Raw genomic sequence first — 144,179 nt, 5'->3', positions numbered from 1 at the left:
AACTGCACCATACCACCACCCTCCCTCTCATTTACGCACATGTACTCCGTCTTACTCCTACTGACTAACATTCCCCTTCTCTCCAGTGTGTACCTCCACCTCTCAAGGCTCGATTCAGCCTGCTCCCTACTCTCCCTACAGATCATGATGTCATCCGCGAACATCATAGTCCATGGCGACTCCAGTCTGATCTCGTCCGTCAACCTGTCCATCACCATTGCAAACAGGAAAGGGCTCAGAATCGATCCTTGGTGCAATCCCACTTTTACCTTAAACCGGTCCGTCATTCCTCCCGCACACCTCACCGCTGTCACACTGTCCTCATACATATCCTGCACGATCCTCACATACTTCTCCAACACTCCCGACTTCCTCATACAATACCACAACTCCTCTCTTGGCACCCTATCATAAGCTTTCTCTAAATCCACAAACACACAATGTAACTCTTTCTGGCCTTCCCTATATTTCTCCATCAACATTCTCAAAGCAAACATCGCATCAGTGGTGCTCTTTCCTGGCATAAACCCATATTGCTGCTCACAGATCGTCACCTCTCCTCTCAACCGAGCTTCCACTACTCTTTCCCACAACTTCATGGTGTGGCTTAACAACTTTATCCCTCTGTAATTTCCACAGCTCTGCACATCACCCTTGTTATTGAAAATCGGAACCAGTACACTTAATCTCCACTCCTCCGCCATCCTCTCACTTTCCAAGACTTTATTAAACAATCTGGTTAACAACCCCACTGCCATCTCTCCTAAGCACTTCCATGCCTCCACTGGTATACCATCTGGGCCAACCGCCTTTCCACTTTTCATCTTCTTCATAGCAGTCCTCACTTCATCCTTACTGATCCACCCCACATCCAGATTCACTATCTCCAACTCTTCCAACCTTCTCTCTCTCATTTTCTTCATTCATCAGCTCCTCAAAGTACTCCATCCACCTTCTCAACACACTATCCTCGCTCGTCAGCACATTCCCATTTGCGTCCTTTATCACCCTAACCTGCAGCACATCCTTCCCAGCTCGGTCCCTCTGTCTTGCCAATCGGTATAAATCCTTTTCCCCTTCTTTTGTATCCAACTTCTCATACAGCTCGTCATATGCCTTTTCCTTGGCCTTTGCCACCTCTCTTTTTGCTTTTCGACGCCACTCCTTGTACTCCTGCTGACTTTCTTCATCTCTCTGACTATCCCACTTCTTTTTCGCCAACCCCTTCTTCCTTATACTTTCCTGTACTTCCTCATTCCACCACCAAGTCTCCTTATCTTCCTTCCTCTGTCCAGATGTCACACCAAGTACCTTCCTAGCTATCTCCCTCACAACTTCTGCTGTCGTTGCCCAATCATCCCACCCATCTTTACCACCATCCAACGCCTGTCTCACCTCCTCCCTAAATTTCACGCAACAGTCTTCCTCCTTCAGCTTCCACCATCTGGTCCTTGGTTCAGCCCTCACTCTCTTCCTCAACCTCACCTCTAAAGTCATCCTACAGACCACCAATGGATGCTGTCGAGCTACACTCTCCCCTGCCACCATCTTACAGTCTCTAATCACTTTCAGGTTGCATCTCCTACTTAAGATGTAATCCACCTGTGTGCACTTTCCTCCACTCTTGTATGTCACCCTGTGTTCCTTCTTCTTATTGAAATACGTGTTTACCACTGCCATTTCCATTCTTTTTGCAAACTCTACCACCATTTGCCCTTCCACATTTCTCTTGTTGAGACCGTACCTCCCCATCACCTCCTCATCCTCTTTATTCCCTTCCCCAACATGTCCTTTGAAATCTGCTCCAATCACCACTCTTTCATCCTTGGATACACTCTCCACCACTTCATCTAACTCACTCCAGAAATCTTCTTTATACTCCATCTCACACCCCATATGTGGGGCATATGCACTGATGACATTCATCATCACCCCTTCAATTTCCAACTTCACACTCATCACTCGGTCAGACACCCTCCTCACCTCCAATACCCTCTTGACATGATCCGATCAGATCCACAAGTACATTTTTGTTATTATATCAAATAATCCTTCATCAATCACATCCACGTGTACATTTTTACTGTTACATCAAATAATCCATCATTGATCAGATCCACAAGTACATTTTTACTGTTACATAAAACAATACATCATAAATCAGATCCACAAGTACATTTTTACTGTTAGATCAAACAATCCATCATCAATCACATCCACCTGTACATTTTCATTGTTCTATCAAATAATCCTTCATCAATCAGATCCACATGTACATTTTTACTGTTAGATCAAACAATCCATCATCAATCACATCCACAAGTACATTTCTACTGTTAGATCAAATAATCCTTCATCGATCAGATCCACATGTACATTTTTACTGTTTGATCAAACAATCCATCATCAATCAGATCCACAAGTATATTTTTATTGTTCGATCAAACAATCCATCATCAATCACATCCACAAGTACATTTCCATTGTTAGATCAAACAATCCATCATCGATCACATCCACATGTACATTTTTATTGTTATATCAAAGAATCCATCATCAGTCACATTCCAATGTACATGACTGTTGTTCGATCAAACAATCCATCATCAATCACATCCAAATGTCCATTTTTATTGTTATATCAAATAATCCATCAATCACATCCACATATACATTTTTATTGTTAGATCAAACAATCCATCATCAATCACATCCACATGTACTTTTTTATTGTTAGACAGTAGGGGGATCCAAGATATTTTGAAAGGGGGAGTCCATAAATCAAGGGAATGGGTACATATACTCCCATAGGTACTGTGAGCATGAAGCTTTGAAGCCTGTGGTTCAGGATTTGATTAAGGACTCTGGAAGCTTTGGGATTGTAGATACTCTCGGGTTCACTCTGAGGATTTGCTAACCACATTGGCTACATGTTGGGAGGGCAAAAAAAAACAATCACAAGTTTCCATTTTATCATAAGTTTTGTTTGCCTTTTTGTTATTCGTTTTGACGTGATTGAGTTGGAACCTGTAGAGGTGGAACCTGGAACCTGTAAATCTGACGATTTAGCTATAGTCAGAATGCATTGGAGTCTGGAAGTTCACCAAAGCTGAGTGGCAAGGACTACAAGCTGCCCTCTCATGTCAAGACTGGTCCTTCAGTTCCACTTCTCTGGATATTAACACTGCCTAGAAATCCTTCCAAACAAGCTTGCTTTCACTTATGTACATATTTACACCATCTGGTCTGCAGTTATCAAACCTATCCTCTCGCCCTTGAGACACATAATCCTGTGGTGAGGGGGTTGCCTTCAAACATCTTGCATTCTCTTCCTGGAAGACATATTTGACCAAAGGCAACTTCAGATCATTCCGCAAAGCCCTGAACAAGTGTGTGTTCACTCTCAGGAAAGCCAGAAAACATCCTACCAACCTCAAGGCTGAACTCTCAAACCTGCCTCCCTCCTCTAAAGCTGGTGGTGTGGTGGAGATTTGCACAAAAGAGAAAACCCTATATAATTTAACAGATCATTTATTATATAAAAACATATTTGTGGAAAGAAAAGCATGTCTCAAGAGTCCAAGCAGATCTCTGACTGAGCCAGAATACATGGTATTTTCTCGGGTTGAAAAATTGGGAGGGTCAGAACATCACAGGGTACTTGGTTCATTGATACCAGACTACAAGAAAGCTTTGTTTGCACACGAGGTTCTTTAAACAAAGAGGAAACAATCTTGTGCATAATTAATGCAGATAGCGCTGTGAAAGAATGCGTGGCTTCCTTCAGCAGTGTGCACGTGCAGAAAACCTTCATTTACATAGGCAATGATAAGCATTTATCTCAGCACACCGATGGCACATCTGGTTTGCACAGCTTTGCAGAACAATCAGAGGTCCATGACTTCAGCAGTTCGATGAGACGCCTGCTTTACAATAAAAACAAGAGGACAATGGGAAGATAGAGTTAATGAGCTTTGTGCTTGGACAATTTTTACAATTGAATGGGAGACCAGAGTGAATGGGAGTTAATGAGACTCTGCAATACAGTTTTGGGGGCCCGACTTACCCATCAACCATCAGCCATCAGCCAGCTAAAGTAGTTCTACCCAATTTTCCAACCCAATTTTCCAATCTCGCGTCCTGAGTTCAAATCCTGCTCAGCTGTTGAATCAATACCAGATGGGGTTAACTTGACCTGAGGACTGTCATCCTTAGTCAAGATGCCAAACAGCCATTGCAGGGCAAAGTGTGCTTTAGTGTCATTATGAAGTTTTTTGGTTGATTCATCATCTCTGAACTATCCTGAATCAGAATCAGCCGGGTGCCATACTCGCACCCTTGAGGAATTTTTTTTGGAGGCGAAAAACAAAATGGCCACCACCGACTTTCGATAAATTCTGTTTTGGGCTATATCTTCACTTCTAATGCACTTACACACTATTTGGTGTCTACTAATATGTTTCATGTGACAGACAAGGTAAACGTTGATGATTCTCTCAAGATTGGACGACAACAGATGGCCGAATTTGAATCTGGATGGCCAACAAGCTTCAACAAGACACTAACCAAGAAAGTGACCCTGATGACTTCGACCAAAAAGAGCATAAAGCTGGATGGAAGGTCAGTATATGATGCCGAATTGATCTACACCCGAGTCATACGTCTCCAACAATACAGGGATATTGATATCAAGGATGTCCTCTCTTACAAACTGTCCCCTGTCCCAGCCTCCTTGTTTGATGAGAGCAGTGCGATGCGGGCTCAGTCTAAAGCAATCCTGAAGACGAAACTCCCAAGTTGAGCAATCAAGTCGAATCCAAGGTGTTCCAGATGCTGTCATCATCGATGGATGCACCATGTTATGGACTGTACATTGGCCCACAAATGGTACAGTTGAGGATTATGTGATCAACTTCATGGGAACCATCAAATACCACCTGGAGTGTTGTGACGTATACCTGATTTTCGACAGGTACATCAAAATCAGCACGAAACAAATGATGAGATCCAGTCGCGCAGGTCATGATTCAAGTCGAAAACATCAACTTAACTTACACACAACACTTCCAGTGCAAAAAGTGGTCCTAAATGTAGCCTACAACAAAGTACAACTGATCGATTTGATCTGTCAGTATCTGATGACCCACATTGTGGACAACCAGACAAAACTGGTGATCACCGGAAAAGATCCCACACCAGTACAAGTATGGAACAATTCCACTCTCCAGAGACAAGATCTGAAAACACCATGAAGAAGCAGATGTCATCATCATCCATCACTTAGTTAGAATTGTGTCAGGTGTCAGTGGTGACACACACATCAAAGTGGTCTGCGACGATACAGATGTCTTTGTCCTGTTGATTCATTTCTACCTCGAGGAAAAGATGACTGTGGATGTCAGCATGGAGACTCCGTGTGCTGGGAGGGCGAACGTAAACATTCGCTAAACAGCACTGAAACACAAAAGCATCGCCAAATATCTGCCTGCTGTACATGCTCTGACCGGATGCGATACTGTGTCGTATTTGTTTGGCATTGGAAAGGCCACAGTGCTGAAAGTACTAATGGGCGGACATCATCCCACCTTACTTGGTCAGCTGGAAGCAGACAAGGAAAAGATGATATCTGAGGCAACTACCTTCATTGCTGCCTGTTATGGTTCCAAAGTCGAAGGTGATATGTCCACACACCAGTATCAGTTGTGGAAGTCTAAGATGGCCAACTTCAAGATTACCTCTGCTCCGAAATTGAAGTCGTTGCCCCCATCACATGATGCCTTTGTTCAACATGTACATCGCACTCATCATCAAGTCATTATATGGAAATCGGCCACTCAGTCAGACCCTCCTAACTTGGATCCCATCAAGTATGGATGGCAAGAAGGTGAGGATGGTGCGACGTTGTGTCCAACCACACTTCCACCTGATGGGTCTGCTGCACCAGTCACCATTCTGCAGCTGATCAAGTGTGGATGCTCCACCAGCCGGCCATGTTCCACCAGGAGGTGTGGTTGTGTAGCAGAACAGATGTCATGTTCGATGTTTTGCAGTTGTAATGCTGGATCAGACTGTTGTAACGAACAGACAAGGGCAGTAGCTGCTAATCACGACGACTATGACGAAGATTGAACATAATGTAGAACATTGCATCCTTAAGCTAGTTAATATTTGTTTGCCTAAAAATAAAAGGTAATTTCAAAATCATATACATGTACAAATTGTACATACTTACTTTAAGACATAACCCAAAGTCATAGTCAACTATCCACATGTATCTGGATATATTTGTGTAAAAATTGTATTCCAATATAATCATCAATTCATTGATCATTGCAAGTAAGTTATTTCAGCCGTCATTGACTATTATTGTACGTAATATTAATATTTGAGGGTTCATCAAATTCAATTTCTTACTCGAAGTGATCAGTGGAACTGCAAAATAGGCATTTTTCATATTAAAATGGTGGCCATCTTGAAAATATGAGACAGGTCTTATATATATACACCTTCAATTTTATCATTATCGGATTCCTTGACCATGAAAACATAGTAGTAGACACCAAAATTGTGTTTGTAAGTGCATTAGAAGTGAAGATATAGCCCAAAACAGAATTTATCGATAGTCGGTGGTGGCTATTTAGTTTTTCGCCTCTAAAAAAAATTCTTCAAGGGTGCGAGTCTGGCACCTGGCTGATTCTGATTCAGGATAGCTCAAAGATGATGAATCAACCAAAAAAACTTCATAAGAATGCCACAACATGCTTTTTCACATTTCCGCTGGATTACCTTCTGAGATTGGCAAAATGAGTGCCAGCTTGCTGGTATACTGTGTTGGAGTGGCGACCCATCAAGGATTGTGCCCAATAGCCAAAGAGACTGCTGAAGCAGCACCAACGCTCTGTACAGAGTATGGTCCCAATCTCCTCCTCCTCCTATACATAACAGATGGGTACATATTTCCTTTAACTAAGCATCACGAACAACAACATCCAGTATGGGGATTATATATTCATTATTATAGGTTACTATTATAATCATATGGTTTGAAATATTCGCTTTGAGTGTACAGTGATGGTTTTGAGCATTTTACTGGTGCACTCAGGAGAGCACATTTCTCAACAATGAGAAACGCAATTAATCAATGATCCTAAGGTTTTAAAAGATATATTACAGTTATAAGAATCTATATATTAATACTGAAGGACCAATTTTGTGCTCCTCCTCGCGGTCGCGTCACATTTTTCTCGGTACTGTGACCTGGACTGAAAGAAACTTCATACCTGTAAGAGTACATCGCACATAGTGGCAATAGTCAAACTTCAACTCTGAAGCAGAATAAACACTTTTCGTTTTACATTCGTTTACATGGCGACGTGTGACGTCACCGCTGAAAGGCGTAAGGAAGTCATGACATCATCGGTCATTCGCTGACATCACCACGTCTGTCGTCGACAGACCGTCACCGCTGAGAGGTGTAATTCCACTCTTCGAAAATAGCGTCTGCAATGTAAAACCCTCTTCTGCACATGCGGACGACCTCAGATTGTGAATTTGACACAAAAAAAATGTAACAAGAAACATTGTATCTTCTATATATTAATACTGAAGGACCAATTTTGTGCTCCTTAATCAGGTTCACTATGTTTTTTCGTTTAAAATCTTGGTAGATTAGCAAACCTATACATTTTCGAAAACGTTATGACATGGGGAATCTAAAAATACATGTTTACATTTGCGGACATACAGTGGGGAGAACAAGTATTTGATACACTTCCGAATTTGCAGGTTTTCCCACTTGCAAAGCACGTAAAGGTCTGTAATTTTTATCATAGGTACACTTCAACTGTGAAAGATGGAATCTCAAAGAAAAATCCTGAAAGTCACATTGTATGATTTTTAAATAATTAATTTGCATTTTATTGCATGAAATAAGTATTTGATACATCAGAAAAACAGAACTTAATATTTGGTACAGAAACCTTTGTTTGCAATTACAGAGATCAGACATTTCCTATAGTTCTTAACCAGGTTTGCACAGACTGCAGCAGGGATTTTGGCCCACTCCTCCATACAGATCTTCTCCAGATCCTTCAGGTTTCGGGGCTGTCGCTGAGCAACGCAGACTTTCAGCTTCCCCCAAAGATTTTCTTTTGGGTTCAGGTCTGGAGACTGGCTCGGCCACTCCAGGACCTTGAGATGCTTCTTATGAAGCCACTCCTTCGTTGCCTTGGCTGTGTGTTTCGGGTCGTTGTCATGCTGGAAGACCCAGCCATGCCCCATCTTCAATGCTCTTGTTGAGGGAAAGAGGTTGTTGGCCAAGATCTCACGATACATGGCCCCATCCATCCTCCCCTCAATACAGTGCAGTCGTCCTGTATGCAGACCCCTTTGCAGAAAAGCATCCCCAAAGAATGATGTTTCCACCTGCATGCTTCACGGTTGGGATGGTGTTCTTGGGGTTGTACTCATCCTTCTTCTTCCTCCAAACACGGCAAGTGGAGTTTCAACCAAAAAGCTCTATTTTGGTCTCATCAGACCACATGACCTTCTCCCATTCCTCCTCTGGATCATCCTGATGGTCATTGGCAAACTTCACACGGGCCTGGACATGCACTGGCTTGAGCAGAGGGACCTTGTGTGCGCTGCAGGATTTTAATCCATGACTGCGTAGTGTGTTACTTATGGTTTTCTTTGATACTGTGGTCCCAGCTCTCTTCAGGTCATTGACCAGGTCCTGCCGTGTAGTTCTGGGCTGATCCCTCACCTTTCTCATGATCATTGAGGCTCCACGAGGTGAGATCTTGCATGGAGCCCCAGACCGAGGGAGATTGACTGTTATCTTGAACTTCTTCCATTTTCTAATAATTGTGCCAACAGTTGTTGCCTTCTCACCAAGCTGCTTCCCTATTGTCCTGTAGCCCATCCCAGCCTTGTGCAAGTCTACAGTTTTGTCCCTGATGTCCTGAGACAGCTCTCTGGTCTTGCACATTGTGGAGAGGTTGGAGTCTGATTGATTGAGTGTGGACAGCAGTCTTTTATGCAGATAACGAGTTCAAACAGGTGCAGTTAAGACAGGTAATGAGTGGAGAATGGGAGGGCTTCTTCAAGACAAAACTAACAGGTCTGTGAGAGCCGGAATTCTTACTGATCGGAAGGTGATCAAATACTTATTTCATGCAATAAAATGCAAATTAATTATTTAAAAATCATACAATGTGATTTTCAGGATTTTTCTTTTAGATTCTGTCTTTCACAGTTGAAGTGTACCTATGATAAAAAAATTACAGACCTCTACGTGCTTTGTAAGTGGGAAAACCTGCAAAATTGGCAGTGTATCAAATACTTGTTCTACCCACTGTACCTGCATGGCCGCCATTTTGAAAATCAAAAAATGGCCGCCACGGCGGTATGTCCATACATGTAAACATTGATTTTTGGATTCTCCATGTTATAACGTTTCCAAAAATGTATCTAGGCTGTCTAATCTACCAAGACTTTGAACGAAAATTAATTTACTGACATAGTGAACCTGACTACCTCCTGGCGGTCGTGTCACGTTTTTCTTGGTACTGTGACCTGAGAAGTTTTGACACGGTGTACGTCAAAGTAGACACGTGCACAAATCAGGGGACTTCTTCACAAGGAGTAGTGTACACCAAAAATGTCGTGTACAAGGACGTTTTGTAGGCCTCATTAGGTAAGGCCATGGAGTACATCGACTGGGATCCGGCTCTTACAAGAGCCGCCACTGGTTGTCATATTGGCCTCATGGAACGGAATCCGTCTGTGACGGGATTTCGGCAAGTTAACAAGACCGTAGTACATTTAAGCAGAGATTCTATTCCATTTACTCTTGACCTGACACAGTGAGTTCTGAACAAACAAAGAAATTAATTACCATGAGCAACCCCAACCATGAGCAGCCCTTATTTGCAAATGCAATGAGCTTCTGACCTTGTTATTGTGCGAGAACTGATAAGCATAATTATCCTGCAGACAATTAAAATCTTAATCTCAACTCTATCTCAATGCACGTGCACCATTCTTTTCAGAGTGATTTTAGCCATTGCTTTACAACTGATTCCACACTTCCATATTCTTTAAAAGCATTTTAAAGCAAATAAAGAGAAATGAGTACATAATTTGTGGACAAAGAACACTTATCTCAATATGAAAAATAATTGTTTCAGCATGATCAATACAGAAACACCAGTGCTTTGTGATAGTGATGTGATCCATTGAGCATTTCGGTCCATGCTCATATTTTACAAGATGGAATTAATTATTTTATTTCCACAGTGGCACATTGTTATGTCAGTCTCTGGTGTGTGCTCCCCTTCCATCCTTTCCCTCACTTCAAAAGGCACCACAGCGGCTCATGAGAAGGCCGAATGCCTCAATTCTGCGTTTGCTTCCAGACTGTTTTTGTGTGTTCCGAATTGGGGTTTCTTTCAAAAATCGTGCTATTTTGTGAGTTTTTGTCGACCTTATCTTGCTGGGTTCCTTGAGGGCCTACCCGTCCTTCCCCTCCAGGTGTACGATCGTTATTATTTGTATTCTCTCCCGATTACCTTCAATTCCTCTTCTCCTTCCTCTTCTCCAATGGCTTGATTTCTGATCATCAATTTGGTTTCAGACCAGGTCACTCTACCCTGGATATGCTGCTTCTGCTCTCCCAACAATGGATGGAAGTCCTCAATGCCAGACAGGAAATCCGAGCCGTATCCCTGGACATTTCACGTGCTTTTGACACAGTCTGGACCCTGCCCTGCTCACCAAACTCTCTTCCTATGGTATCCAAGGCCATCTCCACTCATGGCTCGCAGACTTCCTCTCCTGTCACAGTCAACGTGTGGCCCGAAATGGAATTCTTTCATCCCCTCTTCCTGTCCAGGCTGGAGTTCCTCAAGGTAGCGTTCTGGGCCCTGTTCTTTTTATGGTTTTCATCAATGATCTCTCCGTCTCTCTGGAAAATCCTCTATATCTCTTTGATGATGACTCCACCCTCTGCCGTACCATCAGTCATCCCTCACACCGGCAAGCAGAGGCTTCTTCGCTCACTGCAGATCTGGATAAAATCACAAACTGGTCTAACACGTTGAACATGTCTTTCAATCCGGACAAATCTCACACTCTCACTATGTATCTTCAAAAGGACCATTTAAAAAAAAAACCCCCATCCGCTTTCTCAACAATCCTCTCCTTTCTCCCAATGAAGAAGTCCTTTCTTTAAAGCTTCTGAGTCTCACTATCTGCCATGACCTTTCCTAGGAAAGCCACATTTCAAACCTCGCCTCCAAATCCAGTCGCCGACTGGGAATCCTCCGTCGTGCAGTCCTTCCTCGGCCCACCTGAGCTCCTGACCACTTACAATGCTTTTGTCCGCAGCCTGATGTAGTACTGCTCTCCCCTTTGGGCTGGTGCTCCTGCCTCCCACCTTTAACGGCTTCACGCTGTAGAAATCAAGGCATTTCAGATCATTGGCATCTCCCGCAATGAGGCTGAGTCTTTGGGCCTCTCACTCAAGCACTGCAGGTTGGTCGGTGGTCTTTCTGTCTTCTACCATCTCCTCTCTAGAGTGTACCAGGTGCGGTGGGACGCAAGAAGCACGCGGGCCAGCATCTACTCCGCTTTATTGCGCGACCAGAAGCACACTCTTCCCACCCCTAGCGGGCGAGGCATGATATATGAAAACCCAATCACGTGACACAGCACACTCCTCCCCTCATAAAATGACCCGCCACATAATGAACGGATAATCACAACATGACCATCGGAAACCCATCAACACTCATAATCCTCCAAGTACCGCGGCCGCACCCTGACCCGCCTCGGACGGGCAGCGCCACCAGACAGCCCAGGCTCAGACGCCTCCCGGCTCGGTCGAGGTGACACCCTCGCCGGACTCGCACTTTCCGCAACACCAGCTACCCCCGACTGCCCAGCCTGCTCGACGTCCCCGGGTAGGACGGCATCAGGCGAAGCCCCCCTTGGCGCCGGCCCAGCCAGCCCCGGCGATACAACGTCAGGTGCCGGCGATACTACCGGTGGGGGTCCCGCATCGTTCGGCTCGGGGAGGTGTGGGGGGGTGACGCTGAACAGCGATCATGCATCTGGTCCACGTGCCGCTTCCACACATCCCCACCATCAGTCCGCACCATGCAATTCGCCGGCCCCAGCACCACAGAGACCACCGCCGGCACCCATTTGGAACCGTGGAAATAATCGCACACCATTACCCGCTGCCCCACCTCGAAGCTGCGCAGCCGCGTCGGACGCGACATCGCCCCACTCCCCGACCCTCCAGGTCGTAGCAAATCCAGCCTGGACCGGTACCATAGAGACGAATGGCCGGCGAATCACCCGTGACAGGATGAACTGCGTTCCTGTAATGGAGCAAAAAGACATCGACCACCGTCTGCACAGGTGCAACACCCCCCCTGCGCAAAGCCCGCTTCAACATCTTGACAAACGACTCAGCTTGGCCATTCGTCTCAGGGTGATACGGTGCGGACCTTAGATGTCGAATACCATTCTGGCGCATAAACTCATCAAATACACCCGCGATGAACTGCGGACCATTATCAGAGACCAGGATCTCCGGCAACCCTTTATTAGCAAAGATCATCCGCAGCTTCTCTACTGTAATGTTTGCTGAAGTGTGCTGCATTACTACAACCTCCGGCCATTTAGAGAATGCATCAATCACAATCAAAAACATCTTGCCATTAACCGGTCCCGCAAAATCTACATGGACCCTCTGCCAAGCTCGGTCTGGCACAGGCCAGAGACCCGAAGCTCGACGCGGGTTATCAGCATCTGTCTGGCACGTGGCGCAACGCTTAACCAACTGCTCAATGTCTTTGTCCAACCCCGGCCACCACAACAGGCTACGAGCAAGACTCTTGGTCTTCACGATGCCAAGGTGACTGACATGCAGTTCTTCCAAACACCGCTGCCTGAACCTCGGTGGAATCACGGTCCTCATTCCCCACATTACGCACCGTTGGACCAACGACAGCTCCGCTGCGCGTGACGTGAAAGGTTGAAATGCCAGTGTCGAAGGCAGATCGCTCCAATTCCCCGTAGAAATCGCCTGGATGACACGGGCAAGCACCGGATCACGAGCCGATTCCACCGCGACCTGCCTGGCCGTGACCGGCCCGCTTTGGACCTGGTCCAGCGCGAACACATCGACCCGGTCGCCCAACTCAGACGCAGCTGGACCCTCCGCACACGGCAAGCGTGAGAGCCCGTCGCAGTTAGCATGCTTCTCGGCGCTTCGGAACTGAATATCATAATCGTAAGCACCCAGAAACAGACACCACCACTGTATTCGCGCGGCAGCTACCACCGGCACCCCGCGTTCGGGTCTCAGGATGAATTGAAGCGGTTTGTGATCCGTCTGCAAAGTGAAATGCCGCCCCAGCAGATATTGATGAAACCTCCGCACACCCCAGACGAGGCTGAGAGCCTCACGCTCAATCTGGGCATATCCGCGCTCTGCTGTGGACAGGGTCCGGGATGCAAAACAAACAGGCCGCTCGGAACCATCGTCAATTCTGTGAGAGAGCACTGCCCCGATGCCATATGCAGAGCTGTCGCATGCCAATAGAAGCGGACGCGCAGGCTCGTAGTGCACGAGGACCGTATCCTCTGTGAGCAGCCGCTTGATGCGGTCGAACGACGCCTGGTGTGCAGGCCCCCAAGCCCAGCGCTCGTCCTTCTTGAGCAACCGCGTTAACGGCGCAAGTTGTGAGCTGAGCCCGCGCACGAACCTTTGGTAATACTGGGCCATGCCAATGAACGAGCGCAGCTGCGTCTTGTCGCGAGGCGGTGGCATGCGCTGAATCGCCTCCACCTTCCGAGGACCTTTCAACAGCCCCTCCGGTGTGATGATGTGCCCGAGGTATTCCAAGCGCTGCTTGAAGAACGCGCACTTGTCCCTGTTTAAGCGCAGGCCGCACGCTTCTAGCTTTGTCAGCACTCGGGCAATGTTCGCAAGATGCTCGGCCGCCGTTTTCCCCGCAATGAGCACATCGTCCAGGTAGGTCTGAGCGGGCAGGCCAATGCAAACCTGATCCATGGCTTTCTGCCACAAAGCTGGGGCCGAAGCAATCCCAAAACAGAGTCGGGTATTTTGATAGAGTCCTTGACACGTGTTGATTGTTAAAAGCTCGCTACTCCCGGGATCCATCGGCAGGTGAAAATATGCATCACGCAGGTCTAGCTTCGTGAAGTATTGACTCCCCGCCAATCGCGCATATATCTCATCGATTGACGGCAGTGGATATTGCTCCACGCTGAGCCCCGGGTTAACCGTGGATTTGAAGTCCCCGCACAATCGGACGTCTCCATTCCGTTTCAGCACCGTGACAACCGGGGTGGCCCAATCCGAGCACGACACCAGTTCGATCACTCCACAGGCCTCCAGCCTATCCAGTTCACCCTTGACCTTGTCCCGCAGGGCATACGGCACCGGACGCGGTTTTCAAAACCGAGGAACCACCCCCTCCTTCAAGAAGAGTTTCGCCTCCATGCCCTTGAGTTTTCCAAGGTCGTCGCTAAACAACCCTTGATGTCTTTGAAGAATCTCCTCCAACTGATCCTCCCACTGGCTCGGCACGGGTTGCACAAGGTGAATTGTGGCCCAGTCTAGCCTGATGCGGGTCATCCAATCTCGGCCGAGGGGAGACGGCCCCCTCCCCCGTACGACGTACACCCGAAGCGTGGCGACCTGGCCTTGGTACCGCACAGACACGTCTGCCATCCCGACTGGCGTTATCTTCTCGCGGGTGTACGTGAACAGCGTGAGGTTTGACCTGATAAGCTTCAAGCCGTTGAGTCTACGCGCGGTCTGTTCGCCGATGAGCGACACCGCTGCTCCCGTATTGACCTGGAACGTGATCGGCGTTTCGTTCACTTCGACTTCCACTGTCATCGGGCGCGCTGTCGCCGGGCCAATTGAAAACAGGCTCAACAACGGCCGCTGGTTCCGCCCCGAGTCGCCTCGCACATCGCCATCCACGACTTTAACGGTGGCCAACGCCCCACGGCACACACGCGCCAAATGACCCACCTTGTGACAATTCAAACACACGTTGCCTTTATACGGGCATGCACGGTGCAGGTGTCGACCTCCACATCCCAAGCATGTCCGCGGGGTCACCCCGCCGCACGCGCGGCCGTGTGGCGACGTCCGACCCGCATCGAAGGTCGTGCGCGCGTCCCGGGGTGCTCGCGACCCCGCGTGGCCGGTGATGGCTCGAACATCCCCGCGAGTCTGCTCGACTGCTGTAGCCATGCTGACCGCCGAGTCGAATGTAATGGCTTCATCCTTCAGCCGTAAAACCGCTGAAACCATTTTCGCATCTTGTAAACCAGCAATAAAACGATCTCTGAGCCGAGCTGGCCGCTCCCCCGCCGTGAACTTGCAGGCCACGGAAGCACGCTTAATCCGCGCCACAAAATCAGCGACACGCTCCTCTGGCCCTTTCGAGAGGCGATCAAACTGGAATCGAGCGAGCTGCAATGACTTCTCCGGCGCCATGTGTGCTTTCATTTTCTCCACAATGTCCCGAAACGCCAGCCCGTCATCCCGGGGCCTGTTCGGTGCCACTAAATCACCCAGCAGCCGATAATGCTCCGGCGAAAGCGAAGCGAGCAAGATCGACTTCTGCTTGCTCTCGTCGACCATATCGTTCGCGTGGAAATAGCATTCCAATTGCTCCGAAAACAATTCGAAGTCGTCCCCGTCGAAAACGGGCATAAGTCCATATTCAACCATCCTCGTCAGCCAACTAGAGTGTACCAGGTGCGGTGGGACGCAAGAAGCACGCGGGCCAGCATGTACTCCGCTTTATTGCGCGACCAGAAGCACACTCTTCCCACCCCTAGCGGGCGAGGCATGATATACGAAAACCCAATCACGTGACACAGTACACTCTCCAGCCTCGCCCCCCCCCCCCGCTCTCTCTGCGATTTGTCCCCACCACATTTCCGCAGGGTGCTCAAGGTCCGCCAACAACCCCCTTCTGGTAAAACTACCAAAATTACGAATCACTGCTCACCTTCACTCTTTCATTCCTCTTTTTTTCTCGCCTTTGGAATAAACTCCCTCACTCTATTCATTCCCATTCTTCCCTCCAGGCCTTCAAAACAGCTGTTCACCACCACCTCTTATCATCCCCCATCCAAATCCTCAATCTTTTCTACCCCCGATAATCCACCCAAGCCCACCTCCTTCAAATTCCCTGCTTTCCCTCCTGAAAGTCTCTGTAATGTCCATCTTGTATTCCCCATGTTCCCCATCCCATCCCTCTCCCTTCCACAGATCTCATTATGTCTCTGTTCCCACTGTTTTGTCCTTCCCACTCCCTCCCCTCTTGTCTCATGCCCCCCTTGATGTGTGTTGTGTGTAAGCTCTCACACGAGCCTCGGCAAGGTATACAAAAAAAAAATCCTATTTTCCCCACTTTCCCAACACCCCCCATCTTTTCCCTCCCAACTAAACACTGTTTCTTGTCTTAATTTTTTTAACTACCTTTCTCCCTGCATACCGAGTCCCTCTTCTCCTCCTCCTTCTTCTTCTTCTTCTTCTTCTTCTCCTTCTTCTTCTTCTTCCTCTTCCTCTTCCTCCTTCTGCTGGCACACCATCTACTTGAGCTGACCCACTCTCACCATTACCTCCACAATTTCTTCCCACAACCTTCCATTCCTGAATCTTACCTAATCTTCAAAAATCCATCAAAAAATAACAATTTTCCTTGTATTCCGAACTATACACCTCCTGAAACCACGTATAGATCTCTATCTTCTTCCTGATACTTTTCATCGATCCATAAGCTTCATTCTGCGTTTACCGATCCAAATTCACCATACACCTCCACGACGTCCACGATTTTACTTCAACCTTTCCTTTTCCGAATCTTACGCAATCCTTATTTCAAAATAAATAAATAATAAATCCACTTTTGATTATACACCTCCCATAGCCGCGTGCTTCTCCCATAACCGATCCTCTCCGTTTCCCGATCAAAATTCACCATTCACCTCACAATTTTTTTTCTTCAGCCTTTCCTTTACCGAATCTGATGAAAACTCTCTCAAAAAATTAATAATAATAATAAAAACAGAAATTAAAACAATCGCTGATAATGCTTCATCTTCGTCTTTCACACATCTGGTTCTCATTACTGTATTATAATTCACAACACTTCTTCTATTTCAACAGACTGCTCTCAACTCGACCTTTCATTCACACCTTGTCTAAAAAGTCTGTCAGGCATTCATGTTTGAGATCAAACTCGTGCGGTCAAATCAAGACGTGCGGTCTCGCGAGGCGGGAACCTGGTCATGGCGGCACGAGGAGGATGGGCTCATCAATGGTTCTGAGGTTTCTGTGTGTGGAGCACGATAAAAGATTTATGGTGCATTCAAACTGCTTTCCCTGTTTGTTCTAGGCGGTGTAGTTGTCGTTGTGAAGGTAATGTTGAGGATTTTTTTTTCTTTCAGATGAGATCCTGTTCTAGGCGGTGTAGTTGTTGTGAAGGAAATGCTGAGGTAATAAAGATGTCTCCCGCATCATCAAAAAATAATTTTTAATCGTGATTTACATTCTTTGATCGCTGATCCCGAATCCAGGCCGAAGTAACCGGAAATTGCAGCATCGAATGTAAGAAGAATTCCACGTTCGCTTCTAGGCTTTGCCTATTCAATATTATATTGGATGGCGACGAGGATTGGATCCTGGTGAGCGCATGGAAAGTAAGCTGAACTTTTGCAGTTAGCTGCTGTTGGCCTACCATCTCGTTATTTCCCGACATTCGCGACTCGATCACCGTGTCCCTCGGCCGTATTGACGAGTTCAACCCGCGCGAAGCAAGCTGGGAGGCGGACGTTGAGCGTCCACAGCATAGAGGATGATGCCGGGAAGAAAGGGATTCTGATGTCGGTATAGGCCCAGTCACACCTTGAAGTTTTAGCAAGCTTATGCCGATTTTTGGAAAATTTGTGTAAAACGCTGGTACACGTCGAATACGTTATGGGTAAGTTTTGATAACATTGAGAGCATGCTGAAAAACACTGCCATACGTCGTTGTACGCTGGCTTTAAACGATGTACTTTTCGGTTGTCCTCAAATTTTCCATGCTTGAAATTTTAAGACTTATGCCAGCGTATGACTCACACGTTCCGCATAACTCTGGCCATAAGTTGTAGCCACGTTACGCGATCGTTGACATGTCGACACGCGTTACTTGTAAGTTACTCATAAGTCGAAACACGGCGAGGTAATGTTTAGCGTACCCGAAACTTATTTCTAACCTATGAGTAACGTGTTGTAGGCACGTTATGTGATCGTTGACACACGTCGAAACACGTCAAGGTAATTGTTAGCGTCAGTGTTCCAGACTCCCTGGGGGGTTTTTTCTTCTTCTTCTTCTTCGGTATGACGGTGATGTCGACACTTCGATTTCTGGTGTGGCTATAATATAATTAAAAGGCTGCCGCTCAACGATTTAAATCATAACCGCACTAGAAATCGAAGTGTCGACATCACAGTCATACCGAAGAAAACAAATAAAATAAAACAGGCAGTCTGGAACACTGATGCTAACCATTACCTTGAGTGTTTCGACTTATGAGCACCTTACAAGTAACTTTTGTCGACGTGTGCCAACGTTCGCATATCATGCATACAACTTATTCCCATCACATGCGGAACGTGTGTCATACGGCAAGTACGTCGTAAAATGTTTAACACGTTTATAATTACAAGACGTACCCCATTTAATACGACGTATGACAGCGTACTTTAGCGTTCTATTCACGTATACCAAACTTACCCATAACGTATTCGACGTGCACCAGCATTTTAGACTCATTTTTCAGAGGTCGACATACGCTGGCAAGATCGCCAAGGTGTGACCGCGATGTTGACACTTCCATTTCTGCGGTGGTTATGATTTGAATCGTTGTGCGGCAGCCTTTTAATAGGCTACGCCACATCATCGTCGGCGATACGTGCAGCGCTATGCATAAGTTAGACTATCGTTGGGCATAGGTTCGGAAGGCCGACAACAGGCTCAGCATTCGTTGGTATAAGTTATCTATAACACAACGAAACGTTCTGTGTCCATTACTAATATGTTATGCATACGACCAACTCGTTATGAATATGTCCGAATCTTTAAAAAAAACCATCAAAAGTTCAACGTAAGCCAGCGTTTTACATACATTTTAATACGTTGCCATTGCTGGCTAAAACGTCAAGGTGTGACTGGGCCTTATGCGGCAGCGAGACGTTTACTATTCTGAAGAATCTCGTCATTCCTTGGACCACAATAGATTTCACACATGCCGAGCTTCTGGCAGCAATGAAGGAGCACTGCGAACCCACACCCTCAGTCATTGTGAGTCTTCCATTTTTAGCTCGCCTGTTCAAAGAACAGAGAGCTATAGCGTTAACCCCGGCGTGAGCGTCAGCGTCAGCGTCAGTGTGAGCGTGAAAATGTTAAAGTTTTTGGTGCAAGTTATTTCCTTTCTAATGTTTTTATCTACCACACGATTTTTTACTGATTACAATATACAAATACATGTATTGCTTTAAAATTATTTGGATCAGACTTTGCTGCAATGCTTTTTAAAAAATATTATTCGACTAGTCTTTTAAAAACGATAAATGTATAAACAGGCGGCATTGGGTGGCTTTGACACCAACTCTCTGGTTGGTCCAACCAACCAACCGCCAAACCTCGACACAGTCCATTTCGGCATTCATAGCTCACCTGAAACACCTTGCCCAGCATTGCCAGTTTGGTGCTACATTCGACGACATGTTAAGGGACTTGCTCGTAGCGGGAGTAGACCAAGATCGAATTCGCCGGCGCCTACTTACTGAACGGACTCTGACCTTTTCCAGTGCGAAGGACATCGCCATCGCAATGGAGTGTGCAGACAAAAACGCTGCAGATATTGCTCACTCCATCGCTTAAGGCCCAGTCACACTTTGACGTTTTAGCCAGCTTATGCCGATTTTTAAAAAAATTTGTCTAAAACGCTGGCACACGTCGAATACGTTATGGGTAAGTTTTGGAAACATTGAGAGCACGCTGAAAAACACTGCCATACATTGTAGTACGCTGGCTTTCATCGTTGTACTTTGCGGTTGTCCTCAAATTTTAGCATGCTTGAAATTTTACGACTTGTGTCAGCGTATGACTCACAAGTTCTGCATAACGCTGGCCATACGCTGTAGGCACGTTATGCGATCATTGACAGACGTCGACACACGTTACTTGTAAGTTACTCGTAAGTCGAAACACGTCGAGGTAATGTTTAGCGTACCCGAAACTTATTTCTAACATATGAGTAACGTGTTGTATGCACGTTACGCGATCGTTGACACACGTCCACACACATTACTTGTAAGTTACTCATAAGTCAAAATACGTCAAGGTAATGGTTAGCGTCAGTGTTCCAGATCCCTGTTTTTTTTTTTTTGTTTTTTTTTTTCTTCGGTATGACGGTGATGTTGACACTTCGATTTCTAGTGCAGTTATGATTTGAATCGTTGAGCGGCAGCCTATTAATTATATTATATTATAACCGCACTAGAAATCGAAGTGTCAACATCACCGTAATACAGAAGAAAAAAAAACAAAAACCAGGGAGTCTGGAACACTGATCTGACCATTACCTCGACGTGTTTCGACTTATGAGTAACTTTTATCGACGTGTGCCAATGATTGCATATCGTGCGTACAACTTATTCCCATCGCATGCGGAACGTGTGAGGCATACGGCAAGTACGTCGTAAAATTTTTAACACGTTTAAAATTTCAAGACGTACTCCACTTACTACGACGTACGATAGCGTACTTTAGTGTTCTATTCACGTATACCAAACTTACCCATACCGTATTCGACGTGCGTCAGCGTTTTAGACACATTTTTCAGAGGTCGGCATACGCTGGCAAGATCGCCAAGGTGTGACTGTGATGTTGACACTTCCATTTCTCCGGCAGTTATGATTTGAATCATTGTGTGGCAGCCTTTTAATAGGCTATGCCACGTGATCGTCGGCGATACGTGCAGCGCACTATGCATAAGTTAGACTATCGTTGGGCATAGGTTGTGAACGCCGACAACAGGCTAAGCATTTGTTGGTATAAGTTATCTATAAGACAACGAAACGTTCTGTGTCTGTTACCAATATGTTATGCATACGACCAACTCGTTATGAATACGTCCGAATCTTTAAAAAAAACATCAATAGTTCAACGTAAGCCAGCGTTTTACATACATTTTGATACGTTGCCATTGCTGGCTAAAACGTCAAGGTGTGACTGGGTCTTTACCAGTCTGGAGTTGACCTGTCATCCGTCAATCGTGTGGAACAACATCCAACCAGAAAATCTGACTCCAAAAAACACCCTGAAACTGCCTGGTGGCTGGTGCTGGTAAATACTGTTTCCGCTGCAATGGTGAGCATTCTCCCACGACGTGCCATTTCAAGAATTCCGCTTGCAACTACTGCCACAAGGGGGGTCATATTGCCTCTGCGTGCTTGTCTCGAAGACGGAGGGCAAGGAGAGAGGAATACTCAAGTATCTACGGAGGGTATCCGTGCACCCCTCCCCAGGACTCTAAGAAACCATCTTTTTTTTTACCTTCCTTTTATGGTCCTATTGGGGTATTCCATATCAAGTGTACACACCCTCCCGACACTAATACCTCATTTTCTCCCCATATGTTGGTCATTTATTCACTTGGGTGAAAAAACTCAAAATACCAACTTTTTGACCTGTGGGCCCATTTTAGGGGCCCCCCAAATTTGGGCGCCCCCGGCTGCCCCACAATCTTCCAGCGGCCATATCACAGGTTGTTGTGGTCCGATTTGGATGATCTTGGTATCAAAATGCTCATAAAAGTGAGATCTTTCGAATTGCGTAAAGTAAAATCACTCCGAAACAGTAATTCAAAAAGTTATAGTTTGGGGTGCCCTTTGACCTTGGGCCCCCGCTCCCCAGCCAAACCGATGGTCCTGATTTTTTTTTCGTGTGAGAATACCCCTCATATACTCCGACACCTCGGCATAAATGAAAATGGGATCTCAATGGGTTCAAGTGTGATTGTTCGGGGACTCGGGTGCTGGACACACAATGCGCCACAATACATAGCACAATATTTGAACACAAGATTTCCAATACACTATATCAGTATATTGTACATAAATTTTCCACATGCACATGCAGGAACTGGAAGCGATACTAGTATGAGTAAGAGTTTTTCCTAGCATATTATAGTCAAGATTTTTTGCCAACCAATGTTTTATTTGACAGCTGTGTTTCTTTTTTACTGATTGTGTAGGTTCTAGATGTAGCAGTTTTTGGTTCTATGGAAAGAAGTACTGTATATCAGAAATGGCTAAAATGCAGTGATCTTCAATGTCAGGAAAAAATAAACGATTTGCGGGCCTGTTTGGATGAAGAAAATTTACTTTCACTTCATGAGTGTCCTGAAAGGCTTCCATGATGCAGGCAAGCCACCATTTTCCATCATAGTGCACTGTGACATAACCTGAGAGCTTCCCGTTAAAAGTTGGTGTAGATTTTGAAATAGCTGACTCAATACGGTGTTCCTCGCTAAGGCTGAATTCGCGTACTTGAAGAGCAGTTTCAGAAATAGGGATGAAAGCATGAAGTTTTTGAGTTCCAGCTATGGTTTTGGCCGTTTTTAACCTTTCTTCCAGATTTCGTTCTTCCTCATCATACGGCTCTTGGATCCCGTAACCGAACTTCATTTCATTCAAACCATTTTCAGCAAAGGCGAAAAGATCTTTTGGAGAAATAATTATCTTGCCAAAACGAAGTTTTTGCAAGATATGTTGGTCAGCTTGTATGTTTTTTTTTGTTTGTTTGTTTTTTTTATTTTTTTATTTTTTTATTTTTTATTTTTTTTTGTCTGTAATCACATATAAAAAATTCTGCAGAGCACAGTTATCATTGGAAATTTTTGTAACTTCGCATATCAGAGGCCTAGAGAGGTCGCTTTCAGTGCACAATTTTGAAGGTCAAGATCAAAGGTCAAGGTCACTTTGTCGCAAATCAGGGGAGTCGACGAAACCCTTATTTTTTAAGTAATTTTGATCGGATCGTCTTCAAACTTCATGGGAATATAGTTCATGGTCTGGTGCTCAGCTGATTAATTTTTGGTGGCGATTGGCCTTGACCTTCATATGTTTTTTTTTTTTTTTTTTTTGTCTGTAATCACATATAAAAAATTCTGCAGAGCACAGTTATCATTGGAAATTTTTGTAACTTCGCATATCAGAGGCCTAGAGAGGTCTCTTTCAGTGCACAATTTTGAAGGTCAAGGTCAAAGGTCAAGGTCACTTTGTCGCAAATCAGGGGAGTCGACGAAAACCTTATTTTTTTAGTAATTTTGATCGGATCGTCTTCAAACTTCATGGGAATATAGTTCATGGTCTGGCGCTCAGCTGATTAATTTTTGGAGGCGATTGGCCTTGACCTTCATATGTTTTTTTTTTAATTTTTTTTGTCTGTAATCACATATAAATCACTCTGCAGAGCACAGTTATCATTGGAAATTTTTGTAACTTCGCATATCAGAGGCCTATAGAGGTCCCTTTCAGCGCATAAAATTTTGAAGGTCAAAGGTCAAGATCACTTGGTCACAAATCAGGGGAGTCGACGAAACCCTTATTTTTTTGAGTAATTTCAATCGAATCGTCTCCAAACTTTATGGGAGTGTAGTATATGGTCTGGCGCTCAGCTGGTTAGTTTTTTTTTGGTGGCGATTGGCCTTGACCTTCATGGTTAGCGCCTGAGGTCAAACATATTTGACCCCAAGGTCAAATTTTCAAGTTTTAGGAACCATATCGTGTCATACCTCAAATTGAACACCTCGATGAGTGCTTTCTGGATATGTCAGGTCAGGTCAGGTATGGGAGCATGTGCCAGAACAGCACGTCGCTGCGTCCACTTTCCGCCGGTACTCCAGGGGCCTCCGTCTGGCCATCCCCCAGGCAGATGCCAGGCCCATCCCCATCTCCTTGAGATGATGGTCAACCTGTTGCAACCATGAGGCACGTGGTCGACCCACTGGCCTCCTCCACTCATGAGACTCCCTCGCTGAGAGAATCTGGTGAGCAGGATCAGAGTCAGGAAAACGAGCCACATGTCCATACAGCCGCAACTGACGCTCACGGACTATGCAGGTAACAAATCTCATCCGAGTCTCTCTCAGCAACCGCTCGTTGGACACAAAATCCGACCAGCGATAGCCAAGGATTCTCCGAAGAGACCTGGTACCAAAGGAATTAAGTGTCCGTCTCAGATCCTTGGTCAGAGTCCAAGTCTCGCACCCATAGAGCAAGACTGGAAGTACCAAGGACCTGAAGACTCGGACTTTCGTCCTCCCGCACAGGTACCGGCAGCGCCACACCCCATGATCCAGTGAATCCATGACTCCCCAGGCCCGACCCAGACGTCTATTGACCTCTGACTCGCAGCCAGCAGAGACATGAATATCACTGCCAAGGTAAGTGAATCTCTCCACGACCTCAACATCCTCACCACAAACAGACACAGACAGGACAGCAGCATCCAAGATGTCACCGAAAGCCTGGATCTTAGTTTTGACCCAAGAAACCCGTAATCCCAACGGCTCCGACTCCTCATTCAGCACTTCGAGGGCCCCCAAGAGGATGTCTAAAGTCTCCGCAAAGATGACTGCATCATCTGCAAAGTCACGGTCCGAGATATGTCAAGCTTGAGACATTATGACGTCATTTGGTGACGTTATGAGGCAAACACATTTTTCATGGTTACTCTGTAGAACGATTCTCATCGGAATCTCTCGTAGGCAGATATTCCTCAAGGAGTCGCTCCTGGTGGATAGCAGCTCTGTTCACCTCAGTGTGACCTTAAAGAAGTCACATGTGGTCACCTTTTGGCAAGATACGGGTCACTCTGCGGGTGACATTGGTTTATTTTTTATCTTGCCAAAACGAAGTTTTTGCAAGATATGTTAGTCAGCTTGTATGTTTTATTTTTATTTTTTTATTTTTATTTTTTTGTCTGTAATCACATATAAAAAATTCTGCAGAGCCCAGTTATCATTGGAAATTTTTGTAACTTCGCATATCAGAGGCCTATAGAGGTCCCTTTCATTGCACAAAATTTTGAAGGTCAAGGTCAAAGGTCAAGGTCACTTTGTCGCAAATCAGGGGAGTCGATGAAACCCTTATTTTTTGAGTAATTTTGATCGGATCGTCTTCAAACTTCATGGGAATATAGTTCATTGTCTGGCGCTCAGCTGATTAATTTTTGGTGGCGATTGGCCTTGACCTTCATATGTTTTGGTTTTTTTTTTGTTTTTTTTTGTTTTTTTTTGGTCTGTAATCATGTATAAATCACTCTGCAGAGCACAGTTATCATTGGAAATTTTTGTAACTTCGCATATCAGAGGCCTATAGAGGTCCCTTTCAGCGCATAAAATTTTGAAGGTCAAGGTCAAAGGTCAAGGTCACTTTGTCGCAAATCAGGGGAGTCGACGAAACCCTTATTTTTTGAGTAATTTTGATCGGATCGTCTTCAAACTTCATGGGAATATAGTTCCTGGTCTGGCGCTCAGCTGATTAATTTTTGGTGGCGATTGGCCTTGACCTTCATGGTTAGTGCCTTAGGTCAAACATATTTGACCCCAAGGTCAAATTTTCAAGTTTTAGGAACCATATCGTGTAGTACCTCAAATTGAACACCTCGATGAGTGCTTTCTAGATATGTCAAGCTTGAGACATTATGACATCATTTGGTGACGTTATAAGGCAAACACATATTTTTCATGGTTACTCTGTAGAACGATTCTCATCGGAATCTCTCGTAGGCAGAAATTCCTCAAGGAGTTGCTCCTGGTGGATAGCAGCTCTGTTCACCTCAGTGTGACCTTAAAGAAGTCACACGTGGTCACCTTTTGGCAAGATACGGGTCACCCTGCGGGTGACATTGGTTTATTTTACTGTCGTAAGGTCTATGCAAGCTCTCACGTGTTGCTTCTTGTATGACTGTTCCTCCCATGCCATCTGAAGGGCCCTTGCCATGACTTGTGGCAAAAAAATGCCATTCTGCGTCAGTACCATACTCTGATTTGTGACGACATAGGTTTATGAAGGCTTTGCAATTCTTATATTGGCCAGTGCAACCGTCTGAGAAGTAGTAAAGTTTCTTTACATTTCCAAAGCTCGATTTCAAGTGTTCAATGAGCATTCTTTGGAATAGGTGGACTCGGACAACGTCGTAAGTATTGCATTCTGATATAATCGTGAACGAATTGTGGTTTAATTTGCCATCGTCCAATTTGAAATAGGAAACTCAGGGGTGAATTGTCGCTTGAGAGCAGTTCCAATGGAATCCTTCGCTGCATCCTGTATGACAAACGAATAGTTCTCTGAGAAGTCTCCAATAATGACAAATTCTCCTTCACCGATTTCGTCTTTCTTATTTTTAAGAAACTGAGATTGGGCCTTGGCAATGAAGTAGTGTCTCACTAATTTCACCGCGCGTTCACAGAATTGATTCATGAATTCTTCCAAAGGCATGACCATGGAGCTCAGTTCAGATCTGTCAGTGGATGTCCACCGTTTAAACTGAATTTCATCAATACCCTCTAGTTCATAAGCACTCGTAAAGTTAGTACATTGTAGCTCGGTTTTGACGTCTTCAATTCATGGGCAACTTTCACAAGTTCTGAAATAACATGCCGGTTGTGCTGGGTTACAAACTATGCATGCTATCACAAGATGATAGCTAGGAAGTTCAGCTATCTGTGGCATTTTGGAACCAAACATCATGTGTTTCACATTTTGATGTATCGTACATGCACATACACTGTGTGTACCGCCTGAACTGGCCAGGACACACTCCGAGGGACGGAGTATGGCGAACTTTGCGAATCTAACTTTCAAGCCAGGGTTCTTCTCTTTGAATTTCTGAAACAGTTCCTTGAGATTGTTTAGTACCAGGTGCTTTTGAATTTTGTCTTTTCCATGTTCATTCCTGACCACCACACAGTCCTTTTTTTCCCAGCATTATTTGGCTGACTTCATCACTTCGGTAAAATTCGGTTACGGCGGATTTCACTTCGTCAGGCAATATTTTACCCTGTTTGGGATTTGGAGACGATAGCATACCATTTTCTTTCTCTAAATTTTTGGCTTGCACAGCCATTCTTTGGGAGCAACTGAATTCACTCATCATCCCTCTGATGCTCATATTCCAAGCAAATATTGTCAGTATACGTATTTACTCTGAACGGCTCGAAATAACGCATTTTTATTTCAGGCTTTTGATCACCTCTGGCATGCAGTTTTCATCACTTTTTGACGCTGTATTTTGTGTTTTCTCCACAGTGCTTGGTCCAGCAACTAGTTCTAATTTCTTTCTCAGAGAGTCTTCCACTTTATTTCGCTTTTCAGGAACGTACCCTGGGTTCCTTTCCGCCTTTCGTTTGTCGAATGGGCTTTCGCCTATCATCGATAACAACTGGTTTAATAGGTCAACTTCTGCTTCTCGCTCAAAAACCTCCTCTTCCTCATCTGTCGAAATAGATTCTGCAATGCCTTCGATAGTACCTTCTGATGATAATTTTGAACTGGTCGAAGATGATTCTTCAATACGCTCTGGTGACAACTGAGTTTTTTTTTCTGCACGAAGTACAAAGTCTGTCATCTTTTTTCACCTTTGAAGAAAATTTCATCAACATATCATTTGACACATTGCGGATATTTTCGTTGTTTCGTTTTGTGGCAGCTGAACGGATCGCAACAGTATTTTCGGAGCTCCTTTCAATCTTCAGTCACCATGCTTACTGCAAAATATGCAAAAACTGAGATTAGCCCATTTATAACTTAATTTGATGATTGTTATACAAAAAATGTACACTGAAAAATCAAGATACAATAGGCAGAATAATTTTTCGCAAATGATGCAATATATATATATATATATATATATATATATATATATATATATATATATATATATATATATATATATATATATATATATATATATATATATATATATATATATATATATATATATATATTAGTCCAGAGATGATGATTGTCAATTTCAGACATAAAGTCGCCTGCCAGCAGGTGACGTCATTGGAACAATGACGGCAAACGTCGCCCAATGTCGAGTCAAGAATTTGTGATGTGTGGACCCCGAACAATATAATAAAACCATCATCACACTTGAACCCATTGAGATCCCATTTTCATTTATTCTGAGGTGTTGGAGTATATGAAGGGGTATTATCACACAAAAAAATCGGGATCATCGGTTTGGCTGGGGGGGGGGCGGGGGCCCAAGGTCAAAGGGCACCCCAAACTATAACTTTTTGAATTACTGTTTCGGAGTGATTTTACTTTACGCGATTCAAAAGATCTCGCTTTTACGAGCATTATGATACCAAGATCATCCAAATCGGACCACTGCAACCTGTGATATAGCCATTGGATGATTGTACGTCAACCGGGGGCACTCAAATTTGGGGGGGGGGGGGTAAAATGGGCCCCGATGGGCCCCCAGGTCTGAAAATTGACACTGTTTTACCGTGGATACAAACACACACAAAAAAAAAAGAGTGAAATCTGAGACGGTGTCAAAATTTCGCTGAAAAATGTGTACACTTGACATGGAACACCCTGATTACACATTTGAGATGTTAACAAAAAAAAATTCCCGGACACTCTGGCGATATCCAAAATGGCTGCCAAAATATGCAAAATCATAGAAAATTATATATAGCAGCCAAAACCTGTGACAGAATTGTAAATTAATCATTCAAATAAAATGTTTCTTATCATTAGTAACTAGTATCTGGTTATTCTAATTCAGTTGCTATTTTTTAAGTTGAGTACCAAGTCATTGTATTCCACCTTGGAATATCTGATGAAAGAATAATGGTACTAAAATGGACTTTTATATTGCGATTGTCCACTGCTTATCAAACTATGCTAGCAAACTTTCATTATACAAGGGACACTTGTGATGATTCATACAATTTCCAGTACTTCGGCATGGAATTCCAGCTCGGAATATCTGGTAACAGCAAAAATACTACTAAAATGGACATTTTATGTTGCGATTGTCCACCGCTTATCAAACTATGCTCGCAAACTTTCATTATACAAGGAGCACTTGTGACGATTCATACAATTGCCAGTACTTCAGCATGGAATTCCAGCTAGGAATATCTGGTAACAGCAAAAATACTACTAAAATGGACATTTTATGTTGCGATTGTCCACCGCTTATCAAACTATCCTTGCAAACTTTCATTATACAAGGAAACACTTGTGATGATTCATGCAATGCCATTTTGTTATGGCATTCCACAGAGGACGATCTCCAAATTATCTCCTGTAACAACAGTTCATACATCCGGTTTGACTCCTGCAGGAGTGTCATAATCAGTCTTTGTCAGAATCAGAGTCTAGGCTAAGAGTAGTCGTATTCATCAGCATCTCCAAGTTCATCATCAGATGTGTCATCATCTCCAAGTTCACTGATATGCTTCATTGATTGCTCCACCAAGTGTGATGTCGGTGCTGTAGACCAGGTAAAATGGCCAGGTGTTGTCATCTGCTTCTACTTTGGTGAAGGCGAGATTAGGGTCCAGAACAGGATGAGTTTCTAGTTTGCTTTTCAGTCTGTCAGCACGATAGTTCGGATTTGGGAATTTCATCTCATCCAGCTTTGCAATGTCGAGGAGACTCAACGAAGATAGCTGTACTACTTTTCGTCCAATGATTATTTTCTCGTCTATGTACTTTGCCACGTGATTGAAGCATGCTTCATGTGCAGCTTCCAATGCTGCTTGTTGAGCAACAGCCTCCGGTTTTCCGCTCCTCCAATGTGCAGGATTGGCTGTATACTGCTTTCTGCATTTTGGGTGGTATTGGGCCTCTTCTGCAAACAAATCAAATCCTCAGATTCGCCTTGAGAGCCACTCATGATTGTTCTCTTCTGCTATTTGCAGCACTTTCTGCCAGCCATTACGTTCAAATGAAGGGTTGCCTTCCTTTGTGTCGATGGCTGCCTTTTTCACATGGATTCGGTCTTCAGTATTGCAGAAAATACAATCAGGTTCAAAAATGAACTTTTATGCTTTCTTGCACTTTACCCTTCCTTCTTGGCTGGTAGATGGTCCAGGAGCTTCAGGATCATTAGATGGTTTACTAGCTGTTAACCTGTGTAGGTTCAGGGTCTCTCTCTATCAAGTGCAGTCTCTGGCTGCTGGTTGCATCATTGGTTGGGACGTGGCTATGCCGCTGATGCAGTGTCCCCCTTACCAGTACACTGGTGCTCATTTTGCCGACCACGGAAGGATGACAGGCTGAGTCAACCTCCTGGTGTATATTAAGTCAGTGGCCTACAGGGCTTGAACTGTACCCTCCGGATACCCTCCGTAGATACTCCCCAATAATGCAAAACCCACCTCCTTGACTCGGAGCATAACCAGGAAAACATGACTGATGGAGACAGCCCTAACAGCCAGTGTTCAGTCATATGACCTTTTCCACACAAAGTCTGGCAGATAGTCTACTCCTATACTGATTATAGTAGGTATAGAAGGACAGACCGTGGAAATGGAGGTAGACACGGGATCTGCCGTCTCATTCATGAGTGAAGCAGGTTTCCATAACGTGGAGGAATTCTGAACAACCCAGCCTCCGTTGGTCCCTGATGCGACTCACTACAATGACTACATATACCGGTGAGTCAATACAAGCCCACGGGTTGTGTGATGTCACAGTAACCTATGGCAACAACACTCACCAATTACAACTCCTGGTCGTCCCCGGGGATGGACCCACACTTCTCGGATGAAACTGGCTCGATGTTGTCAAACTCAATTGGGAACACATCCATCGACTGCAGGCTACCAAGCCACCAACCGCATTACAGCACCTCATGAGATACCCAGACGTCTTCAAGGATGAACTCGTGACATTGAAGGGTTTCACTGCCAAGCTCAATGTTGAGAAAGATGTGAAGCCAATTTTCTGCAGAGCACGCCCAGTTCCTCTTGCCTTGCAAGAGAAGGTTGATGCAGAATTAACCAGACTGGAAAAGTTAGGTATCATTGAGTCAGTTCAGTACTCAAATTGGGCTGCTCCAGTTGTTCCTGTTGTGAAGGCAGACAAATTGATACAACTTTGTGGGGATTACAAAATGCCGATCGACAAATGTACCACCTTCGACAAATATCCCATACCATGGATCGATGACTTGCATGCAAAACTGAGCGGAGGACAATCATTCACTGTCCAAGCTTGACATGAGATCAGCCTACCTACAAGTCGTTCTGGATGAGGATTCCAAAGAATATCTCACCATCAACATGCATCGGGGGCTCTACAGATTCAACCGCCTGAGTTTTGGTGTCAAATCGGCACCAGGAATCTACCAACGTCATATGGATAGCCTGTTCGCTGCTGAACCACACGTTGTCATTTACCAAGATGACATCCGAGTCACTGGCTGCTCAGAGCTTCATCATTGTGACAACCTCGAACGTGTGCTACGTACGCATTATCTCCGACTCTGGACTACACCTGCAGAGAGACAAGTGTGAGTTCATGGTTCCGTATGTGACCTATTTGGGCCATCGTATTGATACTGAAGGCTTGCATCCCACTGAAGAGAAGATCAGAGCAATCTAAGACGCCCCAGCTCCGACCAACATTTCTGAACTCAAGGCTTACATTGGCATGCTGCAGTACTACAGCAGGTATATCCCAAACATTGCTACCATGCTTAGCCCACTGTATTGCCTGTTAAAAAAAGGCGTCAGCTGGAAATGGGACATTCCAGAGTCATCAGCCTTCCAGAAGTCAAAAGATGTGAAGCAGTCTTCAAATGTGCTAGTTCACTACGACCCAGACAAAGACATGGTCCTGTCATGTGACATGAGTCAGTACGGGGTTGGTGCTGTTTTGTCACCCATTATGCCAGATCACACAGAGAGAACAATCGCATTCGCATCTCATACACTGTCCCCGGCTGAGAAGAACTGCAGTCAGCTGGACAAAGAAGGAAGGACTTGGCATTGTATTCGGAGTTAAGAAATTTCACCAGTACGTCTTCGGTCGACATTTCACAATTTACACGGACCACAAACCACTGATTAGTTTGTTTGGTCCAACATAAGCTACGTCAGAGGTCTTACCACCTCAGATCATACGCTGGTCACTTTCACTCTCGGCATATGATTACAACATTACATACAGACCTGGCTCCACAATTTCAAATGCGGACGCCATGAGTTGCCTACCACTTCCGGACACAGTGTTTAACCCCTCTGCACCTGAAAGCGTGATATCTCTGATGGAATTTTTGAATAACAACCCAATCGATGCCAACCAGATAAGGACCTACACGAGGTGTGACCCACTTCTTTCCAAGGTCATTCATGCTACTGGGCAAGGGTGGGGCCTTCTACACGATGCTGATCCTGAATTGTATTCATACAAGGCCAGGCAGAATGAACTAAGTGTCGAGAATGGCTGCTTGCTGTGGGGATGCCGAGTGGTCATTCCCCCAAACTTGTGCAAAACTATTTTGGATCAGCTTCACGATTGTCATCCAGACATTGCAAGAATGAAATCGCCAGCACAGAACAATGTCTGGTGGCCTCACCTTGACTCTGACATTGAACAGTGTGTGATACATTGTTATCCGTGCCAAAGCAGTTGAAACGCCCCTGCAAAGGCACCACTGCATCCCGGGGAATGGCCCACTGAACCATGGCGGAGGATTCATCTTGACTATGCTGGACCCATCCAAGGCCGTATGATTCTTATTGTTACGAATGCTCACACTAAATGGATCGATGCCTTTGTAACACGTATAGAAACCTCACACGCGACTATAGAGAGACTGCGCCAGTGCTTTGCCACTCATGGTTTGCCACACATGATAGTCACTGACAATCGAACCTGTTTCTCAAGCTCTGAATTCACTGATTTCACCCGCCTGAACGGTATAATTAACAAGTTGAGCCCACACCATCAAGCTTCAAATGAACTCTCCGAACGCTCCGTGAGTTTCGTCAAGTCTGGTCTAAATAAGATACACAGTGGAAGCCTTCAGACCAGACTATCACGTTTGCTTTTCACTCACCGCATCACTCTCCACACTACAACGGGGGTGCCAGCATCTGAGCTGCTGATGTAACGACGTTTGCATACACGACTGGATTGTCTCAGACCAGACGTGGCGTCGGTCGTGTATCGGTCAAAATCAGTGGAAACAGAGACTTCATCACGACAAACATGCAGTACATCGCTCTAAACATCATGTTTGTGAAAAACTTTGGTCGCGGAAAGGCTTGGCTACCAGGGAGGGTTCACAAAAACGAGGGACCGTTGTCCTACAAGATCAAACTCTAGGACAATCGAGTCGTTCTGAGACACCTTGATCATGTCCGGTATCGGTCTTGTGGTCCTGCCGTCTTCACAAATGATGTCTCGCCACTTCCTGAACCTGTGAAGAGCGACGTTGGTGCTGCAGATGGTATTGCACCACTCGCTGACGCTCGAGGTGCTGAATGAGGAGTCTGAGCCGCTGGGATTGTGGGTTTCTTGGGTCAAAACTAAGATCCAGGCTTTCAATGACATCTTGGATGCTGCTGTCCTGTCTGTGTCTGTTTGTGGTGAGGACGTTGAGGTCGTGGAGAGATTCACTTACCTTGGCAGTGATATTCATGTCTATGCTGGCTGTGAGCCAGAGGTCAATAGCCGTCTAGGCCAGGCCTGGGGAGTCATGGATTCATTGGATCATGGGGTGTGGCGCTGCCGGTACCTGTGCGGGAGGACGAAAGTCTGAGTCTTTCGGTCCTTGGTGTTTCCAGTCTTGCTCTATCGATGCGAGACTTGGACTCTGACCAAGGATCTGAGATGGAGACTTAATTCCTTTGGTACCAGGTCTCTTCGGAGAATCCTTTGCTATCGCTGGTTGGATTTTGTGTCCAACGAGCGGTTGCTGAGAGAGACTCGGATGAGATTTGTTACTTGCATAGTCCGTGAGCGTCAGTTGCGGCTGTATGGACATGTGGCTCGTTTTCCTGATGCTGATCCTGTTCACCAGATTCTCTCAGCGAGGGAGTCTTGTGAGTGGAGGAGGCCAATGGTCCGACCACGTTCCTCATGGTTGCAGCAGGTTGACCGGCATCTCAAGGAGATGGGGATGGGCCTGACATCTGCCTGGGGGATGGCCAGACGGAGGCCCCTGGAGTACCGGTGGAAAGTGAACGCGGCGACGCGCTGTTCTGGCACATGCTCCCATACGTGATCTGACCTGATGCTGACCCCAATAACGCCTTTGCAAGCGCCACCAGCGTATGTCGGCTGTGTACCCCGCCGATCATTCAGGATTCCAAAGACGCCTTTCCACCTCGATTTGTAGCCGTTACTAATATATTCATGATCTTTGTATTATTTACGAGTGTCTTCATGACTCTTGTGTTCATCTTTAATGCATTTTCACACTTAATGGGAGGGGGAGATGTCATGTATTCATGTATGAGATCAACCGGAAGTGCGCTCATCACAAGGCGGGAACATGGTGGCACGAGGAGGCTGGGCTCATGAATGGTTCTGAGGTTTGTGTGTGTGGAGCACAACAAAAGATTGATGGTGCATTCAAACTGCTTTCCCTGCTTGATATATTCCAAAGTCCAAATGTTACAGCATTTCTTCTCTCCATTCTCTTAATTTGCCTTTATTGCGTCAATCAAGAAATGTGTTAAATTGCATCTCTGACCTAAAAAAATTTAACACTCCAGTTTGCTATGAATGTTCGCTTTCCATCAACCATTCTTTTTTCCCAACTTCAGTGCCAACTCACCCCTCTCACCCCTCCCTCTCAAAGAAACCATCACACTCTTCTCCCTCCAAGCCTCTCACCTTTCTCAAAAACTCCCCCTTCCCCTTTCTCCCTTAACTCCCCACACTCACCCTTCTCCTACCATTCACCCCCCTCACTCCCCCTTCTCAAAGTGCCCCCCCTCACATCCACAAAGCAGCCTCCTTCCCCTGCCCTCTCCCCTTCATCTCATCACTCCACCTCCTCAAATCCTCAACTGCCTTCTGCCCTCTCTCTTGCCCCCCTCCCTCTACCCCAGCACCACAGAGACTTTTCTCCTCCTCATCTGGCCTCCTCCCCTACCTATTCTGCAATCCCCACACGCTTACAACAACTCTCCTTGCCTCCCCTCCCGCTCCTCCCTTGTCCTACCCTCCCCCTCCCCTCCCATCCCCTGCACCCAAAGCCTCCTCCCATCCCTCTTCATGAACAGTGTGGACCTCAAATATCTGGGGCCTTTGCTCAAACCTTATAGATCTTTCCATACAGGTTGCCACTGACAAACTAGACATAATCTGCCTAACAGAAATTTTCCTCCCTCAAGACGTCCTTGACTCTCAAGTATCTCTCCCTGGTTACTCCCTCCTCTGGTATGACAGACCTGAGCCTCGTCCTGGTGGAGGAGTTGCTCTCTTCATCAAAGACTCTATTCCTTGCTCTCCATGCACTGCCTTCACTCCCCCACACCTCCAGAAATACCTCTGACTATGGCTTACCTCCACTCCCACATCATGTTTTTATGTGTGCTGTCCCATCCACCAAACATTGATGACTCCATTTACACCTCACTCTCCGAAAACATGGACCAACTTCAATCCTCTCATCCGAACTCTCTCTTCCTCATATGTGGCGACTTCAACTGTCAAGCCATTTGGCGTGGTGTGGGTACCTTTCTCACCTGTCATGGCACTTCAGAAAAATACTTCTGCGACTCATTGGGACTGACTCAATCGGTCAATTTCCTGACCCGGATCTAAACCAATGGTGCTCTATCTCTTCTGGATCTGATTTTGACAAATTTTCCTGAAAATATCTGCTGTTCTTCCACTGCTCCAATCGGTTCTTCTGACCACATGCTTGTCAAAGTGGACATCTCTCTGGCTGTTTTCAGAGAACCACCTCAGTGCCTTCGAGTTTGGCATTTCACTCAGGTCGACTGGCAGGGTCTCCAAGCAGCCATCAAACTTCCAGACTGGTCTCCCATCGCTACTTTCTCCAACATCAACTCATCCCTGGAATTCTTTCAAAGAAACTTGCTCTCCCTCGTGCACAGATTTATCCCCTCTCGTCTTCAGTTGTCATACCCTTCTTCCCACCCATGGTTCACTGAAGCTTCTGGCAAGGTAGTTGTCCTGAAACAACTTGCCTTTGCCTCATGGAAAGCAAACCCAACTGAGGATAATCTCAGTTCCTTCTATAAAGCTCAGAACAAGTGTGCATCTACCCTTAGGAGAGCCAGAAAACAACATCTTTCAAATATCAAGTCTGAACTCTCAAATCTCTCTCCCTCCTCCAAATCCTGGTGGCATCTAATCAAATCTGTTTCTCGTGTATGTTCACCCTCCATCCCCCTCCCTTTCTTCAAATGGCCGCACTGCTGATACTGCACATGAAAAGGCTGAATGCCTAAACTTCGTCTTTGCATCAAAATCTTGTGTCCGATACCCATCGCTTTCTGGACCCACCTAACCCAGTCGCACCCAACTGTCACTGGACTCTGTTTCCTTTTCTTCTGACAAAGTGGAGAGCTTTCCGTCAAACCTCGACTCAGATTCTGTAACCGATCCAGAGGGCATCAGCGCACGTGTCCTAAAAACCTGCTCCTCTGCTCTTACTCACCCTCTCTCTGTTATATTTGCCCTCTCATTTGCTCCAGGTCATCTGCCATCTGCTTGGAAATCAGCAAACATTCCTGACCTGCATAAAAAGGTGCAAAAACAGATCCCTGCAACTGCAGACCAATCAGCCTTCTCCCAATCATCAGCAAGGTTATGGAATCCATCATCACGTCAGACATTAAATCCTTTCTCTTCTCCAATGGCTTGATTTGCGATCATCAATTTGGTTTCAGACCAGATCACTCCACCCTGGATATGCTGCTTCTGCTCTCCCAACAATCGATGGAGGTCCTTAATGCCAGACATGAAATCAGAGCCATATCCCAAGACACGGTCTGGCACCCTGGAGGTGGCTTTTGACAGGGTCTGGCACCCTGCCCTGCTCACCAAACTCTCTTCTTTTGGTATCCAAGGCCAGCTCCACTCATGGCTCACAGACTTCCTCTCCTGTCGCAGTCAATTTGTGGCCCTAAATGGAGTTTTTTTCATCCCGTCTTCCTGTCCAGGCTAGAGTTTGTTCAAGGTGGTGTTGTGGGCCCTGTTCTTTTTCTGGTTTTCATCAATGATCTCTTCAACTCTCTGGAAAATCCCCTATCTCATTGCTGATGACTCCACCCTCTGCTGTACCGGAACCTCCCCCCCACCCCCATCTACTTTCTCAACAATCTGCTGGAATAAATTCTTTCATTCAAGCTTTAGGATCTCACAATCTGCCATGATCTTTCCTGGTAAAGCCACATCTCTAATCTGGCCTCCAAAGCCAGTCGCCGATTGGGCATCCTCCGTCGTGCAAAGTCCTTTCTCAGCCCACCTGAGCTCCTGACCACATACAAATCTTCCGTCTTCAGCCTGATGTAATACTGTTCTCCCCTCTGGGCTGCTGCTCCTGCCTCTCACCTTTCTCGGCTTCACGCTGTGGAAACCAAGGCATTTAGGATCATTGATAACTCCCACGATGAGGATGAGTCTTCAGGCCTCTCACTCTCTCACGCATTCAGGTCGCTGGTCTTTCTGTCTTTCTGTCTTCCACCATATCCTCTCTTGTCTCGCCCCCACCCCTCCCCCACCCCAACCCCCTGCTCTGTGTGTGATTTGTCCCCACCATATTTTCGCAGGATGCTCAAGGTCCGCCAACAACCCCAGTCTGGTAAAATCACAAAAATCATGAATTGCTGCTCAAACCTCCATATACCCAAGCGGCTGGTTTATTGGCCGCTTTTCAAACCTCCATATACCCAAGCGGCCGGTTTACTAACCGCTATTCAATCCTCCATATACCAAAGTGACCGGTTTACTGGCCGCTATTCAAACCTCCATATACCCAAGCAGCCGGTTTACTGGCCGCTGTTCAAACCTCTATATACCAAAGCGGCCGGTTTACTGGCCGCTATTCAAACCTCTATATACCCAAGCGGCCGGTTTACTGGCCGCTATTCAAACCTCCATATACCCGAGTGGTCGGATTTTTCTCCAGAGGGCCCAGCGTCAGGTAGCTGAAAGTCCAAGGAGCTCAGGGTTCAAAGGGTATACTGAAAATTGTTAAAATTTCGCTTACAGATATCATGGTCGAAACAGCAGGTTTATAGTGCCCCGGATAACAGAAGTGAGTTGCTGAAAATGCACACACATAATGCATGCATGAAAGGCCTCATTAGCATTCATACGCTATTTCAAAAGTCACATATTCTCCAAAGGCCAGATCTGGCTACCTGCAGCTTAGAATCTTAATCCTTCATATTTCTTTCTTCAGGTGAATTTGAAGCCACAAGCCTCAAGGAAAACAGTTTTCTCTTCTGAGCACCAAGTCAGGCTGCCAGGGTGGCCTAGGCCCAAGATGTACACACACTCACCTCAAAGTCATCTTGCCTGGGTTTGAATCCTGACCCAGCTTTAAACTGTCATCCCATTGTTTCACAGACAGGGCGATTCAACAATGTGTGTGCCTTCACTTAGATGGACGTTAGAATGAGTATCTCATCTGCCAGCATTCATTGGTGGACATTAAAGATCCGACTGTGTCCTTTGTGAAGAATACGCGAGCCATCCCTGGCACCATGAACAAATTTGAAATTCCTTTCCTGACTTATTGCTGAGTCGGAGTGGCAATGCAACCAGAATTATTGCAGAGTAACTGCTTTGGCGGCACCGACACTCCGCAGAGGGCATGGGACATGATGATTTATTTATTCATATGCAGCCTGTGGCTGCTTGGTTGCATCATTTTCTGGGAGCCCGGCTGTGCCACTAATGTAAAACCTCCATTACCAGTAATCTGATACTCATTTTGCCGATCTCGGCAGGATAACAGGCTGAGTCGACCCACCTGGTGTTAATTAAACGGTGAGCAGGAGCTCAAAATCACAATCCTAAGATCTTCAGCCAGCCACATTGACCGTTAAGCCAACACCAGGCTTGAACGTGATGATGATGATCACAAGATCAACGATTCATGTCTCGATGACAATGACAGTAATGATGGTTTGGAAGCATTGAGAGATAAGTTGTACTCAAGCCTGTGGCACGATTCATCAACTAAAAAAACAGTGGCAGGCCGGAAGGTAAGCTGGGAAAAATTATGAAACGTATTGTTGCAGATCCAGGTTTGAGATTCGCGAAGAGGGGAAGCGTTTGAGTTCTTCTTGAACGCCAGGTCCTGAGGCCACCAGCCGCAGATAACTCCGTGGCCCGGCGGGTTGCTAAGCAACTACGAACGTCAATTTACCTCAACTCTAACAGGGTTATCCGTCTAAACTCCATTTACCTGAGGAAGTGACTAAATTAACCGAGTTTCATGCCCTCTGCGCACACTCGGGTTACTGCCGAGCGATACAGTGAGTTTCTCGTGTATGTTGGTGTTGATGTTGAGGATTTTTGAGGAAAATCCTCAACACTGGCTAACGAGCAAATCACGTGGGGTAGAACTTCCCAGCTAACAAAACATGCAGACTACGCTGGACCAATTGTGGAAAGGACACTATGAGCTGACTGAATTACAATGCAGAACATTAATTTAAAATAAAGAAAGTGCGAGGAAAGGTATGTGGCACAGGCAAGCAATGAGTTTATTTACAGGGAAGATTCAAACAGCAGAGAGCGCAAGGATTTGTGAGATGTGGAAAAAAATACAGTTATACAGTTAGCTAAAGATACAGTGCAGAGCTAACCCAAGCTAATACTAATACTTACACAATCATCTTACTTACAAACACAACAGGTGCCATCAGGGTCATTCCGAGAAAGTGTAGATTTAGAGAGAAGACACAAAAATGAGGAGGTGGTTTCAACCTCTTTGCTCGCCTCGTGGGGTTGATGAACCCATGTGGCCCAAACATTGAGGAGCGATAAAAGAGGAGGAATACTGGGGTGTCTACAATGCATGGTTTGAGGAAGTGCGGGTGAGGTGTAGGTGAGGTGAAAGGAGGAAACTGAAAAAGCGGTGCGTGTCTGTGTGGTCGCTCTGAAAGGATCAGCAGTCGGGACTTGCCATAGTGACCGCTCTTATGCATCCACAGTTGATGAGATGGAAAAGGAGAGAGAGAACGTGTAAGACAGCTTACTTATGTGGAAGAGGGTCTGTAAATGTTAATGTTTTATTGGCTTGGCCCTAATGACTGTGCTCGGTATTGCACCTGGATCTCTCTCTCGCCCAGCAGTAGATGATAAATGGTAATCTGGGACTCCCATTCAAATGAATGGGGAAAAAGGGAAAAACTTTCTGACTCAAGCCCCAAAATCCCAAAATAGGAGACCATTTTCTCCCCACCTATCCCCTTCCCTCCCATAAAAGCAAATGTAAAACTGAGACGATGAAAGATTGAGACTTACTGACTAAAGCATTTCTTCCCTTTCATATTTTCATTCCACTCAAAGAGCGAACCAACAATATTTGGTCATGTTCTCCTTTAGGAAATAACTTAATTTTCTTATAACATTCATTTCCATCGAGTATATTCACTTTATCTCTTCAAGCACGAAAGAAAGGGAAGTTCAAACAGCTTTTAAACGTGTTTTCTCAAATTCATTCAAAGCAAGCTGTTTCATTTTCATGCTAAAATGAGTCAGTCTGGAGTCAGCCAAGCTGCCTCGCCCGAACCAAGCCAAAAAAATTCCAAAGTCATTTCCTATGTGGGACACACCCTGAAAAAACCATTGTGAAATCTCCCATTACATCATCAAGTTGCTTATTTAAACCAACTTGCGAGTGTGTTTTATTTTGAGAATGGATTGTGCAGATAATTTCTCCAACCTTGCGGATCAGTCGTTTTCACAAGATGACAGGTGAGATCCTTAACCCAATTCATTATTTGTTTTTTTTTTATGCTGAATTAAATCACTATACAACCAATAATTATGGTGTGTCTTTTTCTAACAGGTTGTCCCCAGTAAGAACATCGTTGATAACTGATCTAGAACAGGAGGCCTTTGAATTACACGATGAATGGCTAAAAATGAATGACTTCCTTGAAGACATTCGATCGTTCAGAAAAGAATTGAATGATATTTTTGTTGGCTGGCAAGAAGTCCTCTCACGTCTTCTGATCTTGAATGAGTCGAGTCAAAGGTGAGAAATTATCCCTCTGTGTGTCTTTATGTCTTTATGTCTTTATGTCTTTATCTCTGTGTACGTGCGTGCGTGCGCATGTGTCTGTCTGTCTTTGACTATTATTATTATTATTATTATTATTATTATTATTATTATTATTATTATTTCAGTTTAAACACCTGTCTGGATGAACCAAACACAACTTAATCTTCTGGAGGAATCTGACATGACACTATCTTCTGGAGGTAAATGTTATATTTATTACTTACGAAATCTAAAGATTTCATAAGTATATTGATGACTTCCGTCCTCTGTTTGTGTGTTTGTTTGTAGGCACGATAACTCGAACGGAAGAAGCTACCAATGTCAAATTACACCACTTGATTCAGGAGGGTGATGGCTAGCACTGATTAGATTTTGGTCAAAATCGCTCAAAGGTCAAGGTCACAGTGAGGTCAAACATAATTCCGTAAATTCATGTTGAGAAATGGAGTATTCGGTATTCGGTTGACATTACGAGTTCGTTTTAACTTCGATTTTAATTTTGTCTTCGGTTTTTGCGATCACTTAGGACTCTTAACACTCGGTTGTCGAAATTCTGGTAAAAATCGGATGTTTTGGAGACGTTTTAAGATTGTATAAAAAATATTTCACTCGCCGCTTCACGGCTCGTCACATGGTGCGTCGCGCTCAAGCAGACGCGGCGTTGAGTCACGTAAAGATTTTGCGTGTGCGCGCTGACGGTGTTTTCGATAAAGATGGTGTTTAAAAGTCATTTTTTATCCCAATAAAGGTTATCGTCGCATGCCTGACTCACTAAGCCGTCGGATTATGTAAAGATTGTTGGTGGATGGCCGAATATTATGGTTTTGTGACTTTGATAAAATAATATTAAATAATTGCGTGGAGCAATGGAGATTTTTGCTTCGGCCGACGTTGCGAGTTCGTTTTAACTCGGATCGCAATTCTGTTTTCACTTTTGGTAACGGTTAAGTATGATTAACACTCGGTTGTCAAAATTCTGGTAAAAATCGGATGTTTTATGAGATTTATGTCGGGTGTCGTATCTGAGGCTGAACTGAAGATTATGCAAATGAGGGGGATTGTAAAACATGGCATTACGCGCTCGTTTTAAAGTCAATTTCAATCCTGTCTTCAATTTTGGTAACGGTTAAGTATGCTTAACACTCTGTTGTCGAAATTCTGGTAAAATACGGATGTTTTATGAGAGATTTGGTACAGAATCATCGTAGAAACTTCAGGTTTGCGTCGCTACCTTCTCTAGAGACAGCTTTTATTAGACAAGGTCAGAGGTCAAGTTGACGATTTTGTAAGTACCAGTCTATGACTGCTTGTTATTTTATTAATATCATAATATTGTTGTGGTTACCAGATTCGCAAACCACCATTCAGGTCCCTTAGGTGAGGTATCTCGGTAAGTGCATGTGTAGTTAGGCCCAAACCCGTTGTCTAGTGGGAATACATGTCATTTATGCGTGCAGCGACTCTTCAGGATAGCCGTTTTTCTTTTACTATCTTTATTTTGGACCAACCGCCATGATTACCACCACAACCACAACATCAACCACCAACCACAACGCCGCTTCACCACAACCGCCACGACCTTCCCGTCACACCTCGCAACCGTAGCATCGCCACCGTTCTTGCCCCGCTGTGGGTACCGGTGTTGGACTCATGCAGAGCGCGCGTCGAACAGCGTGTACAAAATCACGGATTTTGTGCTTCAAAAACGGATCAAAAACGACACACGCCCACTTTTTGCCGTCCAATTGGTGAGCGAGGGGCGATTTGGCCCCGCCTCCAGAACGATCGATATATGCAAATTTGTGGATCAAAAAGCCTTCACGCCCACTTTTTCTCGGGCCAATGGGGAGCGAGGTGAAAGGTCAAAGGGAGGGGGTCAAAGGCGAAGCTACGGGGGGAGAAAAGGACGGTGTTCGTCAGTCAGAGCCGTGTGGAAGTCTGGAGCCCGAAGCCTGCAGTAGCTGGAGAAGCTGAAGAGAGTCGAACGAGGAGAGCCCAAAGAAGAGTCCAGGGTGGAGAGTCCAGAGGCGGAGAGGCGGCAGCGGCGAAGGCAGACGAGGGGGTGCTCGCGTCGGTGCCAGGAGCTGCACGCCCGAGGGAGGCCGGCAGCGCGTCCTGGCCGAGGTGGAGACGCACACCAGGGATAATAAAGATCCTCTATACCCCGAGCATCAACAACCCCCTCCTGTTTCCCCCCGCGCTGAGATAGTGCGACCAAGGGGGCCCCCTTTCCCACCCCCTGCCAGACACTGTCCGCGATGCCCGCGGAGTGAGGCGCCATCGCCGCTCCGCGTCTCATCACCAGACGGGTAGGCGCGACCCGGTCTCGGCCTCAGGCCCGCCTCATTCTTGGGGGTATTTCTTTTCCTTGGTTTTGGGTATGTGTTGTCGGCGCCGTCTGTGAAGTAGAATTGTATAAGTGTTGCCGTGTGCTCGGTAGTCGGTATAAGCTCTGCATTGTGTTTTCGCTTTTATATTTGCTTTTTGTGTAAATTGAATTGTGTTTTTCTTTTTTTTTGTGTGCATTTGGTGGAATTGTATTTGTGTGCTTCCCGTGTGCCGCGAATAAATGTGCTTTATTGTTGAACTGTTCTCCCGCTTCGCTTCGTCTTTTCCTCCATTGAATCCCCATCTTGCTTCACGTAAAGGGTTGGTAGTGGGCTGAATACGCCCGATAATTAATCGAACCGTCGAGGTCGACGATAACACCGCTCGGTTATTCTGATAGTACGGAACGGGTCGCTTAAGTGGCCCGTGTCCAAAGTCGACCTGCGGCGAGGTGCGATCGCCCGGTCTACCCTCCGCGTGGGTACTTAGGTAGGTCGAATTCGGCGAGCAACCCTATCCCACGCGGGGGCTGATTGGCTCGATCGCGGTGAGACCGAAAGGTCCACCCGTGACTGGTTCCCGGCGTTAGTCCGAGAGGGTCACGACTGGATTGTCCGTCCGGTGGGCGACGTGCCGCGATTCGAGTTACGTGGCCGTTCGCACGCCGGCGGGCACGAATACCGCAACACTGGTGTCAGGTCGTGCGATACAAATTCATCGCCCTCCTCGCGGCACTGGTATCGGAGAACAGGAAAACGGGCTCTCCTGTCTCCAGCGAAATTCACGGGAATCGGTCCAGGGGTGAGAGAAGCGACCCCCGATTCCCTCCAAATTACGAGCGAGTTAAATTAACCCTTCACGAGAAGCAAGATGGCGTCTCAAGGCGAGCGGGAGCCGGGGGTATTAGAAATGTATATGTGTAGTAGTGTAGAATCCATGGTCCAGGATGGAATCCCCGAGCAGGAAATGTTGATTGTGCAGGAACATGAACTCCCCCAACTGAACCCAGAGTTCGAAATGGGCGCAGTGGCTGGGGTGGCGGACAAACGGCCCCCACGTGCGAATTCGTCCACGGATCGGACGATGGAAATGTTTGAGAAAATGATCAAAAAAATGGATGCAAATACAAACGAAATGAAAGGCATGAACAAACAAATGATCGAAAAAATGGATGCGAATACACAGCAAATGAGGGAAGAGATGAAAAAGTTCCGGGGTGAGACGCAGAACATGGGCCGATGCCTGCAGGCGGGCATGAAGGCCGTGACAAAGGAAATAATAGTTGAGACAAGGGAGGTAAAGGGTGAAGAGTTGGGAGAGACACGGGAGATAGAAAAAATAGAGGAAAGACTACACGAGGAAGACGGGGTAAGTGACGCACACACACACACGGAGGTAGTGGAGGATAATGGGGGTGAGCTCGGGGAGCGTGCAGGGACCCGGTGCGAGCAGCTGGATAGCCTCCTCCAGGAACGAGGGGAGGGAGTATGCCCCCTTGAGGCGGATCACGACCAGGTGAGTTCGGTCGTGCTTTGCGAGGTTGAGGGGAGGAGTGCTGCGAACGGGTGCACGGAGAGCTTGGGGGGTATAGAGGCCCCGGAGACCCTTGTGGGGACACAAATCCCCAGTGTGGTTGTCCCTGTGTGAGTGCGTCCCCGTGTGTGGAAGCGACCCCGTGTGTGAGTGGTGTGGTGGCGATGGTGCCGGAGTGCGTGCTTCCCAGCACGCCGTGTGTGGATGAGACACCGTGGTTGAGTGCCCCCGCGTGTGTGGGTGAGGCACCGTGTGTGGAAGAGACCGCGTGTGTGAGTGTCGCCGTGTGTATGAGTGAGGCACCGCGCGTGAGTTCCCCCGCGTGTGTGGATGAGGGACGGAGTGTGGATGAGGCACCGCGGGTGAGTGCCCCCGCGTGTGTAAGTAGTATGGTTTGTGTGAGTAGTGAGGCACGCGTGAGTGAACGGCCGAGTGCAAGGGAGACCGTGTGTGTGAGAGAGCGGTATGTGAGGGAGATGTCGGTTGGCATGCGGGAGCACGCAGCCGCGTCTCCCGGTGTGAGTTTAATGGTGTGGACTGTGTGCGTCGTTACACGCAGGTATGCGTGTGTGGAATGGAGACGGAGACGGCGACAGAGAAACGAAAGCCGAGTAGCGGCTGTAGCTATTTCGGGCACCGTGCCGGGTTCACCCAGCAGTGAGCACGCGGTTCGTGCTGTGCAACGCACGAGACCACCACGTGCTCGCTTGCGAGAGTGAAGTCCCGGTCCGGAAACGCACGCGGTGGATTTGCCGATCCCGCGGACGGACAAAGTTTAGGCAGGTAAACGGATTTGGACCGGACGGGTTCTCCACGCGATCGTGTGTGTTAAGCTCCAACGGGCAAAGCACATGTGTTCGCGTGGGGAACCCCTCGAGACGTGTGGCTTGTGTTTTTTTTTATGCGCACGGTGACGCCATGGCTGCACGTGGGGTTGGAATCCGGCAGGAGGGGTATCTCTGCCGGATGGTCCCGTCCAAGGAGGGACGAGGAACACGTGCAGCTGCATGACGTCACGGGCAGTTGCAAAGTGCAAAGAGCGCGAGTTGCCGCGCAGGTGCTGCGCATGGGGAAAAAAAAAAAAAAAAAAGCAAGCCTCACTTTCGGGTGTACAGGATTCCTGGGCAAGGGGTGAAAGACCCCCTTATCCTGGGCACAGGATGAAAACTAGTTAGGGGGAAGGGTTAGCTTAGTTAGACCGACTCCATGGGGCAGGGGTAAGTCCTCATGGAGTCCGTGGAATGGATTAGTTAGAGGGATTGTTGCCAGATTTAGGTTGGGAAATGAAATGATTTATTTGGAGACAGTGACAGACTTGTGAATGTGTAGTGGGGACGTAGCTTAGCTACGTAGTGTTAAAAGGAACGTGCTGTAGTTTAAGGGACGACGTGGGAGCACGAGTTAGTTAGGGGATGTAGATAGAAGGATGGCAGAGTTCAGCGGTGTGTGTGTTGAGTTGGAGAGTTGTGAGGTGAGTACATGGTGAGTGAGTGAGGCCAGCGGGTCTGTGTGAATGGAGCGAATGGGGAATGCATGGTGCGATGAGTGATTGGGGGGGAGGAGTGACTCCTGCCCAAGGGACCCCGGGGTCAGTATAAAGTGAGTTAGCTGGGTTAGTCAAATTTACAAAATGGAGGTCGTTTTGTTGTTGGTGGGAAAGTAGGCTCGAGACCCATTTGGAGGGGTGCAGGAGCCCTGTTGACGGGCTTGGGAGCGTGGCTGCGAAAGGTGAGTATCGCTGAGTGGGTACCCCGGGCACCAGGCTTGTCGGCCGTGGTAGGCCAAGGGCCCATGGGGGGCCGGGATAGAGTAGTGGGCACGGGTGCGCCTGCTTGGTGCGGGGGCCCGGGGCGCCATTAGCCGCGTGGGCAGTGATGTGGGCACGGGTGACCCTCGGAAAGGGGCCCGGGAGGCCGGCCTGCCACGTGTGCGTTTCAGGGGAGGTGCCATGGGGGCACTCCCCGGTGTTAGGGAGCTGGTAGGCTCGGAGGCAGTGTAGTGCCCGGGGGTGCCATAGCGGGAGAATCGGCAGAGGGTCGTGCCTGCCAAAGGGAGCCACGTGTCCCAGCCAGGAGACCGTGTGAGGGCACGGAGAGAAAATTGGGGGGCGAGGCCCGAAATTGTAAGGACACCAACACAGGCGACGGGAATCTGGGTTGTTAGAACCAATAGTTTAAGCGAGAGGCGCTTGTTGAAAGCCCCGGGGTAGTTTAGCAGTTAAATGGTTAGGGTAGATTAGGAGATGTACCCCTCCGCACCATCCATCCCCTCGCTGTCGTTGTGGGCCGCTGGACCCACTTTGGGTTAGATCGCCGAACTCTGGGGAGGCCATTCTGAGGCTTCGTTGGGCCTCGGCACAGGACGTTAGCTCTCCCTTATTCCCCTCCGGGAAGGGAACGTAGGGGTTGGGAGTAGGCTAGGTGACAGGATAGGTTAGCCGAACAAGGACGATAAAGGGGGTTAGGGGACGATTTATAGTGGGGAAGTAAAAATAAAAACAACAAAAAAAATTAAGTTGGGGCTAAATTGGGGTTTGACAAATTAAGGGAGTGGGTATGTACAGTGACAGGCAAAGGCGATAGGTGGGAGGGAGACAGGTAGGTAGGTCCGAGCCCGCCTTCCAAGTGGCCAGCACCACCGCACTCCCTCCACCAACCTCCACTGAACGGCAAAGGCTGGCCAACTTCATCGGCTGGCCGTGTTTTGCTTCAAGGCGGAGGCCGGCCAACTTCATCGGCAGCTGTTGTTTTGCTGCAAGGCCTGTGCCATCGGCTGGCCGTGTTGTGCTGCAACGGCCTGGTTCTGCGGGCTGAGTTTGCCTGCAGCGGCCTTCTTCTGCGGGCTGTGTTTGCCTGCTGCCTTTGCCATGCCATGCCCACTGCCCCCTGTTCACCAGCCCCGTTAAATTTTTGCTTTGCCCCCCCCTGTTCATTTCCATGTGCGCCAGGATCAAGGCAACAGTTTGCAAGCTGCGAGAACTGCCCTGTTGGCAGCTACAACACGGGCCTGCAGTGGCGGCCCGTGCACCGTGTTTGTGTTCATCCATCCATTCGTTGTGCTCATTGCGTGTGCCACTTGAGCTGGCACGGAGACTGCGTTTGTGCAGCCCAAGCACCGTTGTGGTTCACTGAGTTCAGTTCAAAAGGGAAGGCCTTGGACTGCGTGTGAGCAGCCAGCCACGTTCCTTGTCACCTGCATTGTTTGAGCCAGAGACTGCATGTGGGCAGCCTGGCTTCCTGCTAACTGTTTTCTTTTGCAGAGTTCAATGATCCTGGGCCATGGTTTAGTGTAAAATTTGTAAGTTAAGGTTAAGATGTACTGTACATATGAGTGCGCCCCCGGCATGTCTGTCCTAGCGCCGGCAATTTTATTTAAGTCGTCCGTGTGAGTGAGTTTGTTTAGATAGTTACGCAGCCCTCAGGTTATTTATTTTGGGGACACGAATACCATGAATGTCGCACTCAGGGATCCGTAGGTAAAATGTACTAGGGAAAACTACACATGATGGCACACGAAAATTTGACGACTCGGGACGAGTCTGTAAAAAGGGAAGGGGGTAGTGTTGTGGTTACCAGATTCGCAAACCACCATTCAGGTCCCTTAGGTGAGGTATCTCGGTAAGTGCATGTGTAGTTAGGCCCAAACCCGTTGTCTAGTGGGAATACATGTCATTTATGCGTGCTGCGACTCTTCAGGATAGCCGTTTTTCTTTTACTATCTTTATTTTGGACCAACCGCCATGATTACCACCACAACCACAACATCAACCACCAACCACAACGCCGCTTCACCACAACCGCCACGACCTTCCCGTCACACCTCGCAACCGTAGCATCGCCACCGTTCTTGCCCCGCTGTGGGTACCGGTGTTGGACTCATGCAGAGCGCGCGTCGAACAGCGTGTACAAAATCACGGATTTTGTGCTTCAAAAACGGATCAAAAACGACACACGCCCACTTTTTGCCGTCCAATCGGTGAGCGAGGGGCGATTTGGCCCCGCCTCCAGAACGATCGATATATGCAAATTTGTGGATCAAAAAGCCTTCACGCCCACTTTTTCTCGGGCCAATGGGGAGCGAGGTGAAAGGTCAAAGGGAGGGGGTCAAAGGCGAAGCTACGGGGGGATAAAAGGACGGTGTTCGTCAGTCAGAGCCGTGTGGAAGTCTGGAGCCCGAAGCCTGCAGTCGCTGGAGAAGCTGAAGAGAGTCGAACGAGGAGAGCCCAAAGAAGAGTCCAGGGTGGAGAGTCCAGAGGCGGAGAGGCGGCAGCGGCGAAGGCAGACGAGGGGGTGCTCGCGTCGGTGCCAGGAGCTGCACGCCCGAGGGAGGCCGGCAGCGCGTCCTGGCCGAGGTGGAGACGCACACCAGGGATAATAAAGATCCTCTATACCCCGAGCATCAACAACCCCCTCCTGTTTCCCCCCGCGCTGAGATAGTGCGACCAAGGGGGCCCCCTTTCCCACCCCCTGCCAGACACTGTCCGCGAGGCCCGCGGAGTGAGGCGCCATCGCCGCTCCGCGTCTCATCACCAGACGGGTAGGCGCGACCCGGTCTCGGCCTCAGGCCCGCCTCATTCTTGGGGGTATTTCTTTTCCTTGGTTTTGGGTATGTGTTGTCGGCGCCGTCTGTGAAGTAGAATTGTATAAGTGTTGCCGTGTGCTCGGTAGTCGGTATTAGCTCTGCATTGTGTTTTCGCTTTTATATTTGCTTTTTGTTTAAATTGAATTGTGTTTTTCTTTTTTTTTTGTGTGCATTTGGTGGAATTGTATTTGTGTGCTTCCCGTGTGCCGCGAATAAATGTGCTTTATTGTTGAACTGTTCTCCCGCTTCGCTTCGTCTTTTCCTCCATTGAATCCCCATCTTGCTTCACGTAAAGGGTTGGTAGTGGGCTGAATACGCCCGATAATTAATCGAACCGTCGAGGTCGACGATAACACCGCTCGGTTATTCTGATAGTACGGAACGGGTCGCTTAAGTGGCCCGTGTCCAAAGTCGACCTGCGGCGAGGTGCGATCGCCCGGTCTACCCTCCGCGTGGGTACTTAGGTAGGTCGAATTCGGCGAGCAACCCTATCCCACGCGGGGGCTGATTGGCTCCATCGCGGTGAGACCGAAAGGTCCACCCGTGACTGGTTCCCGGCGTTAGTCCGAGAGGGTCACGACTGGATTGTCCGTCCGGTGGGCGACGTGTCGCGATTCGAGTTACGTGGCCGTTCGCACGCCGGCGGGCGCGAATACCGCAACAATATAATCATCTTTATATACCCTAATTGTTCTTCACTCTATTTTGAACAGAATATGTTGATCGAGTTTCAAAACCAAAACAAACCATCAGACTGCTGCGAAAGAAGATTTTGTTCAATGTTATTACTTTTGTTTAATTAGGGTACCCTGTCATTCTGACAGGGAACCCTATTGTTTTTCTTCTGTTTATTTCCTTATTTTTTATTCTTTATTATTTCTTATTTATTCTTTTTCCGCTGGCAATTTGCTGGTTCTTTCGCTTTAAAAATCTTTTTCTCTGGAACGGTAAGTCCGATCGACACAATTTTCACCGTAGTATGTATCTTTTTTGATAGCAAACTTAAGTGGTAATTGTGACATCATAGGTTACGTGGTACGGGCGCCATCTTTAAAAAAACCGATAAACTTTGGACCTCTATCTCTGAAACAGTGCAATGGAAATTTTTTTTCGCTTCATACATTTGAATAAGCTCCTCAAGGGAAACAGGGGTGATTTTTTTTTCGTGAGGTCATCGGTCAAGAGGTGTGCCGGTCAAAATTCGTTAGGTACAACGCTGCATCGGAAAAATCTGAAATTTCTTGAGCCTCATCTGCACAACAATTCACCGTAGAAAAAATATATTATGACGTCATAGGTCACTTGGTTCGGCAGCCATCTTGTTTTGGGAATTTTTAAAAAAAAAAATCTTCTTCTCCAGAACGGCTAAACAGATTGAGGCGAAACTTTACACACACATTCCCCATGAGGTCCTTTATCAAGTTTGTTAATTTCTTGTTGATCGGTCATACGGTTTGGCGGCAATCTTGAATTTACCCTAAACCTTCAAACGTCTTCTCCAGAACGGCTCGTCAGGTCAAGGGTAAACTTCACAACCGTATTGCCCACGAGTAGGGAATATAAGTTTGTTAATTTCTAATTGATAGGTCACATGGATTGGCAGCCATGTTGGATTCATGAAAAATATTAAATAATGTTTTCTCTGGAATCACATAACCTATCGAAGCGACAATTTGCAACTATCATCCTCCATGATGTCTGCATTCAGAGTAAAAATTATGATGTCACAAGTCACAGGGTTGGGTGGCCATCTTGGATAGAAAAACGCATCTTATCCGATTAACCGGAAACTTCACACACGTATTCCACTACTGGATAGGATGCAGGATGTAAACTTATGATGTCATAAGTCATATGGTTCGTCAACCATCTTGGATTGAAAATTAATAAATTTTAAAAATCTTCTTCTCCAGAACGGCAAAACAGATTGAGGCGAACCTTTACACACATTCCTCATGAGGTCCTTTATCAAGTTTGTTAATTTCTTCTTGATCGGTCACATGGTTTGGCGGCCATCTTGAATTTACCCAAAACCTTCAAACAGCTCCAGAACGCTTGTCAGATCAAGGGGAAACTTCACAAACTTATTGCCCACGAGTAGAGAATATAAGTTTGTTAATTTCTAATTGATAGGTCACATGGTTTGGCAGCCATGTTGGATTCAAGAAAAATATTAAATAATGTTTTCTCTGGAATAACATAACCTATTGAAGCGAAAATTTGCAACTATCATCCTCCATAATGTCTGCGTTCATAGTAAAATTATGACATCACAAGTCACATGGTTTGACGGCCATCTTTTATAGAAAAACGGACCTTATTCGATTTATACGAAACTTCACACACTTGTTAGGGTCCCCGATGGGAAGCTGAATTTAAATTTATGATGTTATAGGTCACATGGTTCAGCAGCCATCTTGGATTGAAAATGAATAAATTTTTAAAATCTTCTCCAGAACAGCAAGACAGATTGAGACGAAACTTTACACATATATTCCCCATGTGGTGCTTTCTCAAGTTTGTTAATTTCTTCTTGATTGGTCACATGGTTTGGTGGCCATCTTGAATTTACCCTAAAACCTTCAAACATCTTCTCCAGAACAGCTGATCTGATCAAGGGGAAACTTCACAAACCTATTGCACATGAGTAGGGAATACAAGTTTGTTAATTTCTAATTGATAGGTCACATTGTTTGGCAGCCATGTTGGATTTAAGAAAAATATTAAATAATGTTTTCTCTGGAACTGCTTAACCTATCGAAGCGAAAATTTGCAAATGCCATCTTCCATCAATTCTGCATACATGGTAAAAATTATTACGTCACAAGTCACATGGTTTGGCGGCCATGTTGGATTTAAGAAAATATTAAATAATGTTTTCTCTGGAACGGCTTAACCTATCGAAGCGAAAATTTGCAACTGTCATCCCCCATGATGTCTGCATACATGGTAGAAATTATAACATCACAAGTCACATAGTTTGGCGGCCATCTTGGATAGAAAAACGCACCTTTTCCGATTAACACGAAACTTCACAGACATGTTCCACCACACAGTTGAAAGCAGAATATAATTTTTTTTTCATCTCATGCATCTCATGTTGTATCAAAGGCCGAGGTTTGGGTAGTGCACACGAGTAGTGAATATAACTTTGTTAATTTCTAATTGATAGGTCACATGGTTTGGCGGCCATGTTGGATTCAAGAATTATATTAAATAATGTTTTCTCTGGAACCACATTACCTATCGAAGCGAAACTTGGCCAATATAATCTACCCCCATGCCTGCATGCACGTTAAAAATTATGATGTCACATGGTTTGGCGGCCGTCTTGGATAGAATGACGCACTTTGTCCGATAAAGATGAAACTTCACAAACGTGTTCCACTACACGATTGGAAGTAGAATTTAAATTTATGATGTCATAGATCACGTGGTTCGTTTGCCATCTTGGATTGTAAATTAATAAATTTTAAAAATCTTCTTCTCCAGAACAGCCAGACAGATTGAGGCAAAAATTCACACACACTTTCCGCAAGACATCCTTTCACAAGTTTGTTAATTTCTAATTTATAGGTCACATGGTTTGGCAGCCATGTTGGATTCAAGAATTATATTAAATAATGTTTTCTCTGGAACACATATCCTATCGAAGCAAGATTTGTCTACTATAATTGTTCCCATGCCTGCACATATGTTAACAAGGACAAATGTGTCCAAGAGCAGCGTCCTAAAGGTTTTGTCTTCACCAGAAGAAGAAGAAGAACACGAACTTAAGAAGAAGAAGAAGAAGAAAAAAACAACTTCCGATATTTCGTCACATGCCTTGACGGAGCCAATAGCGAGACCCGTCATGGACGATCGTCGTTCATGACAAGAAAATAGTGTATTTATGAAATTACAATACATTAAATGGAATAATCTCTAAATAGTAACATGAACTTTTTGAAACTTTAAAGCAAATTTCCGAATATATTTAAAAGTTCATGATAGACGCTCTCAAAAGGCACCCTCAATGCGAGGATGTGTACAAGTGTTTAGTATTTAAGGAGATCCGGATCCTGTATATGAAAGAGTCGAGTCCTAAAGGATCTGTCTTCACCACAAGAAGAAGAAGAAGAAGAAGAAGAAGAAGAAGAAGAAGAAGAAGAAGAAGAAGAACAAAGCCGAGCTCTCTTAATTTTAATTTATAAGAAGAGTAAATAAGGCCAAAAAAAAAAAAAATGTTGCATTGGCGTAACGGGTCACTGAAAAATAGGGTAGGTCGGTCGGGATCTTTTTTTTTTTTTTTTTTCCTAATAAATCCCAAAATTTTTGGATAATAAATCCAAAAATTTAATAAATCCTAATAAATCCCTCCCAAAATCTCCCCCGGCTCGAGTACCACCCTTTTTGTCGGCGGGTTCTGTCCGAAACACTTCCGGGTTTTTGCGATCGCGATCGCAATCAACAAGATACTTGAAATCGATAGCAAAAAAACAAAAAAAAAAACGTAGGGTCGGCGGAATTTTTAGGGTCGGGCGGGTTACGCCAATGCAACATTTTTTTTTTTTTTTGGCCTAATGAAGAAGTGTAATAAAATGAAGAAGAAGAGTAATAAAAAGAGGAAGAAGGGTAAATAATGAAGAAGAAGAGTAAAAATTGAAGAAGAGTAAAAAATGAAGAAAAAGAAGAGTAAAAAATAACAAAGAAGAAGAGTAAAAAAGGAAGTGCTAAAATAAGACGTGCTAAAAATTATGACGTCACAAGTCACATTGTGTGGCGGTCATCTTGGATAGAAAAACACACCTTTTCCGATTAACACTAAACTTGACAGACGTGTTTCAATACACGGTTTGAAGCAGAATATAAATTTGTGATGTCATAGGACACTTGGTTCGTCAGACATCTTGGATTGAAAATTAATAAATTTTTTTAAATCTTCTCCAGAACAGCCGGACAGATCGAGGCAAAAATTCACGCACACTTTCCCCAAGACATCCTTTCACAAGTTTGTTAATTTCTAATCGATAGGTCACACGGTTTGGCGGCCACATCGAATTTACCCGAAAACCTTCTAACATCTTCTTCTCCAGAACGGCCGGTCAGATTGAGGGGAAACTTCACGTACGTATCGCACACGAGTGGTGAATATAAGTTTGTTAATTTCTAATCGATAGGTCACACGGTTTGGCAGCCACATCGGGTTCAAGAACAACATTAAATATCGTTTTCTCCGGAACCGCTCTTCCTATCGTCGCGAAACTTTGCGACCGTCGTTTAAGTCTCACGTCGTATCAAAGGCGACGTGTACGGGTACCCGGTCATCACTGCCAGCAGTTGTAAAGTGGCAGTTCTAGTTATAAATGCTTTCCTTATAATTATCTGATTTTGAATTACAAGAAAAGAATAAAGGGGAGGGGGTGGGGGTGGGTGGTTGGGGAAGGGTTGGGGTTAGGGGGTAGGTGCGCTCCCCCAACGAACCACCACCCTCCTCATCCCTCTCCACTCCCTTCCCCGTATGTGTGTGGGGAAGGGTGGGGGGTGGGATGTAAATTCACTAAGGGGTGGCCTTGGTGAATGTAAATTTACACAACAAGAAACTTTTGGCTAGATTCAAATAAATTTGTTGATTATTTATTTCAAAACTTTTTGTTCCATTTGCATTCCAGTCTGTTCCAGTTATTTCATTTACCTTGCAGTAGTCTTCTTTTATAATAGAGTTTGAGATGACAATGGTATCATCCAAATCATAGATACTATCAATTGCTTCCATACTTGTATTTATTTAGGAAAAAAGATGTTTAAACTTTTGAAACCCTGACCCAAGTATTTGAATTATTTTATGGTGTTCTTGGGGAGACAACTGAGTTTTGCCTTTCTTAATATCTTTTATTGCTTGCAATTTATGAGATTCCTTTTGGGCATCTTTATACTCTTGATAGCACCCACTACATTTCCCACAGCAGAAGCAGTTGAACCAATTAGGTATTTATGTTTAAGAATAGTTGAGCCTATACCCATTAGAGTATCAATTATCCCATCTCCTTTTTTTTTTTCTAAATTGATGTCCAACACCCCTTTGTCTCTTAGGTTTATAGTATCCTCTATCAAGACACATACCTTCACCCTTGTTGTATGGGGAGGAACATCCCATCCCCTGTAATTATTTTATATTTTCCCAACTCGTGTTTCCTCACAATAACCATCGTATTTATTTATTGGAAAACTTCACGTAGGTATATTCTGATTGGTATAATTTCTCCATTAAAAGAAATCATGCGATTATCTTGGTCGGTTTTCCTAAAATTTACTCTGTATATGGTTTTTCCTGACACAGGTCGATAAACCAGATTTTTGGGTTACATATTGAATTTATAACCAATTGGGGTTGAGTATGCACTGAATGAAAATATTGTATTTGTTCTTATTCCATCATTAAAAGCACCATCAATCAAATCACAGTGAATTAAAACCAAATTTATGCCTGAGGATATTTGAATGACATTATCACTGTAAATCATCCCATTAGTTTCAATCTTTTTTGAGGAGAAACCCAATAACTCTCAAAATGATTTATCAATTGTGAAATCAACTTTGTAGTTATTTTTAAGTTTAATCATTGATTTTGAAGAATGTTTTTGAATATCTATGACAATATTTTTTGGTTCATCACCCTGTTCTTTCATAAGGCGAGCAATTTCAGAAGATATTTGAGAAATCTCATATGCTCCGGGTGAAACTGTTATCGTTTTGTATCCACTTCCCGGATTATAACTAAACTTGTCATTTCTCTCGGTGATATTAAACAAGGTATTATAAGTTTCCATCGACAATAAAGACGCCTCGTATCCTTTTGTTGCGTCAAGTTGTAGTGGGTATGGAAATGAAGATGTGTGGTCGCTTGTGAAATTAAAACTAAGGATTGTGCTTCTCATCTTATTTGATGTGGGATAAAATGTCTTTGTTTTGACATTTATTAATTATTTTCATGTTCATCAACTGGTCTAAAATGGCTGATGCTTCATTGAAACAATTATTTCCAGCCTTCTAACTACCAAACAGCAATAACAGTCCATTACTAATTGTGATGGGTCATTTGGAAGAAAACTAACACCTGGACCAAGGCTACTTAAAGCCTGAATAATTTGTTTCTCCTTCTCATTCTTCCTACTTTTACCAGATAGACTAACCCTATAATTAAGAGAGTCCAGCAGATCAATATATACTCTATCATCCTTATTTTTCATATCCAATGGTTTATCAAAATACTTTGATTCATCCCTCACAGTTGAACCTTGTTTTCCATCTTTTGTTAGAAGATACATTAATCTCGGAGTTAGTTTAACAGGGGGTTGAGCAGAACTCAAGAACCTTAATTCATCATTAAATATCAATCCCTTTTCTTGAACAAGATGAAATATTGCTGGTTGTTCTGTTGGAATAAGTCCTGCTTTGGTTTTTGAATCTGCTGAATATTCATTGTTTTGAAGAGCCTACACAATATAATCAGGGGGTTGATTAATCTCTTCCAGTTGTTGAAATAATCCATCATCATCTTCGAATTCTCCTATATGCCCTAATTCTTCCTCCGTCATTTGACTGAATGCTTTTAACATTTGAAGTTTTTTTCAGTGTATATTCTATTGTGGGAACTGTGGAAGCATCTATAATTTTTTTCTTGGGCAGTTTTTCAAAGTGGTTTAAAAAATTTCTCGTTTTCTTTCAAATGCTTCTTCACCCGTTAGTTTCTGTCTGCCTTTCTTCTTTATGACTTCCTGTTGTTTTACAACCTTTGAAACCAACTCTTGATGCTCCTTAAATCTTTTTGCTCTTTCTTTCACATCCATTTATTTATGGGAAAATATCGTTCACTGAATTATAAAGGTCAACAGGGAAATTTTCCTTTTCTTCATCATTAAAGTAGATGTGTTCAAATAAATCCTTTTCTTTAAATATTTCATCAAATTCTTAATTAACATTAATACGAGTTGTAATTTCTTCTTCACTAATACTTGTATCTCTGCTTTTCATACATTTGCGTTGAGTTTTTTCATCAACATCAAAACCGAATGATAAAATCTTAACCCCATTACCACTCAGATGTTTAATAATTTGTCTCATTCCTTCTGGCTTAGTTTCTAATATCCCAAGACCACCAGATTTTAGTTTCTTTAACTCATTCTTACAATGTGAATATTTTGTTGTACCAAGAATAACCTTCTCAAATATTTGTCCTTCATTCCTCAATCGCATATGTTCCTCGACTGAAATATAGTAATAATTTTCACCTTCTACTTCTTCAGGTCTTATTGCTCTCGTTGTTGTTGATACAATACGAACTACATGGTGCTTCTTAGGCAAATTTACAATATTCTCATTTCTACTATACAAGAACCTTGATTTATGAAAGTTTTTTTTTTTTTTCCAGAAGCAGATTTACCCACAAGATTTATAATAATAGTTGTCATTTATATATGTAATTGTTTATAAAATAAAAGAATATATCTTTTAATATCTCATCTTGTTTCACAACAATATATTTATATTTTTCAGTCGTGTGCTTCATATCATCCCCAAATTCCTTTTTACTACATAATGTAGAAAGCCTGGTGTTGGCTTAGTGGTTAGGATGGTGGCTTGGGATCCCAGGGTCCTGAGTTCAAGCCCCGTTGGCTACTGAATTAACACCAGGGGGTTGACTCAGCCTGTCATCCTTCTGAGGTCGGCGAAATGAGTACCAGTGTACTGGTCCCGGTGTATGCCCTGGTTAGAATAGGTGTACCATATCCCTGTGTGTCGTAAGAGGCGACCAGGGTTGGCGTCAGGAAGGGCATCCGGCCATAAAACATTGCCTCAAGAAAAAGCCAAACCCCTGCACAGCAGGGAAAAATGGCTGTAAAAACGGTCATTTTATTTATATTACATAATGTAGAACAATTGTCTCTCCAAAAATTGTTTATATCTATTGAATTTAACTTGAATAAAATAAAAGTATTAGCATTGTTTCTTATTGAGCGACGAGGGAGTTGAAAGTATGATTGACTAAGATAAATACAATTTCAAGAAGAATGTCTCCCTCTTGTGTAGGAGCTATCCATTTCCGTTTGGTTTCTCTCATTTAACACAATCATCAAAGATAATGAGGTTCTTTTTTGATTTATCCAAATCTTGGGGAGAAGGTTATATCATCCGTATTATCACTAAGAATACAAGTTATCGGCTTTGATTTCTTTTTATATCTCTGTGTATCACAAAATAGTATTTTATGTCTTCAATGTTGTAATCATTTAGTTTGTTTTGAAGTTTAAATAAACCGATTATATCTTCTTTTTGAAGACCAGCATTAAAACCTTGTGAGAATAGTTGATACTCAGGTTGAAAACTTGACTTTGTGAAAATTATTAAATTATCATAATCCAAAAAGTTGGGAGTAAGGAGCATCTTTAAAAGTGAGTAGGATTTCCCACACCTGAACCAACTATGAGAACCAGGTTTTTTTTTTTTTTTGAACCAACTGAGACATCTTAATGAATTTGGAAGATTTATATGGTTGTTAAATTTTATCTTATTTTCCCAAATGGGTAAAAAAATCATTCATTTATATATTTGGAAAACAGGTTATTTAATTTTTTTATTGGCTTTTTTGGAAACTATGTTTTATCCGAAGTTCAGGTTTAATTTCAAGACAATCCATTATTTTACTTATACAATATCTTGTGTTGATATTTCCCTGAAAATGACAATCGTTAATAATATAAATCATCAATCCACGAAACATGGTCGTCATTTGTTCAGTCTCTTCTCTTGTAAGAAAAGGTGAATTATCACCCTCATACTTTACATTCATTTCTCGAATCAATCTTGTAAAGTAATTCATTTTTGGTGTAAATCTCAAAGAATTATATTCCTTTTTAGGTCATCTCTTCGAGCATGACCTAATAATATGGGTGTCGATGTCCTTTGATCCGTCCGTCCGTCCGTTCACAATGAAGTTGAAGCGGAAGATCTGGTCATTAGTGATCCTGATAGAGGTCGATGAGACGTACACGATTGTATGACTTTCAAGGTCACCCAAGGTCAAGGTCACGAGGCCTTTGAAGTTGCGAAAATGACGATTTTCAAATTCTATCTCCTCCGCCATTTCTCAAGCGATCTTGAATTTGATTGTAGCATATTGTTACGGCTGTGGAAATTTGCAATACACCATAAAGGGTCCTTAGATCAGTTATGACGATAAGTATGTGTGTAGTTAGATTTCCTCACCGTTGTTTAGAGGGAATTTCCGTGTTCACCGGGCTGCGATTCTTTGAGATAGCCGTTTTTCTTTTCTCTGTCGTTATTTTGGATCAGTCATCCCCCATCAGCCAGATTGCCACCACTGACAACGCCCCCAAACAACTGCACTGGGCCGCCACTACCTTCACCTCCACAACCCCACCCCGCAAACATCGCCTCACCCCCATTCTCAAACGACGCCCGCCAACAACCAAACCACCACAGCAAACCCCCCCACCACCTTCGCCTTTCTCCCTCCACAACCATCAACCACACCACCTGTCAACACCGAACGTCGTGCTGTCCAAAGCCCGTTCGGTGATTGTTACCAAACGCGTCGTGCCGCGAGTGCACATGGATCCTTTCAGGAGAGGAAAAATGGATCAGGAGAGGTTCACGCCCCCTTTCCATCCGTCCAATGGCTGAGCGTCAGGCGGTGTGGACCCGCCTCCAAACGCGAAGCATATGGATCCCTTTTTGGAGAGAGAAACGGATCAGGAGAGGTTCACGCCCCCTTTCCGTCCATCCAATGGTTGAACATCGGGCGGCGTAGCCCCGCCTCCAAACGCGATTTGATCCGCGTATTTCCATGTGCGCCCCACCTCCGGGCTATAGAAGAGCGAACGCGGCGCGGCTCGAAGTGGAGTCGGAGAAGTCAGCAGTGGAGGATATACGGGGACGGATGGTGGAAAGGAAGAAGCTCGAAGCAGGCAGTGCAGATGGGGCCCGATCGACGAACGGGGGATGGAGCTCGGAGTGGAGGTCAAGGGGCGAGTTGCGGAGCGGAGGAGGGCTCGCGGGCGAGAGTTCGCCGGAGTCAGTGCGGTCCCGAGGCCCCGTTGGGGGGGGACCCAGCGTCAGCCATTCCCCTCTCTCCATCCCGAGCAACAAGAACCTTCCCCATCCGCACTGAGATAGCGCCGGTAACCCCGTCCGTTCCCCACCCCAACCGTGGTGCCGACCGAGAAACACGTGCTTGCGCGGAGCACGCCAGATGGAGCTCCCCGGCCGCGCCAGGGGCACGGAGTCAGGCGCGTTATGCTGACATTGCGGCTTGCCCTCCATCGCGCCACGAGGGCGTGGGTAAGACCACTTCGGTCTCGTGGACCTGGCCGCTCATTCAGGTTCCACGCACATTTAGTCCACGGACCTGTCTGCCTCCTTGCCTATGAGGGTGGCTTTTGTTTTCTTTGCTTTTTGTGTAAATGTATGTGTGGCGCCAGTCTTGTTAGTAAACCTGTATAAGTGTGCTGAAAATAATTGCCCTTTTTATTCGGTTGTAACTCTGCGTTGTGTTCTTGCTTTCACTGTATACGTGCCTGAATTATTGTATGGCTGTGAATACGTGCTTGCCTTGTGAGTGAAATAAATGTACTTGTCGAACTGTTTGTCGTTTCGTTGCGTCCTTTCCTTTGTTTGAAAGTTCCATCTTGCATCACGGAAGGAATTGGTAGAAGGGTGTAAACACCCAGTAAATAATCACGTCCGTCGGGGCCGGCGATAACACCGCTCGGTTATCACTGAAGCACCGAGCGGACTGCTTGGGCGGTTCGTGTCCTGGGCCGGCCAGCGGCGAGGTACGATCGCCCGGTTAACTACCCACGCAGGTAGTTAGGTAGGTCAAGTTTAGCGAACAACCCTATCCTGCGCGGGTGGCCGATTGGCACGATTGTGGTGGGGTCAAGAGACCCACCTGTGACTAGCTCCTGGCGATGGTTCCAAGGAGGGTCATGACTGAATTGTCCGTTCCGGTGGGCAACGCGTCGTGATTTGAGTTGCGTGGCCGATCGCACGCCGGGCGGGCCGAAATTCGTAACGATATGAATCTATGGGACAATATCTAAATTTGGTTGGGCCGGATTTTCGATATTCGCTTTCGTTTTCATGTCACATGACTTCAAAGTTGGCAAAAAATGCGAAAATGACGATTTTCAAAATCTATCTCCTCCTACATTTCTCAAGCGATTTTGAACTTGATTGTGGCATATGAATGTATGGGACAATATCTAAATTTGGTCTGGACGGATTTTCGAATTTCGCTTTCGTTTTCGTGTCACGTGACTTCAAAGTTTGAAAAAAACTGCCCCACCTTCAGGAGGCTATATATTCTCTACTGGGCATGGTAAAAGTTAGTGAATGGTGTCCATTGCATAGCAGCTGACCTTGTCTTTCATGTCCATTCGAAAGAATACCGATATCCTCGAATACGTACACGTCACGTGACTTTGAATTTTGTGAAAACTGCTTCATGTAGTTGCAAAATGACTTTTCAAAATCTATCTCCTCCTACATTTCTTAAGTTATCTTGAATTTGATTGTGGCATATGAATCTATGGGACAATATCGAGATTTGGTCGGGCCGGATTTTCGATATTCGCTTTGGTTTTCGCGTCACTTGACTTCAAAGTTGGCCAAAAATCCCTCCTGACCCGAGAACACTACACCCTAGTAACAGGAACTCATGCTTGTAAAGGTCGTTCTCGTGCTTGGTATCCGTTGACTCTCGGTTTGTGACTCCTATTATATAATCTGCCTGCCTGCCCGCCCGTAGCTTGCCTGCCTGCCTGCCCATCGCATAGCTTTTTAGGTACCCCCACTCATAGCCGAATGTCCCCACCAAATCGGCAAATCGCCATAGGCCTAGGTCATAGAAGCTATCAGAATCGAAAAATATCGGATGGCATATCGTTGTGTTTAATATACGTCAAAGTGCTGGAAAACAATAGAGAGATCTCCATTGTTTTCCAGCACTTTGATCTCCGCCATCCTTCTCTTGACACGAATATTGATCGGCAACCGACGGGACAGGTGTCGTCATATGAAGTTTTTACGGTGTTGTTGTGTTTTTGATATTTCCGGTGTTTAGCACTGCTTCGTCAAATAATCGCCATGTGCGATTGCGATATTTCCGGTTTCCTTCCGCGTTTATCTTATGTCGTACACATATAAACATTATTCCTGCATATAGTGCACAGTCATCGGTTGGTCCAGTGGAGTCCACTGGAATATTCTGAACTGAACGAACAGAACTGTGGATAGTAAGAGTGAGTAGTGTGGTGTCGTCAGTGTTGTTGTTGCACTTTTTATAAGAGATTGGAAAACAAAAAGGCTAGGCCTACGTATCTACCCATCAAATCCACTGACTGACTGGTTTGTGTTGTAGTTGTCTGTCTGCCATTTGCTACTGTACCTACCTACTCTACTACATCGAGTGATAGTGATTATACCACCTACTTCTACGGACTCTTGGCCATCTATCTACTGGACATTATTTGACGGACTCGTTGGCATTAGTGCAGAGGAGAGTACAGTATATAAATTTGGTGATTGGTATCCAGTCGACAGCTACAGCTGTGTGGTAAGTCAGGAAATAGACCCTCTTCAGCTCTTGTTCGGAACACCGCAACACTTTTTTTATTTTAACAGCTAGAAGGCTAGTTTTGGTTTTACCTTGTTTCTCGCAGAGATGACCGTCACTCCCGCACGGGTGTATTTTTATATATATATATATATATATATATATATATATATATATATGTATATATATATATATATATATGTATATATATATATATATATTTTCATTAATTTGAAGATAATCACAGAACATACATTGTTTATAGGCTTTTGACTCTGTGTTTAATCCCCGTCTTTCACACGCAGAACAATTCTCAAATTTGTCATGTGGAGAATCAGGAAATCCAAGAGGCTCAAAATCTAGTAAACTATTCATATTTATAAAGTAAAACTTTACTTCAAATAAAATTCATCTTTGGTATCATCTTCAGTACTTTCATTGGTGCTTTCACAATCATCTATAAAACTACTTTCATAACTATCATTTGAACGCAAATTCTCGGTATCATAACTGTCTTCTGTTCCAACAGAGATACTATCATCACTCTCATGATCTTCAAAATCTTCAATTGAATAATGACTCATATTTAATTAATTAGAAAAAAACATTACCATCTCTATCTATATACTTTTTTTCATTAACAGATTCAACTACTATATTTTTTTATATTAAAGGTAATTTTAAAATGATCCTTAACTACTATTGAACAAAATGTTATTTCACCTGATATATTTACATCCTTTATTTCATCAGGATTTATATCTTTAGGGTTGTTGAAAAAAAAATACAAATTTCTCCTTGCATATTACAGATGGTCTTATCTTTTCTTTCTAAAGCTTCATCCATAAGGTTTTTGTTTTTTGATACTTTTTCTTGTTTCATTGCTTTTTCTAGTTTTGAATATATTACCAGAAGGAGAGGAGAAACTTTTGTTAGAGCTAGTTTAATTGATGTTCTTCCAGATATACTAAAAGCCCTTCCACTGAAGGAAATTGAAGAACTCATATTATTCACCATAATTGTTTCATCCAATAGTTGTTATATTTATCTTTATTCAATTTTACATCCTCAACATATTTCTCAGTATTGTTTACAAATGAAGAGATTGATTGAAACTTGTCTTTTGTGTCTTGATACATTGTATTTATTAAGTGAAAAAAGTTTTGAAAAGTGAAAAAAGAAAGAAAAAAAAAAACAGGATAAAATGGTTTTAAGTACAGATTCACCTATAAATTGAACAAAATTTTCATCAAGAAAATTGTATTTTAAGCAAGGTTTTTTTTTTTTATATAAATATGGTGAATACAACATACTGCAATGTTTGTAATCATGAATATAAATGTTGTAAAAACACCTTCAAACCAGCAAACACACATTCAATCTTTTCTAACAAATATCTCCACTTGACCAAGAAACAAAACATTGTGATAGATGTGATAATGATATTCTTTAAAAAATTTTTTTTATAATAAACACCTTCAATCATGCAAACAGAAGAACAATGAAGAAAGGGAAGGTGCCACTAAATTCTCCAATGAAAACACTGATTGGGCATTTAAAGGGCATATTAAAATAAGATTGTTTCGCTTTCAAGACCCTGGACCATCTTCGATCATGGAAGCTGTTGATATGGTTAAACAAAGTATTGAAACTATAATTAAAAAACATTAAGTGAAATGAAAACTTTTAAGTTTTATATGGAAGTACAATTGAATATGGCAAGAGAAGGCGATGAAACTACTCCCAATACGAGGACAAACCCTCACTTTATCTCATCATTTCAAGATTTTGTAAGATGTGATGTTTACGATGAACTCCAGAGACAAGAACAAGATGTTGATAACACTGTAGTAGGTAGTGGATTTACAATTACAAAAATAATCTTTTGAGATATACACATCTTAAAATCAGATCCTCTTCAAGCTTCTTCTTGTATTGATTTACCAAAAGAGATAAAACTTAAGAAAGCAGTTGTTAATATTCAAAACAAAGATAATAAATGTTTTCTTTGGTCTGTTCTTGCTCACTTACATCCTCCACAATGGGAAACCTGAAAGGGTTGAACATTATAAGAAATACGAGAATGCGTTAAATGTTAAAGATTTAAAGTTTCCAATGTCATTGAGAGATATTCGTAAATGTGAGAAAATGAATAATCTATCTGTTAATGTTAATGGATTAACGGATACAAACAAAGTTCAGATATTAAAAATTTCAAACAACAATAAAAATGATGAAACACACATTGACCTTCTCTACTTTACTTCAAAGGAAAAATCATATTACGGTTTCATCAAAAATTTATCAAGATTAACCAAATCTCAACTATACAAAAGAAAATGTAAAGCGTATCATTGTAAGAAATGTCTCAACTCCTTCCACACAAAAGAACGATTACATCAACATTCGAAATATTGTAGTTATCATAAATGAACCACAATCGATTTACCAAAACCAGGTTCAAAGATTTTAACAATCTATAAAACATCCTTTTGTGATATATGCTGATTTTGAAAGTATCCTTGAAAAGATATATACTTTTTCTCTAAATCCAAATAAATCATTCACAAATAAATATCAAAAACATATTCCTTTGGTTTCTGTTATTATCTCAAATCATCTGTTGGTGATGAATATAACAAGTTAGAATTTTTATAGAGGAGAAGATGCCTCAGAGGAGTTTGTAAGACTATTGGAAAAAGACTGCATAAGACGAAGAGAAATAATGGTTAAAACCTATAAACCTTGCATATTACAGATGGTTGCATATCATTGCATATCATTAACAAAGGGAGAGAAAAAGGAATTTAGAAAGAACAGTATCTGTCATATTTGTGAGGAGAAAATTGAGGGAGAGGTCAAAGTTAGGGATCATTGTCATCTTTCTGGAAAATATAGAGGTCCAGCTCATTCCTGTTGTACTCTTAATTACAAGCCCCCAAACTTTATTCCTGTCTTTCTTCACAACAACATTCACCATGACACACATCTATATATAAATGAATTTCAAAGACATCTGGAGATATTTCTGCCATTCCTAACACAGATCAAAAAAACATCTCATTCACAAAAACAATTCATACATCCCCCATAACCCATATCAGATTTCTTGACACATACAAGTTTATGGCAAGTCAATGATCTAACTTAGCATCAAATAGTAAAAACTTACCGAATCTTAAATCACATTTCTCAAATCAAGAAGAGATTGATCTCTTATCAGAAAAGGGAATATATCCGTATGACTGCATGGCTTCATTTGAGAAGTTTAAAGAAACACAACTTCCTTCAAGGGAAAGTTTCCATAGCAAGTTGAATAAAACTCATATTTCTGATAGAGATTATACACAAGCTAAAAAGGGTTGGGAGAAGTTTTATCTCAAGAATCTTGGAGAATATCATGATTTGTATCTTAAAACTGATGTATTGTTATTGGCTGATGTGTTTGAAACTTTTAGAACCGTCTGTCATAATAAAAAGTCTTATGGATTAGACCCCGTTCACTATTACACAGCCCCGAGTTTGGCTTGGAGTGCTATGTTAAAATGACAAAACAGAATTTGGAATTAATCAGTGATATAGATATTCTTTTAATGATAGAGAAGGCTAAAAGAGGAGGAATATCTCAAGTATGTTCCAAGAGATATGCTGAAGCAAATAACAAATATTGGTTCACGAAAAAATATTTTCACAAAAAAAATAAGTGACCACTATATTCGTTATTGTTGTGTGTCTGTATGTCTGTATGTCTGTATGTCTCTTTGTCTGTCTGTCTGTCCGGAGCATAGCTCCGTGGGTTTTGATCCGATCCTGACAAAATTTTGGTGGGAGGTTTATATCATGATCTTGTTGTGTTTCCTGAAAATGAGCATGGTGCGCCCATTATGGGCGGAGCCACACCCAAAAAACAGTGTTTTTCAGGGGTAGCCAAATTCAATTTGCATCTTTTCCTAGGGGGTTTGTCGAATCTGACAGGGGTTTTGGTATTTGGTTAGCCCAATGGCACCTGCATAGCCCCACGGAGCTCGTTTTTTTTTTTTTTTTTTTTTTCCATTTTCGTCACAAGGTCACGAACTTAGAAAATTGCGAATTGTGTTTTTAGGGGGTAGCCAATTTCAATTTGCATCTTCTCCTAGGGGGTTTGTCGAATCTGGCAGAGATTTTGGTATTTGGTTAGCCCAATGGCACCTGCCCCACGGAGCTCGGTTTTTCATTTTCGTCACAAGGTCACGACCTTAGAAAATTGCAATTTTGACATAAAAATCCATCTTCTCCGAGGTGTTTGTCAGATCTGGCAGAGGTTTCAGTATTTGGTTAGCCCAATGGCACCTGCATAGCCCCCTGAGCTCGATTTTTCATTTTCGTCCCAAGATCATGGTCAGAAGGTCACGACCTTAGAAAATTGCGATTTTGACATAAAAATTCATCTTCTCCGAGGGGTTTGTCGGATCTGGCAGAGGTTTTGGTATTTGGTTAGCCCAATGGCACCTGCCCCATGGAGCTCGATTTTTCATTTTCGTCACAAGGTCACGACCTTAGAAAATTGCGATTTTGACATAAAAATCCATCTTCTCCGAGGGTTTTGTCAGATCTGGCAGAGGTTTCAGTATTTGGTTAGCCCAATGGCACCTGCATAGCCCCCCAGAGCTCGATTTTTCATTTTCCTCCCAAGATCATGGTCACAAGGTCACGAACTTAGAAAATTTCGAATTTTGACATAAAAATCATACGACCGCCCAAACTTTGAGAGCTAGGATGACAATATTTTTTATGCATAATCTTGAGGTCATTCCCCACCTAAAGTCTTGAAACCATTTTGCTCTATCTCGAACACCTTGCCGTGGCGCCCCCTTCAAGTTTGTTTTTACGCTGATTTCATTAAAGTATGGATAATCCGATGAGTGCCAAATGCCATATAGCCTAAATGATGTTATATTGTTCCTCGAATGTTCCAGAGGAAGTTTTGCACCAAAGGTCATAATCCTTGACCTTTGACCTTTAAAGGTCACAAAGGTCAAATTTTCAAAGTTGTGGGAATCGAACCGGGTTTTTGACCTTCTACGAATTAACTCCAATAAGCTATAGCACGTATCCTGTTTCCTTATTTTAATGTCCACAACATTGTTTTGTGACCTTTAAAGGTTATGCAAAGGTCAAATTTTTAAAGTTGTTGAACAAAACCGAGTTTTCGACATTTTGCAACTAATAACCTGTCACTCGTACCACATCATGTTGATCATTTTTATAACTTGGTCAAACATTATCACATTGTCTCATCCTTGACTTCTGAAACGATCTACATCGTCAAATACCGCTCGTGAACCATCGTCGTCTTCAGACTTGTCTTCCTGATTATAATAAGAATGAGGACAACTCTTCTTCTTCTGCTTTCGGCTGCTCCCGTTCGGGGTTGCCACAGCGGATCATCCGTATGATCCGCATAGTGATTTGGCACATGTTTTACGCCGGATGCCCTTCCTGACGCAACCCTGGTCGCCTCTTACGACACAGGGATATGGTACACCTATTTTAACCGGGGTATACACCGGCCCAGTATACTGGTACTCATTTTGCCGACCTCGGAAGGATGACAGGCTGAGTCAACCCCCTGGTGTATTAATTCAGTGGCCCAACGGGGCTTGAACTCAGGACCTTTTGGATCCCAAGCCGCTGCCCTAACCACTGCCCCAACACCAGGCTAAAGAATGAGGACAACTCATACCTGATATATTATGATGCTAAGAATTTCTATGGGTGGGCTATGTCTCAATCTTTACCTTATGGAAAACTTAAATGGGTTAAAGAAAAACATTATGAAAAAGTTTTACAAGACATTGTTGTCTCCTCTCAAAAATAATTGGATGAAGCTGAAGTTGGATATTATTTTGAGGTTTTTTTTTTTTTTTTTTTTTTTTTTTTGTATACCTTGGTCGAGGCTCGTATGAGAGCTAACACACAACTCACAGCAAGGAGGCATGAGACAAGAGGGGCGGGAGTGAAAGGGACAAAACATTGGGGAACAGACACAGGTGAACTGTGGAAGGGAGAGGGATGGGGATGGGACGGGGAACATGGCGAGGGGAAGATGGACATTAAAGGGACTTTCAGGAAGGAAAGCAGGAGAATTGAAGGAAGTGGGCTTGGGTGGATTATCGGGGGTAGAAAAGATCGAGGATTTGGATGGGGGAAGATAAGAGGTGGTGGTGAACAGCTGTTTTGAAAGCCTGGAGGGAAGAATGGGAAAGAATAGAGTGAGGAAGTTTATTCCAAAGGCGGGAAAAAAGAGGAATGAAAGAGTGAAGATGAGCAGTGATTCGTGATTTTGGTAGTTTTACCAGAAGGGGGTTGTTGGCGGACCTAGAGCGCCCTGTGGAAATGTGGTTGGGACAAATCGCAGAGAGACCAGCGGGGCAAGGCTGGAGAGGAGTCGGTAGAAGACAGAAAGACCACCGACCAACCTGCGGTGATTGAGTGAGAGGCCCAAAGACTCAGCTTCATTGCGGGAGATGCCAATGATCTTAAAAGCCCTGGTTTCGACAGCGTGAAGTCGAGAAAGGTGGGAGGCAGGAGCACCAGCCCAGAGGGGAGAGCAGTACTCCATCAGGCTACGGACAAAAGCTTTGTAAGTGGTCAGGAGCTCAAGAGGGCCGAGGAAGGACTTTGCACGACGGAGGATTCCCAGTCGGCGACTGGCTTTTGAGGCAAGGTTGGAAATGTGACTTTCCCAGGAAAGGTCATGGCAGATAGTGAGACCCAGAAGCTTGAAAGAAAAGACTTGATTTAAAATATCCAGAAGAACTTCATCACAAGCATAAAGACCTTATGCCCCTGATAGACAGTCCAAGAAAAGAATGGTTAAGTGATTACCAACAGTCATGTAATATAAAAGGTAAATCTCCAGAAAAACTACTTACTTCATTAAATGACAAAGAAAGTTATGTTTTGCATCAAAGGAACTCGAGACAATATTTATCTGCTGGGTTGAGAGTGAGGAAAATTCATCGGATTTTGAAATTTAAACAGTCATTGGTTAAAGAAGTGTATTGATTTTAATACAAAAAGGAGAACAGAAGCAAAAACAGATTTTGAGAAGGACTTTTATAAATTTCATGAATAATGCTGTATTTGGAAAGACTATGGAAAATGTTAGGGATCGACAAAACATAAGACTTGCTACATCTTGGAAACAGGCTTCAAAGTTGATTAATAGACCATGTTTTCAGCGAGCAGAGGTGTTTTCAGAGAACTTTTGTGCTATTCATTTGAAAAAAAAGAGAGTATTGAAATTGATAAACCTATTTATATGGGAACATCAATTCTTAACTTGTCAAAGTCGTTCATGTATGACTATTACGATAATAATTAAAAATCAAAGTTTAAGGATAATATGTCATTGTTATATATGGATACAGATAGTTTTATATTAGAAATTAAGACAAGTGATGTATATGAGGATATGATTGATATTATTGATGTATATGATACAAGTAATTACAAATCAGGTGATGTGTTGTTTTCATCAAAGAATAAAAAGGTTATTGGTAAGTTTAAAGATGAATTGGGTGGGAAGGTCATGAGTGAATTTATAGGATTGAGATCAAAGTCTTATGCTTTCACGTATATTGATAATAATGACATTGAAAGGTGTGATAAGCTTAAGTGAATAAAGAAAAATATAATCAAGGAAACAAACTTTAAATATTAAACAACTGTTTAACCTTAAAGAAGGAAGAGTACAGAAAAATGAATACAATAAGAAGTTATAAACATCAATTATATACAGAAGAGATAAATAAGAAAGCATTACGAGCTTTTGATGATATAAGATATATTTTAGAGAATGGAATCAATAGTCTCCCTTATGGTTATAAGTATGTGTTAAGCTATTGGGTTGGGGATTTTAACGGGCTACCGCTGTCATTTTTACTGATTTATAAATGATAGAACCAAGCAATAACCAAACCAAAGCGTGAGATGTAATCAGCCTTGGTATTTAAATGGGATACATAAAGAATGTGAGAAATATCAAATAAGTCTTATCGAAGAAATAACCGGGGTAAAAGTAGATAAAACAAATAAGTGGATAAATTTAATTACAAATAGGTTGGAGGATGTAAGGAAAAAATTTAATATCCTTGAATGGACTGAAAACTTTGGTTATCAATTGAACAATGGAAAAACAATTTACTGCAATCTCAAAATGATATGTGGCTCAGGAGGTGGTCAAATAAGAGCATAAAGAGAAGTTTATCATTTCATTTCTGCTCAACAAAGACACTTGAACCAAGTTCCAAGTTATTCTTTGTGAATATACTCGATGGAAATGAATGTTATAAGAAAATTAAGTTATTCCCTGAAGTAGAACATGGGCAAATATTCGTTAGTTCGCTCTTTGAGTGGAATGAAAATATGAAAGGGAAGAAGTGCTTTAATCAGTAAGTCTCAATCTTTCATCATCTCAATTTTACATTTATTCTTATAGGAGGGAAGGGGATAGGTGGGGAGAAAATCGGTCTCAATTTTACATTTGTTTGTATGGGAGGGAAGGAGATGGGTGGGGAGAAAGTCAGTCTCCTATTTTTGGCTTTTGAGGCTTGAGTCAGAAAGTTTTTCCCTTTCCCCCCATTCATTTGAATGGGAGTCCCAGAAACCCCATTTATCATCTACTCCCAGCGCTCCACTCTGCAAACACCATCTCACCCGCTCTGACCTATAAACTTCGTTACACAACTCCGTTCCACCTTTCCCCACATACTGCCGACCAATCCAAAGTAAGAGATCCATTTCATGTCTGGAACCATGGCTTAAATGATCCCTGGCCAGGGGCGGAGCCTGGATGTGGATCGACTGGGTCTGTAGGCGGAGTGTCTGTGCTTTACGGCACCCCCATTGGTGTACGCACGATTCACCCCAGCGCTAGCAACACCCACGCATGAGCACAGCCGTGGTGATGCTGCCATTTGAACTTGGCTTCTTTACAAGATGGAACTCTGTATTTAACATGGCGCTTTGGCCTTTGACTGCGCTTTCCGGACATGAATGTGCTGGACACCCAATGGAGACCATAATGGAGCAGAGCGCCACGGCGAGCCATAAGATGTTGCATGACGATTGGCACACACTTGCACTTCGAGTTAGATGTCTAAACGTCCAGGGTCAAAGTGTCTGCCAGCGGTATATTGCACTCCCTCTTCCCACTACTCCAAAAGGGGTGGTGGACATCTGTGGTGATTGTGGTTGAGGCAATGGTAGTGGCAGCGTCGTGGTGAGTTGTAGCATGGTGGTTCGTTGTGGTTGAGGCGTCCATGGTGAATATGCAGCGAGCTTGGGTAACATTACAATGGTGAAGAGTGACAATAAAGGCGTCTTGAGGTTGTGATCTTTGTAGCATTATTGGGTAGAGCATGGTGATGGTTGTGGTGGCATGCCAGTTGGATCGCAGCACACGATTCAAACTGGGAATTATGTAAATTGTAAATGTAAATTAATGGCATGCCTGCTTGTGTGAAAGATAGGTCGGATGCAGGAAATTGAGATGGGGAAAGAATGGGGCGAAAAAACTACCTCATCCCACACAACACATACTGACCCATAAATCCATTAGACATAAGGGAAGGACAATCTGCAATAAATAATAATGACATAGGTATGACAATGCTCTTCAAGTACTTACCCTACAGACTTTGAGTCATCAACGCGGTGAACTATGTTCCAAATTTGCGAAGTCAGTTTGCGACAGATTCCCACAATGGCTGCCACCAAAGCAGTCTTGAGCAACGGCAAGGCCAGGTACAGGGAAATAAGATGCAGAACCGAAAGATGTCTTGAAGTTCAGTGCCTTATCTTGTCAGACTTATGAATGACTCATGAGAACCATTGTTGTGTATTCCCATTGTTATGTATGATAAGAATTGGATTTAACATGGTTAAAATTATTAATATTGTTACGGATTCGCGCCCGCCGGCGTGCGAACGGCCACGTAACTCGAATCGCGGCACGTCGCCCACCGGACGGACAATCCAGTCGTGACCCTCTCGGACTAACGCCGGGAACCAGTCACGGGTGGACCTTTCGGTCTCACCGCGATCGAGCCAATCGCCCCCCGCGTGGGATAGGGTTGCTCGCCAAATTCGACCTACCTAAGTACCCACACGGAGGGTAGACCGGGCGATCGCACCTCGCCGCAGGTCGACTTCGGACACGGGCCACTTAAGCGACCCGTTCCGTACTATCGGGATAACCGAGCGGTGTTATCGTCGGCCTCGACGGTTCGATTAATTATCGGGCGTATTCAGCCCACTACCAACGCTTTACGTGAAGCAAGATGAGGATTCAATGAGAGAAATGACGAAGCGAAGCGGGAAACAGTTCAACATAAAGCACATTTATTCGCGATGAACGGAAAGCACACATATACAATTCCACCAAAAGCACATAGAAAAGAAGAAGACAAAAAGCAAATGCGACAATGCAGATCTAATACCGACTACGCGAGCACACGGCAACACTTATACAATTTTACTTCACAGACGGCGCCGACAACACACATTCCCAAAACAAAAGAAAAGAGAACCACCCTCCAGGATGAGGGGATAGGCGGGCCTGGGGCCGAGACCGTGTCGGGCCTACCCGTCTGGTGATGAGACGCGGAGCGGCGGTGGTGCCTCAACTCCGCGGGCCTCGCGGACGGTGTCTGGTAGGGGGTGGGAAGGGGGCCCCCTTGGTCGCACTATCTCAGCGCGGGGGGAAACAGGAGGGGGTTGCTGATGCTCGGGGAAAGGAGGATTTTTACTCTGTCTCGGGTCCCGCGCCGAGCGTCTCCACCTCGACCAGGTCGCGCCGTCGGCCTCCCGCCTTCAGCTCCCGGCACCGACGCGAGCACCCCCTCGTCCGTCTTCGCCGCCGCCGCCTCTCCACAGCTCCGTCCTCTTCGCTCCGACTCCAACTCCGAACTCTTCCTCCTGCGAACTCCTTCCAACGCACACACGACACTTTTCTGACGAACGCAGCCGCTTATATAAGCCCCGTGGCTTCGCCTTTGACCCCCTGCCTTCGACCTTTCACCTCGCTCCCCATTGGCCCGAGAATAAGTGGGCGTGAATGCTTTTTGATCCATGAATTTGCATATAGCGACCGCCCTCCAACGCCCTGGAGGCGGGGCCAAATCGCCCCTCGCTCACCGATTGGACGGAACAAAAGTGGGCGTGAGTCGTTTTTGATCCGTTTTTGGAGCGGAAAGTCCGTGGTTTTGTACACGCTGTTCGGCGCGCGCCCTGCACGAGTCCAACACCGGTACCCACAAGCGGCGCAAGAACGGTGGCGATGCGACGGTTGCGAGGTGTGACGGTTGTGGTGAAGTGGCTGTTGTGGTGAAGCGGCGTTGTGGTGGGTGGTTGATGTTGTGATGACTGTTGAGACGTGGTTGGTGGTGGTAATAATGGCGGTTGGTCCAAAATAAAGATAGTAAAAGATAAACGGCTATCCTGAAGAGTCGCAGCACGCATGAATGACATTTATTCCCTCTAGACAACGGGTTTGGGCCTAACTACACATATACTTACCGAGATACCTCACCTAAGGGACCTGAATGGTGGTTTGCGAATTTGGTCAACCACAACACTACCCCCTCCCCTTTTTACAGACTCGTCCCGAGTCGTCAAATTCTCGTGTGCCATCATGTGTAGTTTTCCCCTAGTACATTTTACCTACGGATCCCTGAGTGCGACATTCATGGTATTCGTGTCCCCAAAATAAATAACCTGAGGGCTGCGTAACTACCTAAACAAACTCATTTACACGGACGACTTAAATAAAATTGCCGGCGCTAAGACAAACATGCCGGGGGCGCACTCATATTTACAGTACATCTTACCTTAACTTACAAATTTTACACTAAACCATGGCCCAGGATCAATGAACTCTGCAAAAGAAAAGCAGTTAGCAGGGAGCCAAGCTGCTCGCATGCAGTCTCTGGCTCAAAACAATGCAGGTGACAGGGAACGTGGCTGGCTGCTCACACGCAGTCCAAGGCCTTCCCTTTTGAACTGAACGCAGTGAACCACAACGGTGCATGGGCTGCACAAATGCAGTCTCCGTGCCAGCTCAAGTGGCACACGCAATGAACACAACTGATGGATGGATGGACACAAACACGGTGCACGGGCCGCCACTGCAGGCCCGTGTTGTAGCTGCCAACAGGGCAGTTCCTGCAGCTTGCAAACTGTTGCCTTGATCCTGGCGCACATGGCAATGAACAGGGGGGGGGGGGGCAAAGCAAAAATTGAACGGGGGCTGGTGAACATGGGCAGTGGGCATGGCAAAGGCAGCAGGCAAACACAGCCCGCAGAAGAAGACCGCTGCAGGCAAACACAGCCGGCAGATGAACTGGCCGGCACAGGCCTTGAAGAAAAACAGCCAGCAGATGAAGTGGCCGGCACAGGCCTTGAAGCAAACACGGCCAGCCGATGGCACAGGCCTTGCAGCAAAACAACAGCTGCCGATGAAGTTGGCCGGCCTCCGCCTTGAAGCAAAACACGGCCAGCCGATGAAGTTGGCCAGCCTTTGCCGTTCCGTGGAGGTTGGTGGAGGGAGTGCGGTGGTGCTGGCCACTTGGAAGGCGGGCTCGGACCTACCTACCTGTCTCCCTCCCAACCTATCGCCTTTGCCTGTCACTGTACATACCCACTCCCTTAATTTGTCAAACCCCAATTTAGCCCCAACTTTTTTTTTTATATATTTTTTTATTTTTACTTCCCCACTATAAATCGTCCCCTAACCCCCTTTACTGTCCTTGTTCGGCTAACCTATCCTGTCACCGAGCCTACTCCCAACCCCTACGTTCCCTTCCTGGAGGGGAGTAAGGGAGAGCTAACGTCCTGTGTCGAGGCCCAACTCAAGCCTCAGAATGGCCTCCCCAGAGTTCGGCGATCTATAACCAAAGTGGGTCCAGCGGCCCACAACGAGAGCGAGGGGATGGATGGTGCGGAGGGGTACACTTCCTAATCTACCCTATCCATTTAACTGTTAAACTACCCCGGGGCTTTCAACAAGCGCCTCTCGCTTAAACTATTGGTTCTAACAACCCAGATTCCCGTCGCCTGTGTTGGTGTCCTCACAATTTCGGGCCTCGCCCCCCAATTTTCTCTCCGTGCCCTCACACGGTCTCATGGCTGGGACACGTGGCTCCCTTTGGCAGGCACGACCCTCTGCCGAATCTCCCGCTATGGCACCCCCGGGCACGACACTGCCTCCGAGCCTACCAGCTCCCTAACACCGGGGAGTGCCCCCCATGGCACCTCCCCTGAAACGCACACGTGGCAGGCTGGCTTCCCAGGCCCCTTTCCGAGGGTCACCCTTGCCCACAACACTGCCCACGCGGCTAATGGCGCCCCGGGCCCCCGCACCAAGCAGGCGCACCCGTGCCCACTACGCTATCCCAGCCCCCCATGGGCCCTTGGCCTACCACGGCCGACTAGCCTGGTGCCCGGGGTACCCACTCAGCGATACTCACCTTTCGCAGCCATGCTCCCAAGCCCGTCAACAGGGCTCCTGCACCCCTCCAAATGGGTTTCGAGCCTACATTCCCACCAACAGCAAAACGACCTCCATTTTTGTTAATTTGACTAACCCAGCTAACTCACTCTAAACTGACCCCGGGGTCCCTTGGGCGGGAGTCACTCCTCCCCCCAATCACTCATCGCACCATGCATTCACCCATTCGCTCCACACACACAGACCCGCTGGCCTCACCCACTCAACAAGCACATGCTTCCACTTCACTCACCAACTCTTCAACACACACACCACTGAACTCTGCCATCCTTCTATCTGCACCCCCTAACTAACTCGTGCTCCCACGTCATCCCTTACACTATAGCACGTTCCTTTTAACACTACGGAGCTAAACTACGTCCCCTCTACACATCCACAAGTCTGTCTCTGTCTCCTAACTCAAAAATTCATTTTATTTCCCAACCTAAAGCTCACTAAATCCCTCTACCTAATCCATTCCTCGGACTCCATGAGGACTTACCCCTGCCCCATGAAGTCGGTCTCGCTAAGCTAACCCTTCCCCCTAACTAGTTTCCATCCTGTGCCCAGGTCAAGGGGGTCTTCCACCCCTTGCCCAGGAATCCTGTGCACCCGAAAGTGAGGCTTGCTTTTTTTTTTTTTCCTTTACATGCGCAGCACCAGCGCGGCAACTCAGAGCTCGCGCACTTTGCACCTGCCCGTGACGTCATGCAGCTGCACGTGTACCTCGTCCCTCCTTGGACGGTACCATCCGGCAGGGATACCCCCCCTGCCGGATCCCGACCCCACGTGCAGCCATGACGTCACCGTGCGCATAAAAAAAAAAACACAAGCCCCACGTCTCGAGGGGTTCCCCACGCGAACACATGTGCCTTGCCCGTTGGAGCTTAACACACACGATCGCGTGGAGAACCCGTCCGGTCCAAATCCGTAATCCTGCCTAAACTTTGTCCGTCCGCGGGATCGGCAAATCCACCGCGTGCGTTTCTGGACCGGGACTTCACTCTCGCAAGCGAGCATGTGGTGGCCTCGTACGTTGCACAGCACGGACCTCGTGCTCACTGCTGGGTGAACCCGGCACGGTCCCCGAAACAACTACAGCCGCTACTCGGCTTTCTTTCTTTACATGTCGCCGTCGTCGCCTCCATTCCACCCACGCACACCTGCGTGTTACGACGCTCACACTCCATTCCATTACATTCACACCGGGAGACGCGGCTGCGTGCTCCCGCATGCCAACCGACATCTCCCTCACATACCGCTCTCTCACACACACGGTCTCCCTTGCATTCGGCCGTTCACTCACGCGTGCCTCACTACTCACACAAACCATACTACTTACACACGCGGGGGCACTCACCCGCGGTGCCTCATCCACACTCCGTGCCTCACTCACACACGCGGGGACAACCACACTGGGGATTCGTGTCCCCACAAGGGTCTCCGGGGCCTCTATACCCCCCAAGCTCTCCGTGCACCCGTCCACAGCACTCGTCCCCTCAACCTCGCAAAACACGACCGAACTCACCTGGTCGTGACTCGCCTCAAGGGGGCATACTCCCTCCCCTCGTTCCTGGAGGAGGCCATCCAGCTGCTCGCACTGGGCCTCCACCCAGTCCGCCAGCTCACCCCCATTATCCTCCACTACCTCCGTGTGTGTGTGTGCGTCACTTACCCCGTCTTCATCGTGTTGTCTTCCCTCTATTTTTTCTGTCTCTCGTGTCTCTGCCAACTCTTCACCCTTTACCTCCCTTGTCTCAACTATTATTTCCGTTGTCGTCACCTCGTGTCTCGTCTCACACGTTTTGGTCTCCCCATTTAATTTTTCCCTTTTGGTCACCGTCGATTCTTCTGTCACGACCCTCGCCCAACACACCCCCCGAATTATTTTTTTACCCGCCTCCACCGCGGGCCTGTCAGCCGTTGCACCCCCTTCCAGCTCGTTTGCTCCCACACGTGGAGTCGCCATTCCCAGCTCCCTGGTCACGGCCTTCATGCCCGCCTGCAGGCATCGGCCCATGTCCTGCGTCTCCCCCGGAGCTTTTTCGTTTCTTCCTTCATGTTTGTTTCCATTTCGTTTATTTGCTTGTTCGTTTGCTGTGTATTCGCATCCATCGTCGTTTTCACTTCATTTGTATTTGTATCCAACTTTTCGTTCATTCCTTTTATTTCGTTTTTCATTTCATTTGTATTTGTATCCATCTTTTCGTTCATTCCTTTTATTTTGTTTGTCATTGCCGCCAGCATGGCGCATAGCTGGGCCATGTCGGGTGCGCTTGGGTGAGCCGTTTCGGCAGGGGTTGGGGAAGGGTTTTGGTGGAGAGGGGGAGGGGAGGTGTCATACACCGCGGCCGCTGCCGCACCCATTTCGGGCTCTGGGTTCAGTTGGGCGAGTTCGTTTTCCTGTCCAATTAACATTTCCTGCACGGGGATTTCATCCTGAGCCATGGATCCTACACATTCTACATCCATTTCTAATACCCCCGGCTCCCGCTCGCCTTGAGACGCCATCTTGCTTCTCGTGAAGGGTTAATTTCGCTCATTCGTAATTTGGAGGGAATCGGGGGTCGCTTCTCTCACCCCTGGACCGATTCCCGTGAATTTAGCTGGAGACAGGAGAGCCCGTTTTCCTGTTCTCCGATACCAGTGCCGCGAGGAGGGCGATGGATTTGTATCCCACTCCTGACACCAGTGTTACGGATTCGCGCCCGCCGGCGTGCGAACGGCCACGTAACTCGAATCGCGGCACGTCGCCCACCGGACGGACAATCCAGTCGTGACCCTCTCGGACTAACGCCGGGAACCAGTCACGGGTGGACCTTTCGGTCTCACCGCGATCGAGCCAATCGCCCCCCGCGTGGGATAGGGTTGCTCGCCAAATTCGACCTACCTAAGTACCCACACGGAGGGTAGACCGGGCGATCGCACCTCGCCGCAGGTCGACTTCGGACACGGGCCACTTAGCGACCCGTTCCGTACTATCGGGATAACCGAGCGGTGTTATCGTCGGCCTCGACGGTTCGATTAATTATCGGGCGTATTCAGCCCACTACCAACCCTTTACATGAAGCAAGATGAGGATTCAATGAGAGAAATGACGAAGCGAAGCGGGAAACAGTTCAACATAAAGCACATTTATTCGCGATGAACGGAAAGCACACATATACAATTCCACCAAAAGCACATAGAAAAGAAGAAGACAAAAAGCAAATGCGACAATGCAGATCTAATACCGACTACGCGAGCACACGGCAACACTTATACAATTTTACTTCACAGACGGCGCCGACAACACACATTCCCAAAACAAAAGAAAAGAGAACCACCCTCCAGGATGAGGGGATAGGCGGGCCTGGGGCCGAGACCGTGTCGGGCCTACCCGTCTGGTGATGAGACGCGGCGGCGGTGGTGCCTCAACTCCGCGGGCCTCGCGGACGGTGTCTGGTAGGGGGTGGGAAGGGGCCCCCTTGGTCGCACTATCTCAGCGCGGGGGAAACAGGAGGGGTTGCTGATGCTCGGGGAAAGGAGGATTTTACTCTGTCTCGGGTCCCGCGACGAGCGTCTCCACCTCGACCAGGTCGCGCCGTCGGCCGGCCTCCGCCTTCAGCTCCCGGCACCGACGCGAGCACCCCCTCGTCCGTCTTCGCCGCCGCCGCCTCTCCACAGCTCCGTCCTCTTCGCTCCGACTCCAACTCCGAACTCTTCCTCCTGCGAACTCCTTCCAACGCACACACGACACTTTTCTGACGAACGCAGCCGCTTATATAAGCCCCGTGGCTTCGCCTTTGACCCCCTGCCTTCGACCTTTCACCTCGCTCCCCATTGGCCCGAGAAAAAGTGGGCGTGAATGCTTTTTGATCCATGAATTTGCATATAGCGACCGCCCTCCAACGCCCTGGAGGCGGGGCCAAATCGCCCCTCGCTCACCGATTGGACGGAACAAAAGTGGGCGTGAGTCGTTTTTGATCCGTTTTTGGAGCAGAAAGTCCGTGGTTTTGTACACGCTGTTCGGCGCGCGCCCTGCACGAGTCCAACACCGGTACCCACAAGCGGCGCAAGAACGGTGGCGATGCGACGGTTGCGAGGTGTGACGGTAAAGGTCGTGGCTGTTGTGGTGAAGCGGCGTTGTGGTGGGTGGTTGATGTTGTGATGACTGTTGAGACGTGGTTGGTGGTGGTAATAATGGCGGTTGGTCCAAAATAAAGATAGTAAAAGAAAAACGGCTATCCTGAAGAGTCGCAGCACGCATGAATGACATTTATTCCCTCTAGACAACGGGTTTGGGCCTAACTACACATATACTTACCGAGATACCTCACCTAAGGGACCTGAATGGTGGTTTGCGAATTTGGTCAACCACAACAATATATTTGCTTCTTGAAATTATTGTTATATTTTAGAATTGTATTGAGTATTGCTTCAAACCTTGTCTTAACTCGTTGTATCGTAATGGTTTTGGAAAACTTACTCCGGGGGAGAGCATACATGGACACATAGGTCACCTGAGCATCAGTTATTACCTCTGCCACCGAAGGAAGGTGAAGGAGGTTTGTTATGTTTTCACCCCTTTCTGTTTGTTTGTGTACAGGCTATCTCAAAAGGTTGTGGACGGATCCGGACGAAATTTGTGGACAAGTTGGGTGTGTGATAAGGAAGAATTGATTCGATTTTGGTGAAGATTCGGATCCGGATCTGATAATTTTTTAAGTGATTCTTCACCATTGAGAGATCGGGCTAAACCGACATATAGCAGGATATCTCAAAACGTTGTGAACGGATTCGGACGAAACTTGGTGGACACTTTGGGTGTGTGGCAAGGACTAAATGATTTCATTTTGGTGAAGATCTGAATGTGACTGAATCTAGATATGAAAATTATTTAATTCTTAAAGTGATTCTTCATGATTGAGAGATGGGGCCAAAAACGATATATCGCATGATATTTGAAAAATGTACCTGGCCCGATATGTTCTTGTGAATCAGGCATTGAGTGGCGGAGGTATGCGCTCTACCGAACGCCCTTCTTGTTTCATTAGTCTTTGTATTGATAGTCCTTCGTCCCTTGTCAAAGGGCTGTTTGGAGGGCGTGCGTTTGCTCGACTGTATTTGTCTCGTGTAATGTCTCCCTCCTCCCCTCTGTTGCTTTCAATTTTGCCTCCTTCACACCATCGTTCTGTTCAATCCCTCCATTACTTTCAAGCTTTTTTCTTTCACACCATCGGTCCATTTCCCTACTCTGATTTCGCAATCCACCAATTACCTCCCCTTCATAAAACATCATTTTGACAGTCCCTTCTTCACCCCATCCATCTTACCTTCAACCCCGCGGCCATTCAGCCGTCCCTTGGTCTGGCGCAATTCCTCTCCGTGTTCCCTCCATTCCGTGCATTGCTTAATTGGGCACGTTCGACCCGTCTGTGGTCGTTAACTCATCAGGTGCTCTCACATGTATGTTCATGTCACATGTCATACATGTTTGGTGCTCGTCGTGGCCTGCAAGGTGCAGCGCTTCTCGCAGGTGTGATACAGTGCATACCAGTACGAGTCGGCGTTTTGTGGGCATGGGGGGGGTGTGGGGGGCTCTCCTTGCGGCTTTTGGGTGCGTAAAGGGAGGGGGTTGGGCTGTGTTGAATGCTCCCTCAGAACTGCATGATGTTTTCCACAAGTGACATCGTGGACCCACCCCCATCAGCTGCGGACCAATGGGGGAGAGAGAAGGCTTATGGGAGGAGGGAAGAGAGCTGATGTGAAGAAGAGGCCAAATCGGAAGGCAACATAATTTGTCTGTCAGCAAACATTCGTGCCTTGGAGGAGGTTTATGATCGTGAGAGAAGCAGAAGGTCGAAGTGAATGGGGAAAGCTCACGCAAAAAGGGACGAAAAGAGCTCATGAGCAGAAAGGCAGGAGCGAATGGGACAAGCTCGCATGAGTTGAAGACTCAGAGTGAGAAGGATCGTGAGGGAAGGAACAAAAATGTGTGAGGGAAAAGAAAGGAAGGTTTCACAAGCAGTTGTTGTCAAGTTTCTGTGGAAAAAAGAACATTCCTTTCACGAGCGCCATCCTGCCCTCTCGATCCTGTCAGCCACGAATGACGAGAAGGGTTAACAGTGGCACCTCATCGACAGGGGCCCGAGGAGGAAGAAGCTGAGGCAGAGGAGGTCGAGTCGCGTATCTGAGATTCCAGAGAGGGCTCGCCTTCTGGGTCTAGGCACTTCATCGACACAGCTGCGTGTTCTCATTGCGTCACATCGCCACTGCCCATCTTCCCCATCCATTTTCCTCCCCATTCTCTTGTATATTTGGGCTGTGCGAGGTGAGGGAGAGAAGGAAAGACTGCTTTTCTTTTCTCCATACGTTACTTGTATTATATTGTTACGGTTGTGGAAATTCGCATTACACCATAAAGAGTCCTCAGGTGAGATATATCGGTAAGTCCATGTGTAGTTAGCCCAAACCCGTTGTATAGAGGGAATATATGTGATTTATCGGGCTGCGATGCTTTGAGTTAGCCGTTTTTCTGTTCTATCGTTATTTTGGACCGTCCGAAGACTTCAAACGAAGGCCCCGTGAAAGGCCTACAACGGCGCCCTACTTTTCCCGCCTTTTTGCGGTGCCGGGGGCTGACAGGAGAGGCTGCGAGAGCTCGCTGGCGATTGGTGGATACGGGGTGTGAGGCGGCCGTGAGGAGGAAACGCCCCTTTTCAAGGAGCTTCTCGAAAGGGCAAGAGGAGAGGCGGAGCCGAAAACGGGGCGGAGCGATGGGCGGAGCCCCACGCTGTGAAGGGCGGAGCCCTGCTCCATAAAGGACGGACATGGGCGGGGCGCGCTCTCTTCCTCTTCGCTCGTCTGCTATTGGAGTCTTTGTCGCCTGGGTCTTCGTTGCTGAGTCTTTTGTCGTCTTGGTCCTGCGCTCGCGGCTTGGCGAGCGGCCTGTCCAAGGAGGCACGGACGGGAGACGCGGCAGCGCCGGTTGTGTGGTGGACCTGCGAGTCCAAACGAGGAGTGCCGGAGAGGGTTCGCCGGCCGCGAGAGAGGTCGGGGCCAGGCGCGACCACGCTCACGGTCATGGGAGGAGGACTCGACGGCCACCAAGGGAAGTCCCTACTTTCTTTTTGGGTTTTTGTATGGATGCTGTGGCGCCGTATCCTGTAAGTAGAACTGTGTAAGTGACTGTGCTGTAAACAATTGCTTTATTCGGAATTAACTCTTCTTTGCCTTTGTTTGGCTGTGCATACATGCATGTTTCTCTGCCTTGCTTTGACTGTAAATACGTGCCCCTTGTCTGAGTGTGGAATAAATGTGCGTGTTGAACTGTTTTCCCGTTTCGCTTCGCCTTTTCTTTTATTGAATCTCCATCTTGCATCACGTAAGGGATTCGTAGTGGGTTTCAACATCCTGGTAATTAATCGGAACCGTCAAGGCCGACGATAACTCCGCTCGGTTATCCCTGTAATACGGAACGAACCGCTTAAGCGGTTCGTGTCCGGAGTCGGCCTGTGGCGTGGTCCCATCCCTCGGCAGATTACCCGCGCGGGTACTTAGGTATATCGACATTTGGCGATTCACCCTGTTTCGCGCGGGTAGACTGCGGACTAGGTGGAGGTGGGATTAAACCCCCACCCGTGACTGGTTTCTGGCGGTAGTCCCAGGAGGGTCACGACTGAATTTACCGTTCCGGTGGGCGAGGCGGTCGTTCGCATGCTGGCGGGTGCGAATTCGCAACAATATTTTCAAATTCTTCATGTTTTATTCTTCTCCCATGAGTGAATGATGGTCCTGTCTGTTGTTACAGTAAGATTGAAAAAGAAGAATACGTGTTGGGGTTAAATCTGATCTGATGTGCCTTTTACTTTCTTGCTTTTCAATACTTCCTATTAATTGATCGATTGCTTGCGTGTTTGTCATAGTGATTTGCCATCTGTCCCAGTTATCTTTTCCTTTATTGGTCTTACACAGTGCACAAGTATCTTAGACAGGAAGTTCTACCCCAATAATTTGCTTTGTTCGCCAGTGCACACTCGCTGTTATGTTCAGCAGTAATCCGAGACTGCGCTGAGGGCACGTGACCCTAATTAGCCAGTCGTCCACAGGTAAGGTATCGCGCGAAGTCGTGTAACCCTGCCCTGGATTGGCCATGCCAATTGGCATTCATGGTTGCCTAGCAACCTGCCGATGCTTGGAGTTATCTGTGCCCGGCGGCCTCAGGATCAGGTGTTTGAGAGGGACCCACGTGCTCACCCTCATGGCAAGCCTCGAACCCCGGATATGTGATGGTATTTTATTATAAATATTTTCGCAACTCGGCCGATGGCCGCGATGAAAATTATCAATAAACCAGTTCAATTCAACTCATTTCAAAGGCTTTCAGCTTCCCATGGAACACAAAGAATTGGTTTGGGTGGAAGAATCAATTTACCCAGTTAAAAATTCCCAGAATGGATAAACACCAGAGGCCGAGGCCATTAACACATAATTTGGGGGCAGAGAGAGTAGAACATTAGAGGGGATTAACTCAGGAATAATTTAGCAGTTAAATGATCACCAAGTGATCAATCCATTGGTGGAGAGGGGGTTGATGCCAGCAGTCTGGATGTAGAGTTTTGTGGACCGCTATCTGTCCACCTTTACCTCTCTGAAGACGTCTCTACCTGTATCTCTTCTTCTGTCGCTAACTCTCTTTCTCGCCTATTATTCCTTGTAATACATGTTCATATCAGATTTTAACTGATAAAAGTTTATTTTAATGAGGTTGCAATAAAGGACGCTGACAACAGTCAGGGAAATCAGACTTTTATTCTTTTTTTTTTTCGACTGAAATTTCTCCAAACTTACGATATATAGAACAGAAACATATGTTAAAACTCCACTTATCTGAAAATATATCACCCATTTAATAAATAAACACTTCAGTATTTGCATTATTTTGGAAACCGTATTTGATCATCTAATCAATTATGGAAAAGCCCCAGCAACACACACACACACACACACACACACACACACACACACACACACACACACACACACACACACACACACACACACACACACACACACACACACACACACACACACACACACACACACACACACACACACACACACACACACACACACACACACACACACACACACACACACACACACACTTCAATACAATGCACAGTACACAGATAATATTCAACATAACAGGCACAGAATCGGAATCGATTCCTAACGGAATCCAGGTCACAGTTGAGAATCGGATTCGGTTTTCAAATGTAGAGAATCTCGCAAACCTGCTAAGAACTAAAACACCAGGTGAACAATCTCTCCAAGTACGACATGATCATCCTTTTACCTTTGTTGTTGTTTCACCTGTCTGTTTGTCTGTCTGTCTCTCTGTGACCAGAATATGTCAAAAAGTTATGGACGGATTCGGACGAAACTTGGTGGACAGGTTGGATGTGTGACTCGGAACAAATCGATTCGATTTTGCTGAAGATCCGAATCCGAATACTAGGATTTTAAAATTGATGCTTCACCATTGAGTGGTGGGGCCAAAAACGATATATAGCACGATATCTGAAAAGGTTGTGGACGAGTTATGACAAAACTTGGTGGATGAGTTGGTTTGGTGACAAGAACAAGCCGATTAGATTTTGGTTCAAGCCCGAATCCAGATCCGGCCTTCCAGTGGGATACAAAACGTAAACTGTTCTGCCTGGTGGCCTGGTTGCATGTCATAACAACAGCACAGTTCACAATGAGACTGTGGATCTTGAATGTGTGATGTCAGGGACTTGATATCACCATATTATGGAATTGACGGTTCACACAAAATACGAGGATGGAAGCTATCTGATGTTGTTTAAAAGTACTGAAGGCAATATTGGTATGGGTGGGTGAATGGGGCTTTTATCGCTGTGGAATGAACAACTTCCATTTGTAATAGCGGTTTCCAAAGAGCATGCCCCAGTTTTCATCCAAACCTTGCCATTTACAACCACAATGCTAAGGAGCATTATGAGTAGGTGTTGTAAATTACAAATTCCATTAACTAACAAGTTGACGTAGGGTTAGTGCCAAAAACAGATATCAGAATTTTAATACAAGGATTGAAAAAGAAAAAGCAAAGCCAGAAGCAGCATTGAACAGTTGTTGAAGCATATCATCAGTGCCCACTCTGCTAATTATAGAGCAAAACCTGCCAAGAACAAAACCTCAACAAAAATAAAAACATTTTAACATCACATCAACCCATGGAAGAGTTACACAAATCATGCACACACAGATGAGACAACATCGGTCTCAACTTCAAATGCTGCCGGTGACCTGGAGGGAACAGATGTACTTTCAGGAGCATTCTGGGTTCCAGCAACGTCTTCTTGTGACGTAACTTCTCCATTCGCAGTCAGCGGGATCATTATGGGGGAATATGAACCATTAGTAATCTGTTTAGATCAGTCTGCTATGCTCTTGGGAGTGCAGCGACGCCACCTGAGAACCACCCATGGTCAGGTCACCATAACAACATATCGACAACACTGGATTTACAATGGCGCCTCGGCATGTACATACACATCACGATAAATAATAATAAACATTGGGGCAATACCCCTGGTAGTGGCTGGATAAGATAACCAGCAAAGCACTGGTAGGCATGGATGACCCACAAAATATATATAAAGGCCCGGTCACACCTTGACGTTTTAGCCAGCGATGGCAACGTATTAAAATGTATCTAAGACGCTGGCTTATGTTGAACTTTTGATGTTTTTTTTTAAAGATTCGGACGTATTCATAGCGACTTGGTCTTATGTATAACGCATTGATAACGGACAGAACGTTTCGTTGTGTTATAGATAACTTATACCAACGAATGCTGAACCTGTTGTCGGCCTACACAACCGATGCCCAACGATAGTCTAACTTCGGCATAGCGCGTTGCACGCATCGCCGACGATGTCGTGACGTCGCCTATTAAAAGGCTGACACACAACGATTCGAATCATAACTGCCGTAGAAATGGAAGTGTCAACATCGCGGTCACACCTTGGCGATCTTGCCAGCGTATGCCGACCTAAGAAAAATGTGTCTAAAACGTTGGGGTACGTCAAATACGGTATGAGTAAGTTTGGTATACGTGAGTAGAACGCTAAAGTATGCTATCATAAGTCGTAGTAAGTAGAGTACGTCAAGAAATTTTAAACATGTTCAAAATTTTACGACGTACTCGGCGTATGACACACGTTCCGTATGCGATGGGGATAAGTTTTACACACGATATGCGGACGCTTACACACGTCCACAAACGCTACTTATAAGCTCCTCATAAGTCGAAACACGTCGCGGTAATGTCTTTTTTTACGCGAAACTTATTTCTAACTTATTTTTGACGTGCTTTGAACCAATTCTTTACGTAGTCCCAACACACATCGACGTATGTAGACGTATTCCAATGACGTCTTCCGGTCGACAAAAAAAATAAATTAACGTGTTTCTAGCTTACAACTGCCATATAAAGACGTGTTCCCAGCGGTTTTGGGAATTGGTATATAAAAATGGTGTTCATGAAAGGGGAACCCAACAGTGTTTTCGAGTCCTTTTTGAGTCGATGTCCATATCAGTATCAGTATCAGTATCAGTATCAGTATTAGTATTAGTATTAGTATTAGTAGTAGTTTGTTCATGTTGGCAGTAGTAGGTGAGTGTGAGGGGGAGGGTGTGGGTTATGATGGATCGTCCTTGCGTTTAACGATTTAACGATTTAACGATTTAAATGATAAACTCAACGATTTAAATGGCTGCATCTCCACTATTGAAAGTAGACGCTTGAGCTCAACAATTGGATTTTTTTTACACTCAACGACTTTTAAACGGTACCACTCAACTATTTTCATTGTTTACAATGAACGATTTAAATTGCTGTCACTCGCCTTTGTTTTTTGACGCTGGGGTTTTGAAATTTGAAGCGTTTCTTCTGAACGTGTTAAAACGCTCAAACTCGACTATTTTAAATAGACGCTGCCGATGGACAATTGGAATCATAGCCAAGCTAGACATCGAAGTGTGAACATCCTCGTCATGCTGAAGAAAAGTTTGAAGAATGCTGCAAATAAGTGTCCTGGCCGTGGACGTGGACGCTGACGCAAGGACGATCCATTATACCGACGTCTTTCAGCCTATGAGTAACTTAAAAGTAACGTCTGTCGATGTGTGGTAACGATCGCGTAACGTGCCAACAACACGTTAATCATAGGTTAGAAATAAGTTTCGGGTACGCTAAACATTACCTTGGCGTGTCTCAACTTATGATTAACTTACAAGTAGCATGTGTTGACGTCTGTCAACGATCGCAGACCATGCATACAACATGTGGCCAGCGTAGCGGAACGTGTGAGTCATACGCCGGCATACGTCGTGAAATTTCAAGCATGAAAAAATTTGAGGACAACCAAAAAGTACAACGTTTAAAGCCAACGTACAACGACGTATGGCAGTGTTTTTCAGCGTGCTCTCAATGTTATCAAAACTTACCCATAACGTATTCAACGTGTGCCAGCATTTTAGAAAAAAAATTCAAAAATCGGCATACGTTGGCTAAAACGTCAAGGTGTGACCGGGCCTTAACGGAGGAAAAAGTAAATACCGATGGAATTTTTTTTATGCCGTGAACAAACTTTGGTACAACACAAGTGATGAAGGTTGTGGTCAAGTTTCATTGAAATTGTGTGTCGTTTCGGAGAAAAACAGCAAACATATTTTGGGGGGCAACCCCCCTTTGCACCCCCTGAGAGCACGATTTTTCTAATATCATGAATTATTATCTTTGGTACATTATGAGTGATGAAGGTTGTGGTGAAGTTTCATCAGAATTGTTTGTCGTTTCTGAGGAGAAAGAAAATATCTCTGGGGGGGCAACCCCCCTGTAGCCCCCTTCTTGTGTGTGGGGGTGGCAACTCCCCATAAACTCGCTCCATAGACCCACTTAGGGCCCAATTTTTTTTAATGTCATGAACAAACGTTGGTACATACACGGTGATAAACATTGTGGTAAAGTTTCATGGAAATCCCATGTGTAGTTTCAGAGAAGAAGTTGAAAGTATTTGTAGACGGACAACACACCATCCCATAAATTCCTGGGAAGTACGTTCCAGGATGAGCTAAGAAATAATCTATCGTGTATGTGTGTGTGTGTATATATATATATATATATATATATATATATATATATATATATATATATATATATATATATATATATATATATATATATATATATATATATATATATATATATATGTATGTATATATTTATATATATATATATATATATATATATATATATATATATATATATATATATATATATATATATGTATATATATATATCGAACTGTGGTGTCTGTCCGTGCGTACGGCGGTCACATCCCGCGCTGCATTTGAAAAGCTGCTGATTGGTTATTTTACATGTTCATTTCACTTATCTTGATGCAATAGTGTCATTTTATTGTCCCTTTCAGTAGTCTTTAAAATCAACATGAACATTTGGATTAAATGACAGTTGATTTAATACAGATCTTCATGGAGGAACAATTTTAAATGGCGATGTTTTGCTCTCTTTTTAGACAAATCCAACCTCTGCTACCCGATCTTGCACCTCCATTTTGCGGTGGGCAGTGTAAGTAGCTCAGAGCTTTGGCTCTGAGTGAAACGAAGAGTCCAGCACAATTTACCTTGTTAAAGTCCATGGAATTATTTAAATTGATATGTTAACTTAAACTTGCTGTCCCTGGAACAGGTTGCTGTTGCTTGCTTTTCCAGTCACTGGGGGCGGGAACTCTTGGCCTACATTCCCAGGTGAGAGATGTGAGTGGGTCTGTTTCACTTATATGTCGATTGTTTTTGGACATTTCACATGGTACATGCTTGGGAGCCTCGTTGGTAGGTGGTTTGTGTGAGGCTCTCTCTATACTGCTGTTTGTCCTGCACGTTTTTATTCCCCCCACATCTTGTCTATTTGTTTATCTTATAATATTTGTCCTGTTAATCCTGTGTTTTCATTCGTCTTTCCCTTTCTGCTTTTCCCAGGCTTTCCTCCTGCATGGTAGGCCTCGGCCACCAAGTAGGAATGTAGCCTCGCGCTTCCAAGCTACCACCTCCCTCCCTCACCGGGTATATGGACCGGGACTCAGCAATATGGGGTTAAGTTTCGGGTCAAGGAGGATGGCACGGTGACCCATATCCCAAATGGGATAATCATTGGGATGGACGGTGGGCAAGTTTTTTTTTTTTAATGCTGGACAGCCGAAAATATGCCACAGATGTGGACAACAGGGCCACCTAATCTCTGGGTGCAAAGAACAATTTTGCTCACAGTGTGGCTATCTGAGAGATGCAAGGGAATACTGCACCTCTCAGGTGCAGTGCAACCTTTTTGGTTCAACAGGGAACACCTTCCCGAAGAGCTATGCAAGGATGATGCGCACATCTGGGGGTGGGGGTGTTTCCTCAGGAACAAGTATGGTGGTGCCTGTTATGTCACCCTCCCCCTCCACAGTAAGGAAGAACAAGGGGAGGACAGAGAAGAGAGAAGACAGAGAAGAGGGAGGAGAGGAAAGGGAGAAGAGATCCTGTTCTTTTTCTGGTTTTCATCAATGATCTCTCCGACTCTCTGGAAAATCCTCTTTATCTCTTTGCAGATGACTCCACCCTCTGCGGTACCATTTCTGATCCCTCATATCGACAAGCAGCAGACTTCACTCTCTGCAGATCTGGATAAAATCACAAGCTGGTCCAAAACTTGGAACATGCCTTTCAATCCTGACAAATCTCTCTCATTATGTCTCTCCGAAAGGACTGTCTGGAACCCCCCACACCTATCTACCTTCTTAGCAATCCTCTTGAGGAAGTCCTTTCATTAAAGCTTTTGGGTCTCAATATCTGCTGTGATCTTTCCTGGGAAAGCCACATTTCCATGCTGGAAATTCTCTGTCGTGCAAAGTCCTTCCTTGGCACACCTGAGCACCAAACCACATGCAAAGCTTTTGTCCGCAGCCTGATGGAGTACTGCTCTCCCCTCTGGGCTGGTGCTCCTGCCTCTCACCTTTCTTGGCTTCACGCTGTAGGAACCAAGGCATTTAGGATCATTTGTATCTCCCACGATGAAGCCGAGTCTTTCACTCTGTCACCGCAGGCAGGTCGGTGGTCTTTCCATCTTCTACCATCTCATCTCCTGCCTCACGATTTATATCACCCCCCCCCCCATATTTCCGCAGGGTGCTCAACTCAAGGTCTGCTAGCAACCCCTCTTCTGGTGAAAGTACCAAAATCAAGAATCACTGCTCACCTTCATCCTTTCATTCCTTTTTTTTTCTCCCCACATCTGGAACAAACTCCTACACTCTCTTCAATCCCACTCTTTCCTCCAGGTCTTCAAAACAGCTGTTCACCACGATCTCTTATCTTCCCCGATCCAAAACCTTGATCTTTTCTACCCCTGTTAATCCATCTAAAACCCACCTCCTTTAAATTCCCTGCTTTCCTTCCTGAAAATCCCTGTAGTGTCCATCTTGTTTACCCTGTGTACCCCACCCCATCCCTCTCCCTTCCACAGACCTCCTAATGTCTGCTTCCCACCGTTTTGTGCTTCCATCTTGTCTCCTGCTCCCTCTGTTATACGTTCTGTGTGTTTGCGCTTATACAAGCCTCAATATTGTATCCAAAAAAAGAGGAGTGAGGAGAAAGAGGTGGAAAGGAGTGGTGAGCAACGACCAGGAGGTGGCGACGTCGAGCGCTGGGCTTGACGTGGGAGAAAAGACCCCTCCAAAGGAGAGGTGGTTGTTCACCGGGGCAGAGGGTGCACCTCCCTTTGGGAGACACTGCTGCCAGAGGACGAAGGAGCCGGCTCCTCTTCAGGCTACGAGGACATCAACCCCGACAGTTGCGAAATCAAAAAGCACCGGAGATCTCCACCACTCACATGTGAGCCCCCTCTGAGCACTGCGGAGGCAATGGGGATCAAAAAGGTGGTGTGATAGTTGTTTTATTATTTGACATCTTGATTTTTCACCTTTGATTCCTTTTTTCTTGCTCGATTCTTTGTTCTTGTTTAATTCCTCTTTCAAATTCTTGATTTGACTACTTCTGTTATGGTTTATTACCTCTACCACCGACAATGAAGAAGGTTATGTTTTCACCCCTCTGTCTGTTTGTTTGTGTGCAAGATATCTCAAATGGATCTGTGGATGTGGATGGATCTGGATGAAATTTGGTGGGAAGGTTGGGTGTGTGACAAGGACAAACTGATTAGATTTTAGTGAAGATCCGGATCCAACGACTCGAATTTTTAAAGTGATTCTTCACCATCGAGAGATAGGGCCAAACTAATATGTCGCATGATATCTCAAGTGTGGATGGATTCGGACGAAACTTGGTGGACACATTGGGTGTGTGATGACAAATTGATTGGATTTTGGTGAAGATCCGAATCGGGATCTGGATATGATAGTTATTTCAGGGGGAGAGCGGGGTTTGAAGCATTGGGATTCTCGTGTGTACTCTTTGTGAATGTCGTCGCAGCTGTGGAGGAACTCTGGAAGGGTTTGAAACAGCAAAGGACCCACCTTGTGTTGCTTTTCGTAGTTGCTTTATGCAGCTTTCTTCAGCGAGAAGAGCATGGGAGAAGTCAATTCCTTTATATGTATAAAAGATGTTTTTAGAATTTTTTTACAATTTAATTAAAGATGAAAAGCTGAATAGTCTTGCATCAAAAAGTATTCAACCCCTTTGCTATGACACTCCAAACTGAGCTCAGGTCCATCCAATTTTCTTTGATCATCATTGAGATGTCTACAACTTGAATTGGCCACAGGTGGACTCTAATCAATTGATTGGACATGATTTAGAAGGAAACACACCTTTCTATAATAAGGCCCACAGTTGCCTGCATGTCAGAGCAGAAACTCGACCATGAAGTCCAAGGAACTATCCCAAGAATTCCAAGAGAGAATTGTGAAGAGACATAGATCTGGGGACATGAATAAAAATTTCTGGAGTGTTAAAAGTTCCCAGGAGCACAGTGAGCTTGCTCCATAAGGAAATGGAAAGAATATGGAACTTCCCAAACTCTTCCTGGAATTGGTCATCTGACCAAATTGAGCAACTGGGCAAGAAGGACCTTGGTCAGGGAGGTGAGCAAAAACTATAGAGTTTCTTAGCTGAGATGGGAGAACCTGCTGGAAAGACAACAATCTCTGCAGCACTTCACAAATCTAAGCTTTATGGGAGAGGGGCCAGACTGAAGCCACTCCTGAGAAGAAAAAAGAGAGACACATGACAGCATGCATGAGTTTGCAAAAAGGCACGTGAAAGAGAGAGCATGAAGCAAAAGATTCTGTGGTCTGATGAAATTAAAATTGAACTCTTCGACCTAAATGCAAAGCGCTACATCTGGTGGAAAACGAACACAGCTCATCACCCTTCCAACACCATCCCCACCGTTTAGCATGGTGGTGGCAGCATCATGCTCTGGGGATGCTTTTCAGTGGCAGGAATTGGGAGACTTGTAAGGATAGAGGTAACAATGGAGCCAAATCCAGTGAAATCCTTGAGGAGAACCTGCTTCAGAGTGCAAAAAACAACTTGAGACTGCAGCGAAGATTTATGTTCCAACAGGAAAATGATCATGACCCCAAACATGCAGCCAAAGCAACACGAATAGCTTCAGAACAAGAACATGAAACTCCTCGAGTGGCGCAGCCAAAGCCCAGATTTCAATCCCATTGAGAATTTGTGGAAAGATTTGAAGATTGCTGTTCACCGACATTCCCCATCCAACTTGACAAAGCTTGAGCAAATATGCAAGGAAGAATGGGAGAAAACCCCCAAATCCAGATGTGCTAGGCTGTTAAAGACATACCCAAGAAGACTCGAAGCTGTAATCACTGCCAAAGATGCTTCTACAAAGTATTGACGCAGGGGGTTATTGATGCAAGCCATTTCAGCTTTTCATTGATTTGTAAAAATTTCTAAAAACATGTTTTCACTTTGTCATTATGGGGTATCTTGGGGAGATTGATGACATTTTTTTAAAAATTCAATCAATTATAGATTCAGCTTGTAACAACAAAATGTGAAAAAGTCAAGGGGTGTGAATACCTTCTGAAGGCACTGTACGTGTGTGTGGGTATCTCTCTCCACATATTTTTATAGCTACTTTTTAAAAACAAAGTACAGTATTTTAAAGGTGCATTACATTTATTTTAAGTGCCACATGTTATCGTTTACATTTTATTTCACTCGAGGTAATCAAAAACAAGGCCCTTCTGCACCATCAGAATTTCAAAACGGGGCGGATTCCCAGGGACTGTCACTCTCCCACTGGTGACACCCTCGGGGCAGCCACCTCCACCTCTAACTTAAACTTGGGGAAAAAAAAAACAATAAACCTGTACAGCTGTATGCTGTCAAAGACAATTTCTGTATCGATCTGTCTTTTACAATGATTCCCTAAATGGGGAGCCAACAATGTTAATCTGGCTTTGCATATAGAGTGCTACCTATCACAGTAGGTACAGTATTTGACCAGCATACCAACACACAACGGCCTACTCTTACAAAGTGACCAAGGAGATCTCCCAATGTATACCAGTAAATGGGACACCAAATTTATCTGCCAGTATAAGGATGGTGTACTCACTGATGCAACGAAACACCAGGAAGGCAGTCTACAGTCTAGTTTGGAATTGAACCCAGACAAGACAGCTCAGAGGCATGCCCACCAACTCTGTCTGAGCTATTCTGCCAGCACCATCAGCATTAAATAATGTTTGTCAAATTATTCAACAACAGCTCAATTACGTATGAGTTTTAACATCATCACCGAGGCACCAAAACTCGGGATCAACATGGATGTGTTCCAAATCAAGAGGAAATATGTACGAAGTACCCCGACTTAGAGAGAGAACTTACAACTGCAATAACAAAGAAAACAGAATGCAAAGGCTTATTCAACAGAATGTAAAAGAGGAAAAACCAAAAGGCAAAGCATTTCAGAACGGTGCAAATTTAACGCGGGCTTTTATTTATAAAAGGCAGACAGTTTTCTCTAGGATGCAAGAAACTTTGTTCCTCGATTCCCGTTGAGAACAGATGTCAAAACGTGATGCAAAATAAAACAACAGCAACATCACTACCTGGTCGTTTTGGGCCAATCTACATATTAAGCAAGCATGGATGAACGGTTTTGCGTATCGTACGCACATCTGCATCAGTAGACAGGTTGTTGAGACCAAAGTGGAAGGAAATACTGCACTCGTTAATTACACGTATGACAGAAACACTTTTTGCTTACTCTTAATTAACGTTATTTGTGGGCAATTGGTGAAGCCTAGCGATCGAAACTTGTATAAAGCTCTCAACACTGCTCGTTTACAGCCTCATAGCATGGAGCCTTCGTGCTGTTAAAGATTACTTGTAACCCGGAATAGCAAGGTCGGAACAACAGTAATTGTAGTGTTAAATGATGGGTGAAATGGAGGTTGACAAGCTTACATTCTGGTGCTTTATGGGTGTGAGAAGTTGGCAAATTAAGAGGTCACGGAAATCGTTCAAATTAGCCCCCCCCACCCAAAAAAAACCCCTTACAATTCGACATTAATCCACTGGATTTAAAGGTTTTTTTTCAGATTTGATGGCAAAGGAATGACGAAATAAAAGATTTTTCAAAGACAAGTAACCGAAAGGCTCGTTCCACCAACAAAATGCAATTTTTTTTCCTGAAACAGTAACGATAAAAGAACTTTTTTTTTGTTTTAAAACGACAAAGAAACCTGTTTTAAAACCAAGTAAGAGGGTTTTGGAAGAAAGAAAAAAAGGGGAGGGGTTCAATCTTTACAAAGGATGTGGGAATGTTGAAGGTTATGGGGGAGGGGGGAGGGATGGGAAGAAGAATTCCAAATAAGTCCGTTATCAATATACATTGGATATCAACCGTGTGTGCTACATTGAGAGGAAAAGGAAAGCCAAGTAAATTTGAGGATCTGCAAAGGCAAGGATGAGAAATGGTCAAGGGAAGAGTCCTGGAGGAAGTTAATTAAATTCCTATAAAACATCAAGGAAAATAATTAACAGCAACAGCAGCAGTGGAAGAAATCATCGACGTATCAGCAGCTCCAGCAGAAGGCTGGTTCGTATGTTCTCGTAACCCATCGGACAAAGGCAGGCCATCTTCCAAAGGACGCGCATGAAGGTGTAAAATTTGGTCTCCCGCGAAAAGAGCTCAGCTTCCACAGTGAGGAGCTAAAAAAAAATCCTTCTCAACAAAGCAAGCAAAAGGGCCGAGGCTCGCCTCCACCTGCCATCAGAAACAGCCCTGGTCATGGCAAAAAGGATCGATGGCTTTCAGTAGGTGTTTAGGCTCAGAGAACGGGGCATCTTATTGCCGATGAGACGAGAGGATCGGTTGCTCCCAAATTTGGCATGGGCGCCTCCGATCACTGGTGACGATGCCTGCACGCATGCTTGAGCTTTCTGTAGCTCCCTACAAAGGTTCGGGGAACAAGAACAGATGGGGGTGTAAAATGGGCACGATTGATGAAAATCTATGTGCGAGATGTTATTTGCATTATCAAATCCATGGATAAGCATTTTAAACTTTCATACATTGATCAGCTTAAATAAACAATTAACAGGCATCAGTTTCACCCTTTTTGGGCTCATTGGCTTGGAACTGCTTCCAAGTTAATGTGACTAGCTTAATGCTTCACCAACAACTCTCGAGGAAAAGCAGCTAAGACAAGCAAGAGTGTTTCTCTCACTCACACACACACACACACACACACACACACACACACACACACACACACACACACACACACACACACACACACACACACACACACACACACACACACACACACACACACACACACACTATGCCAGGATAAAAATGCGTCAGGGTAGGTGGAAGCGAAATGGCGGGGGATGCAAAACATCGGTGAAAGTAGAGAGGGTATGGGGCATAAATGGAGATTGGATGGGGTAGGGGTGGCAAGGGGTTCCTCCTTTTGCATATGTGGAGGAAAATTTTAATATACAACAAAGCCTGAAAGCAACTGCTTCAAAATTTGGATTTTGTCCCTTTTTTTTAATAGCAGTTTCAAAATTATTTACCAAATAATTGATCGAAATGCATCATACCTTTCCAACAAGGCATTCTTAAAGCGTTCCTCGCTTAGTTCCCTTTGAAGTTGTGCCGAGCTTTTTCGGCTGCCAGGAAGGAGCGCAGCGTGCCTTACAAGCTCCGAGGAGGAAGGTCTTCTCTCCGGCTCAGGAGAAATCATAGCCTGGAAGAGAGTGCACAAGAAGTTTTTGCCCGAGCCGGCGAAAGCAGTTTGTGGCTGTACTTACAGATGGCGTTGGAAACCATATTAAATCGAGGTATTTGTGAAGATTTTACTCTATCTCTCCGCAACAATGATGGCACTTTTGCTGTGGCTACACTGTAGGTGTGAGAGGATATTGTTCTTGTCTGCCGATGAAGCATTACCGTAAGAAGGCGGGTGAGAGCAGGGGAGAGCGGTCGTGGTATCTGAGGGAGATGGCCACTGCGGATCGTGTGCCATTCGGGGCCGTTTGCAGGCAGCAGTCCACAACCTGCTGCCTCCACAGCAGTCAATGACAAAGCAAATACATCTGCCTTTGGCAAGTTGCAGAATCGCTGATGGAAAAACAATGGTGGAGTGGGATGATAGTACCAATCAGTGAAAAACTGACAAGACACACAACGTGCAGACATAATAAATATAAACTTTATATATTTGATAAAGTGGTGATTAAAAACCTTTATATATTTGAAGAGGTAGATTGTGCTTGCATTTGACAAGTGGCAAAATAAATCATGTGAATCAAGAATGATCAGAAGAGCTCTATATTTAAGTTTACAAGTATAGTAATTACAATTTTCAAATTTAAATAGTTAGACCAGGCTGTCATTAATTTCTTAGTACAGTCAGAGAATTTGGCTAGGCTATTTACAATCTATGGAGTGTAAGGAACAGTTTCAAAATATGCACTGCGACACGTACCACTCACTGCACACAATCCGTAAATGATGAATGCTTACTACTTCCTACCACATTACACCATTCGTAAACGGCAAACGCGAGACACTTCTTGAATCATCCCACCATAAAACCTGGCTCGGTTATGTTGACGAACTATTTTGTGATTTTCTCACTGAAATTATGGATTCAAGTTACATCAGTATGACAAATTTAAATTTTCTTGCCCACCTAGAAAGTACTAAACATATAGTGTGTGTGTGTGTGTGTGTGTGTGTGTGTGTGTGTGTGTGTGTGTGTGTGTGTGTGTGTGTGTGTGTGTGTGTGTGTGTGTGTGTGTGTGTGTGTGTGTGTGTGTGTGTGTGTGTGTGTTGAGAACACACACACACACACACACACACACACACACACACACACACACACACACACACACACACACACACACACACACACACACACACACACACACACACACACACACACACACACACACGTCGCTGACGGCATACGTCCTTTCTTGTATCAGTCACCTCAGCCTTCACCTCCACCAAGCCTGCACACAAACTACTGTACTTTGCATCGCACATAAAGAAATGTATCTTACTGTAGAGTGACGGAGAGGCATCGTAAAAGTGTTACCTTAAAAGTGTTAACCTAAAAGTGAAATTTGATGTTATTCATCAAATGACATGTGGTTGATGTTGCCGGGGTTAGGTTTGCCTCCGACAACGTTGCATACCATCAACAAAAATAGGACCGCGCGTCCTGAAGCTCACCTCGATCAGGATCAACAGTGACTCAAACTCCCCCAGAGGCCTTAGACCAGTGTTCCTCAAGGTGGGGTGCGGTGGGGCGTGGCAATATTTTGGTGGGGCATGAGGATTCAAAACTCTTTTCAAGATCAAAGGAACCATGATGTGGCTGTCTGAGGAGAGCGAAAATAAATACCCAAACTCGACTACTTTGGCAAGGGAAGTATTGATAAATTTTCCATCATCTTATTTAGTCGAATGTGGATTTAGTGTTGCTACCGATTTGCTGCAAGCTAAGAGAAATCGACTGGAAATCACGAAACGTGGTGATTTAAGGCTGAAACTGACAAAATTGGTTCCTCGAATCAAGCAAATCTGCAGCCAGCGTCAAGGACAGGGCTCCCATTGAAGTGAGTAGCAATTGAATAAAATTTGCAATAAAGTTTGTTTTAATAAAGCCTTTTGAATACATATGTAGTATATACTGTCGTGTCTCCAATCATGGTGGGGCGTACGATTTTTTTTTGAAAAATCAAAGTGTGGCGTGGGACAAAAAGGTTGAGAAACACTGGATTAGACCCTCATTTTTTAGCTCCCGTTGGACTTAGACCAAAACGGGGGATTATGGATTTGGTCTAGATTTTCGTGACTGTGCATGCATGTGTGTGTCGACAACCATATCTTGGACATGTATGGACCGATTTTATTCGTACTTGGCACAAAGACAACACATGATGGTATACATATGCGCATCATTTTTTCCAACATCATATCCAAGATGGCCGACTGGCGGTCATTTTAGTTAAAAAATAAAATAAAAACCGGTGTCGAGCACCATTTCCCGGACATGCATTACTAATGTTGTTCAAACTTGGCACACAGATCATGAAGGATGGCTTACATAAGCACGTCATTTTATTTTTCCAAGATGGCCGATTGGCAGCCATTTTAGTTGTAAAAAAACAACCTCATGTTGAACACGTCCTCAACCATTTTCCAGACAAGCATTTAACGCTTTTGTTCAAACTCGGTACACAGAAAATGAATGATGGCTTACATTAGCACGTCATTTTAATGCGGTCGATGCACTTTCGTACATGACAGGTGATGAAAGTAGTGGTGAAGTTTCAATTTTTTTTTGTATACACTGTTGAGGTTAAATGAGACCCAACACACAGAACGTACAAGGAGAGCAGAAGACAAGAAGGGCGGTAGAGGGAAGGAAAAAAAAATCACTGTGGAACAGAGACATGAGAAGATCTGTGGAAAGGAGAGGGATGGGGTGGGGTACACAGGGTAAATAAGATGGACACTAAAGAGATTGCCAGGTCCTTACACGACAGGGACTTTCAGGAAGGAAAGCAGGAAATTTGAAGGAGTTGGGTTTGGGGTGGATTAGCAGGGAAAGAAAAGATTGTGGTTTTGGATGGGGGAAGATGAGAGATGGTGATGGGAGAAGACAGAAAGACCACTGACCTGCCTGTGGTGAGAGAGTGAGAGACCCAAAGACAGCCTCATCGTGGGAGATAACAATGATCCTAAATGCCACAGCGTGAAGCCGAGGAAGGTGAGAGGAGGGAGCACCAGCCCAGAGGGGAGAGCAGGACTCCCACCAGGCTGCAGATGAAAGCTTTGGATGTGGTCAGGAGCTAAGCTGTGACAAGGAAGGACTTTGCATGATGGAGGATGCCCAGTCAGTGACTGGCTTTGGAGGCCAGCTTGGAAATGTGGCTTTTTCAGGAAAGATCATGGCAGATAGTGAGACCCAGAAGTTTGAATGAAAGGACTTCTTCAAGAGGATTGTTGAGAAAGTACATTGGGGGGAGGGTTCCAGATGGTCTTTTCGGAGAGACATCGTGAGAGTGTGAGATTTGTCAGGATTGAAAGACATGCTCCATGTGTTGGACCAGTTTGTGATTTTATCCAGATCAGCAGAGAGAGAAGAGGCTGCTGCCTGAGGGATGACAGATGGTACAGCAGAGGGTGGAGTCATCAGCAAAGATGTAAAGAGGATTTTCCAGAGAGTCAGAGAGATCATTGATGAAAACCAGACAAAGAACCGGGCCCAGAACACTGCCTTGAGGAACTCTAGCCTGGACAGGAAGAGGGGATGAGAGAACTCCAAAAAGGGCCACACGCTGGCTGCCACAGGAGAGGAAGTCTGTGAGCCACGAGTGGAAATGTCCTTGGATACCATAGGAAGAGAGTTTGGTGAGCAGGGCAGGGTGCCAGACCACATCGAAAGCATGCAATATGTCTCGGAAGATGGCTCCGATTTCACATCTGGCATTGAGGATCTCCATCCACTGTTGGGAGAGCAGAAGCAGCATATCCACAGAAGAGTGACCTTGTCTGAATCCAAATTGATGAACAGAAATCAAGCCATTTGGGAAGAGGCAGGATTTAATGTCTGAAGTGATGATGGACTCCATAACTTTGATGATTGGGAGAAGGCTGATAATTGGGAGGTCTGTAGTTGCAGGGATCTGTTTTTGTACCTTTTTATGCAGAGGTGTAATATTTACTGATTTCCAAGCAGATGTCAGATGAAATTGAGCAAATGAGAGGGTGAATAGAACAGAGAGAGGGTGAGTAAGAGCAGCAGAGCAGGTTTTTAGGACATGTGGGCTCATGCCGTCTGGACCGGTTGCAGAATCTGAGTCGAGGTTTGACAGCAAGCTCTCCACTTTGTCAGGAGAAAAGGAAACAGAGTCCAGGAACAGCTGGGTGCGACTGGACAAGGTGGGTACAGAAAGCGATGGGTTTTGGACACAAGATTTAGAAGCAAACACAGAGTTTAGGCATTCAGCCTTTTCACATGCAGTGTCAGCTGTACGGCCATTTGAGGTTAGGGAGGGTATGGAGGGGGAACATTCACCAGAAACAGACTCAACTAGATGCCACCAGGATTTGGAGGAGGGAGACAGATTTGACATTTCAGACTTCAAATGAGAAAGATGTTTTCTGGCTCTCCTGAGGGTAGACACTTGTTTCAAGTTTTGTGGAAGGAACTGAGAAATTGTGTGTAGTTTCAGAGAAGAAAGCAAATACCTACAGGGGGGAGAACAAGTATTTGATACACTGCCGATTTTGCAGGTTTTCCCACTTACAAAGCACGTAGAGGTCTGTAGTTTTCATCATAGGTACACTTCAACTGTGAAAGACGGAATCTTAAACAAAAATCCTGAAAATTACATTGTATGATTTTTCAATAATTAATTTGCATTTTATTGCATGAAATAAGTATTTGATAAATCAGAAAAACAGAACTTAATATTTGGTACAGAAACCTTTGTATGCAATTACAGAGATCAGACGTTTCCTGTAGTTCTTAACCAGGTTTGCACAGACTGCAGCAGGGATTTTGGCCCACTCTTCCATACAGATCTTCTCCAGATCCTTCAGGTTTCGGGGCTGTCGCTGGGCAACACAGACTTTCAGTCCCTCCAAAGATTTTCCATTGGGTTCAGGTCTGGAGACTGGCTCGGCCACTCCAGGACCTTGAGATGCTTCTTCTGGAGCCACACCTTAGTTGCCCTGGCTGTGTGTTTCGGGTCGTTGTCATGCTGGAAGACCCAGCCACGCCCCATCTTCAATGCTCTTGTTGAGGGAAGGAGGTTGTTGGCCAAGACCTCGTGATACATGGCCCCATCCATCCTTCCCTCAATACGGTGCAGTCGTCCTGTCCCCTTTGCAGAAAAGCATCCCCAAAGAATGATGTTTCCACCTCCATGCTTCACGGTTGAGATGGTGTTCTTGGGGTTGTACTCATCCTTCTTCTTCCTCCAAACACGGCGAGTGGAGTTTAAACCAAAAAGCTCTATTTTGGTCTCATCAGACCACAAGACCTTTTCCCATTCCTCCTCTGGATCATCCAGATGGTCATTGGCAAACTTCAGACGGGCCTGGACATGCGCTGGCTTGAGCAGAGGGACCTTGCGTGCGCTGCAGGATTTTAATCCATGACGGCATAGTGTGTTACTTATGGTTTTCTTTGATACTGTGGTCCCAGACTCTTCAGGTCATTGACCAGGTCCTTCCGTGTAGTTCTGGGCTGATCCCTCACCTTTCTCATGATCATTGAGGCTCCACGAGGTGAGATCTTGCATGGAGCCCCAGACCGAGGGAGATTGACTGATATCTTGAACTTCTTCCATTTTCTAATAATTGCGCCAACAGTTGTTGCCTTCTCACCAAGCTGCTTGCCTATTGTCCTGTAGCCCATCCCAGCCTTGTGCAAGTCTACAATTTTGTCCCTGATGTCCTTAGACAGCTCTCTGGTCTTGCCCATTGTGGAGAGGTTGGAGTCCGATTGATTGAGTGTGGACAGCTGTCTTTTATGCAGATAACGAGTTCAAACAGGTGCAGTTAATACAGGTAATGAGTGGAGAATGGGAGGGCTTCTTAAAGACAAAACTAACTGGTCTGTGAGAGCCGGAATTCTCACTGGTTGGTAGGTGATCAAATACTTATTTCATGCAATAAAATGAAAATTAATAATTTGAAAATCATACAATGTGATTTTCAGAATTTTTGTTTTGGATTCTGTCTTTCACAGTTGAAGTGTACCTCTGATAAAAATTACAGACCTCTACGTGCTTTGTAAGTCGGAAAACCTGCAAAATCGGCAGTGTATCAAATACTTGTTCTCCCCACTGTATTTTGGGGAAGGGGGTCAAAAAACACCCCATAGACCCTCTTTACGAGCAGAGATTTTGATGCGGTCAATAAACCTTTGTTAGGCATCAGATATGAAGCTTGTGGCCAAGTTTCATCAAAATTGTGTGTTTGGTACAAGTGATAATGACTGAAGTGTTCACAGACTGACCGACTGACTCACTCATTCACTCATGGACACTGCTCGATCGCATAAGTTCAGGTGAGATAAAAATGCTGACATTGCACATCGTGCTTTGGTTTGAACGCAAGGAAAAATGAAAACGCTAAAATAAGCTTAAATTTTTTTTTTTTCAATATGTCTGCTAATTGTTCTTTAATTTTATTTACATGTGTGTTTGAATCTAACTTTCTTCAAACAAAAAAGGGTAATATCATCGGTAAAAAGCAAAATATAAGAGGTGAAGTGGTGACATGAGGAAAGCATCACCCGCTTATCTCTATTATAATACCAAGCTTGCACACTAAACTCGGCTCGCTGTCACACGATCCCTATGAAATTGCTGTGGCACTTAGCGGACATGCCGACAATGTTTGGGAAGTCTTGGCGTTCCATAGTACCACTTGCATTTTGCACAATGTGTATTTTTGTCATTCCCCATGTACGGTCTGTCTTCTGCTACCAGCTATGTTGTACTGCTATCCCGTGCATGTGCATGGGTATCGCTAGTTTCATTAATTACTATGAGAAATATCGCTTTGATTTGTTTTTTTGATATTCGTCCCATCTTTCAGGAATGCATCCCCTATGTAAACTGGCATCTAACCATATAAAATATATGTATACTGTTGGACTCCGACATTCGCAGGGGATAAGTTCCTGGGAAATGCCGCAAATGTCAAATCCGCAAATGTCGGGGCATTGTTTCAATGGGAACGAGAAGGGCACTCAGTAGAGCGCATACCTCGCCACACAATGCCTGATCCACGAGAACATATCTAGCCCAATACATTTTTGAAATAGCATGCTATATATCGTTTTTGTTCCTATCTCTCAATGGTGAAGAATCACTTTTAAAAATTCTAGTAGTTGGATCCGGATCCAGATCTTCACCATAATCTAATCAGTTCGTCCTTGTCACACACCCAACCTGTCCACAAAATTTTCATCCGGATCCGTCCACAACTTTTTGAGATATCCTGCACACAAACAAACAGACAAAGTGGTGACAACATAACCTCTCACCTTAGGTGGGTGGCGGAGGTAAAAAGGGGCATAAGGTTCCCAGCAGTTAGTGAGTCATAAGGGACTCGAAGGAAACTTCAACGTTGTGACATATGCCTCCGCTGATATTATTACATCATTTTCATATTTGTCCCAAGTTTGATTTAAATCCCTAAACCTAGATTAAAAATATTAAATAATTCTGGCTACAGATCATGTTCCCGATCAGGTTGAAATTTAAAATTTATATTCCACATGTCTACTAGATCATAACTGTGACATTTCACATTGATTGATGAAGCGGTTCAAGTGAACGATTTTTAAAAAGATTTCCGTTCAAACCAATATGGCTGCCAGACCATTTGACCTATTAAGTATTCGTGAACACCCTGGTATCCCCAAGGCTTAGGAAACATGCAAGTGAAGTTTCTCCTCGATCTGTCAAGCCGTTCTGGAGAAGATTTTAAAATGTTTATTCTTCAAAAAAAATCATAGCTTCCATACCATGCAACTTATGACACCATAGGTGGATAATTTTTTTGGTCCTTATTGATAGGTGATCAGACCTTGAGGTTTATCCTCGATCTGTTCAGCTGTTTCGGAGAAGATTTTTGAAGGCTTGATGTTGAAAACAATATGGCTGCTGAACAACGTGACCGATGACTTGATGAATTTTTTTACCAATTACAATTTAGTCCTGGATGACCATCAAAAACTTTCACATTGATCGGATAAAGCGTTTGACATATCGCGGGTTGAGAGACATAATGTTGTAACTGCATTTTTGGCGGGGTTGAATAAAATGGCTCATGTCTTTCAACACCATATTTCGTGGGTTGAGAGACATAATGTTGTAACTGAAAATTTCCCATTTCCTGCAAATTGCTAATGAAAGATAAATATGGTGTTGAAAGACATGAAAGCCATTTTATTTGGTTTTGCCTGAAATGCAGTTACAACATTATGTCTCAACCCGCGATATGCAATTAATACATCATAACAAAGCCAAGTGGGACGTCATCAAAAAAATATTTTTAAATCACACTTATTTCCCATGGGAAGAACTTGACATGTGCTAACTTTCAATTTTCTCCATGAAGCAGTTTCAGAGATAGAGGTCCAATTGTTTTTCTTTTTTCCAACATGGCTGCCACACCATGTGATCTTTGACATCATAATTATCGCAAAAACATTGCACGAGTAGTCACATCTATGGTGAAATTTTTGTGTCAATCAGATAAGTGGTTGTAGAGAAAACAGAGAAAGTTAGCATGGACGGACCACCCGAAAACATAAATGTCGAAAATCTCATGGGGGGGGGGGATAAAATAAAATAAAAAACAAACGACGAATATATGAAGCACAAGGCCATGAATGTCGAAGCAGGTCACATTTTATGAACTGCAAATGTTGGGGTCTGACTGTTTGTATATATATATATATATATATATATATACACACACACACATACTTGTGTGGATTGGCTCGCTATGCTCACCTCTCCACACGTCGTTGCAGAAATCGACGTTACAGATTTGCTGTTGGCATTATTTACACGAATCGTAATACAAACATTTCTTTTCAAAAATTTATTTGTAATATTGGTGAAATTATATTTATTTAAAATTTATTTGAGATATAAGAAAGTCCAAGTGGTCTAAATGGTCAAGGGTCTAAGCTGTCTAATGTGTAAAGGATCGAAATGGTGTTGAGGTATCAGGGGTCTTTCAGTGACTTGTGTCTTTGGGGTCTTTTGGGGTCTTGAGGAATTAACATTCAAACAGGACCTGATTAATAGGCATGTAATCTTCACGGTTTCACCATTCTTTTTGTTTGTGTATATATATATATATATATATATATATATATATATATATATATATATATATATATATATATATATATATATATATTTATATATATATATATATTTATATATATATATATATATATATTAGTTAACCCCCGCTTTATCGTGGTTCACCTATCGCGCCCCCGGTTCATCGCGGGTTTTCCCTTGGAACGTAACCAATTTTTTTCTGCGGATTCCCCCGGAACATTGCGGTAATAATATATAAAATATAAATTATTTAAGCAATAAATTATAACGCGTAGTGCTCGACCAGTCACACAACGTACTAGACAAAGTTTCGCTTGTGAACTTCGAATATTTTCTACGTTTTTTCTCCAAGCCCCACGATGCCGCCCAAACGCCCTGCACCTTCTAAGGCTTCTGGCAAGGAACCGAAGCGCCAGAGGAAGGTCCTGACGCTCCAGGAGAAAGTTAAGGTGCTCGATATATGCTTCGGGAAGGAAAAAGGTTTTCCGCCGTTGGACGAGCACTGCTCGTACCCAGCACCTCAAAACCGACCAGACCAGACGAGTCGATCTCCAGCACCTCAAACCCAATCACTGCCAAACCGACCAGACCAGACGAGTCGATCTCCGGCACCTCAAACCCAATCACTGCCAAACCGACCAGACCAGACGAGTCGATCTACAGCACCTCAAACCCAATCACTGCCAAACCGACCAGACCAGACGAGTCGATCTCGGGCACCTCAAACCCGATCACTCCCAAACAGACCAGATGAGTTTTTTTGGGGGCGGCGTCCATTCATCGCGGATTTTCACTTTGCGTGGGGAGGTTTGGAACGTAACCCCCGCAAGAAACGGGGGATTACTGTATGTATGTATGTGTGTATATATATATATATATATATATATATATATATATATATATATATATATATATATAAACACACCACCACACGATTAAAAATACCTCACCTCTACATACAGTCATGGCCAAAAATATTGGCACCCTTGCACTTTTTTCAAATAATGCACCATTTCTTCCAGAAAATTGTTGAAATGAATAAATCTTTTAGTGTCCATCCATGTATTTATTTGGTTTGGAGTGGAACGAAACAAAAAAGGTTTAAAAAAAATTACTGCATCTTTGCTTATTCCACACAGAAATCCGAAAATGGTCCGGACAATATCATTGGCACCTTTTTTGAAGTTGTTCTAAATAATTAAATTTCAAGCAGGTGATTCTCCTTTACTTTGGAATTGAGATCACCTTTGGTGAGTTGCAGGTGTCTGCAATATTTAATAAATATACCCATCAGAGAAGGGGAATCCCCCACCATTGAAAAATAATTGAAATCAGATAAGCGATTTTCCATTTATTACAAAAAACATTTTTTTCAAGATGGCCGCCCCAGTCGGCCACCTTGGATCCGGCCATGCCCAAAATCAATAGAGTTCTTCCTTTTCAGGTGGTACATGTGTGACCCAAATTTCAAATCGATATGGCGAACAGTTTATGAGTTATCGCACTCACAGCTATAAATGTTGACGCCGGATGGACGGACGGATGACAACAATATCCCCCTTCCGCCATGCGGCGGGGGATAAAAAAAATCACTCATTCAACGAGTTTGAATGGAAAAAGGAATCTTTCTCCTGTTTTGTGTCACTGTGTGTACCACAATGAGCATGGAGAAAAAGAAAACCAGAGGATTGTCTGAGGAGGTCAGACACAAGATTGTAGCCAAGCATAGACAATCTTAAGACAAGTCCATGTCTAGAGACCTTCATGTTCTTGTGTCTACCATATGCAATGTTATCAGGAAGTTTAAGGCCCATGGCACTGTAGCCAACCTCCCTGGACATGGCCGTAAGAGAAAACTTGATCGAAGATTGCAGTGAAGGAGTGTTCGAATGGTGGAGAAAGAACCTCGATAAACTGCCAAACAGATTCAAGTTGACCTTCAGACACAAGGTACGACAGTTTCAGCTCGCACCATCCGTCACCAACTCAATGAAAGGGGGTTCTATGGTAGCAGACCCAGAAAGACCCCACCACTGAGAGAGAGAGAGAGAGACTTTAGAAAGCCCGACTGGAGTTTGCCAAAACACACATGAACAAGCCAAAATCCTTCTGGGAGAATGTCTTGTGGACAGATGAGTCCAAGTTGGAGCTTTTTGGGAAATCACATAATCTCTATGTTTACAGCAAACAAAATGAAGCCTTCAAAGAAAAGAACACCTTCCCGACAATCAAACATGGAGGAGGTTCAGTGATGTTTTGGGGTTTCTGTGCTGCCTCTGACACTGGGGGCCTTGAATGTGTGCATGGCATCATGAAATCAGGAGATTACCAAGGCATTTCAACCAGTTTCAACCAAGGAGCGCAATGTTTAAACCCAGTGTCAGAGAGCTGGTTCTCAGTCGAAGGTCATGGGTGTTGTAGCAGGACAATGACCCCAAACACAGATCAAAAAGTACCCATGAATGGTTCAAGACAAAACGCTGGACTGTTCTGAAGTGGTCAGCAATGAGTCCAGATCTAAATCTCATTGAACACCTGTGGGGAGATCTGAAAACAGCAGTTGGGAGAAGGCACCCTTCAAATATGGGAGAACTGGAGCAGTTTGCATAAGAAGAAGGGGCCAAACTGCCAGTAGAGATGTATAGGAAGCTCATTCATGGCTATAGGGAGTACTTGACTGTAGTTATTTTGTACAAAGGCTGTGCCACCAAATATTAAGTCGAGGGTGTCAATAATTTTGTCAATGCCATTTCTGTATATTTTCTGATTTATACGAATACATTAATTTCTGAATAAAAAACAAAGGTTCTGTAATATTAACAGTGAAATTGTGACTTATTTGAAAAAAGTGCAAGGGTGCCAATATTTTTGGCCATGACTAATTCTAAACAACTGCCACTGTGCAATTCAAAACACCTCACCACACGTCGCTCGAGAGCCCGGTTTGTTTTAACTGAGGATAAGTACGCGAGTTGCCGTGTTGTCACTGTTTACACCAAGCAGAATTCAAACATTTATTTTGCAAATTCATTTTTAATAATCATGATAATACATTTTCATAAGCAATGTAAATTGAAGGTTTAAGTTTCAAAAAACAATTTTTGTTTCCAAAAAAATACCCAAAGGACATACACATGGTAGAGGTAGGTGCAGCCCGGAAGTTTGGTACGATTTCATAAAAGTTTGAGGGAGAAATTCAGTGACAAGACAGGACAACACAACACAAGATGTGACAGACAATGCACAGAGATATATGTCTCTATCTCTGTCTTTGTCATACAAACTCCAAACTCTGGGTACAAATACAATTCTGTGGGGGGGGGAGGGGGGGGGTAATATAGGCCATGTCGTCGTGGCCTCACGTAGGGATTTGTAGGAAGAGGGGGTGGGGGTGTAAATTCTAAATGTCAGTGTGTACCATGTAGCGCCACCTGGTGGTGGTGGCAGAGTATTACAACTTCCAAATTTCCTTTGGCAACAAAGTGTTACTTATTCACGTTTCCCATCCCGTGCAATCCAAGCACATACATACACACATATACACAATGAAAACTCTCACATCCGAATTCCTTGGGACCGAACAGTATTCGGATTACAGAATATGAAACTTTATTTATTTATTCGTAAAAAATATTATATATATTGTTGTGGTTACCAAATTCGCAAACCACCATTCAGGTCCCTTAGGTGAGGTATCTCGGTAAGTACATGTGTAGTTAGGCCCAAACCCGTTGTCTAGTGGGAATACATGTCATTTATGCGTGCTGCGACTCTTCAGGATAGCCGTTTTTCTTTTACTATCTTTAATTTGGACCAACCGCCATTGTTACCACCACCAACCACCACATCAACCACCCACCGCGGCGCCGCTTCACGTCACACCTCGCAACCGTCGCATCGCCACCGTTCTTGCGCCGCTTGTGGGTACCGGTGTTGGACTCGTGCAGGGCGCGCGCCGAACAGCGTGTACAAAACCACGGATTTTCCACTTCAAAAACGGATCAAAAACGACACACGCACACTTTTGTTCCGTCCAATCGGTGAGCGAGGGGCGATTTGGCCCCGCCCCCAGGGCGTTGGAGGGCGATCGAGATATGCAAATTTATGGATCAAAAAGCATTCACGCCCACTTTTTCTCGGGCCAATGGGGAGCGAGGTGAAAGGTCGAAGGGAGGGGGTCAAAGATGAGAGGGCGAAGCCCCGGGGCTGATATAAGCGACCGCGTTCGTCAGTCCAGTGAGAGGAGAGTCGAGAACAGAGTTAAGACTTCGCGGGCGGTGGAGTTGGCAAGAAGGAGCTGGTCGTCGTGTGCGTTGGAGTCGGAGCGGAGGGGACGGAGCTGTGGAGAGGCGGCGACACCAGACGAGGGGGTGCTCGCGTCGTGCAGGGAGCTGCACCCCAGGGAGGCCGACAGCGCGACCTGGCCGAGGTGGAGACGCTCGTCGCGGGACAATAAAAATCCTCTATACCCCGAGCATCAGCAACCCCCTCCTGTTTCCCCCCGCGCTGAGATAGTGCGACCAAGGGGGCCCCTTTCCCACCCCCTACCAGACACTGCCCGCGAGGCCCGCGGAGTTGAGGCACCATCGCCGCTCCGCGTCTCATCACCAGACGGGTAGGCCCGACCCGGTCTCGGCCTCAGGCCCGCCTCATCCTTGAGGGTATTCTTTCCTTGGTTTTGGGTATGTGTTGTCGGCGCCGTCTGTGAAGTAAAATTGTATAAGTGTTGCCGTGTGCTCGGTAGTCGGATAGCTCTGCATTGTGTTTCTCTTTTATATTTGCTTTTTGTGTAATATTGTGTTTTTCTTTTTTGTGTGCTTTTGGTGGAATTGAATATGTGTGCTTTCCGTTCGTCGCGAATAAATGTGCTTTGTGTTGAACTGTTTCCCGCTTCGCTTCGTCATTTCCTTCATTGAATCCTCATCTTGCTTCACGTAAAGGGTTGGTAGTGGGCTGAATACGCCCGATAATTAATCGAACCGTCGAGGTCGACGATAACACCGCTCGGTTATCCCGATAGTACGGAACGGGTCGCTTAAGTGGCCCGTGTCCGAAGTCGACCTGCGGCGAGGTGCGATCGCCCGGTCTACCCTCCGCGTGGGTACTTAGGTAGGTCGAATTTGGCGAGCAACCCTATCCCACGCGGGGGCTGATTGGCTCGATCGCGGTGAGACCGAAAGGTCCACCCGTGACTGGTTCCCGGCGTTAGTCCGAGAGGGTCACGACTGGATTGTCCGTCCGGTGGGCGACGTGCCACGATTCGAGTTACGTGGCCGTCAGCACGCCGGCGGGCGCGAATCCGCAACAATATATATATATAAAGTTAAGGCTCGTGGAAGAGCAAGAACACTGAACAGATCAGGATGCAACAGAACAAAAGGAATGGTGGAGAGATGGAGTAGGGGGTACACCAACAGCAGGGTTGAAGGACAGCAAAGATGGACAGTTGGACAAATAATGAGTGTGGGGGAGGCTAAATTCTCATGTTACACGAACTGTGAAAAAACACATGTACGTACTTTTCAGCAGCCTCTTTATCTACACTTTCTCACCACTCGTTTTCACGTGTCGCATGCTGTGGCGTGACAAATTTCTGACACCAGCCAGGGGAAAAAAAAAACTCACAAGGCTCACTAATTTTCAGGTCCTGATGAAATTGTTCAGCTTTTTCACACAAAAGTGGGCAAGAAACAGCCAGGCCTTCACTGCGACATTGTTTAAACAACTTGTAAATAACCTTATTGAGGTCCTCAGATCTTGCTCCAGGCAAGGTTATCCACTGAGGAATGCCCTTATTTGAATCACGTTAACTTTTTATATCATAAATAGTGGTGTTACCAACAACATCGAGCTCCCTCTGGTCACACACCAACTCACCTTTATCTAATTTCTGCAGAATTTAACTGTCTCTAATTGTCAGTGTAACGTGCTTCCTCTTCGCACCATTAGACTTAGCACTATCGCTTGGACGCTTAATGGACAACATTATGAGGGCAGAATAAGGCAATAAACACAAATACCTTGCGAAAAGCATGGAGTGGTACACGCCTGTGTGGAAAAAGCTGCTTGAAATAATCGGGCAAATAGGATAATTATCATATGTCAAGCAACCCTGGCACTGTGGATTTTTTTTTTCTCGAAGTTGTCCATCAAGCATCCTGGCATTTTCTGGGATATTTCAGATTTGAGACTTTACATTGTATATTATATATTTAATTATACACCTTTTATTAACCTCCGCCATCGAAGATGGACGGAGGTTACTGTTTTCACCCGTCTGTTTATGAACAGTATTACGGAAAAACTCCTGGACGGATTTCGACGAAACTTGGTGGGGGGATTAGGTCTGGTCCAAGGATCATGCCATTAGATTTTGGACTTGGTCCAAAGTCCAATATAGCCGCTATGGCGGCCATTTTGAAAAAAAATTGAATTTTTGTTTTTACATTTCTACATGTTTTAAGTGATTTCCAACCCCCCCCCCCCCCAAAAAAAAAAAATTGTTTGAGGAAAAAAAATTTGCAACTTTTTTTCAAAAAAATTCGATTTTATTTGAAATTTTTTGCATTTCTACATGTTTTAAGTGATTTCCACCCCCCCCCCCAAAAAAAAATTGTTAGAAAAAAACACAAATTTTGCAACTTTTTTCAAAAAAAATTTCGATTTCTTTTTTTTTTTGGCATTTCTACATGCGCGTCAATCTAGTTTAGTTTATTCAATCGTGGTTCAGTAGTCTGATCCGTTTTGACCTACAATTAATAGGATATCAGGTTCACTTAAGTGACCCAGCAGTATTGGCGGCGGAGGTTTTGCACTCTACCGAGTGCTCCCCCTCTAGTTTATTTATTGTTTTAAACCCGACACACACGGTAACACAAAGTAATTACAAATCGCCTTCCTAAAGTCATTACAATGAACCATGACATCAATTTATGTTTCTTAAACTACTACAATCCCACCTCTTGTAGCACTTCCACAGCCAGGTAACGACTATCTCCCTCCTCCACCTGTGGCTCAGAAGTCAAAGTCACATGACCAAGGTCACCTGGAAGACAGCAATGACAAAAGGGGGGGGGGGGATCCTCAATCATTACATCAGTCCATCACACAGGTAACAGCATCAATAATGAAAAGGTACCATTTCCCCTGCACACACAGGTAAAAGCATCATTTGGGAGACAAAGTTGTTCTTCACCCTCCAGTGAGTTCCAAGACATCCACTGGCAACATCAAGGATGGTGGTCTTGAAGGTACTCCAAAACTCTTCACGATTCCCCAAAGCACCCAGACCCCCCAAATCCCCACTCAGCATGTTCGCAAACTCCTCAGCTACCCTCTCATCCTTGAACTTGCCAATGTCTAGCCTAGGCTGAGATGGTATCATTCTCTCAGATTAAAGCTGCAACTTCAGCATTGCTACAAAAGCCTGTGGTTGGTATTGAGGAACTGAGCACTCCTGTAGACCCTGCAGTTCTGAATCATCCTCCAGTGACCATCAACGAGCACATGGTCATTCTCCTTTGCCACACCGCCAGCGGGGTCATTCCATGTAAAATCATCAAAGAATCTGCCGTCATCTCTCAGATTTTTGTAAAACTTTGGGAACCAATTGGGACCCATGAAAAATGGCAAGAACTCAAATATTTTTGCTAACAGCCTCTTAATTAGTGAGATACAGACTAACGAACTTTGGACTAATTAGCACGACATCGCGAATTCAAATGGCCATATCTCTAAAAGTATAACACCTAGAGAGCTGGTTTTGGTGTCATTTTAAAGGTATTTTCATGCCCTATGAATTTGTCTGGGCAACATTTTCCTACCTCCAACCACAAAAAAAGTTATCACAAAATATAAACTTCAATCGTGAATCCCCAAAAAATGTATCCTTCAAATTTCTTCAAATTCATCCCAGAGGTACCTTATGATGTCAAGAAGCTTCCACATAAATTTTGTGATGGGCACTCCAATAGTTTCTGAGATATGAGCAATAATGTACATGTACGTATGGCATATAGGTTCGAAAAATCAGCATTTGTAATGTATTATACAATCATTCTAACCTCGCCATGACAGGGAACACAGGGAACGACCATCAATTGCTTTGAAGTGTCATATACTTTCATTTTCAACTGGGCCTGAGGGGAAGAAACAAGTACTGCTGTTGCTGCATTGAAGAGGAAATTGAAAGCCTAAGTCAGGTTAGTCAACACTGTGTACTTGAACTCACTTATTGATTCTTGACATCATAAGGTACCTCTGGGATGAATTTGAGGACATTTGAAGGATACATTTTTTGGGGATTCACGATTGAAGTTTATATTTTGTGATATCTTTTTTTGTGGTTGGAGGTAGGAAAATGTTGCCCAGACAAATTCATAGGGCATGAAAATACCTTTAAAATGACACCAAAACCAGCTCTCGTGGTGTTATACTTTTAGAGATATGGCCATTTGTATTCGCGACGTCGTGCTAATTAGTCCAAAGTTCGTTAGTCTGTATCTCACTAATTAAGAGGCTGTTAGCAAAAATATTTGAGTTCTTGCCATTTTTCATGGGTCCCAATTGGTTCCCAAAGTTTTACAAAAACCTGAGAGATGACGGCAGATTCTTTGATGATTTGACATGGAATGACCCAGCGTTGGAATACCACGTCCAGCGATGAGCTTGTGGGCGCTGAAACCATGAACCAACCACCCTAAGTCTATGACTTCTTGCAAAGTCAAGGAACTTGGTGCTATTCTCGTTCACAGTTCCAGACCCATGGGAACCAACACACGTCTCATAACCATCCCTATCAGTTCCTGTCAATGTATTGAAATCCCCCAAAACGAGAAGTGTATCTCGCCTGAGGCAATGATCAACCACAGACTCAAGCGCGGCATGAAATGCCTCCTCCACAGTGAGATCACTCGCCTCAGTCGGACCATATCTCAAGACCAAAGAAATGACACCCAAGGAGTGACGGACAAATCCTGAATCTCATAATATGCTCGTTGACTGGTGTTATCTCTATCATGGTAGTCAGCTTATTGGACACAGCGACAGCAACTCTTTGGGCATGGTAACCATCAGAGTGACCAGACCAGTAGTGGGTGTAACCACCCTCCATTATCTCACCACTATCAGGGTCTCCGAACCTCAGTGCTGAAATACCAATGTTCAAACACTAGAGCTCAGATGACAGCAGAGACAGGTGATGATCCTCTCTTTGGGATGGGACATTCCAGTCTCCCACCCAAACGGACCACCTCAGGTTAACCAGAGGAGACCACCATCTGTCGTGGTGGTGCTGAGGTGTTGTCCACCACACACCACTGCAATCCGACCCGAGAAGGTTACCCCATGCTTTTCTTCCCATCATCAAAGACGGGAATCCTGAAGGCTTTGTGCCAATCCTGTCATCCTGTGAGCTGCCCTGTGAAGGGCAGCTGCACAAGAGGTACCCCCACAGAGTGGGTTTTCAGTTTTCTTTGTGTTATATTGTGTTTTGTGGAATGAAGTGTTTTATGGTGGCTGGAGTGCAAATCCTGCCACCAACCTCCTTGAAAAAGGAAACCCAATTGCACGAGGTCATCCGCAGACACAGTTAGGTGCGGAGCCAAATTTAGGGAGGGACCAACGGGACATTTGTCCAGGGCCAAAACTCCAGGGGATCCATGAAAAACATACATTATATTTATTTATTTATAAAGCTCGTATTATTTATTCCCTTGTTGACTCAAAGGTAACAGAGCCAGGGAAGTGCTATATGGGGTGACATCTGCTATGTAAAGCTGACAATTCGACTTTCCCCGTCCAAGTTTTGATAAATTTGTGTTAACGTTCTGTGAAAATCACTTTATCAATTTGACATCACTTTATTCAGCTCAAACTGATAATTACCTCCACCCACCAAAGGTGAACGGAGGTTGTTTTCACCCCTGAATGTTTGTCAACAAAATATCTCAAAAAGTTGTGGACTGATTCCGACAAAACTTGGTGGGCAGGTTGGGTATATAAGAAGGAAGAATTGATTCAATTTTGGTGAAGATCCGAATCTGGATCCAGATCCGAGAATTATTAAAGTGATTTTTTTTACGATTGAGTGATGGGGCTGCAACGATATATAACACAGTATCTGAAAATGTTATGGATGGATTCGGACAAAACTTGGTGGATGAGTTGGTTAGTTGACAACAATAAGTCGATAAAATTTTAGTTCAGGTCTGAATCCAGATCCGGCCCATCAGTGGGATACAAAACGTAAACTAATCAGCTTGGTGGAGGAAAACGTTCTCCCAAGTGCCCTTCTGGTTTAAAATATTTATATTTTTAATTTACCTTCAGTTGAAAAAAAAAAAAAGTTGTAGTGAAATGTTTATAGATGCTTTTATTTAATTATTTTAACTTCCCATTATATTTTAAGGTTGGTGGTTGGGGGGGGCTGTTAAACTTAAATCCGGCTCTGGTTGGATATCAGATATGGATGGTCGTTGGCTTACAAGGAGGTCCTCCGCCCTTTTACAGGTTTTTGTTTTTAATCCTGCTGGGAATCCATATCCACAAACCATCCTCACCAAGAAATCTGGTGGGGAAGACTGTTTAGTCACTGACAAACCAAACCATGAGACAGGTTAATACAAATTTTTATGGTATCTGAAAGCAAGTCACAGATCTGATCTGGCCTGATGATAAATAAGTTTTGATCTGGATCCAGTTGTCAGTTTCTGAGAATATTTTTGAATGAAATCCCAATATTTGGGGCAAAACTACCTTTCAAATGTGTGGATCCAGATGTGGAGCACAACCACAGGAGACCTTACTGTCCTGATGCATTGAACCAAATTTTGTCCATAATCCCTCAAGTAGTTGTGGAGATGTTTTCGTGAAAACTCGGGATTTAGGGAAGGGGCCAGTAGCCCCCTTTCCGGGGGGAGATATGACCCTGTAGGAGCATAACTTAAGGTTAGGGCATGGTCCTGATGCCTTGTGGCAACATTGTTGTGGATCTGTATGGTGGTTTCTGATAAGAAGATTTTTGAATAAAATACCAAGATTTTGGACAAACGAGCTTTTCACCCCCTTTATAAGGGGTGCATCCAGTTGGGGAGCACAACCCCATGAGTTTGCTGTTCTGATACATCGTACCAAATTTGGTCCAAAATTGGTCGGGTGGATTGTAATACGTTTTCGTGAAATGTTAACAGACGTACGGACCCCGGGAGCCACTCTATATACGAGCTTACGTCAGAGACAGTTATGGCATGGACAGACGGCCACGCACATGATTGCAAAACCGAGTCTCACACTGTGCAAGGAGGGAGGGGGGGTTGAGAGGGGCTAATAGTCCATACTAATATGTGTGTGTCGAAGTGGAATTAAAATATCCTATTTGCTGAAAACCTTGGCTTGTTCAAGAGGAATTTATGACGTGCCCTTTGCTTGGTTTTGTTCCTTTGGTTCTACATCTCTGCTTTCACCACCATAACTCCAAAAACTATACAACCTCACAGCCTGAAACTTTGCATGCATACCAATAAAACTCCAAGGAAGTGCTTGGGTTAATTACAACACCACTTTTGAAGATAATTAATGGCCTCATTTAATCATATCATTCATCGGCAATCCTCGACCACCTCACTCTCTGGGTCTCAAGGTGTTTCCAGGGTAACCTCGCTGGGATCTGAAGCCACCATGTTTTTTGGCCTGCTCATAAAGTTTTTCTATTTTTTTTATTTCTTTGCCTCGACTTGGAACAGGCCGCAATGATTTCTTAACGATAAACTTTTCTTTTCTTTTTTCCACTTTCCTCACTCATATTATCGAATGCCTGTTCATCTTATCTTTGAATCGCTGAGCACATTGCAATGCTTATAAACACCCGGAGATGTCAGAGTTCGTTCCTTTATTTCATTTACGCACATGCGATCACCACAAATATCTCTTAAACTAAGCTCTCTCCAAGCTGCTTCATTGTTCGTTTCGGTAAAAGTACCCGTGCTCTCAATGGAACATCGATTTGACAGACGTACGTTTCCACTTGTGTTGGGCCCTGCGGTACCGTATGGTTGGTGCCTCGGGAGGTGTCTCATCCGCTGAAAATGTGTAATTTTATTTTTACAGGACATCGTTTTGTTTTACCTTTTTGTGTGATCTCCTTTTAATATAAACCACCAATCACTTCGACATCGATACATATATATAACGACATCGATACATCAATACGATGTTCACGCCCGATGGGATCATGAGATAGTACGTGAGCGGTTCTTCAATGTTTTCAGTGATTGCTTTTGGTTCATTTTCCCACAAATTTTCTGGAACTGGGATCACAATTTTTTTTGCAGAAGTGCCAGCGAATTACTTTACAAACTCTGTGGTATCGTCGTGTGTACAGTTGTTCTGACACTTTTTTTTCGTGTTCGGTCATTAAGCGGCACATATCATTCTCTTTGCGAGCCACACCTCCACCCCTCACCTGTCTATTTTCCTCCTCCCCCACTCTGTCCCCTCCTAATAAAATGAAGGACTTTCCTCCCACACCTCTCTCTGTGTCTGTCTGTCCATCTCCATCTCTCATGCACCCCTCCCTCCCGCAGTGAATAGCAACATTTGGTGGAGGTGTCGCTCTACCCACCTACGCCCCCCCCTTTTTCATACTCTGCCTCCCCTCTCCCCCTACACCTGCCTCCTCTCCCTCTCCACCTCCCCCCCCATTCTCCACCTCCCTTTATTGTCCCAGTCAGCAAAGTGATGGGTTGTATTTGCTAGTCAGAATAATATGGACAGAAAAATAGTTAAGCTTCACTGCAAATCATCTCAAAATTAAAGTTTACAATTTGAACATCGGAGGTTAAAATGACTCAACATGGACAATTAATGAAGGTGATGATTTGGGAACAGAATTAAAAAAAAAAGTTATTTGAGAAAAACTGTACATTCTTCAAAAACTTTGAAGCCCAGGAAGTTTGTACGCACAACCAGCATGACTTACCGATCTTATAGGTGACTGTGGTCGTGATGCTCTCGTCATCCTCATCATAAAAAGGTCTAAAATCGATGTCTGGTGAGAGGCTTCTTCGACACATAAATATGTTACCTTTAAGGGTGGGCAGGAGAGAGGAGCCAGGGGAAGGAAGACTTGAGAATAGTTTCTTTGATACAATATTGCAATTTGAGGTATACCAAAAAATAAAAGTAAAATTTTTAAACCCATCAATTGAAGAGGCTTTTGATAGTTGCTAAATGCGCATACTGTCTTGGTCCAAATACAAGATCACTTCACTTTGTGGTGGGGTGCCAGCATTTTTCTGATGTAGCTACGCATAAAAGATGACCATATATTTACGACTAAAGGCAAATTGATCATCGACATATTTTCAGGGTTTTTGTATTTTGGCCTTTTGGAGTCCATTCGGCCTGTCTGTCTTCCTCTTCCCATAAAATGGCTTCTCCAATGCCATCCATCAAAAATGATACAATACCAGTACTTCGTCAGTACTTCCACAATGGTTTCTGGGGAAAGATAATGACTACCAGTAGAGTGCATACCTCCGCCAGGCTAAACAGTTTACGTTTTGGATCCCACAGATCGGCTGGATCTGGAGCTGGACCTAAACCAAAATCGAATTGGCTAGTTTTTGTCACTTACCCAACTCATCCAACAAGTTTTGTCATAATTTGTCCACAACTTTTTGGTGTGTGGTGTGTGTGTATTTTTTGGCCCCAACTCTCAATGGTGAAGAATCACTGAAAAATATATTTTAAAATTCTCAGATCCAGATCTTCACCAAAATAAAATCAATTCATCTTCGTCACACTCCCAACCTATCTAAAAGCCTCAAACAAATCCATCCACAACTTTTTGAGATATCTTGCTGCATATAATTTTTGGCCCCATCTCTCAATGGTGAAGATTCACTCAAAAAAAAAAAAAAATTTAGGTTTGATTCAGGAGCTTGTTAGTTTGATATTCTGAAGTAAAAATAAATAAATAATATACTGAGAGGCAATGAAAACACATACCAAATTAAAATTGACATACATTTCATAGCATGCAAAAAAGGATCAATGTAAGCAATCGCATGATATTTGTCAGGGACAGTCCTGCAGAATCTGCACAGGGATGGGAGGGGGACATTAGGATGTGCATGTGACATCACAAAAACAGCAAGTGATGCAGGGGTCTGTAAAATAATTTGAGTGCGACTACCTTGGGCAGCGATGCACGCTTGAAATCTACGGCGCATGGATAAACACAGGCGGCGGCGGATCAAAGCTTGTGGTATTGCTGTCCAAGGGAACTGAAAGGCTGCAGTAAGCTCTGCAACATTGCGTGGAAGGTTCATTTGACGATTGCTCCCCAAACAATAACACTGCCAACTCCAAAATGGTCTCTCTCAACAATTCAGCCCTGAGCGAAATGGTGACCGACGAGTCATCCCCTTATTCCAATGGTGGTTCTGGTCGTTTCTCATGCTGTCCTGTAGCGGTTGAGGAAGTGACCGACGACGATATATCGGTCTTGCTTTGCTGAAGTCACAAACTGAAGTCAGACGAGTATGGTCGCTTATCCTTCCTTGGCTCTGCATCGGTTCTGTAGCCGAGAAACTGTTGACTGGTGGACATGAATGTGTCGAGCAACTCTTTCTTGACCGATTCTACTATTCAGCACACCGATGGCTTGGTTCCTCTGATCATTCGTTCGATGTGGAATTGTAATTGACGGCCTCACAACTAAGGCAACCTGTGCTTGTATAGGGCATGGATACACATATGCCTAGTGTTGGCTTAATGGTTAGGGTGGTGGGCATGGGATCAAATCCTGCTCGGTTGTTGAATTAATACCAGATGGAGTTGACTGCTTGTCATCCTTCCGAGGTCGGCAAAATGAGTGCCAGCTTGCTGGTATCATGTTGCGGAGTGGCGACCTGTCCAGGATTGTGCCCAATAGCCAAGGAGACTGCTTAGGCAGCACCAACGCTCTGCACAGAGTCTGGTCCCAACGGATGGATGGATGGATACACAGGTCGCATGTGAAGCATGCTTTAAAAAAAAAAAATAATAATAATAATAATAATAATAATCACTGCTCATCCTTTCCAAGATCTGTCATCGTTGCGTTCACTCAAACGTCCATACACAAACAACAAACCAGACTCAAGCACAATAAAACACGCATAACAGACGTCCATCATGCATGTTTTATTACTTACTATTTTGATCCTTTTTCACATGCCATGAAATAAATGTCAATTTGATATGCATTTTCATTGCTTCTCAGTGAAGTTTATGCAATAGCGTAGTCAACAATTCTGCAAGAATGGACAACCAGATTATCTGTGACACCAATAACCAACACAAACCTGGTTTGATGTCCAGATGTGCAAGAGAGAGGTTGTGGATGTAGCGAAGACCACGGGAAACCTGCAAAACCAGGTCTTGCACCTCTGGCTCCGTAAACTGACAGCCATCAGCCCACTGTTTGGCCAGGACTGTGGCCAAGCTGCCGCCTACATCATGTAATGAAGGGGAAGCACATGCAGAAGTGAATGGTAAGCAGCACCATGGGAAGAGAAGGAAGAGAAGCAACAGAGCAAGAGGATAAGGAAGATTAAAACGTTTCGTCTTATTATATTAAAAAAGTGGAGGGGGGGGGGAGTGGGGGTAATCCGGCCGTGCAGCACTTTTCCTGGCAGTGGTTTTAGACATTGAAAAGCTATGGAGTTATTGGCCTTATGGTGGTTACCTTTTGCCTGTGGGCTGGTGGCAGCACTGCCCGATCCCACATCCCAAAATACACTTTATAGCAGCCCTCAAAGGCCAACAAACTGTAGCTTAAAACCTTGTCCAGATTCTGAAGTGCCTACACTCAGACTTTGGGGCCTTTAAGTGTTAAGGTTCGGCCGTGAAAGAGGAACAAACACTTGAAATTATTTGTAAGATTACAATTCAACATTTACAGCAAAAGCATCACAACAACCACATAAAATAAAAAAAAGACACTTGGTAAGTCGGCACTCCTACCATTGCAATACTCGTTCTGAATGATCATGTGATCATCCTCGGCCCACGCAGAAAAGTACTGTACGACATGGGGATGCTGGCCCAACACAGCATGCGCGTACACCTCACGCAAGGCATTCTGCCTGTGTGGAAATAAAAACAAACGAAAAACAACATAGTTGGCTCGCACCACAACCCAGCCATATGCATACTATAGACGCAAGAGGGACGTTTGGAGGAGTTAAGAACAAGGCAATGTGAGGAATAAGAGATGCATGGAGGTGTAGGAGGGGAAAATATACACAACTCCATACAAGGTGTATACACAACTCCAAACTAAGTTACAGTAAGTTACAAATCACAGCAGAATAGTCCCTTTCCATTCAGAGGGAGGTGAGATGAAGTCATGTTAACTTTGGGAGAAGAAGACCGACGAGTCCATCAAGAACATAATAATAATAATAATAATAACAAACAAAACCACCCAATGAGGAAGAGACCAACCACTTACTCATCAACTGATCCGGCGACAGGCCTTTTTGAGCGCTTGATCGCGTACAGACAGCCGTCAAGACGCTTTAGACATTTGAATACGGAGCCAAATTCCCCATCTCCAATCTTCTCGAGCTCGAGAAACTCGGACTTGTACCGCGACTTCATGTTGCTCATACGCAGGCTTGCACGCTGGGGGGGGGGGGGAGGGGAGGCGGGTTCCAACGGAACGCAAACACATCAATTGGAATCCTATACACCTCCAGTCCCGCTGCGTGGTCAATACAGTCTCGACTTTCCCGAATGCTCCCAAATCAAGTCCTACAAGAGCAAAGGTGTGACAAACCTTGGCCGGGAGGAACTCTTCGTGGCTCATTCCTTCAATCTCTTCAAACTCCATTCTGATGCAAGACAAGAAAAAAAATCAAAAAAAAAAAATCAGAATCTCCATCGTTATGCAATTGTAATACATGAATTGTAGTTCAAAATGTGGACTTTCTTCTTGACCGCTCCTCCGTGGTATCATCTTTACTACTCACCCCTGTCTCCTCCTCTTTGCCGCCCCTCTTGCCACAGAGCGCAGGGCCGCTTGCCCATCCGGTGTGAATGGGTTAAAATTCACTCCCTCATCCCTCCCTTGTAAACCCTCGACTCCCTCATCCTCTTTCCCTTCGTCCCGCTTCACAGACTTCGTTCCCCTAGATTCTCCAGATGTCACCAAACCTGCGAGTGGGATCCGACGACGAGCTGCAGACGATCGGGTACTGGGTCCCGGTCGGGCGTGCGAAAGAAGGCTCTGTAGAAGGAAAAGAATAAGTCCAGGGAGGGTAAAAAGAAGAAGGCGAGTGAAAGTCAGCATCAAGGCAGTCATGGCTTCCTCGTTCTCAAGGGTTCACACAATGCGGCATCACGTCATTTGCAGGAGAAGTTGGTGGAGAGGACGCAAGAGAAGAGGATGCAAGAGCAATTCCACTGAGAGTCAGTCATTGAGTATGTAAGTCCACAAGAACATCTATTTATTGCTGAAAAGGTGTGGGGGTGGTGGGGGGGATAAGTTTTAATTAAAAATATTGAATCGATTATTATGAATCCTAATTTGATACAAATCAAGGTAAAAAACAGGGTTGATCCTGTTTGGTGTTTCCATCGGAACAAATGGCTCAAATCCACATCATACATGTATTTGTCCATGGACTTGTATAATTGTAATTTATCAAAATACACCGATGCCTACCACGGTGTTTGTCCTGCATGTGATATATCGACAAGTTACAACTTGAAGTCGAGGTGACTGTAAATAAAAGGTATACATCTCCGCCACGGAAGGTGGACGGACGGAGGTTACGTGTTCATCCCCGTTTGTCTACGAGTGGGATTTCTCAAAAAGTTGTGGACGGATTGAAACGAAACACGATGGACAGGTTGGGTGTGTGACAAGGATGAATTGATTCGATTCTGGGGAAGATCCGGATTTGAGGATTTTTAGACGATTCTTCAAATTTGCGGGAGGGCCCAGAACGATATTATAAAAAGTTATGGACGAGTCATGACAAAACTTGGTGGATGGGTTGGTTAGGTGACAAGAACAAGCCGATTCGATTTCGGTTCAGGTCAGGATCCAGATCCGGCCCATCGGTGGGATACAAAATTCAGCCTGGCGGAGGCACTCTACCCAGTGTCGTTATGGTATTCAAATTCGGTTATTCTCACAATAAACAAGAAATGTAATATCTTGTCCCGTGAACATCGTCCACAGTTCCTTATGGACAAGGACGTGGATATGAATAGTATAGACGGGGTAGACCGATGGTACGATGCGGCTCAATGAACAAACTGTAATGACCCACAAGAGATGACATTGTGTTAAAAATAAATAAATAACGCCGAACCGAAATTTGTCAGTACCCAAGGAGCTACTATAAAATGTCACGTGACTTGGGAACAAGTGCCTCACAAATCAAAACTCTTACAAACAGAATTGTACGTTTTACTTTTGAAATTCGTCATTCATCGGGTTTGAGGTGTGTGGGGGAGGTTGATATATGGTATGGGGGGTCGACTTGGGGGGGGGGTGGCCGACGTATGGGGGGTGGGGTGGAGGAGGTTGATATGTGGGATGTGGGTCGACCTGGGGGGGATAAGGCCTACGTGTGGGGGGGTGTAGAAGGTCGATATGTGGGATGGGCGTCGACGGGGGGGGCGTATGTCGACGTGTGGGGGGGGGGGTAGGTCGACGTGTGGGGGGAGCGGTAGGTCGACGTGTGGGGGAGCGGTAGGTCGACGTGTGGGGGAGCGGTAGGTCGACGTGTGGGGGAGCGGTAGGTCGACGTGTGGGGGGAGCAGTAGGTCGACGTGTGGGGGGAGCGGTAGGTCGACGTGTGGGGGGAGCGGTAGGTCGACGTGTGGGGGAGCGGTAGGTCGACGTGTGGGGGAGCGGTAGGTCGACGTGTGGGGGAGCGGTAGGTCGACGTGTGGGGAGGGGTAGGTCCACGTGTGGGGGAGCGGTAGGTCGACGTGTGGGGGAGCGGTAGGTCGACGTGTGGGGGAGCGGTAGGTCGACGTGTCGGGGAGCGGTAGGTCGACGTGTGGGGGAGGGGTAGGTCGACGTGTGGGGGAGCGGTAGGTCGACGTGTGGGGGGAGCGGAAGGTCGCCGTGTGGGGGAGCGGAAGGTCGCCGTGTGGGGGAGGGGTAGGTCGCCGTGTGGGGGAGGGGTAGGTCGCCGTGTGGGGGAGGGGTAGGTCGCCGTGTGGGGGAGGGGTAGGTCGCCGTGTGGGGGAGGGGTAGGTCGCCGTGTGGCGGGGGTAGGTCGCCGTGTGGGGGAGGGGTAGGTCGACGTGTGGGGGAGGGGTAGGTCGACGTGTGGGGGAGGGGTAGGTCGACGTGTGGGGAGGGGTAGGTCGCCGTGTGGGGGAGGGGTAGGTCGCCGTGTGGGGGAGGGGTAGGTCGCCGTGTGGGGGAGGGGTAGGTCGCCGTGTGGCGGGGGGTAGGTCGCCGTGTGGCGGGGGGGTAGGTCGCCGTGTGGGGGGAGGGGTAGGTCGCCGTGTGGCGGGGGGGTAGGTCGACGTGTGGGGATAGGTGATCTAAATGAAACAAACTAAAGCATCGAGTCCGTTTTGCGATTCATTCCCAAGAGAAATTCCATTCGACCTTTGATGTTGGAACGTGGCAACGAGGTATAGATGACGTGTGAACGGGAAACCACAAGATGACGACATGTACCCACTTTGGGAGGAGTCGGAGGCTCTCAACAGGTTCATGAGACTCAAATAAACAAGCGGCTCACGCAAGAGGGGGGGTGGGGGTGGGGGTGGGGGTGGGTTGACCAAATGGGCCACGCGATAAGAGGTCGACGTTGTGGGGGAGGGGTGAATTTTAGAATCGATGGATATTTGAAATCATGACACCAACAACCACCAGCACTCCTGTCGGGGTTACCGGAACAAAAACACGAACACGATCTACATTAAACATTCATCAAAAAAAAAAAAAAACCCCGATGAAATCAAATAGGAACCGAAAAGTCACAAAGAACAATCTGTTGGAACGTCAACTCGACATCCTCGGCTTCATTCGTGTAGGTCACGGCGGGGAGCCACTAGATAACGGCGTCCGTGGAGACAAAACAACGACCGGGGATCGGCGAGGGACAACGAACGCAGGACACTCGGACGAGTCGGAGTAAGGTGAGAGGTTTGTGAACACGAGTCAGAGAGACAGAGACAGAGAGAGAGACAGAGAGAGAGACCCGTACGGATCCTCACCTTCGGTGTGTGCGGTGTGTCGAATAACCGGAGAGAGCGCAGTCCGCGGTGCGGCGGCGTCGAAGGTTCTCGTTGCGGACACGACACCCGGACCGGACTTTCTGGACGAGTCGCTCCCCTCTGAGTCTTTCCCGGGGGGGTCATGGGCTCGTCCTCCCCGGTCGAATTGAGTCCATCTTGGTTGAGAATCGCTTTATCAGCCGCTCCGATCGCTCTCCCCTCTTCCTCCTCCTCGTCCTCTTCGTCGCTGTGGAAAGTCAGTCGCTGAGCGACCCGCGCAGAAAACGCCTTCATGACGTTGGAATCAACGAATCTCGTGTCGCTCGACTCCGATGATTTCTCGACTCCCTGAGGCCCAGGCTCGGAAACGCAACCGACGGATTCTGACGAATGTCGCCGTGTTCCAATCTCGTCTCGATATAGCAGCCGAACGAAGATTTCCGATTTAATTTAAGATTTATTCAAATTATACTCACACCCCCTCCTCCTCCGCCAACCCCCTCTTCTTCCTAAACCCCGAAGTAAACACGTAATTCCCACAATATGACGACCCGTCTTGGGAATCTACCCCCCTTCTCCTCTCCGTGACCGTTTACGCACGTGACGCTGTCCCGACCAATGGTAAGCGTCGTTACTGACATTTGAATGGGCATCACGTGGTGCGTGACGTAATTTGGCGCGAATCGCGATACTGTCCGGCGCTCTCGCGAGAACTTTGATGAGGCGGCCATGTTTGCGTCCTGTGGACTGTAACGCTTTGCCAACGGCAGAACCACAACCGAGTTGGCTCGCTCCATAATCCAGCGGCTGATTTTTCTCAACAAATCCTTTTAAAGAAAATGACGTGACAGGTTTCCATAAAGCGACATAAGTACAGAAACCTGTCTATTTTGTAAAATATGCGATTTCACACGAATATCCATGAGGCGTCATCAAATGTTCTGAATTAAAGCGTAATTATTGCAATGATTTACTAATACACGGCAATAATATATCGCGGATCATTTTGTTGTTTTATACTTCTATAAAAAAATCACTTCATCGAAAAAGATTTCTACATTATTTCAGATATTGCGGAGTTTTTTAAGGCGGTGTATAAGTGCACCCTTTCTGTTTTTTTTTATTTTAAAAAAAATTGATTCACTGATTTTTACAATTGAAACCATTTCATGATTTTCTATATCGATTAAAGTGATCGATACCTTCTTCCGTTTCGCGAAAAGCAGAGTGTGGATAATTTATTGTCCACGTCATAAAACATACAAATTGGACTGATGACGTCAGAGATCATGCGCTGGCGAAGCAAAACGTTGGGTGAAGCAACCCGTCACGTCTGCATTTTGTTAAGGACGTACATCGAAAACCATTCAAAGGAGGAAATTCAAACCTTTCTACATGTTACATGACCATTTGATAAAGCGCATATTGAGCGTACATCAAAAACCGTTAGAAATTCGAATCATTGTAAAATCGCTTCAGCCTTTCAATATGCTTGTCTGGTGAAAAACGAAGAAGAAGAGGAAGTACATTTTTGGCGTTATGATGTATATATACTCTATCGATCCATTCTGGTATCCGTCAGCCTTGGTAGTTATTTGAGAACATTCGAACACGAATAAAAGCTCCTTTGAGTATCAGTAGGCTTATTAATGTATTCTGCAGCATTTACCTCAGCATTCATTTATATTTACCTCAGCATTTATTTATATTTACCTCAGCATTTATTTATATTTACCTCAGCATTCATTTATATTTACCTCAGCATTCATTTATATTTACCTCAGCATTCATTTATACACATTTACCTCAGAAGTGTAGATGGATGGATGCGATTACATATTTGCCGCCAGAAAAGTTGGCTCGCTTCCAAGTCCTCAAGACTGCACGAGGTAAGGAATCTGAATCCCATATGGTATGGATTTGAAGTTCCGACCTGTGGGGTTTTTCGCCATTAAACGGAGGATGTCCCATTAAACGTTACCGTCTTTCGTCATATGGATAATGAATTATGACATGGAATCATGAGAAAGAGCAAGGAAGCTTCATTACAAGGAAATTGGGTTCGAAAATGTCTCAACATGAAACTACAAGCTCGAATGAGCTGAGATCCTCGTCCTCTTAATGATGACGTCATAAAAACGAACATGACGTCATTGTGATGTATCAGGTTTGCGATAAATTATTATCTGTGCTAATGCCCGGCTTGATTCCCGCAAACAAAATTCAAACAGCTTGCCTCGTTTCGGAGATAATGGTATAGGCGATTTCCATTGGCGGCGATATTATGACGTCAACTTTTTTTTTTCTCGGAAGAATTTCCAGAATCGGAGATGGTTACTGCCTCCACGTGGGCTTTCTGCATATACACGGCAAGTTTCACGAAGATCCGATGAAAACTCTGGGTTGTGAAACAAAAAAATGTCCAAAAATAGGAATGACGTCATAAAAAATTGATATGACGTCATAGTGATGTATCATATGTGCGGCAATTCATCTCTGCTAATGCCCTGTTCGATTCCCGCAAACATAATTCAAAAAGCTTGCCTAGTTTCGGAGATAATTTTTCAGTCGATTTCCATTAGCGGAGATATTTTGACGTCATAACTTTTTTTTCTCGGAGGAATTTTCAAAATCTGAGATGGTTACTGTGTGCGCAGGGAATTTTTACATATACATTCCAAGTTTCAGGAAGTTTGGATGAAAACTGTAGGATGTGAAACAAAACAGTCCACAAGAAGAAGATGAAGAACAACAACGTGAGGAAGACTTGGAGATCCTCCACGAGGACCTAACAACAGGTGAGATAATTGACGCACAGTTTGCATTGTTTCTGACACGTGGAAAGAGAGCTTGTGTATTGCACCAGGTATGGATATCCTGTTGTGCAAAGGTAAACCCCAAATAGCATTCGAGGATTTCACACCTGCCGTCGTTTCGAAGCTCCATTCCAGCAGTGCTGTGCGAGGAAATGACGACTGAGATAAGGAGGTAAACAAAAGATCATTATGTTGATGTGGACCTTGGCTAATTGATTAAACAAAGGTGATTTCAATGAACTACACCTGCTGAGATGAAGTTAATTTTGACCTTCTTGGTAGTTGACATGTACAACGGGGTGGATTTGTACACTGATCGTTTCTAACCTATTAATAGAAGTGTTTGTTGTTAGACACAAATGGACAATGAAGAATGAAAGATGCCTTTTCACGCTGACTGGTCATGTGATAATTGATTTTTCCGAAGTGATTGTTCGAGGTCATCGAGGTGAGCTAACCGTTTGGGGGGGGGGGGAGGGGGAGGCAATCTCTGTGTTCAAAATGGATCCACGAACTCTGATAACACTCAAGTGCTTCGATTCCGATGATTAATACGAGACTTGGTGTTATTTAGAAAGGGCTACCCCATCGATGTTTCATTGATTCCTTTTGTTTGTTTATTCCAGGTGTTGATTTACCTTCACCACCAACAGGTGTTTTCACCCGTGTCTGTTCGTCTGTGTGCACGATATCTCAAAAAGTTGTGGATCCATTCGGAATAAACTTGGTGGACAGGTTGGGTGTTTGACGAGGACCAATCAATTCGATTTTGGTGACGATCCGGATTCAGATCCGGCCTGTCGGTGGGATACAAGACGTACCTGGTGGAGGTGTGCGCTCCACCGAGGTGTGCATCGTCATGTGTTCGCGTGTTGATTTTAATGGAAGAATCTTTTGACCAATTTCGGTTTTTTAGAACCTCGTGGAGGATCTCGAAGTCTTACTCACTTTGTTGGTCTTCATCTTCTTCTTGTGGACTTTTTTGTTTCACATCCTACAGTTTTCATCCAAACTTCCTGAAACTTGGCGTACATATGTAAAAATACTCTGCGCAGACAGTAACCATCTCCGATTTTGAAAATTCCTCCTAGAAAAAAAGTTATGACGTCAAAATATCTCCGCTAATGGAAATCGCCGAAAAATTATCTCCGAATCTAGGCAAGCTTTTTGAATTCTGTTTATGGGAATCGAACAGGGCATTAGCAGAGATGAATTACCGCACATACGATACATCACTATGACGTCATATCATTTTTTTATGAGGTCATTCCTATTTTTTTGATATTTTTTGTTTCACAACCCAGAGTTTTCATCAGATCTTCGTGAAACTTGCCATGTATATGCAGAAAGCCCACGCGGAGGCAGTAACCATCTCCGATTTTGGAAATTCTTCCGAGAAAAAAGTTGACGTCATAATATCGCCGCTAATGGAAATCGCCTCAACCATTATCTCCGAAACTAAGCAAGCTGTTTGAATTTTGTTTGCGGGAATCAAGCCGGGCATTACCACATAATTTATCGCAAACCTGATACATCACAATGACGTCATATTCGTTTTTATGATGTCATCATTAAGAGGACGAGGATCTTAGCTCATTTGAGCTTGTTTTACACTGCAATGTTCAACTTGAGCTGCCAGGATTTGCGAGCCGACAGGTATGTGACGTATGTCCAGCCTGAGTTTGAATCTTCGCCCAGGTACAAACTGTCATTCTGGTGTCTCGCAGGCAAGACGACCGAGCAATCAGCGTCCCTCTGGTGTACGTCTCGGCGGTCCGCCATGAAGGAGGAGGCGAGCTATCACCGGCACCCTTAACAAATCACAAATTCCTACCGTAACCTATCGGTGGTACAGCTGTGCTCCCAGCAATGATGCAACCAGCAGCCACAAGGCTGCACACCAAATGAATGAATGAACTTGGACTTTTGTTCAAGAATCGACAAACATCGCCACCTGTTTTCACCGCCACATCACCTTCGAGTTGTCCACAGTGGTGTACAGGTAACTACAAAATTTCGATCCTGGAGCCCTGCAACAAAAGTGTCGGCCGTGACGTCATTTCCATATTTACGTCACATCCAGGTTTAACATGACAGTAACCATTTGAGTCCCCAAAATGAGTGATAAATGAAGTATGCATATTTTACCTTGATTAACAAAACTTTTAACACTCACACTCGCACTCACACCCACTTAATCTCACAATTCAGAATCCCCTTTAAGAAAGCGCAAGAGAGGTTAGTCCCGAACCCCCATTTTTCGACAAAACTATGTATTTTAATATAAAAAAGAGAAGTTTTTTTACTTCGTACATATGGTAAGGGCTGGCAGGATGACCGAGACCAAGAGGGAAGCATACTCGCCTCTAAGCTGTCTAGCCTGGGTTCGAATCCCCACCCAGCTATAAACTGTCATCCTGGTGTTTCACAGGCAGGGTGATTCGTCAATGTGTGTGCTGTCCCTGTGATGGACGTTAAGCAGGACGTCCTGTCTGCCGGTATTCGTTAGAGGACGTTAAAAACGATCCCACGGTGTCCTTCACAAAGAGTGGGCGAGCTATCGCCTGCACCCTGAACAAATTACAAATTCCTGCCGTAGCGAGCAGAGGGCACTGCATCATTGGCACAGCCACGCCCTCAGCCAATGATGCCACCACGCATCCTCGTGATGGATAAAATAAATCTACCTGTCAGCTGGCTATCCATAGTACATATCAGATACAGATCAACACCTGTGTGAGTCTCACAACCGTGCCTGGTGAAAGACCAACTAAATTCCCAAGCATGACGTGAAGGTGTACTTTGAGGATGTCAAACTTCAGGTGCACTCTAATCTATTGTACTAATTGCTTTAGCAATGCACTGCAGCTACCTCGCCGCAGCTACTTGTTGGTTGTCATTCGGCTTTAGCAGTGCACATTCGTGCTGACAGGTGGTAAAACATGTGGTCTGGCTTCACCAGTATCAATGATACATGGCAGCAAGCCACTTACAAACAATTCGTAGGAGTTAGCTCAACCACTACCCGTGGTCAGTGGTCAGCTGAAGCAGTGTACATTCTGCTCACTTATTAAATTTTGTTTTGTCAGTGCTCAAGCTTTAGCTATAAACTGCCATCCTGGTGTTTCACATACAGGACGATGTATCAATATGTGCACCATCCATCGGGTGCAAATTAAGCCGAAAGGTCCTTCTGCCAACACTGGTCGTTGGTGCACGTTAAATATAAAGAGTAGACGAGCCATCGCCGGCATCCTAAACATATTAAAATTGCTGTTTGAATCCCTTCGTTGGACGTCAAACCTAGCCAGCCAGTTCGTGAAGGACTTGGGCCAAAAATATTTCCTTCATCGACCCCCCAAGTTTGGAATCATTGAGGCAGTTCAGGTAGTAGTAGGAGTAGTAGTATAACCTTTTGTGGACACACTGTACCAATTGCTTGACTATAATTGTACCCAAGCCTCCTGGAAACCATCGGAAGTTCTTCCTCCTTGATTAGCTTCACTTGTCACTCCAATCAATTCCTGCTGAACTTTCCCAATGATATCCTTAAACATCCCTCACGTTTCTCCACTTCCCTGTCCTGTCACTCCAAGATAACAATGTTTATGAAATTCATTTTATATCTAATTTCAATATTGTCAGACTAACTGTGAATTGAAGACTATATTTACAAACTACGTATGCAATATTTCACCCCTCTGTATGTATACCCCATTCGTCCAATTTCCTCACTCAAAACTCCTTCGAACATCCCCACCATTTTCTCCACCATCCTCTCCAGCTTCTCTACCTACCTTAAGTATTCTCTCCTTCCTCCATTCCTTTTGTCAATTTTGTTTCTCATCCTCCCCCTTCTCCCCCTTCTCCCCTCCCCCATTCCCAACCTCAATCCAATAATTCAGTCAAAAATGCAGAAACACAAATGCAACACTAATTTACTGTTTACAAGAACATTACATCTTTGGATCCATAAATACTTAGTTTTTATAAGTGTTTAACGAGAGTTCAGAAGAAAAAAAATGGGGAAAACCCCCAAACTATACACGTACAAACACGTACATACACACCTCGTTTTTTAGATCACCTGGACATTAATCCGGTGAGCTGATGCGAGTGAGTGAGTCTGTAAACACCAGTTATTATCGCTTGAACGACACACACGATTCCAATGAAACTTGTCCACAACCTTCATCACCCGTAATGTAGCAAACTTTGTTCATGGCATTAAACAAAAACCAGGGTCAGTCAGCTTAAATATACAGTCAGCTTTGGGAAAGCTTTGGTAGTTCTGTAATTTAATGTGCGCTACTCTAACTAATGGAAATAAACAGAGTACAGGATACAGGATGATGAAATGGTACATGATTGGCACAGAAGTGTGACCTTTGAGTCATCCAGTCTCTGAGTTCTCCTTGCCATCAGGACAGGTGCTCACTGCAAACTGTCAGTCTGGTTCTCCACAGGCAGAACATCACTGGCACAAAGAAGATGTTCCAGAGATTCAGAGAGATCATTGATGAAGATTAGGAATAGGACTGGGCCCAGAATACTGCCTTGGGGTACCCCAGCCTTGACAGGAAGAGGGGATGAGAGAACTCCATTTAGGGGCACACATTGGCTACGAGAGTAGAGGAAGTCAGAAAACCATGTGTGGAGTTGATCTTGAATGCCCATTCGCAGAGAGTTTGGTGAGCAAGATGGGATGCCAGACTATCAAATGCTCGGGTTGTTCTTTTTTCCCCACCAGATGAATGGGAAACCGGTGGAGAAGAAGAATTACAAACTGGCAACCTCGAAAAGGCCCTGGAAGAAACACAGGAAGACCAAAGATCATATGGTGAGGTGAAATTGAAAAAGTTTGTTGACGGATGTCTTTATCCTGCAGTGGACTAAATAGGCTGGTCAAGTCAATTACACAAGGCTTTTGAAGGAACCTGTTCATTTTTGTGAGCTCCATTGGTTAACTCTTCCATGAGCCTCGACTTCCCGAAGGAAAATGTCAGTTAAATTTGTTACCTCATGATCAACCAACAAAATAAATCATACATCGAAAAAGCAACCCCAAACACTAACGATCTAAAATACATACTTCTATTTAAGCATAAGAAATAATTTTTAGCAACTTTTGAAAAACAAAGCCAAAAAAGCTGAAAATAATGATTACGATAAAACACGGTCTCCTAACTATTCCGGAAACAAAGCAACGCCCAAATGCTGGTCCATATGCGATGGCACCTATGGGACAGCCCTATGGTCCACAGACGTGTGAAGAAGGTTGCTTGCTTTAGCCACTCAGTTAACAAGTTCGCGCCTGAAGAAAAACAAAAAAGTTTCAGAATCGTGTGGGTTCTTACTACAGGCTTGGCTTAAAGAGCACCTTTGGTACGGCCAGGCTCTAATTCCCACGCTGTCGAGTGACTGCTGGCTGGTCAGGTGGGGGGGGGGGTGGGGGGACTTTTTCTGCGGAGAAATGGAAAGACAACTCCTCCTGCCTTATCCATGATACAGACGAACATCCCACATTGGTGACTGCTCTATAAATACGTATTTAATTAATTAACCAAAGAGCCACCTTAAACACAAACCTCGAGGAGCCTGGCACACCAACCCAGAGACCTAGGAGGTGCTACCCTGGAGCTCATAAGGGTCTCCCATCGAAGTACTCCCCCCCTCAGTCCCTCATGATACACTTCATTCCCCCACCCCTGGGAAAATAGGGCCGTACTCTCCTCCCTTGCATGCATACATTGAACAACCGAGGCTCGGGTCTGGCCATAAACTTAATTGGCAAAACATACTCCCAGGGTATGTTCTTAAAATACTCCCAGGGTATGAACTTAAAATACTCGCGCCAGGCTGAACAGTTCCGTTTTTGTTTCCCACTGATAGGTCGCATCTGGATCCAATTCATCCACCAAGTTTCATCCGAATCCGTCCACAAATTATGGAGATATCGTGCTGTATATCGTTTTTGGCCCTATCTCTCAATGGTGAAGAATCACTTCCTCATATCCCGATCTTCACCAAAATCCAATCAATTAGTCTTTGTCACACACCCAACCTACCCACCAAGTTTCGGCCCAATCCGTCCATAACTCTTTTGAAATATCATGCACACAGACAGACAAACAAACAAACATACAGACAAACAGGAGTGAAAACATGACCTCCATCCACCTTCGGTAGTGGAGATAATAATAATAATAATAATAATAATAATAATAATAATAATAATAAATGAACAAAAGGAAACAAAAGCCATGTGATACAACATATTGGTTGACGAAAAAATATTTTCACGAAAAATATAATTTGTTCACGAAAAAAAAAAATTCACGAAAAATAGAAGGGACCACTATATTCGTTATTGTTGTGTGTCTGTCTGTCTGTCCCGAGCAAGGCTCCGTGGGTTTTGATCCGATCCTGATGAAATTTTGGTGGGAGGTTTATATCATGATCTTGTTGTGTTTTCCTGAAAATGGGCGTGGTGCGCCCATTATGGGCGGAGCCACGCCCAAAAAACCTGTGTTTTTAGGGGGTAGCCAATTTCAATTTGCATCTTTTCCTAGGGGTTTTGTCGAATCTGACAGGGGTTTCAGTATTTGGTTAGCCCAATGGCACCTGCATAGCCCCACGGAGCTCGATTTTTCATTTTCGTCCCAAAGTCAAGGCCACAAGGTCACAAACTTAGAAAATTGCGAATTGTGTTTTTAGGGGGTAGCCGATTTCAATTTGCATCTTCTCCGAGGGATTTGTCGAATCTGACAGCGGTTTCGGTATTTGGTTAGCCCAATGGCACCTGCATAGCCCCACGGAGCTCGATTTTTCATTTTCGTCCCACGCTCAAGGTCACAAGGTCACGAACTTCAAAAATTGTGATTTTGACATAAAAATCCATCTTCTCCGAGGGGGTTGTCGAATCTGGCAGGGGTTTTGGTATTTCGTTAGCCCAATGGCACCTGCATAACCCCACGGAGCTCGATTTTTAATTTTAGTCCAAAGGTCAAAGTCACAAGGTCATGAACTTAGAAAATTTCGAATTTTGACAAAAAAAAATCATACGACCACCCAAACTTTGAGAGCTTGGATGACAATATTTTTTATGCATAATCTTGAGGTCATTCCCCACCTAAAGTCTTCAAACCATTTTTCTCTATCTCGAACACCTTGCCCGTGGCGCCCCCTTCAAGTTTGTTTTTACGCTGATTTCATCAAAGTATGGATAATCTGAGGAGTGTGAAATGCCATATAGCCGATATGACGTTATATTGTTCCTGGAATGTTCCAGAGGAAGTTTTGCACCAAAGGTCATAATCCTTGACCTTTAAAGTTCACAAAGTTCAAATTTTCAAAGTTGTGGGAATCAAACTGGGTTTTCGACCTTCTTCGACGAACTAACTCCATTAAGCTATAGCACGTATCCTGCTTCCTTATTTTAATGTCCACAACATTGTTTTGTCACCTTTAAAGGTTATGCAAAGGTCAAATTTTTAAAGTTGTTGAACGAAATCGGGTTTTCGACATTTTGCAGCAAATAACCTGTCACTCGTACCACATCATGTTGATCATTTTTATAACTTGGTCAAACATTATCACATTGTCTCATCCTTGACTTCTGAAACAATCTACATCGTCAAATACCGCTCGTGAACCATCGTCGTCTTCAGACTTGTATCAAGCAGTACTTATTTAATTCCAGTTTGCATTTTCACACCCCTGTCCTTTGCAGCAGGCACACTAATATAATAACTCCCATCACACAGAATGGCACCGACTCATGCATTCAGTTGTGATTATTTTTGTGGGGTGAGGCGTTACACTGAGCTGGTTATATATTTTTCCTCTTCGGTGCCAAAATTAAACTGATAATTATACAATTAGAAAATGAACAGGATAGAACGAACATCATAAATATATGCTGAAAATTACATGCCCAGACCAAGAATCAAACCCAGGTTCTCTGGAAAACCATACCATCTGAGATATTTGGGCAACCCACAGAAAACCAGACCATCTGAGCTATTTGGACAAACCACTGGCTGAACAACACAATTTATGATGTTCGTTCTATTTCAATATGGCAACGTTCTATTTTAGAATAAGATTTCATTTTTAATATGCCAAATGCCAACGTTCTCAATTTATATATTTATGATATTCGATCTATCCTGTTCATTTTCTAATCATATGACTACACCCCCTGTGGTGTTTAATTGTGGACATGGATGTGTCCCCCTACAGGGGGAAGACCCCCTCGTGAGCAGGTCCTCGCTGCTCCTATGGTTGGCAGCGAGTGTCCCGGAAGCAGTCGGGGAAAGTGAGTGGCACCTGTAAATGTGGAAGAATTACATTACACAGCCAGTGGGTCACCCAGATAGCTCAGATGGCAGAGCACTGGTACATTTTTCCAGAGGACCTGGGTTTGATTCCTGATCTGGGTATGTAGTTTTTCCACATATATTTATGATGATAATTATACCTTCACTGCTGGAGGAATTATTTTTCGGGCTATTCGTCCACCCATGATCAAGTTCTGTTACCGCGATGACTTGTGAACCACAAAAGGAATTTCTTCACCAAACTTGGAATTGCTATGGACCGTAATACTAAGATGAACTGATTAAATTTTGGGCTCAGAAGGTCGAGTGACCTTTAATTGAAAATCTGTGTTTTTGCAATAACTTATGAACCAATCAAGAGATTTCAACCATACTTGACATACTTATGCACTTTGATACAAAGATGAACTGATTCAATTTTATGTTGAACAGGTCAAAGGCCATGTGTCATCTAAAAATCATTATGCAGAGCATAACTCGAGTTGGAAGCATCTGATGTCTGTCTGTCTGTCTGTCTCTCTCCTTTAAGGGACCTTTAATTAAGATCAAACATAACAGTGGGTTGACATCTAACGTTGTTGGACACATATCCACAAACACATCAGTGTTAAATTCTCATTTCTATTTTTTGTTTTTAATGCAAACTCAGTGGTCCCTTATTATTGGTTTTTAAAAAAATGAAATAAATGAGGTTCAAAATGTAAATAACATATACAGTACAGTACAATTTATGAATGTTCATCTATTTCATGTCAATGTGAATTTCTTCTTTCTTACAGAGGTCACAGATGTAATTAACACGTCGTTCTGTGCATTAACTGTGGGACTATTCATGACATTGCATGCATTTATGGTACAAACCATCAGATTTTCATGGCAACTTTCTTCTTAGAAGTTCTTAGCATGATCAACAACTGTAAAATAAACAAGAAAAAGCAATGCTACCAGTGGCACGATGTGCATGCATATGTGGAATGTGGATATATGCCAGTGCGGTAAGTCGTTATCCTGTAATAACTTACCCCAAGCGTCATATTACTTACTTTAACATGTGTACACATTACGACAGGTAGACGAGTGTGGCGTTGGTCCATGGAGTTGTTAGGTCAGTACACATCCCTTCATAAAAAAATACAAGCAAGCTCACTGCATCGACAGTGCCCTCCGAAAGTATTCACACACCTTGACTCTTGTCACATTTTGTTTTCACACCTGAATTTAAAAGGGATTAAATTGAAAAAAAAATTTCACTGATCTACACAAAATTTCACCATAATGAGAAAGTGAAAACATGTTTTTAGAAATTTTTACAAATTAATTAAAAATGAAAAGCTGAAATGTATTGCGTCAATAAGTGTTCAATCCACTGAGTCAATACCTTGTAGAAGCGGCTTTGGCAGCGATTACAGCTTTGAGTCTTCTTGGATACGTCTGTATCAGCTTTACACATCTGGATTTGGGGAGTTTCTCCCATTCTTCCTTTCTCATTTGCTCAAGCTCTGTCAAGTTTGATGAGGAACGTCAGTGAACAGCAATCTTCAAATCCTTCCACAAATTCTCAATAAGATTCAAGTCTTAGCTTTGGCTGTGCCACTCAAAGACTTTCACGTTCTTGTTCTGAAGCCATTCTAGTGTTACTTTGGCTGTATGCTTGGGGTCATGGTCATTGTCCTGTTGGAATGTAAATCTTTGCTGCAAAGGTTTTTTCTACATTCTGAAGCAGGTTCTCCTCAAGGATTTGACTGCATTTGGCTCCATTAGTTGTTCTATCCTTACAAGTCTCCCAGTCCCTGCTGCTGAAAAGCATCTCCATAGCATGATGCTTCCACTACCATGCTTAACAGTAGGGATGGTGTTATATGGATGATGAGCTGTGCTTGGTTTCTGCCTGATGTAACTTTGCATTCAGGCAAACAAATTCAATTTTCGTCTCATCAAACCACAGAATATTTTGCCTTATGCTCTTAGTCTTTCAAGCGCCATTTCAAAAACTCCAAGCCTGCTGTTATATATCTTTTTCTCAGAAGTGGCTTCCGTCTGACCACTCTCCCATAAAGCTTAGATTTGTGAAGTGCTGCAGAGATTGTTGTCCTTCCGGCAGGTTCTCCAGTCTCAGCCAAGTAACTCTGTAGTTCTGTCAGAGTGGTCATTGGGTTCTTGCTCACCTCCCTGACTAAAGTTCTTGTCCGGTTGCTCAGTTTTGTCAGATGGCCAGCTCTCGGAAGAGTCTTGGTAGTTCCATATTCATTCCATTTCATAATGATTGAGCTCACTGTGCTCTTGGGAACTTTCAACACTCTAGAAATTGTTTTATACCCTTCTCCAGATCTATGCCTCTTCACAATTCTATCTCGGAGTTCTACGGACAGTTCCTTGGAATTCATGGTGGAGTTTCTGCTCTGACATGCACCGTCAACTGTGGGTGTGGGTCAACACCGTTATGTAGAAAGGTGTGTTTCTTTCTAAATCATGTCAATCAATTGAATTGGCCACAGGTGGACTCCAATCAAGTTGTAGACATCTCAACGATGATCAAAGAAAATTGGATGCACCTGAGCTCAGTTTGGAGTGTGATAGCAATGGGGTTGAATACTTATTGACACAAGACGTTTCAGCTTTTATTTTTATTTGATTTGTAAAAATTTCTAAAAACGTGTTTTCACTTCGTCATTCTGGAGTATTTTGTGTGGATCAGTGACAAAATATTTAAATTTAATCCATTTTAAATTTAGGCTGTAACACAACAAAATGTGACAAAAGACGAGGGGTGTGAATACTTTCTGAAGGCACTGTATATATGCCAGAGCTATTATACAAATACATCATCACTAGAATTTTACTCCAGAGGCCAAAAAACAGTAATTTCGACTTACTTTCCTAACAATGTAGTATCTCAGTGACTGTCAGGCTATGGGGTTTGGAGACAGTAGGCAGTCATACAGTGCAGTTTAGAGCACCCTTGATTTGTTGAAGTTGAAGAAGCAGGCAGTCTAATAACTTGCATGTGTACAACTGTCTCCCTTACAACTTACCTGTGAACAACTGTCTCCCCAATAACGTCAATCATGGAGCAAAGTCAAAACAAGACATTTTGAAAGCTGCATCACAAGCTGACTTCAGGGGTATCCAAGCAGGAAGGTTAGTCCAGAGTATCCAAGCAGGAAGGAAGAGAGGTTCAAATCCAGGATGTTCCGTGATGCATTTGATCGTTGTATTCTGCAGTTTCATATGTTCATCGAGTTTAGATCTGAACTGTTTTATTTCCATGCAACAGACGCACTGCTCTCCTGTTGGCATCGAGTCGCAGTCTCCACGTTGGCACCTGGATAAAATAAACACATCTGATCACCACTCTGTGAATATGAGTTGTTGGTTGACAAGTTCTCCAGGTACTGCTCTGTCACAGAATCAATTGTTGAGCTTAAGTGAGAAAAACCTTGAAATGTATTCTTAAAGAGTACATGGAAAAACACATAAATAAACTTTCTGAAAAACACAAGCATGAAAAAATTTCTCAAATCAACTTATTGTTGATTAAATTACTTTTTTTTAACAGCATCAGCAAATTGGGCTATTTCATTTCAATTGTAAAAATTTGATCAATTTTCCACTTTTTTTTCCTAAATTTGGTAGAATATTTCCCAATGAGGCTAAACATGTTTTGGTATTTATATGCCACAACAGTCTCTTGAAAGTTGGGGTTTGTTCTAACTGTTCACTTTCGATGGGGTCAAGCTAGGCTATCAGAAAGACATCAACGCCAAGGCTGCGGTGTATAATATATTTGGGTCCATCATTGATTCATTCTATTTCTGACTCTTGAGTGACTAGAGGGTTAAAAATTATTATATCAAGTCACAGACGAATCAAACTTTACATTATTTTATGCATCGAGCAAGAAAATGAAAATCTACAAACCAATCTGTCTGGTGGAGTCTGTCAGTGTGAACTGCCGGGCAGTCAGTCCTGCCACTTGTACACAAAATAGGTCGTTTTCTGGCACTTGCAAGTGGCTCAAATTTATATGGCTCAGGGCCAGAAACACCATAGTATAAATTGCCATCATCCTCCGACTCGTCCTCGGCAATATCGGAATGAAAACACTCAATTTCATCGCCGCTGAAATCACTTTCTGATTCGCATCTCGCCATTGTTCATACGTTGTTTCCCAATGGTCACGAAGTTTTTGGAGAACATGACGTCATAGCATCTTCGGTAAATTCCGGTCTGTTTTTCGATCACTGACAAAAGTTTTGACTTAAAAGTTAATTTTAGCATATTTTGAGTTTCAAATGTCAGAAAATAATTGCCCAAGGATTATTAATGTGATTACAACCTTCGAATCACGTGGTCATCAGTGACCCAAAACCTGCTCTTTGAAAACTCCCCTTATTTTTTGCAAGAAAATAAATAATTTAATGGTATGCAAACAAATTTACCCACAACTTAAAACCCCTGCCCCGATTTTATTAAAGCCTTAAACTAATAACACTGAACAACAAAATTTTTTTACTGGAGATGTGTAAAGTGATTTAGACTAATTTGGGTACGCTGATTTCAAAAATCATAACCGTTTTGCTGTATCACGTCAGGATTTTCAGTAACAGAAATATTCCCATTGCCTAGAAGTCAGGATTTCAATGAAATTTACAAAAATTCATTTATTTCATCATGAATGCTTCAAAATTATAGAAATTACAGAAAAACTCCACTAGAATGTAATTAAAAATGCTTTAGGCATTTGGCTTTGCGTTTGTGTTGCTCTGTGTCAGTTTCACGATGCAGGAACCAGCAGAAATCGCCCATCATGTTCGGGTTGTGCCGCCCTTGGTAACGCGTCTCCATGAGTGAAATCTCTTGGTGGAATCGCTCGCCGTGCTCGTCCGAGACTGCTCCCAAGTTATCAGGGAAGAAGTTCAGGTGCTGGTGTAGGAAATGGATTTTCAGGGACATCCTGGAGCCAAGTTTCCTGAAGGACTCCAGCAGCTGCTGCACTATTTCTTCATAGTTGTCCGCGCGCTCGTTCCCCAAGAAGTTGTCCGTCACAGCTTTGAAGCTCCTCCACGCTGCCAGCTCTTTGGGGTTTAGAGTTGTCGGAAAAGTTTCGTCCTTCATAATCTGTCGGATCTGTGGTCCAACAAAGACACCAGCCTTGATCTTGGCCTCCGACAAGGTGTTGCCAAACTTTTCCTTGAGGTATAAAAACCCACGCCCATTCAGATCCATTGCCCGTACAAAACTTTTCATCAAGCCAAGCTTTATGTGGAGTGGTGGAAGGAAAACCTTGGCTGGGTCGACAAGGGCGACATGCTTCACGTTGTGTCG

The 144,179-nt window shown here is 44.6% G+C and overlaps 1 protein-coding gene and 3 long non-coding RNA genes across 4 annotated transcripts; 2 read left to right on the top strand and 2 right to left on the bottom strand.

Annotated features, from left to right (window-relative positions):
• Positions 1–2,607: 2,607 nt before the first annotated feature.
• On the bottom strand, positions 2,608–16,595 carry LOC147009631 (uncharacterized). The gene is made up of 3 exons (XR_015052811.1): positions 16,544–16,595; positions 6,787–6,932; positions 2,608–3,923 (listed from the first exon to the last, which is right to left on the bottom strand). It is a non-coding gene; the product is annotated as an uncharacterized LOC147009631 (long non-coding RNA).
• A 24,804-nt stretch (positions 16,596–41,399) lies between these two features.
• Positions 41,400–93,048, top strand: LOC147009630 (uncharacterized). Its single transcript, XR_015053015.1, has 3 exons — positions 41,400–41,587; positions 90,586–90,638; positions 90,759–93,048. It is a non-coding gene; the product is annotated as an uncharacterized LOC147009630 (long non-coding RNA).
• Positions 93,049–96,020: 2,972 nt separating this feature from the next.
• On the bottom strand, positions 96,021–128,287 carry LOC147009629 (wee1-like protein kinase). The gene is made up of 11 exons (XM_085862949.1): positions 127,697–128,287; positions 124,474–124,730; positions 124,281–124,335; positions 123,954–124,126; positions 123,464–123,585; positions 122,803–122,949; positions 120,432–120,536; positions 114,415–114,500; positions 98,508–98,678; positions 98,159–98,304; positions 96,021–97,499 (listed from the first exon to the last, which is right to left on the bottom strand). The coding sequence occupies exons 1-11, from the start codon at positions 127,988–127,990 to the stop codon at positions 97,361–97,363; spliced, it is 1,695 nt and encodes a 564-aa protein (XP_085719075.1). The 5' UTR covers positions 127,991–128,287; the 3' UTR covers positions 96,021–97,360.
• On the top strand, positions 127,001–142,545 carry LOC147009628 (uncharacterized). The gene is made up of 4 exons (XR_015053014.1): positions 127,001–127,618; positions 132,240–132,514; positions 135,263–135,352; positions 138,757–142,545. It is a non-coding gene; the product is annotated as an uncharacterized LOC147009628 (long non-coding RNA).
• Positions 142,546–144,179: the final 1,634 nt, after the last annotated feature.

The sequence above is a fragment of the Eptatretus burgeri genome, chromosome 17 (assembly GCF_056783735.1).
Source record: "Eptatretus burgeri isolate ZD-2024b chromosome 17, Ebu_testis_v1, whole genome shotgun sequence".
Classification (NCBI taxonomy): domain Eukaryota; kingdom Metazoa; phylum Chordata; class Myxini; order Myxiniformes; family Myxinidae; genus Eptatretus; species Eptatretus burgeri.
This window is presented reverse-complemented; position numbering and strand designations above follow the sequence as displayed.

What these genes read in the sequence shown, in the direction of transcription:
- LOC147009629 (XM_085862949.1), bottom strand. Translation starts at nt 127,990, where the DNA reads ATGAAGGCGTTTTCTGCGCGGGTCGCTCAGCGACTGACTTTCCACAGC. An exon ending in GCAAAGAGGAGGAGACAGGG is followed by an intron (nt 124,336 to 124,473) that starts GTGAGTAGTAAA and finishes GTCTTGCATCAG; the next exon opens with AATGGAGTTTGAAGAGATTG. An exon ending in ACATCTGGACATCAAACCAG is followed by an intron (nt 120,537 to 122,802) that starts GTTTGTGTTGGT and finishes CCACCCTTAAAG; the next exon opens with GTAACATATTTATGTGTCGA.